The 144,179-nt window shown below is 35.5% G+C and overlaps 1 protein-coding gene across 2 annotated transcripts; it reads left to right on the top strand.

Moving 5' to 3' along the window:
* Positions 1-45,258: 45,258 nt before the first annotated feature.
* Positions 45,259-128,383, top strand: LOC131038995 (AT-hook motif nuclear-localized protein 10). Of its 2 annotated transcripts, XM_057971625.2 has the most exons (5): positions 45,263-45,985; positions 85,386-85,438; positions 109,791-109,922; positions 127,440-127,601; positions 127,691-128,283. In XM_057971625.2, exons 1-5 carry the CDS (start codon positions 45,625-45,627, stop codon positions 127,913-127,915), a joined length of 933 nt encoding a protein of 310 aa, XP_057827608.2. In that variant the 5' UTR covers positions 45,263-45,624; the 3' UTR covers positions 127,916-128,283. The 2 variants fall into 2 exon arrangements, with proteins under 2 accessions (XP_057827609.2, XP_057827608.2); XM_057971626.2 differs by lacking the exon at positions 109,791-109,922 and having other exon boundaries at positions 45,259-45,985; positions 127,691-128,383.
* Positions 128,384-144,179: the final 15,796 nt, after the last annotated feature.

The following is a 144,179-nucleotide window of genomic DNA, read 5'->3' as shown; positions in this document are numbered from 1 at the left end:
GAAGGGAATCCACTAGATTCAATCACAAATTAGATAAGGACTAAATACTGAATGGATTAGATTAATTTTGTGAATGTTATTTCCCTCTTTGTAAGTTAAAATGTTGATTTAAGGTAAAGTACTAAAAAATGAAGGTAAAACTGAGAAAACAGTGAGCTACAAATGTGGGATTGAGTTGGGCACCTAGAATTGAGTAGTATAAGTCGAGTCAGATCTAATCCTTGAAGAAACTCCTAAAATTATAGGACCATGATGCAGCATCGTGGTCCTCATAACTTTTTGTGCATCGAAAAGGGTTGATTTATCTTTGTGAATGAAGTTTATTATGAGAAGTATAGCTCTGTACCTGTTTCCTGCACACAAAAAGAAGGGGCAAAAGGTTGGCAATTTTTATGCTTTTCATACTCCTCCCCTCCATTTTGGCCTTTGAAATGGGAGTCCCCCTTTTCTTGTTTTTCCTTTCCTTTATTTCTCTCTATTTTTCTCTCCTTTGTTCTCCTTCTCTGGGAGTTCGGGTTCCCGAAGTTCCAGAGTTCTTTGTTTTTCCTTCACCCTTTGGAACCCCTAGATTCTGGATCTTGAAGTGTGTTTTTGTTGTATCCTTTTGTCCACTTTAGGATTCTAAGTCCTTGAAACCCCGAAGTCTCTCTCTTGTTTTTTGTTGAGTGCCTCAAGACTCCAAAATCTCGAAATATCAAAGTTCTCCTTTGTTTTTCCATTTCGATCTCAGAAGTTCGGGACCCCGAAGTCCCAAGATCTCTCGTGGGTTGTGTTTTTGGTTTTGGAACTCCAAATTTCCAGTGTCCCAAAACCTTTCCCTTTTATTTTTTTTTCGCTTTAGAACTCTGAAACCCCTAAATCACAGAGCTAGGTTTTTGTTTCCCATATAGAGGGGACCTATAAATTACCCTCATGTGTCAATTAAGACTCATTTGCGCGCCTCACTTTCTTGAAACCCTCTCTACTCTCCCAAAACCTAGGCTTTTTTAGCATGCTTTCATCCTCCCTATCCTCTTTCTTTCAGGTTGGTCTCTTTCTTTATTTTTGTGTTTGTTTTCTCCTTTGTTTTTGTTCTTTTCTCTTCGTTCTTTGTGTGTGTGCGTGTTAAGGTTTAGTCTTAGTTTTCATTTCAATAATTCTATTCTTTGACATTTAGGGTTTCCTTCTTCTTCAAAACTTTGGGTTCCTGAAGTTCCAAAATGCTTCCTTTGGCCTAGCCCGAAGTTTCGGGACTCCGGGTTTCCAGAATCCCAGAGTCTGTTCATGTTGCATTATTTTATTTCAGGATTTTGGAACCCCTGAATCCCAGAGATGTGACCCTCCCACTTTGTTCCTACTCAGGGACTCTAAAATCTCAAAATCTATGCCTTGAACACTTATTTCATTTCAGGGTTTCAGAATCCTGAAGTCTCTACCTTGAATGCTTATTTCATTTCAAGATTTCAGAACACCAGAATTCTGAAATGAATCCCTTTTATGAGCTTTGAACTCCGAGACTCTAGAATCCCAAAATCCCAGAATGGTACTCCTTTCAAGCCTTTCTAGCTCTTGGATTCTCGAACCTTAGGATCCCGATGTGGTTTCATGTTCATGCTATTACCTCCGGGGCGCTGGAGCCTCGGAATCCCGAAATCTTGTGTGAGTGAGTTTTATGGACTCCGGGACTTCAAAACCCCGAAATTCCAAAGTGTATAATTTAGGTTGATATTTTTAAGGTGTTGATTATGAATTTTATTTGGAGCAAATTAGGAGAACCTTATGAAAGCATCAGCCACACCCTGGAAGAAGACAATGAGTGAAATCAAGCTTGAGGAGAATGCTCTGACCATGAAGTACCACTACCAAGGATAGATCTTGGTCTCAAAGTTTGACAATGAAGTCCAATAGGTCACTGACATTGAAATTGGACACATTGAGATTGAAGATATCAGAAAAGAGGTGGCCCAACCAAACCAGGAGGCACCTTATAGAAAAATCAAGAGATCGAACCTTGTTGAGGCAGCCATCTTTCCTCAAGCTTTGTAATCACTTGAGCTAATCTTGACTATAGCTCAACATTATGACAAGAACACCAGATAATGCAAGGATGCTAATGAGAATGTGTTAGTGGACCTCTCACTAGACATGTTGGGCATGAAATTTGGGATACCTTGACAAAGTTTTTCTTAACCACCAAGGATGAGGTTGTACAGATATTTAATAAAAATGCCACTATTCACAGAAGACATATCAATGAAGTGTGTCTTGAAGAGCTTAGGGTATCAGGATTGAAGGCCTCCAACAATATTTTAAGGGAAAATTTGAAGGTAGCCCCAATGGATTTAATTATTATGCTTAGTCATGCCTTAGGGAAACCAGACTGTGGACATTATCACCTATGGATGTACCATTACATTCACACTATGCTGATAGGTAAATAATATTTTAATTGGGCTCAAATAATTTTTTATAATATTCATGAGAAATTGTGACAGTCTCAAAAACAAAGAAGTTCTTTGTGACTTCTTATGAGATATGGGTGGTGGCAAGAAGTGGAAAATATTGTGGACTGAACACAATAGGTAGGTTAGGAGATGAATCGAGCTAGAAGAGAGTATGGGAACACTACACACAACTTCCAATCCAACAAGCTAAATTTCACTTTAAAAGGATAAATGATGCCTTAATTTTTGTTGTAATTTATAGATTAACAGGTGATGTGGGATATTGTCTCTCTGCAGAGGCGATGAAAGTGGTACAGGAATGGGGTATCTGGTTCTTGCAAAATCAACGCTCCACCTACATCCTGGTAAGAGGATTCACGGGAAAACCCTTCCTTCTTCCAAGGTATTACAGTGACTGTATTATCATTCTTGAGTATTCAAGGAAAATTGTTGGGATGCAATCACTTTTGACTCTTAAACACAAAACTGGAGTTACATTCACAATCATCATTGGACACTATGCCTGCCAAAACATACAAGCTGCCAAGTCAGCAGTACACGAATTGCATGATCTCAACTTGAAAGAATTTGATTATGATAGGGAGAGATATGATCCATTTGGAAAATTGAAGCAAATGATGACAGTAGCATTCTTGGGGCATATACCTGCTTTGGAAGATTTTTGGGCAAACATGCAGGATAGTTTTAAGGCAAGAGAAAAGGGATACCACAAACTTACAGTTCCTCAATTTAGAAATTTCCACAAAATTTCAAGGTTGAGACAAATCTCCCCAATTACCGCATAGATGATGGCAAAATACTTGATCCAATTTATAAAGAAACCGAGATTGCTAAGAAACCAGTTTATCCAATTAGGTGGTCTGAATAGGAAAAGGTTTATATTAACACATTAATTGAGAAGGTGGTAGAAAGGATAATGCAATGGCTTCATTTGAGGATTTGTCCTAGTGCTACTAAGGATAAGAAGAAGGGAAAGGCTTCGAGTAATCCTTAATCAAAAACCACTAAAGAGTATGTTAGGAGAACCAGATCTGAATCAAGGAAGAATACTCTTGTAGATCCTGAAGTCGCTGCTCAAAATATTGGTAAAGAAGAATTGATGTAGCAAATTGATGCAAAAATGTGGGAGTCCCAACTCCTAAAAGTTGCAACGAAACATGGAATAACTACTGGGTTACAAATAGTACCACAAGCTTCAATCCTCCCTATTGTACCTAACATTGGGATTGTACCAGGAGAGGGTACATCATAGTCAAGAGAAATTGAGCAACATGCCCCTCCTCCCTCACAAGCACTTGCACCAACTATGGCCGCACACCAAGAGCAAGTCATCATCCATAATATTGAAATTGATTTAGATGAGGATGTTGAGCCTATTGCAATGATAGCTCATCGAAAGAAAGGTGAACCAATGCAGAGAAAGCAAGCCTCCAATAGGGTCAACAAGCACCATTAATACAACAGGTAGATCCACCCAAAGATCACAAGCAATATATTGATCAGGTACAATAAAAAGGTGAACATGATGATATCATGGATCTAGATTGATGAGCCAAATTAATGGTTAAATTTTGTCACATTTTGTCATAAAAACTCTTTCTTTGGTCATATGTTTGGATAATGTTTGGGTCATAGAACTTCCCTAGTTAACGTATTTTTGGTATTACTAGATTTGATATATCCTAGACCTAAGGTTTTAAAATGATGATCTTTATACAGTCAAACTATGCAAATTATCTAAATTAATCATAAAATATGGTTTAATTTATGTTATGTTAGCATAAATGGATACACATGCTTTTGTGCACATTAATACCATAATGCAAGAACAACCAAGGTGAGAGGATGACTAAGCTGGCGATTAAGGAGACACATCATTATGTCGATGGATGCAGACCAAGTCAAAGTGGAGCAGCGTTGAAGGAGTCCATAACCAATTGATCGCTTCCTTAGTAGAGCAATTAGTGGAGCATTCATGATTGTTCCTGATGAAGCATAAATCTAGGAAAGGAGGTTGCGCTATATCTTCTAAACAGTAGGATAGTTGCTTGTTCTACATTTATGTGTTGACTTCTTTTAATGTAATAAATCTTGCTCACCTATTCCTTTGGAATGTGGTTTGATCAGTTGAAAGTTTGTTATAAGTTTTTATTATAAATAAATGTCTCTACTTCCTCGCAAGAGTAGACAGTGTGACCATAGAGTTAGTAGTATTCTGGTCCTCAAGCTTATGTGTACTGAAATTAGCTTGAAATGAATAAGATAATGGTGATGGTATTATGAGTTTATTAATTATTGTCTGAGTTCTGGATATACTCACTCAACTTGGTGAGTAATCCATGTGCATTTGTTTGTTAGTTTCTATTTTGTTGTAGTTGTTGTGTTGGTGTTTGACTATTCCTGCAGCCATTGGAAACAGTTCCTGTATTTGTTCCTGCATCCAAAGCAGACATAGTAGTTTATGTCCGCTAACTAGAACATTGGTATCAGTAACAGTTGCTTTAGTTGCTTTTAATTGTGAGTTTTGATAAATTGTTAAGTCATTATGATTCTACACATTTCTTTCATAAAATTTCCTTTTCATGCAGTAAGATAGAATGGCTTCAACTCAAGCTTAGTGCACATACAGTGTCGGCCCATTTCAAGTTCATGAACCTGGTCAATAAAGTAAATGTGTCTTTGTCATAGGAAAGGTAACTACTTGATAAGGATGTCCAATCCCTAAGCTAAGTTTTTAGAACCCAGTTACTGTTGCAATTGTGAGGACCAACTTTTTTGGCGTCGTTATCGGGGATGGTGCTAAACTAAGAACCTGTTGTAGCTGGTAGTTTTAAGTATTTCGGTTTGTTTTAGGTTTGAAATTAGTTGTTAGAGTTAATTCATAAAATATGCATGTATATAAGAAGGAGAGATAATTAGGAATATTCCTTCCCTCGCAGTCTTCCCTTGAAATAAGCTCAAATCAAGCCCCAGATATAAATCTTTTTGCTGAAGCTAGAAACCAAGGTGTTAATCAGAAGGAGATCTTGATTTCTTAAATGAACCTCTTTAACAAAATATTTTATCTCTAGTTCCTTATCAACCACAAATGATAGCTCCTGGTAGAGGAGGACCACCTCCTAATCCCACCTTTAAATTCCTTATTCCTGACCAGCATGATAATGAAAATTTAAAGAATATACTGGCCTCCTCTCTTCCAAAGTTCCATGGCTTGATCACAAAATATTCAAATACTTTTCTGTTTGAATTTGATATTCTCTGCAAAAGTTATGATTATATTACTGATGCCTATAAACTCAAGCTATTCCCTGCTACTCTAAAAGAAGTTGTTCTTAGGTGGTTTATGAGTTTAAGGAGAGATGCGATAACTACCTGGGATGAAATGAAGGAAAATGTCTTGGAGAAGTATAAAGATTATTGTAGAGGAATTGATCGACATGGTGATGATATCTTCTGCTTGACACAGAAAGAAGATGAAAGTTTGGAAGACTATCTTGAGAAGTTTTTGTTCAGTGTCAAGAAGTCTAAGCATAGCACCTTAAGTGAAGAATCCTTGAAATTGATTTTTCTAAGGGGAATCAATGAGGACTGTATTAAATCACTAGATCTCATGGGAGGAAGATATATTAGTCAAGCTCAATGGGATGACATCAGGAAGATTTGTCAAAAATACTCTAGGGCTTCTACCAAGAAAGGCAGATACTATAGGCCTATATCTTCAGTTGCAAAGGCCTCTTCAGCAGATTCAAGGATGGAGATAACTCATTTGCTAAAGGATTTCAAAGAGGACATTATTAATAACATGGTCACTTAGTTGGATACACTAAGAAGCATGAAAAAGCAGAAGCAACGCTTGTTGAATTTTGTCCTCATTGTAGGCAGAAGAAAAAGGACTACAATTGTAAGCTTCTTGCTAAAATTGACATCCACCAAGCTCTTCCAGATTTCAATCCAATTTATGGAGATGATGAGCAGCTCTTCTATGTTGCACAATGAAGGCCATGGCCCCCAAGACAAGGTATGCCACAAGATCCATTATCTTTTTCTGGTCCTTATATGAATTATTATGCACAAAATAATCAGTGGCAACCTCCATATTCCCAAAATTTTGGGAACTATATACCTCAGCCTTGGAATAACTCCCCAAATTTTTGGCCTAATTATCAAAATCCTTCCTTTCACTGGTAGAAACCACAAGGGAATTGGTCATAACCTCGGGGTCCATGGAAGCCATCCTAGAGTAACTAACAACAGTCATCCTAATGGAGGGGAATTCAGTAATGGCCAAATCAATCCTCTGGTTTCCTGCAACCACCACAATAGTCCCAACAACCAGCCTTAATTCCACCAACTTCTAATGCTACTCCACCTAAGTCCACTCAATTTCCAACTTAGCCTGTGCAAAATCCTAATAATAAACCTCCACAACAACAAGAAGTTAATTCAGCTGATCCTAATCAACACCCTACATACTCTCTTAGTGTAAGTGACATTCATTTGCAGTCAGAAACAACTTTGCCTGCCCCATCTACTCCAGTTACAACTAAATTACCATCAAAGGAAATTGCACAAGATACTATACCTCACCAACATGCAGATCCTAAACAAGTACCTCAATTTGAAACTTCAGGCATACCTGTTAGAATGGCCCCATTTCCCCAACGATTGCAGGTAGAAGTTACTAGGCAGAAAAATGACATAGCCTTTGATCTTATTGATCAGTTAAAACATATATGTGTAAAGATTCCACTATTCCAAGATATTAAGGATATTCCCATATATGGTAAAGCTATTAAGGAGGCATGTCTAAAGAAACCTGGATGAAAGAAAAAGAATCCACAAACAGTCCATGTAATGGGGCAATTGGCTGATATTATGTTAGGTAGAGTTATTGTCCCAAAGTACTGTGACCCTAACAGTCCTGTTGTGAAAGTGGTTATCAATATAACTCAAATTAAGAATGCCCTGATAGATTTAGGAGTAGATATAAATGTTATGACTAAGGAAGTCATGCAACAACTTAATATTACTAGTCTTAGGTCTACCCCAACAATCCTACAGCTTGCAGATAGTTCCACTATCTGACTTGATGGGATGGTTGAGGATATTGTAGTCACTTTAGATTCTTGGGAATATCCAGTTGATTTTATGATACTCTCCCCTAAAGAAACATTGGGGGATATCCAATTATTCTAGGAAGACCTTGGCTTGCTACAATTGATGTATGCATAGGGTGTAGATCAGGGGATATGACCATTTCAGATTGTATCATTGTTAAAACACTCGCACTGTATTTGTCTGCACAACCTCAACTTGATCAAGAACAAATAGTGTGGTCAGATGTAGGAGAAGAAGCAGAGGAACTTAATTTTGTTCAACAACTTATGATGTTGACTAAGGAACCATTCATAGAACTCCATGAGGATGATAAGGTACTTTCTAACATCATGGAAAATTATTATGGTTCAACCCAACAATTACCTAGTCTACCAGTGTGTCCTTTGCGTACTCTTCTTTCATCCACCAGTTCTATGGGTTCTCCTATAGCCACAGGTATACTTCATACCTTGTTGTCATAGGAAATCCAAAATTCTTGTTTAACTGAAGTGTCTAAGACTCATTCAATTGCCCAAGTATAGGTTGCTCCAAGAAGATACCTGAATATCAATAGTCATCTAACGACACATCAAAGATTGTCTTTGACAGAACTACTCAAGATCCATAAAAAGGCTTTTGCATGGGATTATCATGATATGAGGGATTAGATACTAAATTGTTCACTCATAGGATTTATATCAGAGAAGATTGTAAGCCAATTAGATAACCTCAGCAAAGGATAAATCCTGCATTAAGGGAAATAGTCAAGGAGGAATTGCAAAATTTTCTCAATGCAGGGTTTATTTATCCTATTTCAGATAGTTTATGGGTATCTCCTCGAGTCATAGTTCCTAAGAAGGGAGGTAAATGGAGAGTTTTTATATACTATAGGGAGCTCAACACTTCTACTAAAAAGGATCATTTCCCACTTCCTTTCATTGATCGGGTTCTAGATTCTTTAGCAGGGAAATGATACTTCTCATTTTTGGATGGTTTTAGTGGTTATAATCAAATTAGAATTGCTCCAGAAGATTAGGAAAAGATAACCTTCACTTGCCCTTGGGGAAAGTATGCCTATTCACTTCTACCATTTCGTTTGTGTAATTCTCTTGCAACCTTTTAGAGGGCGATCCTTAGTATGTTTTTAGATATTGCCCATGATTGCATGGAAATCTATATGGATGACTTCACTCTAATAAACTTTTTCTTGCACTGATTCACCCCCCCCCCCCACCTCTCAATGCCTTGTAAGTTTATCAATTGGTATTAGAGCCAACCTTCTTTGAGGCTTAACCACTTGAGAAGGATTCCTAAGGTGCATACATGGGGGACATGAGTTATAGAGAGATGTCTAATAAACTTGCAGAAACTGAGGAAGCCCTAGAAACATTAAGAGGCAAGTACAAAGCTTCACTTGCTAAGAGAAGAGAGATAACTGAACAACTGTTGGAGGTTTATGAAAGTAGTTCTTCTGATGAAGAAAACATTGGTGCATTGGTATATGAGGTGGAGAAACTAAATGATGAGAATTCTAACTTGAGGATAGAGCTTAAAGCCCTAACAATCTAGATGAGTCAAGAACTTGAAACAAGGAGGGCAATGGAAGACAAGATCAAAGAGAAATATCATGAGATCTTTAAGATAAATTAGGAAAATGCCACTCTATATATGCACGGGCATGAGGAAAAAGAAGAAAAAGAAGACATAAAGGTAGAATTGGATATGGCAATGTCTCTTAAAGATACTCTTATGAAAAGGAATGAAGACCTTACACAAGAACTTGTTGAAGCTAATGAGAAGCTTGCAAAGTTTAACAAAAGTTGTACCATGTTGGATCAACAGATCTAATTTCAGCGGATGAAAGGTGATACAACTGGACTAGGTTACAACACATTTGAGAAAGGTGAGTCTTAAAGGACAACATGCATGAAGGAAAACCTACTCCTAAGATTTAGAAACCCACTAGTAAGAAATATGATAAGCCCTGTTAGGATCTTTGACCTATTAGGATCAACCTCACAAGATGATTTAACACTCTGATATAGAGCTACCCTGTTAGGGTATTTTCAAGTTAAGGCCTATTAAGACCTACTCGATTAGGCGATTTTACTGCTGCAAACTGTTAGGGAAACAACAGTCAAAAGATCTTCATGTAACACCTTAGTGTCTGATAATATCCACTTCAGATCCTCAAAACTCAACAACACATCAATAAAAAGCTTCACTAATAACCGCATAATCAAAACTCTCAATATTCGCCTTTGATCTCATACACTTACATACATAAATCGACTTGATACCTCATCACACTTTTTATAAACATTTCTTAGTTGGCTACAACCTTGGAACAATTTCCTAGGTTCAATGAATCTAGACATTCTTTCATTACACACCTTACTTATGTCGGCCACCGACATAACAAACCAAAAACCTGTGTCGTTTTAATGATTTAAGTGACTTTATCACTATCGGTTAAATGTTCATCAGAATGCCTGTCAAGTACATCAAATATCATTTGTCCAGTTGAATCTGCCAATGCGGTTATGAACATAGCTCCAAATACCTATCTCCATCACTCCTGTAAAACCGCATCATCCAACTCTTCATGAGTCATCTGTACTAGTTGTCGGAATGCAACTATATTCAGAGTTTATTGGTTAAAGTCCTAATTACCATATTTCTATTGTCTTTTGTACCAATTACACCTTACCGGTTGGCTTCCAAGACTTAGATGACTACAAAAACATTGTTGCCATCAATGACAACATGAGACTTAGTCATCAAACATGAATCTCAATCTCTTCATCACATTCACCAATCAATCATTTATCAGATGCATATCACCAACAGTCTTTACTGGTTCAATCAAATGCCAACACACTGCTTATAGAATTATTTTTTAGGAAGCATTGCACAATCTTGGTAAGGTGTTACGGAGCTGTGAAGATCATAATTTGTCCCTAAATAGTGAAAAATGCTTCATGATGATGCACGAAGGCATAGTGTTGGGGCATTGTATTTCTCAAGCAAGCATTCAAGTCGACCCTGCTAAGATTGAGATAATAATCAACCTCTATGTCCCTACAAAATAAAAGGATGTTAGAAGTTTCTTAGGCCATGCAAGGTACTATAGAAAATTTATAAAGGACTTTAGTAAGATGGTAGGTCCTTTGTATTCTCTTTTGACAAAGGATGTTGAGTTTGAATGGACACCAGCGTTTGAAGAGGCATTTTCCAAACTCAAAGAAGCTTTAACCCAAGTTCTAGTGCTCAAAGGACCTAATTGGTCTCTCCCTTTCCACATTCACACTGATGCATCAGATTTTGCAATTGAAGCAATCTTGGGAGAAAAACAAGGAACTTTAGAGAATGCAATTTATTATATCAACAAAAATTTTGCAGGGACTTGAGCTAAACTATATTGTTACAGAGAAGGAAATGTTAGCTATTTTTTATGCTCTCAACAAGTTTTGAAACTACATTACTATCTATCAGATACTTGTGCACTCTGATCATGCAGCCATCAAGTACCTTGTGAAGAAAAGTTCCATTTCTTGCATATTGGCATGATGGTTGTTGCTTATGCAAGAGTTTGATATTACAATCATAGAGAAGCCAGGTAAAGAAAATGTAGTGGCAAATTTTCTGTCCAGATTACAGACAAAGGAGGATCCCGCAAACATTAATGATTCCTTTCCAGATGAATTTTTTTTTCAGTTAATTTACATACTCCATGGTATGCTGACATAGATAACTACCTAGCAACTAACAAAATTCCTCCTCATTTCTCACCCAAGGAAAGAAGGTTACTTGTAGAGAAGAGCTTCAAATTTTCATGAATAACAAATTGCTTATTCTATACAGGACCAGATCAAGTAATGAGAAGGTGTGTTCGAGAAGATGAAACTTATGACATTCTTCATGCCTATCATGATGAGCCTTGTGGAGGACACTTTGTTGCCAAGAGACCAACTATAAAAATCTTGAATACAGGTTATCATTGGCCAACTTTGCATAAAGATGCAGTCAAGTACACCAAAAAATGCGCCAGATGTCAAAGGATGGGTAGACCCACTAGATCGGATGAGATGCCATTGCATCCACTAGATTTTGTAGGACATATTGATCCTCCCTCAAATGGTAGATCATACATCCTTTTGTGTACTGACTATGTCACAAAATAACTTGAGGTAAAAATATTCAAACATGATAGAGACAACAAGGTAGCATAATTTTTGTATGAGGAAATCTTTAAAAGATATGAAGTTCTGTGAGAGATTGTGACTGATCAAGGGGCACAATTTACTTCCACTTTGATCACAGTTTTAGTTAACAAGTATAATATAAGGCATAGGAAGTCAAGCCCCTACCATCCTCAAGCAAATGGACAAGCTGAAATAATCAACAGAGAAATTGAGTCTTTACTGACCAAAATAGTAGCCCTCCATTGGAAGGATTGGTCTAGTAGGTTGTCTGAAGTAGTTTGGGCATATAGGACTACATGGAAGACAACTACGATATTTACACCCTTTGAGATGGTGTATGGGGAAATGGCTATGATGATTGTGGAGTTTGACCATAAGACACTTCAAATAGCCATAGAATTAGATATGACTCTCTTGAAGCTCAACAGGATAGACTCCTGCAGCTTAATGCCTTAGATGAAATCAAGAAGTCTACCCTGCAGCACATAGAAACAATTCATAATCAACGTATGAAATGGCATGATAAATATATTAAATACAAAGAATTCAAACTAGGAGATTGGACCCTTCTCTATGACTCTAGGTACAAGGATAATTTGGGGAAATTGCAGATGTGGTGATTAGGGACCTATGAAGTGATTGAAACATTTCCAAATGGTGTAGTACAATTGGCTACTATTGATCCTATAAAATTTAAGTTGTTGGTAAATGGACATCGTTTGTGCCTCTATCATAAGCCTATTTCCAAATAGGAGTTCCTTCGACAATTCATAACTCTAGAAGCTATCGAGATTCCTGCAGCAAAAGTAGGGGGACTTATAGTCCCACCTTCTTCCTAATTTCCTGCCACATTTACTCATAATCAATACTTCCATATCCCATGGAGGTACCATTCTTCACTAATAAATAACCCATTTTTGTACTCACCCATCACTCTTAGATATCATTCCATTTTTGCCATTCATTTCTCCACCTCACTTTTCGTACATAGCAGTTAGACTTTAGTCATGATGGCTTTCTCCAACTATTGTCACTGTGTCACAATAACATGTACGATCATGCATAATTATATTTGTTGCATGCATTTATTAAACCATATTTTATATCATCATGATATTTGCATAGTTAATATTTTAGTCACCCTCTGCATGTGTGGACACGTCACGCCTTAGGTTGGGGGGAAGTACAATAGTAAATTATTCCTATGGAATTATTCTTATGTCATCCTGAATGAAAATGTCATCTCACATAAACATAAAAGTTTAAATTTAAAACCATTATAGTTTGATGTGACATTTTATGCTCTGTTTTACCTCCCATCGCCACTATTTTTTTGCGTACCTTGAGTTATTTTGAAAGATTGGAGTTGTAGCAGGGTTGTTTGCAAACAAGGTATATTTCCTTTTGTGAATTTGTAGAGTTTTAGGCAAAATTGATTATATTTCTACAATGTTGTGTTTTCAATTCCAATGGGGTAATGGGTGGTCTACCAGTTTGCCATGAATATACAATGCATGATGTCCTTCTGCAAGATCAGGTTTGCGAACTTGAATTCTGCAACAGTGGTTGGATGGATTATTTTCTTAAGTTAACTAAGTTTAATGAGGATATTTCAAGAGAATTCACTCGCACATTTTATGACGTGGAAGCTCAAGTGATAGGATTGAGAGTTATTGCAACAAAGAAGTGAATTGTAGAGGTAACAGGGTTGCCAGACGACATAGAGAAATACCCTAAAACAAAAGACACACGAAGTGCGAGTGCATAATTCATGCAACCAAGTGACCCACCTTTGGTAATAAACAAGCATGGGACTAGACGAGAATCCCTTCCTCCTAAATGAAAAGAAGTAGCATTGTATATCATGAAGTATTTGACTTGTGAAGGGAGGAACTCATGCCTGCATTCTCACCATTTTAAGCTCCCAAGTCATCTGTGTCATGGAAGGAGAATGAATGTTCCAAATGTGTTGTATAATATTCTTTCCATCAGTGCAGCCGAGACACAAAAAGGTAGGCCTAACTCCATTACTCGCCATTGTTTGATTAAATTATTGGTAGAGAGGTCCTTGAGAGATGTTTCCCAAATGACCTGGGATGAATTTGTAAGGGTTAGAAGGTTTAATAATGTGGGTCCAACAGAGCATCCCCCGTCTCAAGAAAGGAAAAATTTGGAAAGACCTGGCCCCGTCGTTGAGTCCTCATCCTCTAGAATATCACTAGTTCAGGAACCTCCTGCAGCAGAGGAATCCCCACCAAAATAAATCTTGGCAGAGTCAACAAAAGTTTCAACAGGGATCTCATCACAAACCCCAATGAGAACTAGGGCCACTGCGTAGAGGGAGAAAGGTAAGGAGAAGAAAAGTGACATGGAGAAGGAGTAGGGAAAAAGTATTGATCCAACCTCTCCTGTCACAAAGAAAAGAAAAATTGCTGAAGAAATTTCTCCTACAGCCATCGTAGGAGATGTAGAAACACCTAAGGAGCTGGAAACATAAAACCCTCTTGGAGCCACTGAAGAAATGCCTTTGAGAAGAAGCCACGGGCGCTCCGAGGGAAGCCTAAAAATAAAAATAAGTTAGAGAAGCCAAGTGCTAGTATTCATGTTGACTCCCTAAAGCGAGAACCAAGTAGTCCTAACCGGGATGTTATTCCACCTACCTCACTTGTGAAGTCGTGGTAGGGTGTGAGCTTGGGTAGACTTGACAACCTAGCCTCTTTTGTAGAATAAATTGTTAACACAGAAGGTGGAGCTAAGAAGTTGAAACCTAGAGAAAGAATTCATAATCCACCCTCTTTTCTTACTAGTCATGCTACTGCTCTTGCCTTCTACAAGGAATGGGAGTCAGATAAAGCGCCGATGTAGAAAACTATTGATCAACAAAAGAAAGTGACTGAAGAAAAAGATGAGGAAATTGCTCAACTAAAGAACAAAGTGGAAACAGTAGCCACTATGATACCATAACTAATGCAGTGCAAGGCACCGCCTCAAGTCTACTTCTTGTATTTGAAAGAGCAACATATTTGCTTCCAATTGATGAGAATTGTTAGGGACTTAAGTCCTTTAGAAACACCTCAAGAGTTTTACCATGTTTATCAGACATCTCCTGCAACCATTAAAAAACTACTTTGTGAGTATTATTTACATAATTATGTTGTCCCTAATGATATTGACTAGAATCCCTTTCTCTAAATTGGAGATATTCAAATAAGGGATCTCATGTCATGGATTCAAAATGAAATCGCTAGAGGAGAACAATATAGGGTTCACAGAAAGGAGGAACTTGACCTTCCACTTGCATTGAGAGCTAAATCCAAGAATTCAAAGAGGATTTATTATGACTGGAAGGAAATTATGTATAAATTAGATTATAGAGCTAACATTCTGCCCTTAAGAGAAGAAGCATTCAAAGATTATAAGCAGATGGTTACAGTTGAGGGATAGGTGGCAATTGGACATTTAGTGAAATGCTGGAATAGTTTACCTGATGAATTGAAATAGTCTAATCTACATTCCTTACCAAACTATCATGCAATAATAAGGTGCACACCCAAATATATACATTTGGGCAGAACAAAAGGAATACACTAGTTACCCCTTAGCTTTCAGCCACCCATTCTTCTATGGCCATTGATGGGATGCAGGGACAATAATCCACCTTATGACGAAGTAGCAGAGTGCTTCAGATGGACACAGTTGGAAAAGATGAAAGGATTCTATTGGAACTTGGCTACATGAGGCAATGGATAGGTTACCCCAAGGGATTTAAGAGTTAATGCTAGAATTAGGAACATTCCTGTTGTTGGAGGACCAAGAAGAAGCTAGGTTGGGGGGTGATGATGAGCCAAAATAATGGCTCCATTTTATCAGATTTTGTCATAAAAACTCTTGCCTTGAACAATGTTTGGGTCATAGAACTTCCTTGGTTGATGTCTTTTGGGTATTACTAGATCTGATTTATCCTAGACTTAAAGTTGTTAACTGATGATCTTTATACAGTCAAACTATGCAAATTATCTGAATTAATCTTAAAATATGGTTTAATTTATGCTATGTTAGCATCAATGGATACACATGCTTTTGTGCACATTAACGCCATGATGTGGGAACAACCAAGATGAGAGGATGACTAAGTTGGCAGTTAAGGAGACACATCATCATGTCGATGGATGCAGACCCAAATAAAGTGGAGCAACATTGAAGGTGTCCATAACCAATTGACTGCTTCTTCAGTCGAGCAATTAGTGGAGCATTCATAATTGTTCCTGATGAAGCATAAATCCAGGAAATGAGGTTGTGCTATATTTTCTCAACAGTAGGATAGTTGTTTGTTCTACATTTATGTGTTGACTTCTTCTTTTAATGTAATAAATCCTGCTCACCTGTTCCTTTGGAATGTGGGCTGATAAGTTGAAAGTTTGTTATAAGTTTTTATTATAAATAAAGGTCTCTACTTCCTCGCAGGAGTAGACAGTGTGACCATAGAGCTAGTAGTATTCTGGTCCTCAAGCTTATGTGTGTTGAAATTAGCTTGAAATGAATAAGATGATGGTGATGGTATTCTGAGTTTATCAATTGTTATCTGAGTATTGGATATACTCACTCAAGGGGGGCCACTTGGTGAGTAATCCTTGTGCATTTGTTAGTTTTCATTTTGTTGTAGTTGTTGTTTTGGTGTTCGACTGTTCTTGCAACCACTGGAAATATTTCCTGTGTTTGTTCTTGCAGCCAAAATAGATAGAGTAGTTCTTGTCCGCTAACCAGAACACTATTATCAGTTTTAGTTGCTTTAATTGCTTTTAATTATGAGTTTTGATAAATTTTTGTCATTATGATTCTGCACATTTCTTTCATAAACTTTCCTTTTTTGTAGTAATATAGAATGACTTCAACTCAAGCTTAGTGCACATATAGTATCGGCCCATTTCAAGTTCACAAACCTGGTGGATAAAGTAAATGAGTCTTCCCCATAGGAAAGGTAGCTACTCATTAAGGATGTCCAATCCCTGAGCTAAGGTTTTAAAACCTAGTTACTATTCCAATTGAGAGGACCAACATAGATGAACAAGATGAACGCTTGGTATTAACCCTTGAGGATTAGGAGATTCTTTTCAAGCAGTTGGAGGGAGGCAAGCAAAGGCAATAGGAAGAGATGGAAAATGAGGCATTTGAATAGGAAGTTGGTGAAAAATAGGAATAGTTTGCTCAGCAATAAAATATTGAACAAGTACTCTCGGCAAACCTTGCCCAACAAGTTTCTTCAACACATCTACAACAAGAGGACCCCACCTCCCGACATATACATGAGCACCTTCGTGAGGAAGAGCAACAAGAAGATGATGGGCAAGAGAAACATGTGCAGACACATATGGTTATAGTTGAGGTGACGACTCAGGGTGAAGAAAATGATGAGAGTATGCCTCAATGGCTAGCTTTTAGCTTTGAAAAGAAGAAGAAGGTAGTTCTTCCCAGCATCAACCTACAAGATGCATTTACTGAATCACCAAGGCAGGTCAAGAGGGCTAAAACTCTTCATCATTTGTCGAGAGGTGAGTTAGGTGATGTCATTTCTAGTATTGCAGCTCTGTCACAAGAAGAGCAAGAAGGTGCTCAAGGATCCACAAAGTAACACATTTCATAGGTGCATCTTGGTAAACAAACCAAATGGGGAGAGATAGCCTCCTTGGATGCAACAATCACCTTAATCAAACACAAGGATGGAGAAAGAGTATAAATCTAAGAGCGAGGTTAAAGCACAATTGAAGCAATATAGGCAACTCCTTGTCGAGATGTCCAAGCTATTAGATTCAAGATTCGGGGATGCCCTACCTTCCACCTTGTCGCTCTCGCAGGAAGAAGTAAAGGCAGTATATGAAATGAGAAGGGTTGTATCAGCCCTCATGACTTGGACCGCCGATCAACTCAGCAAAGTGAGAATGTTTCTTTAAGACACCATGGAGATATATGAGAATGTCCACCATCTTGAGCATGGTCTCATCCTCCTTACCCAATAGTGGAAGACCCAATCAGATGGATTCACAAAGGCAGTCAAGTTATTGAAAAAGATCAAAGAATTGGGCGAAGATGTGATAACAAAAGAAGATGTATTGGGAGGAGAAGACCCTAGTAACCTACAAAGATGCATTGATATTTTGGAAATGAAAGTGAACACAATAGATCAATGTAGGGAAAGAGTACTAAAGGGGCATCAACCTTTTTTTGACCTTCTAGAGTGGTATGAGCAATATGTAATTGAGCTACTGGGCAAGTATGGTATAGGTTTGTTGCGAGCCAAAGCGCTCAAGTATGAGGAGGTAATTAAAAAATGGGAAGCATATGTTACCAAATACTTCTCCTCAACCATTGAGTTCGATATGATAGTCATGGATAGGTGTATGCACATGATCCTTCAATCCAACCAAGCATCCTAATTAGTTGATAATCTGGTTGAAAAGGTAGAGGAAGTGAAAGAAGCACTAAGGGTGACAAAGTTTCGCATTGGATACATACCAGACCCACCATTCACTTCCATTGAGTGTTACATCAACAACTACCGCAACTACAAATAGGTAGTTGACATGTAGATGCAAATACAAAGAAGCCCCTCACTGAGAGGGTCACTGTAGTTCACTCATAGTCTTCCACCACACCTATAATAAATTAGCACCACCAACAAGAGGTACGACACATGTGAGGATTACAAAGAAATTGCACCTGGAAGACTATTTTTGATGCCTCTAGCTTAGTAATAGTAAAGTGGAGTTCCAAAATCAATGACTTGCATGTAGATTGCGACTCCCACCATTTTGTAACTAGGTCATAGGCATATTTTTCTCCTAAAAGGAAGGAGGCATGACACTATAAATGTAATGAATTAGGCCATGAGAAGGGTCCAAAAATTGATGATTTGAGGCCCTAGCTTAGGATTTCTTTTCATTTTCAGCATTCAGTTTTAGACTTTGTTGAATTTTTTGAGTACCAGTGCTCGCTCTTACATTTATTCTTTCATAAATAATCAATAAAAGTTGTTGTTTTAGATTACATGTTCCATGACCAATGCTAAATTGAGTTAGTATTTCTTTTATCATGATATCTTCTCTTAATTAGGATAACATGAATGTTCTAAATGTTATGATGTTCATTGCTTTGTACCCGAGATTGCTTAATTAGCTTTGCGTGCATATGAGATCGTAGGTCTCCTATGCAAACATAAATCCTATGTGATGCTATTCAAATTGTTATTGATAATATCAAATTATTGGAACTCATTTTCTTTAATTCAACAAGCTTGTATGGTTATTTTCCTTCCTGTGAACAAGTTGCATAGACCCCGAGTTACCCAAGCATTGTTGTGACCCAACTAACGAGACCTTGGGGAGCACATATATTGTAATCCTTTCTATTTTTAGAAGAGGTTCCACATATGTGAAACTTGCATGGAGGTGAGTATAAAAGACTCATCAACAGTAATAGGGGCTTTCCTTAGGTCAAACCCCAGTTTTGGAATTAACCATGGAATTGAAATAGATGTAATTAAAATGACTGTAATGAAAGGTTGTCATTTTGAGGGAGATTTTGAATTATAAATGAAAATTGAATCATGAAATAGGGTGTAGATCTCCACTTCAATGCTTCAATCTTGACCTTATCACTGCTCGAAGTCTTGAAGGAAGACTGAAAATTCTCAATTGCTCTTGAATGCTTGATCTCACATGTGCTTGAATTTGCTCTTGGATGTCAAATGAGAGGGGTAGCCCTCTTTATATACTTTCCTATAGGGAAAATTGATTAATTTTCTGATATGAGCCAACATGGAGAGGGAATTTCCACTCATATTTGAAATGTGAAAATGAGTTAAAGGGGCCCCAAAAATGAGGGGGACCATTTTGTGGTGCCATGGTCCTATTGAGGACTAGGGAGCCACGCCCAAGTCCTGCCCTATTTTGGGGCAAGGATCAAGTGCCTTATGAATAGGAAATATCAAAAAATGATGCAATATGGAAAGGGCATGAGCATAATCAGGTCCCAAGTAGGCCAAGAGGCAAAAACACTAAGGTAAGGAGCCAAATGCGTTCAAAATTGCAAAGGGGTGCAATTTTAGGACACTACAGAAGGTAAGTGTACATAATTACTAACCACAATCTCAATTTATGTATAGTTCACAAGTTGAATTTGTTTGTTACTTTAGCTATTTTGCTCCCCTTTTTCTTGTCTCTTTTCTTTTCTTTGACGTTTTTTCTTGAGTAGATTCACATGCACAAAAAAATCGAGGAAACTATTGAGGTGAAAAGTACACCTCTCAATTCTTTTCCTCTTGGTTTATACCACGTTGTGTGAGTGTTTGATATACATAATCTTAACACATAATTTTTCCATCTGATTTGGTATCATCACCTATCGCAAGCTCTCTTTGTCATTTAAAAATGCCATATTATCTTTGCTAAACCAATTTCATTTCCAAGATAAGCACTTCCTTTACTTAGGTTAAAAGATTGCTTGGATTGCGGAAACAACCTTTCAACTTGGAGCACTCAAAAGTGACATGTGTGTTTTGAATTATAAAAAGATATAAACTGTTTAAATGTGTAATTATGTTTCTAATAAATATTTTTAGTTAGATATACTTTTTTATAAATTTAAGAGAATATTTTGATTGTCAAAAATTTAAAATAGATGAGGTTGATAGGAATTAGCAAAAACTATAGTAAATTTAGTTCATTCTTTGATTGCTTTCATTTAACTAACTTGAAATCTAGTGCATGGATGTTTTTTTTTTTATAAATATTTATTTTTAATCATTTTTAAAAGTTAATTTTGTTGGAGTAAATGGGGTATATTTCCTAATTGGTTTACCTACTAGGTCTTATTCACACTAGTCTAGTTAAGTTAACTTATGGTACACATGCTATCCCTTTGTGTCTCCTTCCATATGATTGTGAAACATGTCATAATATTGTGATTTCTTATCTAATCCTCTTGCATATATAATCAAGGTCTTTCTTATACATTATGTATCATCAACCCATTTGATTATTGTATTGTTTTTGTATTCTTTAATAAAATAGAACTATTATCTCATGTTTGATCTCTCTCATTCTTTAATTGAATCTCCTAGATCTTGCATGACTACCTCCATAGCTACTACTGCATGGTATAAATCATTTATACCAACTCTTACATTATATCATTATTTGTGGGATTTCTTATTATTATCATTTTTGTGATATCTAAGTTGCAGATCTTGGTTGCTCTTAAAAAGTTGAGTTTGCTTCTTAAAAGATCTTTGAATGTTTAGATGACGAGGTTTCTTTATATTATTCTCCCCCTCTTACAATATAGTTGTTTGTTAGGTCCCAGAGGCAACTGAGAGGGGGGGGGGGGGTGAATCAGTTGCCTAATATAAATTTAAACCAAAACAACTTAACCAGATTATTACTTTTTAACAGATAAATGTAATACCAACAAAGAATAATGCATGAAACAAAAAGCCAAAGTCATCCACAACACATAACACCAATACTTGTACGTGGAAACCTTGTAAGGGGAAAAACCACGGTGGGAAACCTTACCCACAATCAGATGATACTACTGCAGATAGTAAATGTACATAAATGGGGTCTGCACATGTAGAAAGGCCAAGCGCCTAGAGCTCACTGCTCAATCACAAATGAGAGTCACACTGACTACAATTGGATGGTTAAATCCAATAGGAATGTACTGCTCAAAGTAGCATCTTCATATGCTTGATTCAGTACCGGTGTATTCTTGATATGCTTTCACAAAAACCTAGCTTCACCTTCAAATGATGTTTGTGTGTATAGCTTTGCTTAATCTCGCATATACCTTCCCTCAAATCTATTTCGCATTCCACATCTGATCTTTACAAATAAGATCTTACATTTATACCATAACCTAAGACCAATTTTAGTAGGTCGGCTCTACAAGATATTACAATAAAATCATTTTACAAACAATACAATATCCGATGCAATAACTGATTCAACATGTCGGCTTATTGCATTTACAACAATAATTAATCATTTCCATAGCGTGTCGTGCTGATCTAGAAAAGATAAACCCGCCGGTGTAACCCTGGACCTATTTGTCAGTAACAAGAAATATGCGAATATGAATATGCTAATAAACAATTCTCCAAGTTAAGATGTCCAATCTATGTCTTAGACATTACCAAGTGTTTTCCATGCTATTCCAAGTGTTGGTGATCATTATATCCTGCCGGTGTACCATATACCGGTGACTATGCATGTCATAACCCTCTTTTTGGACCTTGATATGACTTGTTATTAATAATAATATTATTATTATTATTGTTGTTGTTGTTGTTGTTGTTGTTGTTGTTGTTGTTATTACTACTACTACTACTACTATTATAATATTAATTTTATGAGTAATGTTAGAAAGAAAAGATAAATTGAAATGAGGTTGAAGTTTTTAAATAAAAAGGAATTTAAGTGGTGACACACACATGAGGTCATAATTTATTTGAAAATTGTTTATTTTCTCAATATCTTAATTGAGCACATGGTGTAGGAGAAATAAGAAGATTCTAGAAAAGAAATTTAAATTTTAAAATATTAAAGAATAAATATTATATTTAGCAAATATATGACATGGGAGTTACAAAATTATTCTATGACAAGAATAACTCTATTCATGGCATTTTTATGACAAAGGAGTTACAAAATGCATTTTTGGGGGAGAATTCAAATTTGAATTTCAAATGCATGGTCAAGTGTAACCCCCACTATGACAACAATCATTGTGCATGAAATTAATTTTGAAAATTCTTATTTCCTCAATATGTTAATTTAGCACATGTCGTAGGAGGAAATAGAAGATTCTAGAGGTAAAATTCAAATTGCATATTCTGCATGTAACTCCTCCACCAAGTGATCAATCAATTTTGCATGAAACCAATTTTAGAAAAGAACCTCCATTTTCAATTAATTATCTTGATAGTGGAATTGGTGCATCTTTTCTATATAATGTATGCAAATCTTTCAAAAAAAGGGTTCATAGTTTGTGAATGAAAAGAAATTTTCTAGAGTTCTTGTTCTTGTTGGTAGAAGTAGAATTTGGTAGTCACTTGTATAGTAGGTTTCTTTTAAGTTTGGTTGAACAATTTTTCATGAAGCTACAAGGAAGGATCTAAGAAGGATAGCTAGAAGATTGGACTCAACATCAAGCTTCGACAATCCAGGTTCTCGTCCCTTGCATTCTCTCATTTACATGTGAAAATTTTGTATTTTTTTTATATATAGATTTTATCTCTTTGGAATCTTCATTTATATATATATATATATATAAAAAAAAAAAGTGCTCATCTTAATTGTTTAGAAAGATTAATCAAAAGAAAATCTACTTTCATTATAAATAAAAATAACTAAATAAAAAAAAAGTAATACACAGATAAAAGTTCTTTTTCAAAAAAATGCATATGAATATTCTTTTTATATATTTAATTTGTTTTAGAGAAAAAGAAAGAAAAATCAAATCTTTGCTTTTGCTTTCTTGAATTTTCAAATCTAGAAAAGATCTTTGTAAAAAAAAAAAAATCTTATTTTCCATATGTAATTATCTAGATGTGAATGAACTTATTTTTCTGTGAATATATGTTGATCATCTGTGTATAAATCCTTAATTTATTTATTTTATTACTTTCATGTGAATAAACTTATTTCTGTGAGCATATGATTACTTGTGTATAAATATTACTTCTCTTATTTATTATTTTTCCGCGAATAAATATTCTCTTTGTGAATATAAATTTATTCATTTGTGTATAGATCTTGTTTTACTCTTTTTGTGAGCATAAAGCATAAAATTGTTCCTCTGTGTAAACATCTATGAATATAATCTTTCCTTGCCTGTAAATAAATTTTACTCTCTCTGCGAATTAATTTAATTATTTTTCTGTGAACATATACTTGTTCATCTATTCAGAAAAATTTGTAGCTCCCTGGGAACATGTGTTTTTCTTTCTGCTTGAATAATATCACTTCTTTGAGAAACTTAAAATTTCTTTTTTACCCATCTCGAATGCATCAAAGATAAATTTATTTATTTTCTTTCACTTATTGTTCTCTGTGAATTAATTATATCTTTTAGTGAATATATTATTTAATTCCCAAGTCTATCTCTGTTTATTTATTTTTTATAAACTCAGATCAAATCAATATATATATATATATAGATAAATACATTAAAAATATATATATATATATATATATATATATATATATATATATATATATATATATATATATATATATATATATATATATATATATATATAAAAGTATCCATGTTATATCTGCGGTTATTTTTATAGTTTTGTTTTTAATTTAGTTATTAATAAATTATTAATATAATTGATATATTATATATAGTTGACTCTAATAAGTTTAGGATATAAAATAATATTGGTATATGTTGTCTTAAAATTAGTACTAATTGATTATAAATAACATCTTGTTAATGTTAAATTGATTTGCTTTGATTCAAGTTGAGTGAATTAAATTATAATTTATTAATTGTTGAATGAATGAATTTTGGCCTTATTAAAAGTAAAATACAATTAGGATTTACAGTTAAAATTTATTTTATGTATATATACTAAGGGGTTTATTTAGTTAAAATTTATTCATTAGAATTTGGTAATTAAAATTTATTTATGTCAATATAGTTGAAATTTAATTTATAACCTACTCTTATAAGAAGAGATTTATTCTTTAGTGTATAGTAAAGTTTGTTTATTAAAGAAAAATTTAAGAGGTGATTAATCCCTTAGGGGGGAAAATGTTATTTCACTAATGATACACTTATTCTATAGTATTGGTTTTTTCTTCTTCAGGTGTCTCTATTTAGTCTCAAATTGTACCTAGTAGTAAGTAGATTTTCCCAAGACATTTAATACATTTCAAATATCTAAGTTCTTTATTTATTTATTTTTAATTTTTGGACTCCAAACTATCTTTTGTATATTTCAATTAGTACAAGCATCAAATGTTAAAGGAATTTACCTAACAAGTAGATGTGTTTAGATTCATAGTAACCCTTTTTAGGTATTTTAGCAATATGAGTCAATGTTAGACAAATTTTTGCCTCAATTTGAAAGGTTGATTATTTGATTTGTTTCTTTATTAGATTCCAAGATATGAGTATATAAGGCATTACGAATAGTCACTTCTTTTAATAGTTAAAATCATTTACCTTCTAGCTAAAAGAAACATAAGACTAGTAAAAAGGAAAAGTTACACTTAATAATACAAGTAATTAGTAAGGATAAATTTAATTAACATTAAAATTAAAGGTAAATTGCATAGTTAAATATTCATATGGTAATAGTATTAATTAGGATGCAAAGAGAGTTTATTCAAAACCGAAATTGTTTTAGCAAATGAGTTTCAAGAAACCTATTCTGTGATCACTTAGAAAATTAAATAACAATTCTAATTGAGGGTAATTTAAGGAGCAAACATTAGCTCCCTTTGAAGTATTTGAAATTGATAAAGAACTATTATTTGTAGAATGTATCCAACAATAAAGTTAACGTTACTTCAAGTGGAAGGAGTAATTAGTTATCACTTTATAATCTTGCAAAGGTATTAGTTCAAAAACAACTAGAAGTTTATTGATTGGAATTGTTTATTAGGAAACTTAGTATTATTTACTTGGTTAACTAGCAAGTGTTTACACTCTTGTCTAATCTCTTTTTCAAACAATTAGTAACTAAGAATAATGTGGTTAATTTGAAGCTTATTGTTGAATAGTTGTTTCCTTTTCCCTTCAACAAGTGAGTATTAAATTCATTTCCAAAATATAATTATTTGATAATTTAAATTCTATTTCAAGCAATTTAGTACCTTTCAAGTATTAGGATTCACATTTAAAGTAGTGTTATCATTTGTAGATGAAATTTGTATTACTTCATATAGGAGAATTAGTTGTGATTATTATTAAGTACTTTTCACTTCAAACAAGTAGGTGTTAAAATTCATTTCCAAATTCTTGCTATTCAATCATTTAATTTTTTTCAAGCAAATCAGTACTAGGATTCATACTTATTGTGTAATGGTTTGTCCAAAACAATTATATCTTGCAAGTAATTCAAATATTTTTCATAATTTATCTTTGAAAGTATCATGGTTTCCAAGCAATTAGTAATTTCATGTATTTAGTTTAAGTTTTCAAATTTTTAATTATCATAACTTTCCTTCAAGGAAAATACTATTCCAAGTAGTCGATTTGTTTATGTTCCTTTCAATTACGTAAAATTCATAGTTTAGTTTTTAAATTCAAGCGATAATTCCTTGTATATAATAGTTTCTTTTTCATAATTGTATTGGTATATTGCTTCTTTTAGGATTCATGAATTCAAAGTTAAATTCCTAGTTAGATAACTAAACAAGAGGAGTTGAAACCAAAAATTAGTGGCGTTCGGTATCTATGGTGCCTCTGGGTCACACTTACGGGTAATGTCCTCGTGTTGAACTACTGCACTTAACGCCTAATAAAGTTGCAATAACGGTGTTTGTGGCATCGTCCCTTTAAATCGCCAGGGAGAAATAAGGGTCATTTGGAAGCTAAAATCCAAGGGGCGGGTAATCCCCCTTGGATCGATAATCTAAAAAGATTAATTTTTAAATGAATTTACATCCACTAAATTAAACCTTAGAAAACCCCATTAGGGTTTGGCGGTGTGTGATAATTTAGAATTTATCTATCTTGATGGATTTTTTTCAAAGTATGATAATGGATTAAGGGTGATGTATTTAATAAAAAATAGGACCTAGTTGTTTTAGGCCACAAGCATGAGGTCACCTTGAGCCTTTTTGCTATAGAGCTACCATCGTGGGTAGCAACCGCAAAGAAACTGTCTGGGACATTGACCCTAGAAAGGGTTGCGTACTCACCAAACAGTTTACATTAAACCATAGTTGGAAACCAGAACTGCATACTTTACGCCTTGATCCCGTGCCGAAACGGGTATGTAGGCAGTCTAGGGATGAAGTTGTCCCTTGTACTCAGGTGTTTGGGGATGGGGATTAGGATTTGGTTATGGGTGAGTAGCTGGTTCTTGAAGCTCCTTGATCTTTTAAATCAAATGGTGCAAATAGTAATTGAAATGTTAAAATTAATTCAATGCATACTCAAAAGGAATCCCGTATGGATTCACTTGACTTTCCGAGGCTTTAGGCCGAATTCTGAGGCAGAACTCAAGCTTGTTAATGTAATTATTTTTATACTCCTAAGGACGACGACCTCGGTGCACTCCTAGTAGGGGAGTGTAGTCTTTAGAGAGTGGCTCAAAACCCGAATGGTCCCGATGAGTCTAAAGTCTCTGGCCAAAGCATTTCCTATTCTTATGAATAGATGCCTACCCCATTTGGGTAGATGCCTATCCCAGATTGGATAGATGAAACATCTTGTCTCGTATGGACAGATTCCTAACCCGTATGGTTAGATGCCTAACCCGTATGGTTAGATGCCTAGTCCCGTATGGATAGATGCCTAACCCATATGGTTAGATGCCCATCCCGGTTGGATGGATGCCTATCTTGTTTGGATAGATGTACCTGAGTATGTGATTGAATCAAAAATAAATAAGAATAAGAAAGAATAAGAAATCAATAATTTTATACATTAAAAAAAAAAAAAAAAAAAAAATCAGTTGAGTTTTTGGATTAAGTAAGTGGGCTACTATAGTGCAAAAGTCACTTGCTTGCCGGTGAATGTTGCTGGATCTCCAAAGTGTTGGAGTTTTAGTAGGTGTTGACATCAATGACAAAACCATACCAAAATACCAACAATGTTAATCTTCCACATTCATTAATTTATAGTTTTGAATCATCCATTGAAGCTCCCATTGTTCATAGTTCTTCAAATAACTTCAATGTTGCCATCATTTCTAGTAATTTAGTTCAATAAGACCATTTTAGTCTTTCAGGTTCAAGTTTGTGGGATTACTAATTGACAAGCTTTTTTTTTTTTTTGTATCTCATATTGTACATTTGGAGGACACACTTTTATACTTTCACATCCTCTTTTATCATAGTTACAACCCAATGTTTATCACATTGTCATTGTATTTATAGATTATGATAGTTCTGATACTTAATGTAAGTATAGATCCAATAGCCAACAATATGAGGGGGGGGTGAATCATACAAACTTAATCTTCCATAAAAACATCAGATTCAACCTCAGTAACATATACTTCAGTAATATAACCAAAATTGTTAAACATGCAAACTCAAAAGCATATGAACATCATAAACCTCATAACACCAGATTTAACGTGGAAACCCAAATAGGGAAAAACCACTGTGGGATTTCAGACCCACTAAGAAATATACTCTTCTAGAGTATGCTCGGTTAAAAGCAAATCCTGTTAAAGATTACAAACACATTGCTAGATGTGACCCGGTTAAGGGATTTCCCTCATATCTGTTAGGATCTTCACCTTGTTAGAAGTGACCTTGTTAAAGGATTTCAAACACTCAATTAGAATGTCACCTTGCCAGAGGGTTTTACAAATAAGACTGTTAAGTCCACTCGGTTAAGAGATTTTCTGTCACTTTCACAAAATAATAGTAATAAAAATCTATCTGCAACTTCGCATCTAAAATGCTAAAGCAAATTCTTATTTGCTCAATACAATCTAGACATAGAACTAATCTTGTCCATCTACTGGGCTTCTATACTCTTTTATTCAAACAGGTCTTCAAGCTTCTGTGCTCAGTAATCACTATGTAGCATCCCTGTGCAAACACTTGCCCGCATACATTATTTATCAATAGTTCCCTATTTATAAACAATTAGCTAACCGCATAATTTCCTTGATCACATTTCCCATGATCAATCATAGCCATCAGATCTTCAAACTTGTCCAGGTTCAATGCATCTTTCGATCTAAATTTTTTTTACCTCGCCTAGGAACTTGCATATATTTCTTGGAACTTGTGCCAGGGTATTGCGGTTCAATCTGCACTGTAGATCTTCATGTCGAATTTCCATTGCCTTAGATTCATTAACAAACTTCATGCACGACATACCAATCATTTAATCAGTTCCAGCTCATTAGCTTCCTTCATTAAATAACACATGTAACCATTTAATACATTTTGTTACAGCTCGGTTACAACTCGGTAACAACTCAGTAAATACTATACTTCACTCGGTAGACATTTTGCCTTCATTAACCGATAGCGATAACCTTAGGGTTTACCGACTAGGTTCTTTATTTGGTAACATAGTATAGTATTAACCTTTACAATTTACAACATATGTATGATGTTAAAACAATCTAAACATCATGATCTCATCATTGTCTGACTCGGTAATAGTTGCCCATTGAACACCTTATTCATCCCCTTATTCATCATAATCTTTCATGTGTCTTTTACCGACATCTTTATACTATTCAAATCATACTTCTCAAGATATGGCAACATCATACTAAATTAGAAAATCAATTTCTTGACATCAATGACAAAATAATAATATCAAGATAGTAAATGTTCATCCTTAATCAGTTATATCCATAGTCATCAACAACCTTCTCAATATCCTTATTGAAATGCCAACAATCTTTCATTGTTTGTTATAATGCTATATTGCCAACAATCTCCCCCTTTGGCATTGATGGCAAAATCAATTGATTTGACCTTAAAAAGTTTCGGATTGCTGTGATTCTGAAATGCTGAAATTCTCTCCCCCATACATTAGACTTCTCCTCTTTTCTTCAGTCTTCTCAATTTGTCTTCTCAGTTTTCTCCCCCTTATATTAGTTTTATCCCCCTTTAACAACAATGCCAAAAAGTAAAGAACTAAAACATAATTTCTTTCTGTATGAAGTGATTTCCTGCTGTTGTGTATCAATTCAGTCTCGGTCACAGCATTTTGTCTTCAATTCTTGTTCCCTATTTTGTTTCCTATATTATTTCCTATAATAATTCCTGTACACCTTTAGAAAACATCCTAAAGTGTGTAATGTAGCATCAACTCCTAAAAGATATTCGATAGTCATCAGATTGATGCTTTCACCGAACTCGGTTAGTGAGTAGAAGATAGGGGTAGGACCCCTAACTTACTTCTGAGATATTCAAAAGTGTCCCTTGGTAGTGGTTTGGTGAAGATATCTACTATTTGTTCCTTTGTGCTAACATATTCCAACACCACTTTCTTCTCTTGAGCTTCTTCTCTAAGATAATGATATTTGATAGAGATGTGCTTTGTCTTAGAGTGCATAACAGGATTCTTTGAAATGTTAATGGCACTAGTATTGTCACAGAATATAGTTACTGGCTCGGTAACTTGCTCATTTATACCTTCCAACAGTTGTTTGATCCATGCAATGTTGGTACAATTCAATGCTGCAGCAACGTATTCAGCTTCTGCTGTTGACTGTGAAACACATCCTTGTTTCTTGCTAAGCCAACTCACTAGTCTTTCTCCTAAAAAGAAAGCTCCTCCACTTGTGCTTTTTCTGTCATCAATGTTGCCTGCCCAATCAACATCAGTATAAACTTTTAAATCAAAATCATTTCCTTTCTAATATACTAAGCCATAATCCTCAGTGCCTTTCAAGTATCTAAAAATTCTTTTGATTGTTGTCATGTGTATTTCCTTAGGATCTGTAGAGAATCTTGCAACTATACCTATTGCATGTGCTATGTTTGGTCTGTTGTGAACAACATATTGTAGTTTTCCAATCATGGATCGATAAAGTATCTCATCAACAGATGCAGATTCATCATTCTTTGATAATTTACAGTTGGTAGTCATAGGAGTACTTACTGGTTTTGAATCCTCCATTCCAAATTTCTTCAAGATTTCCTTTATGTACTTGGATAGAGTAATGAAAATCTCATTTTTCATTTGCAGTATCTGTAAACCTATAAAATACTTTATCTCACCGATTAATGACATCTCAAATTCTTTGCTCATTTCATTTCCAAAGTTCTTGCATAAAGAGTCATTTCCACAAAATACAATATCATCAACAAATATGGCTGAGATCAGTATTCCATTTTCATCATTCTTCATGTACATATTGTTGTTCTCACTTGTCCTTATAAAACCAATCTTAGTCAAGTAAGAGTGCAATCTTTCATACCATGCTCTAGGTGCTTGTTTCAAACCATATAAAGCTTTGTTCAATTTACATACCTGATCTTTATTATTGTCTTCAACAAATCCTTCAGGTTGTTCACTAAAAACTTCTTCTTCTAATATTCCATTCAGAAATGCAGATTTGACATCCATTTGATATACCTTGAAGTTTTTGAAAGTAGCATATGCCAACAATGTTTTTACTCCTTCAAGTCTAGCAACAGGCGCAAAAGTTTCACCATAATCAATTCCTTCTTCTTGAGCATAACCTTTGCAAACTAGTCTTGCTTTGTTTCGAATGACCTCTCCCTTTTCATTTAGCTTGTTTCTGAAAATCCACTTTGTACCGATTACATTTTTGTCCTTCGGTCTTGGGATTAGTGTCCATGTGTCATTCTTCTTGATTTGATCAATCTCTTATGTCATAACATTTATCCAATCTTTACTGTTAAATGCCTCTTTCACTATTCTCGGTTCAAATTCAGATATCAGACATGTGTTCTGTCTTAGTTTGTTCCTTGTCATCATTGGATCATCCTTATCTCCTATAATCTGACTTGGTGCATGATGTCTTTTGACATACTTGGCTAATACAGGCTCAGTAGGCTCTGTATTATCTTCTTCATCACTCGGTAACTGGATATTCTCTTCATTTTCTTCAACAGTCTACTCGGTAAGACTTCTCGGTTGAACATAGACAAATTCATCATAGTCTTCTGGTTCCTTGGAATTTCCTTCATCATTTCTTTCTGCAAATTCATCAATTTTCACATTTGCACTTTCTACTATTTTGTTAGATAATTTGATCAGACATTTAAATGCTTTGCTTCTAGAGGAATAACCTAGAAATGTTCCTTCTTCACTTTTCTGATCAAACTTGCCATTTCTATCATCTTTGTGTACATAGCATCTACTTCCAAAGATTTTCAAATAACTTACATTAGGTTTCTTATCATACCAGATTTCATATGGTGTCTTCAAAGTACCTTTCTTCAATTGTACTCGGTTCAAGGTGTAAACTGCTGTGCTTATTGCTTCTCTCCAAAATGTTTGTGGCACTTTCTTTTCAGTCATCAGTGTTCTAGCACAATCCACAATAGATCTATTTTTTCTCTCAGCTATTCCATTCTGTTGTGGAGTTCTCGGTGCAGAGACTTGTCTTTTAATACCATGATCATTGCAAAATAAGTTGAATTCATTAGATGTGAACTCTCCTCCTCTATCTGAACTAAGACATTTCAGTTATCTTCTTGTTTCATTTTCAACTCTTGCCTTGTATCATTTAAACATTTGAAAAGCTTCTGATTTTTCTTTTAAAAACATTACTGACATCATCCTTGAACAGTCATCCACAAATAATATGAAATATTTATCACCATAATAACTTTGAACTTTCATAGGACCACAAAGATCAATGTGCACTAGATCTAAAATTCCCTTAGAAGTGTAAGACTTACTTGTAAAGCTTGATCTTGTCATCTTACCCATCTAGCATCCTCGACACATAGCATTCTCAGGTTTTTCAAGACTCGGTAGACCTCTTACTCGGTGCTTCTTACTTATTTTGATCAGATTATCAAAATTTACATGACAAAACCTTTTATGCCATAACCAGGTATCATCTATCTTTGCATACAAACACTTGTTACAAGTTGAGTCAAGGTGAAATGTGTTACCTTTTGTTTGTGTCCCAATAGCAGCTAACTTTCCATTCTTGTCATAAACTTTAACAATTCCTTTCTGAAATTCTATTCGGTAACCTGTATTGTTTAGCTATGCTACACTCAACAAATTGTATTTCAAACCTTCAACCCAATAAACATCATTGCATCTTGCATTGTCAAGAAGTGTTATAGATCCTTTACCTTTCACCGGACATGGTGCATCATTACCAAATATAACATAGCCTCCATCATAATCTTCTAATATAACAAACTTGTGTTTATCTCCTGTCATATGATGTGAGCATCCACTATCTATGATCCAAGAATCATTAGTGTTTTTGTGAGATATTAGGGCTTTTTCTTCATACCTTTCTTCATCAGATCCATCTTTGATAGCTACATAAACTACTTCCTCTATATCAGTGTCATCTGATTTATCATCATTGGATTCCTCATCGGCTATTAAGCATGTCTTTCTATCTCTTCTTCTGAAGTCTCGGTGTCCTCTGTAATGATTATCTTTCTGTCTGTCATCTTGGAAATCTCTCTTTTCAGTAGAATCTTTGTCAGGGCAGTTAGAATCCATATGTCCTATCTTATCACAATTGAAACATTTCAAAGGTAGTTTCGCTTTATACTTACCTTTGCCTCTTGGTAACCTTTTGGCTAATAGTGCTTCAAACTCTTCCTGCTTTCTGATTTCCTCATACAGTTTGTGTACTTCTTCCATGTTCTTACGAAATCTTTCACTTGCTCCACTGTGATCTCCTTCAGAGTACTTATACTTTCTTTCATTGAAATCATTAGATTCATCAAGATGAAAAGAACTTGTAGCATAGGAAATAGGAAATCATCACAAGACAAGATAAAAACTAATAATCAATTACAAATGCATTCATTGCAATGAGTCTATCCTAAGACACATTCAATAGAGACATGAAAACGAAGCATACAAAACTAAATATTATGCAAACCAAATGACGATTTGAATGCTCCTTCCATGCGGCTCCATTGTTCTTCTTTCCTCTTCAAATGGATTTGTGGATCTCACCTACAAGTGCACACATACAATTGAAAGCAAGATGGATATTGGTTATTGGTCAAGAGTACTAGAAGCATAAATTCGATAGTTTGATCAGGGATTCGGGGTTTGATTGAAGAAATTCATCCAATTTATAGACAAATTGGAGAAAATGATCAAATTAGCATGATAGTGATTCGAATGGAAATTCAAATCAAGAATAGCAAAATTATGACATGTGTATGACAAATTGCTATGCAAGGATTTATGACAATTTATGACAATTTATGACAAATTGCTATGCAAGGATTTATGACATGAATTTGAAATAGAAATAGACATTTAGGAATTTAGGAGAAATTAGAAAATTAGGTTAGAAATGATGACTTGGAAATGAGGAAATAATGAAATTAGAAATTAGGTAAATTAATTAATAATTTATCATTTATTAATTAATTCACAAAGAGGAATAATTAGCCAATTAAATGAACATTTAATTGTGACAAGAAAACTTAGGATAAATAAATAATTTATTAATCCTAAAGGAGGAAATGACAAACCAGGTTAAATGATGAAATCACGAAACCCTAGAAGACGAATTAGCAATGCGAGAATGACAATTAGGTCTTGACAAAGGATAATTGATATCGATTCGATCATGATTTTGGATTGATAAATGATTTGATTGATAAATGCACCGAGGAACAATGACAAATTGATCCAAATTGACATGATTGAAGAGGACAAGGATCGATGACAAATCGATCGTAAAACAACGAGATTGACAAGTTGATAAGAGATTGACAAGATCGACCAAAATCATGATTAAAGATTGTTATCGACAAGACCAAATTCGAAAGCGAGACAAATGAAGAATGTAGAAGAAAGACTCGATGCTCGCAAATGATAAAGACCAAGTGCGTGACATAGGAGAAATGTTAATGCGACGCAAAAACCTAAAATGAGGCAATGCGCAAATGTTAAAGTATGATCCTGCAAGCGTTGACCATTTTTAGGTGTCTACAGAACTAAATGTAGACTCAACTTTATTTACCGAAGATCCACTATTATCAAAGTTACTTAACTCAAATGCATGTAGCTTACCAATAGTAGCATCTACAGAAACTGGCATATTAGGTACAAACCTCAATTCATTGATTGCAGAGACTCGGATTGCATAAGCCGGTAGAAGGGTTCTCAACAACTTACTTGTTATATCCCTTTCTTCAATAGTTCCACTTGCTCCTTTGATTTGATTGACAATCTCCTTTAGTCTTGTACTATACTGAGTTATGTTCTCACCTTCATTCATCCTCATAGATTCAAGTTGTCCTCTTAGACTATCTGCTTTTGCTCTTTGAACATGTTCATCTCCTCCATATACTGATATGAGCTTATCCCACATTGCCTTTGCATCATTGTAGCCTTCTAGATCATTAAACTCTGAATTGGTCAATGCAGATGTTATTTCAATCATTGCTTGGATATGTTCTTCCTTTGCCTTTATCTCTTCCATAGTCAATGGATAGGTGCTCGGTGTAACAAAATCATTCTCCAGATAGTATACATCATATTCTCCAACTCCTGATAGATGTAGCTTCATCCTTTTCTGCCATGTAGAGAAACTTGACTTGTTCAGCTTTGGTGCATCCCTCTTATACATCTTTGGATCTTTAACTTGAGTGCCTTTAAAATTTTCTTCTAGATTCCAAGGCTCTGATACCAATTGATAGTTCTGATACTTAATGTAAGTACAGATCCAATAGCCAACAAGATGAGAGGGGGGGGTGAATCATACAAACTTAATCTTCCATAAAAACATTAGATTCAACCTCGGTAACATATACTTTAGTAATATAACCAAAACTGCTAAACATGCAAACTCAAAAGCATATAAACATCATAAACCTCATAACACCAGATTTAACATGGAAACCCAAATAGGGAAAAACCACTGTGGGATTTTGGACCCACTAAGAAATATACTCTTCTAAAGTATGCTCGGTTAAAAGCAAATCCTGTTAAAGATTACAAACACATTGCTAGATGTGACCCGGTTAAGGGATTTCCCTCAGATCTGTTAGGATCTTCACCTTGTTAGAAGTGACCTTGTCAAAGGATTTCAAACACTCAATCAGAATGTCACCTTGCTAGAGGGTTTTACAAATAAGGCTGTTAAGTCCACTCGGTTAAGAGATTTTTTGTCACTTTCACAAAATAACAGTAATAAAAATCTATCTGCAACTTCACATCTAAAATGCTAAAGCAGATTCTTATTTGCTCAATACAATCTAGACATAGAACTAATCTTGTCCATCTACTGGGCTTCTATACTCTTTTATTCAAACAGGTCTTCAAGCTTCTGTGCTCGGTAATCACTATGTAGCATCCCTGTGCATACACTTGCCCGCATACATTATTTATCAATAGTTCCCTATTTATAAACAATTAGCTAACCGCATAATCTCCTTGATCACATTTCCCATGATCAATCATACCATTAGATCTTCAAACTTGTCCAGGTTTAATGCATCTTTCGATCTGAAATTTTTTTACCCCGCCTAGGAACTTGCATATATTTCTTGGAACTTGTGCCAAGGTATTGCAGTTCAATCTGCACTGTAGATCTTCATGTCGACTTTCCATTGCCTTAGATTCATTAACAAACTTCATGCACGACATACCAATCATTTAATCAGTTCCAACTCATTAGCTTCCTTCATTAAATAACACATGTAACCATTTAATGCATTTTGTTACAGCTCGGTTACAACTCGGTACCAACTTGGTAAATACTAAACTTCACTCGGTAGACATTCTGCCTTCATTAACCGATAGCGATAACCTTAGGGTTTACCGACTAGGTTCTTTACTTGGTAACATAGTATAGTATTAACCTTTACAATTTACAACATATGTATAATGTTAAAACAATCTAAACATCGTGATCTCATCATTGTCTGACTCGGTAATAGTTGCCCATTGAATACCTTATTCATCCCCTTATTCATCATAATCTTTCATGTGTCTTTTACCGACATCTTTATACTATTCAAATCATACTTCTCAAGATATGGCAACATCATGCTGAATTAGAAAATCAATTTCTTGACATCAATGACAAAATAATAATATCAAGACAGTAAATGTTCATCCTTAATCAGTTATATCCATAATCATCAACAACCTTCTCAATATCCTTATTGAAATGCCAACAATCTTTCATTGTTTGTTATAATGGTATATTGCCAACAGATTATTCTTCACAAGTTTCCACATGATGCTAATTCATCATCTTATTTGATTGGGATAACACCTAATTTTGTAATGGAATTTTCTAGCATGGAGACACTTGAGTGGTTTTGAAAGGCATATATTAGGAGTCTTCTTCCCTCGTCTCTCTTCTTAGAGTTAAATTTTCTTTTGCATACACAATTATATTTATATCTTCCTAAGGAGAGGAGTGTTATTCGTAGCCATTAGATTGTTTTCTATATTCAAGCATTCACCATTAGCACAAGAGTTACTCTGTTACAAGGGGATCTATGGTCCCACTCTTTCTCTCCAATGGGGGGTTATTGATGTTATATTTATGATGGATGCAGTCCTTGGAGTTCATGTTGAGTCCTTAGTTTCATCACGTGTACATGTTTATTTTATTGCATTCTCTCTTTTGGAGAAAGGCTTTTTCCCATGGGTTTTCCTCATTTCCTCTATTTGTGAGAAATATTTTGTACATGTTTACCTATCATGGCCTTTTATTTGGGACCCATCTATGCATATTTATATTATATATTTTTTTATGTTCCTCCCTATGTTTCACTTAAGGGGGATGTTGGTGTGAATGAGGTATATTAACTAGCAGGTTAACCTTATAGGTCATGTTCACACTAGCTTAGTTAAGTTTACTTAGGGTACACATAGGTGTTGAAAACCCAACTTGACTGAGAGGGGGGGGTTGAATCAATCCAAAACCTCAAAAATAATTATCAATTGACTTATTCAATATTAGCACTTTAACCATTAGCACATCAAACAGAAAGACATAAACACATGAACACCATATTTACATGGAAAACCCAAACATGGAAAAACCACAGTGAGAATCTATGTAATGCCCCGCCAGGAACCCCGAAGGGAAAACCCACAACAAGGGTGAAACATTTTTTTTTTTCAAGTACAAACATCATAAGTGCATTTACACAACATGCATGATAACACAAGCGAAAGACTTACACCAAAATTCCTTAAGGGTTACCAATGAAGAATTAACTTCAAGAACAAATTCCACAAAATCATAAATCCACATATGCATCATTAACTCAATGATCACAAGAAGCCATAAGAAAATAAAGATTCATCAAAGAAAGATTGAAAGGATACAATATAATTTCCACTTCAATAAGCATTTACTAACATCATCAAGGAAACTGATAAAAAACATCTCAATATAGGATTACATTGCTCTTCCAATACATAGCTTCTCAATAAACAAATAAGGATAGATCTCATCCAGTTACAAGGTTCATAAGATCAATGATACAATGATATAATGACCACAAGGGTCTCCAAATAACAATAATATCCAAACAAGAGATGAAGCATGAGTCACGTACCACAGGAACACCTGCGAAGCCAATCCTCGCATGAAGGTACAAATCCGAACATCCGATGGGAAGTGGCACTACCACCTGACCATGTAATTCCCAAATGGAATCACCCCACTATGCTAGGAGATAGATGAGGACCCTCAAACAAGCATAAGCGTGACATGGTCGACAAAACAATACAACTTCATGACAACACAAAAATGACCCCACAAAATCTGGGGGACTCAACATCACAAACACACAAGTGAACCAAATGAGAGAGTGTCATCGCATAGCTTAAGATGGATACCATGGTACAACCTCCATAGGTCCCGACTCACTGTCCTGGTAACCTCTCCTGAATCTCCGGTTCCAACTAAGTCTCATACGGACCCTACCAATCTTTCATGAAGACAAGGTGGTTGGTTTGCCATTCCAGGCCTTCTCGCAACATTATGAGCCCTGTACTAGCACTCACCTATGCACAAGGTACAATTATCTTTATTAATGTTATGATACTACCCACCTAATCAATTCATTAGATTACCAGTTATTATCTGACTTATGTTGGGTCGTAATGCCTACCACTTTGGGCGCAACCCCCAAGCGAAAGCCACTCTCTCAAAGGACACTAAACAAACATGGTCACTCCTCGAGGACCCTATGGCGAAGCAGACAGCCATAACACCACTATCAGAAACAAGTGGTCAAACAAGGATAAACTGACTCTTGACTAACTATAAGGCAAAGACACTACATGGTTAAGACAACGAAGCCAACATATATCTCTTGGTCAAAGGTATCAAATATGCCTCCACAGGACGACTGAACCACAGACCAAAGCAACACATAATACACTTACAACCTCATTGATTGGAAAAATGAAATAAAACACTCTTGCAATAGTCACATCAAATCAATTTCCAAATCAATATTCTATCAAGAATGAAATCCACATTAAACATTGAACCGATTATAACATGAATTCCTAACATACATTTAATTCATTTACAGAACATATCCAAATCTACCAATTTGAATCTCTAATTCATGCCTTGATTTCCATTGATAAAATTATTAACCACATAATAAAAATCACATGAAAAATCACCATTTATGATTAACATAAAATAACCACATCAACATGTTCACTTAATAAAATTAAATTAAATTTATAACACATATCGGTTTGCACCGGTAAGGCACATGGTCAAGCGGTGGCAAAATCCAACCCGCAGTAGTGTTGCTGTCGAGGCAACACACTACCCGCCGGTAGTGCTGCTACCACTGGTAACAACCCTATCGACCGGTGGCTTCCGCTTCCAACCGGTAGCGGTGCTACTGACTGGTAGTGCCACCATCACCGACTGGTAGCACTACTACCAACCGGTAGTGCCGCTACAGTTGGTAGCAGCCGCTACCAACCGATAGCACTACTACCAACCGGTAGCATTCCTACCGATCGGTAGTGCTGCTACCAACCGGTGGTAGTCCTACCGACCGGTAGCATTGCTATTGCATAGCGGTGCTGCCGACTAGTAGTTCTGCTACCTACGGGTAGCAAACACTACCGACCCACGTGATGAGGCAAGCCCATCACGGGAGCGGTAAAGTCTACAAAACAAATAAAAACACATGCCTCCAAGGCATTAAAATCAATAACCACAAAGAACATTCCACTTTCATAATTATTTCACGGGCACACACATACAGTTTCAATTTCCAAAATTTCAAGGAAAAGTTTACCAGCAAGGTAGATGGTGAAATAAACACACTGGAAAGAATAACTAGCCAATTCTTGACAGTATAGAAACAAGGATGCACCCAACAAACCCAATCTAAAATTCTTTCTTTCAAAATAAGAGGTAAATCAAGAAGTTGTTTGCTATGAACAAATAACACACAACAAAGAAGAAATGAACAATTCCTTTTCTGAATGCAACCAGATGCTAATAGCATCACAAAATCAACTATATCAGGCAATCTTTCTTCCATTTCAACATTCCAAAAAGAATCTACAAGCAAATTGCATTTTCCAATCACATAGGAAGAAAACTGAAATATACAAAATCAAATTAAAACATCAGAATAGATTATCCAACCTGAAGCAAAGGCAAGTAAGGGAATGAAGGAACACCAGTCTTACAACCCAGGTCGAATCTCCAGCTCTTCCAGGAAGATTTCCAGAATTATTTTCTTCTCTCCAAATTCCTCTTCTTCTCCTGTCGTGAATACCCATAATGGATGCCCAAAATATCTTTTAACCTAAGCTTCTAGGTTAAAGTTTACATCCAATCAAATTTAAATATTTTAAAACTAAAAGGCAATCTGATTTATTTCTTTCCCAAAAACAATAATTCTTTCCAATGATTAAATTAAAAAGGCCAAATGGAAAAATAAAAAGGGAAGCTTTTATTTATTTCTTTTTCCATAAATACTTCCTTCAACATAAGCATTTAACATTTTTAAATGGCTAGGCAATTTATTTATTTCACAAAAATATCAAAGCAACTTTACACAATACATTAAGCCATTTAACCATTTAATCTAGCAATCATTAATTTAAATAAATCAATAATCACAGAGCATATTAATTAAATGATTACGCCAACACAAGATAGCATCATCCATTTAAATTAAATAATCATTTAAATAAATAGAAGCATGCAAAACAAGGGACGATCAAATGATGACTCACAAATGACCAAACCAGACACTATGACTCGCATACCAGCCAGACGGGAAAGACAATCGACTAACAACACTCACACGAGTGTAACTATGGGTCAAGATGGGGTACCACAACTATCTCCTCCACTCCCATCGGATATATTAGGCATGCTCAGACCTGTGAAACCAGGTGGAGTCAATACCCCATACCTTCCTGGTACTAGTACCTACAATGTCTTGCACCAAAGAACCACACGTGCATATAGACCAATATTTATATATATAGACACGACACACACACCGATGAAGGAGAATCGTGACATTCCTTGTCTCACTAGAGTGAGTGAAGGAAAATCATCCCCTCGCATCCCAATACACTTGCAAACACGCAACATATAAATAACGCATCGCAATATAAGGGAAAAGTGTCAGTCCACGATAAAGATCCATAAAATAACATTATTCATAAGCACTGAGATTTTGCATAAAATCATACACCATAAATCTAGATAAAGCATGAAATAACATCGCATAATATCCAAATCAAAATACAATAATGTTCCAAGAACAGTCATTGAAGTAGCTCAAAACATACAAAAGAGGCTAATCGAAGAGGGGTACTACAGTCTAACTCACAATATGAATAAGAATGTTTACAACATTTTAGGCTTGCATCCAAGGAGAACCAATACTTGAAGGACTTACAAAATTAAGGCACACTACTTTAGGCAAGATGCAAAAGGGACTTGCACAACTGAAGAACACTTCGTCAAAACAAGATACAAACTGTTATCAAAGGACTCACTGTCAATCAACAACGAATGAAATAAATGAATTGAAATTGAGAAGAATTCTCCTAATCATGAAAATGTCCTCGAGCAATAACTAAGTGACCAAGAACATGGCAAACATCTCTGATAATCTCCATTGTTACAACACTCTATCTAACATAATATATTAGCTTCAAAGCTCTTCCCATACTGACTTTCACATCATCATAAACTCAAATCTACTTGAAAATAATTTACATACACTTCTCGCATAATTCACTTCTCTTACATACTCAATTTATCCTTCTGCACATCTTATATATAAGATACATCATTAAAATCTTAATCAAGGGCTGGGCAAAATATAATAAATAATATTACACAAAACAAGCCACCTGGACCTAAAATACTTAGATTGGTCCACTCCAGGAGAAAGGGGGAACCAAAATACATCATCCCATGAATGATCCAACAAAACACACACACACTGACACATATCCCAAAAGACATTACAAAGCATGACATGTATAATTAATCAACCAATCAACCATATAACCACTTCCAATGCAAAATACTCCATGCAGATCTCCACAAACCAAAATGAGACCCAAATAAACATCTCAACACATCTTCCAATACACACCAAGACCAAAGCAACATGATCCACTAAACCACAATACAATTAACAACATATCTGGAGGGCACCAAAAGCATTCCAAACCACATTGAATACAAGATGACAAAACTAACACAAAAAAAGTATCCAAACCAAACTCCTTCCAGATAACCAAGGTTTGACAAAGCATATCCAGACCAATATCCCTTTGGATAACCAGGTTTGACATCAATGACAATACAAGATCATGCTAACAACAACCTCCAACAATATTATACTTATCTCTTTGTGTCTCATGCCATATAGTTGTGGCACATGTCATAATATTTTGATATCCTAATCCATCCCCTTGCCTATATAATTAAGAGCTCTCATGTACATTATTGATCCATTTAACAATTGTATCATTTTTGCATCATTTGATAGAAATACATGTTCTCTCAAGTTTGATCTCTCTTGTGCTTTCATCGAATCTCGTAGATCTTGGGAAGCTACCTCCACAACCTTCTTGTATGGAATAGAGCATTCTATACCAACACTTACAAAATTTACTAAAAATGCAATTGTTTTGATGGGATACAATTTTGTCTAAATTCTTAACATAAGAAAAATATATGCTTTGGAGAGAATTCACTCATCTAGTGCATCATATTTTTTTGTCTTAAAAAAAATAATATTAATATTTAAAAAAATATATTCAACTCTATGTTTAACTATCAATGACTTGTAAATTTTAAATTAATAATAAACTTAATCAAAATATTAAAAATATATTATCAAGTTCTAGGCTCCATGCCCTACAATTTTTTTTATAGATTTTCATAAAAATATATTTTGATAGAGAATATGGAGTTAAAGTTCCATTTTTGTTAATTTTACCATAAAAGATGGGCTAGTGAGGTGAAGAGTTTTTGCCTAAACCTTTTATATAAATTGATATCTATCTCAATTTTGATTTTAAATTTATATCAAGTTAATATTTATAAATGAAACAATTTCAGCCAAAAATCTTTGTGCTACATAGTTTTGAGTGAAACCATTTCGATCAAAATTATTTTGTTGGTCTAAAGTGGAACACAACCCTAGACTTTCATATAGGGCTACTATGGTGACATTGATATAATTTAAGGCCACAAAAGTAGCTTAAACAACTTTGTCTAAATTCGAATTTACTATACCCCAAGGTTAAATTGACCTAATATTACTTTTACCTACCAACTCATATGTCAACTTAGTTTACAATGTGCACTTATGACTTGTATAAAAGGGAGGCCACCCTCATGCCACAATAGTCATGCACAATCACCAACTATCATTAAGATCCACTGTATATAAAAGGGAGGTCATCCTCATGCCCTTGTAATCATCCATAATCATCAACTATCATCAAGATCCACCACTATTCAGTATCATTTTTTTCATAGCCCTTGTCTTTGAATCACTCAATTCCTTGCTACATTAGCTCCTGCATTAACAAATACTAGAACCCAATTCTTGCACTTTGTCTCCTAATGCATTCATTGCACACCATCCATTATGTAAAGTCTCAAGGACTCATCATTATTGTGCATCATTGTTAGCTACCTACAAATCCATTGCATACATTATTCAATGTGTCTTATAAATTATCACCACATTGGTGAATCAATCAAAGGGGCTAGAAAATTGATGAAGTCTAAAGGACCACCCATTGCAACAACAAATTCTAACAATGCCTTTTAACACCACCAAATTTTTTATTGACCATGTATAAACACATGTGGATATTTTTTGCAAGTATTGAAACCTTAATTTGTTAGCATTAGGCTCATCCAAAAGATAAAGGCTACCTAAAAGGGTTAATAAGGTCCTTAAAAACTTTAAGACTTCTACAATCTTGATCTAGATCTCTACAAGATTTAAAAATTTACAAAATACATCTACCTTTCCCGACACATCCCAAGTCCAACCTCAAATTCTAAGAGTTAGATCTCTATCAGAACATATAATCACTTTCTCTTGTGATATTTCAATTATTTTTTTATCTTTACTTCAATATAATACTCAAATGCACATCTAGACTATGTTCTTTAATATTATACTTTTTTTTTTGATAGAGGATTTTATCTCATCCACAAAGAACTTTAGCTACTTGATACAAGAACATGAAACTTTATAATGAAGCCTATTTACTTAAGAGCCAAGGACTAAGGGATACCCATTTCATCAAATTTGTCTAGATTAGGGTCTCGACCTTATTTCTTATTATGTTCAAATCTTGCACTGAGTAAGACTTGATTCCCGAGACTCATTTAAAACCATTCACCCTTATCATTAGAACAAAGACCCATCAACATATTCTACTTTTCACTAGGGGAGAGGGTCCTATATGCGTGCATCCTAACTGTACGCTTTTCAATTACCTATATGGATATTTCGAATTCTCCCAATTTTGTACTGTAGTTGATTTGTCAAGTCTCCTACTTAAAAAAGTTGTTTTTAAGTCTACATGGTCAAATATGATGTCACATCAACATGAATTTTTGTGAAGGTGTCCCAATTGTGATAAGATCAATAAATGTGTACTAAGTAATGTTTAATTGTGCATTGATGTGGCATCACATGATTGGTTACTTTTTGAATTTTAGAAGTACCTTTTTAAAGATAAGCATTAACATGACATTTTTAGTACACCACTATTGAGCCCATTTTGTCCACCTACCATAACATGTATTTGGGAGTATCACCTAATGATCCCTCTCCCCTACCACTTCATGTTAACAATTACCCTTAGCCATAACAATTATTTGCAAAATTAAATTGGATAAGGAAAATAAACCTTAATTTATCTTATTTTTCTTAATACGGGGGAAAAAAACGAATATACACGTATATAAGACTTTCGGGATAATGCTATCAATACACCCACTGCAGTGAACAAACATGGGCCCACCATTTAGAGACCTTTACAGCCCCACCTGCCTAAAAATATCGATTTGTGGGCCCCCACGCGGCAAATATCAATCCCCGCTTAATTCTCTGGTCACATGCATAGACTTCTCGTCGAAGGAAAAGTAGCAACTAAAAAACACAGGTGAAGCCAAACATTTTCAAGCGAGCGGTCACGTGGGCTGAAAAAAGCCCTTTTCGGACATTATAATTATATCCCGTTTGAATCTGTGTGTACAGAGTTTCTTAGCTACGTACTGAGCAGTAGTTCACAGCTCAACTCAGGAAAAACCACAGCTAAAAGAGAAAAAAAAATAATGTCGATAATTTCGATCTCTAAACTTAGCTAAAAAAAGAATTGTGATTTTGAGTGAAACCCTAGCGAAAAAGATGAAGAGAAGAAGTTCTGGACAAATTTTTTTCTGAATTTCAGGCGCTGTAGAGTAAAACTTTTGAACAGTTGAATTCTATGTAGTTATTACTATGGAGGGCAGAGAATCTTCTGTGGCTTTGCAGCAGCAGGGGGGGCCGCCTCCTTCTGCTTTTACAAGGCCTTCTGCCGCCATTAACATCAATAATAGCAATATTAATAATAATCCGGCGGCCTCTGTTTCGGCTTCGGCTTCAAATGCTATGGTAATGCAGGGGGTTTCGAATGCCATAATGTTGAAGAGGAAGAGGGGGAGGCCGAGGAAGTACGGGCCAGATGGCGGCATGACATTGGCTCTGCCGCCTCCCGTGGCATCATCGTCGGATATGGTATTGGTCTCTCCTGGTTCTGCGCAGAGGCGGGGAAGAGGTCGCCCGCCTGGCTCTGGTAGAAAACAGCAAATGGCTGCGCTAGGTAAAGTTTATTTTCGTTCAGAAGAAAATTATAGTTCTCTATTTTTTTAAAAGCATTTGCAGTGAGCAGTGTGTTTACCCTAGAATTGCCAAGAAAAGAGCAAATGGCTGCTCCAGGCGAGTAATATTTTATTTATATGTAAATTAAGGTAGTAATTTATTGCAATTTAAGGCACTTGTAGCGAGGAGTCGTGTTTAACCCTATTAGAAGATAATGGCTACATTGAGTAATGATTATTTTCTCACGTATCTTTTTTAATTTGCTTTCAAAGGTACTATTTTTTTTTTTCCAATTAGTATTTTAAAGGAATCTGTAGTGAGCAGTGGAATATACCCTAGTATTTAGGAAAAAACAGATGCAATGGTTAAAATTATTTTTTGCTTGTTTGGAAGGCAAATTTTTATTTTATGTTTTACCGGATTGCTGTGCACGGAGATATTTATCTTGTTTTTTTAAGAAAATGAGCAAATTTATTTAGTAGTATATTTTGGGGGTGCATATTTATCTGTTTTTTGTGAATTAGACTTGAGCAATAGATTTTTGCGTTAGAATTTAGAAGGAACTGGCTGCCTCAGTTGAAGATTAGTATCTCTTATTTATTATTACTATTATTTAGCCTGGTGCCGGTATTATTTCGAACCTTTTAAAGGCATTTTAGTGAGCACTGGTATATGCCCTAGAATTAAGAAGAAACAGGAATTGGATGCATCAGGTAAATGATTATTTTCTCGTCTTTGTTTTAAAAAAAATTACAGGCAATTTTTTAATTTTAGTATTTTTGTAGAGTTTGTAGTTGCAATGATCTATACCTCAGAGTTTAGAATAAATAAGCAAATGGCTGCACTGAATAAAGATTGATTTTCTCATATTTATTTATTATCGTTATTTTTCACAGTTGGTGTTTGATGGCCATTGTCGTGACTCTGTGAGCAGGGGTCTTTATCATAAAATTTGAAAGTAAATTACTGCACTAGCTGAATAGTCATTTCTCCTATTTATTATCCATTTATTTTTAACAATTCTTTTTATAGTTTCAAGGAATTTGTAGGACCTCTTTATTCTGACTTTTTTAAAGTTGATTTTGTAATTTAAATGATTCTTTATGGCAATTGGTCAGATTAGTAAGGATTTATTTTTTCATACTTGTTTTTGCTTGTATTGTTGTAATAAGCTTTTTGTATTTTTGAATGTTTTGCTAGAGGTTTCTTTACCCTTGAATTTAGCAAAGGAAAACGTGAGATTGAAGCATGAGCATCCTTGGTTTCTTGCATCGCCCAAGAATAGATGTTTAGTTTTGCACATGGGCTTAACTTGTGTGTGTTTTGTGTTATGGCATTTTGTTGTGTGTGGGCTTAACCATGTACTTGCCATGTTTTGGGTGGCTTGTGTCTCATGCATATTGCTGTTTGTTGGTGTGTTCCAGCACATCTCCATCAAGCACAAGTTTTTTTGTGTTGAAAACTTGCCAATTGTTGGATCACATAACTTGTTCATATGTGTGCATTTCATGAGATCAATTGACTTTAAATGTCAGATGTAGGTCATTTTGTTAGACAATTAGATCTTCTAATAGTGTGTTAGTTGAAGAAGGTTATAAGAATGGCACTTTGAATTCACTGAGGAATGGTTGGATTGTTCTTTGTTAGACGATTCCTTGTTGGTCGATCTACTCTTTGATCAAGCATTTTGATTTTTTTGGTGACTAACTTTCATCCAATGCAGCAGCCAAGTGGCATGTATTATATACTGGGAAACCTTGAGCATTTGAACTTGTTTGTTGGGAGAACAATTGTGTGTGTTTTATAGATTGAGTTTTGGGTAGAGCTTTTAAGTGGATTGTATGTTGTGGAGAGTTTATTTCTCTTGAGATTGGATGGCATAGTGTGGTGTTTCACGTATCGGTAGCACTTTTGTAATCTTTCATTTATTTTTCGATTTCATTTGGGCTCTGTCTTTCTTTTGCATTTTCCTTGCCCAACTTTTGTTGTGTGCATTGTTCGCACCTCTTAGTTCAATTAATTCACTATGGTGCTACACCAATTTAGTATTCGAGCTTAGTGTTTTGAGTTTTAGAGGTGAGCTTGCGAGATTTCCATTAGCATTTGTACACAGTGTGTTGCATTGCAGGTGACCTAGAGGAGAATTCATAGAATTGGAAGAAGAGGTGCGAGGAACTAGCCAATAATCCACATTATAGAACTAGTTGATGCATCAAGTGCCATTCAAGCACTATTCATTTAATGAAATGAATTGCACAAGAGAAGAATATAATTGGCAATATGCTGCAATTACTTGATAATAAAAAATTACTTCAAGTAGGCAACCTACCAAGCTACTTCAAGAGGGCTACCTTGAATAGTCTTCAATAGGAACAAAATACACAATATGATCATAATAAGTAATGTCTACCTCCCACATAGACCATACTTATGCTATGGATGTTAGTCTTTGATAGAAACAAAATACACAATATGACGATAATAAGTAACCTCTACCTCCCACATAAACCATGCTTATGCTATGGATATCACCCAAGCTGACACAACTACCATATATGACTTACAAATGATTGTATAACTTATTTAAGGGATATGCTAGCCATGAGCTGGCTACATGTATCCTCATTTATGTTGTATTTTAAGGGCATAACATGTCTTTTCCCTGAAAAACTTGTCTTTAATGTTGACAATTCTTGCATGCTTCTACAAGAATGCTTCATCTTCTCATATTGCATCTTCACAGGTCAAATTTCCACTTATTGGATTCTTTGTAATCATCTTCATCTATAGTCATTTAGTGCATCCTTGAAGGAATATAGTAGGGTCCAAAATGATTTTGCTTTCTTCATGAAGCTATTGTAGCTCTCTCTTTGTTGAAAGTCTACATTTATTAGCTTCTTACTTTATTATGTTATGTGTCATTGCCTTTTTGTTCTTAAGATTGGAGACTACCTCTTGGTGGTGTCAAATGTGTTCTTCTATTTCTCTAACCTTTGGGTCTACCCTAGATGGTGGATGGTGCCTTGGTACTAGTTGAATTGCGTGATCATGATCTACTTTGGGAGGCGATCCTTGTGGCACGTTCCTACCAACTATTGAGTACACATCTACAATTGCATGTAGATTTGGAGGTGTAGGAACCTTTGACTCTTCTTTTAATTCTTTTACTTCTTCTCGCATGCCCATCATCAGTAACAAGTTTTGATATCTTGTACGAGTGCTAGCATTTGGATCACTATTGACTTGTTTGAATGATCTACCTTGATCAAGTGGGTTTTTGTTTTGTTCTTTTGATTATGAGAATGATATCTTTTTGATCGATTCTTGGAGATATGCAATTGCTCTTTCCCACTATACTTTTATTTGAAACTTGATGCTAATTGTTTGTTTTTTCATTTCATATTGCATATTGTGCATACCTTCTTTCAACTGACTCACTTTGTCATTCACCGAGGAGGGAGTTACAATCAAGGCCCCACCTAATCCAAGCTCCAATTCTGCATCCTTTTTGTTAGGCTTTTTACTTGTTTTTTTGTCCCTAACTCTAATTAGTGTTCTTGTTGTGTTGAGGTTTGACGGTTCAAAATCCTTGTATTTTGTGGAACAAACCTTTATTGGTCATTTTAAAAATTTTGTTGACAACAAAATTAAATTTCAAAGAGTAAACCCCTAATTATTTTACCAAGCTGCCCAAAAATGTAAACAAATTTGAAGAATCTTAAAATTGCTTACTCAAAATGACTTGAATTTTAGTTTGCTAAATAAGGCATTACACAAAATTAGTCTTGAAACAAGTGTGGAGTTGAACAAGGAGGTTGAAGAATTGTTTGAATGAGGTTGAATAAGAGAGAGCTTGAGTCCTTGTATGGTGTTTGTAATACTTGTGCCAAAGAAGGATAAAGAATGGAGGATTGCACAAATTCCTATGTGATTGGTAAGACTAGCATCGAGTGTAGGTATCCATTATTGCACATGGACGCATAGACATCAAGGGTAGTGTTGACGTGTATTTTGTACACAACCAAACACAGAATAAAATACCCAAATGGTACCTTATCCTCTCTTGATTAAAGCCTCTGAATGCTGAAGATATCGTGAAAAGGATCAATCACTTCGTTGTAGGATCTCTACGTGTGGATAAGCATCAGTGGTCATTGTAAATGCTGTTTCTTCAAGGGGTCTTACGTACTTTCTAAGAAAGCTTGTTCGTGTCACGCTCTTTTGGTTTGTAGGAACAGGATTTTCCAAATATTAACAGATTCTCAAAAAATAGCAAAAGATAAAGGTTTCAAGAGATGAATTCTAATCTAATCCTAAGAATAACTCAATGTAGGCTAGACTTGGTAAGATTCTACCAATTTCAGTATTGCCAAGGAATTACAACTCTACTGGAATTGATGCGATCTTCTAAGGTGATTAGTGATTTTCAAATCATCAAGGATATAGATACTATCATAAAGATACATATCAATATTTCAACAATGATTGAATGTTTAAGCAATCTCAATATCTCCAGTTGACCACGCAAGGCGTCCTTACAATCAGTAAGAAGCTAGTGGTTTGGATATGAATCTCACCAAAGATCAAGCACAACACTTAGTCCTTCAAACTTAAATACTACTTTGATTGAGAATGATTCAAGAAGATAAACAACCATGAAGATAGCCACAAGTATTGCAATAAAACACCATAACTTCAATATTTTATTGATCTCAAAGCCAAATGGACAACAATTGTTCAAAATTCTCTCTTCACTACTCAATCTTGCTACACAATAACTTTCTTCTCTCCAAGCTCTAACTATTATCTATCATCTAATCTCTCTATCTTCTAATAACAAAAATGAAAATGAGTGAGGGTATATATAGCATCCTCAATTACAATGAATGGCCCAGATCGAAAGAAGATCAATGGTTGAGATTCTGACACCTAAACCCTAATTAGGGTTTGTTACAAAAAGGTCCCCATTTAGATGAACATTATTAAATGCATAGCCAAATATTTAATTGGCGCAAACAATAGGAATTAAGCTGCCACATCATCCTATAACAACTTTTATTTTAGAACCTTGTTCCCTTTCCTATGCTCTTTCTTAGCATATCCAACGAATCTGGACACAATTCCTTCAATCTCAGCAATAGGAATCTCAGGAAGATTCTTCATTCGTTCCTCCAAGTGAATGACCTGATCAAAAGCAGTGAGAAGAGCTGTTTCCCACCCCGGTTCGAGTTCTTTGATCTTCTCAATCAGGAGCATGGTAGTGAACATCAAATCCCGCTGCTCATCTGTGATGACATTCTCCTCTTTGCAAAAGATGACCTTGACTCTCTCTTCCAACTCTTGGAGGTCCACATCTGTCTCAATCTCGATCCGCCTGCCAAGAATGGTACACAATACCTCAAACACCTTATCTTGAATTGGATGGATGATACCTTCAACTTGATTGCATTTGGTGCTGATGTCTTCAAAAAGGACCTCTTTCATCTGGAGCAGAGCTGACCACTGTCTGGTCACCTCAAGTAGCACTATCCTGTCTGTCAGATATCTCGGCAACATGTAGGGAGGTGAAGGACACCCTTGAACTCTGATGTATGTAAACTTTTGAAACTGGATGAACCATGCACCATATTTCTTCACAAGTTCTTGTGCATCCAGAGATAGTCGATTATGAATCCCACCTTGCAATATCCTAGTGATGTTCATCGTGAAGGTATCATTGACTAACTTGTAGTCACTTCTAGGCGGATGATGCAGATGAACATAAGAGTCACAAACTCTCACTTCTCCGGGTCCTCTTCCGATCACTCCTCTGTGAGGTAGCCCTGCATACTCGAAACTCTTGATCAAGGCATATATAACATATGAGCTCCTGTGGAATGATTTGGCAGGTCTTAGCCTTCTCAACCGCACATCCAGACTGTTGCTAATAATTCTGGCCCAATGAAGCATTCCTTTTCCTTGTACTATCACTTGAATAAAGAAGAACATCCATTTTTCGAAGTAGAAGGCTTGATTGAGGAGCCCCTGTAACTCGATTGAGCAAAGTTATCAAATCTCTGTACTCCTCCTGGAAGTCGATCCTATGTGGTGTGTTGGGAATCTTGTTCAGGCGAGGCCGACTTTTGAGCAACCAATTCTTACTGATGAGATTTAGACAAGTATCGGGATCATCTTCATGCATTGACTTGGCTCCTTCTAAGCTTTTGTAAATCATATCTTTATGCTCTGGAAGATGAAGAGCTTCACTTATAGCTTCTTCTGAAAGGTAAGCTAAGGTGTTCCCTTCCTTGGATACGATCGACCTTGATTGTGAGTCATAGTGGCGGGCACATTCGATCATCAGCTCATGACACTTGACTGCTGGAGGGAAACCTGTCGCCTTGATGATGCCACTTTCAATTATCCTCTTCGCAACAGGTGATGGCTTGCCAATGTAGGGGACCTCTCGAAACTTCTTCACAGTGAAGTTTCCTAAGTTGGTGTCTCCGATATTACTCCATTTGGACACGATCCTGGTCTCCAATTCGTCATTCTTTTGATCTTCCTTGATGAGAGCTGGGCGACTAGTAGATGCTCCTGCCTTTGGAGTCGCCATCTTGATACTTACACAACATTTCGAAATTAGTTCTTAAGCATTATATTTTGAAGTGTAGAAATTAAGACTTAAAAGGAAGATTCAAGATATTAATTAGGAAACTTCATGATAAATCTAGAGTTATCATTTCCTAATTAACTAATCAACACTTAGACTTTCTGAAAAAGTGTCCAAAAATCAAGTCTTACACAAGGATATTAGGACAATTTTGCCATACCTCCTCTCGAGTACTAACTCTAAAAAATGATGCAAGAAAAATGGATTTCGCTAGGCAAAGTTTAGATCAAAGCCCTCTCTTGGATGAATTGCGCCTCCTTTAGTCTTCAAAAGAATAAATTCCACCCTCCTTAGCCTTCAACACTTCGAAGAATTTCGCTCCAAACAAGCTATATTTCGTACCTCCAATTTGCTCTCCAATTTCGCACTTAAAGGAATGATTGAATGATTTGAAATGTGAAGCAACACTCCTCCAATATATAGAGCGCTCACCCTACTCCCTTACAAGGCCGACTTGGCAAAAAAAAAGGGGTAAAAAATAAATAAAATCTCCAAAAAGGGTGGCCAACTTGCAAAATAAAGTCAAAATAATGCCTTGAGCGCTTACTTTTAATTCACAAAATTAATTTTAAATGCCTCCAAGATAAAATTTCGATTTTTTCAAGGCTTAAAATTAATTTATTAAATGCAAATGCCTTTAAATTAATGCGAATTTGAATTTAATTTTCCACACGCCTCTAATTTAGCAATTTTGGCGATCTAGTGCAAATTGGGAAATATCAATTTTTAAAACAAGGCTTAATGAAGCTTCATGAAGATTTCGCCCTGGACCCTCTCCAAGGGTCAAGAGCGGTTTTCCAATTTTAGCCTTGAATATTTCGCATCTTGACTCCAAAATCTCCTGGAGGGTAAATTCATGTCCAGTTAAGGTTTTGCACTTCAAATTTTGCCATTTTGCATGAGGATTTTAGGTGGGAATGTGGATTTCGCTCTGGGCCCTCTCCAAGGGTCAGGAGCGATTTTTTCATTTTAAGTTGTAATCCACCTTAGCTTGATTGTTGAACCCTCAACGCAACTTCCAAGATCCATTTCCTTGTAGTACCAAATTAATTTATCAAAAATCCTGAAGGAAATAATGTCTTTAGAGGAAATTTCGCCCTGGATCCTCAGCAAGGGTCAGGAGCGATTTTCCTAATTTGGCTCAAAACTAGCATTTTTCAAAGTTTAAAATCTCTTCAAGACATCTCAAATAGGTTTTCTCGCTGAATTCCAGACTTAGCTTTATCCAACTTGGGAGAAAAAGTGTGATTTTAGTGTTTTTCGCCCTGGACCCTCAGCAAGGGTCAGGAGCGATTTTTTCATCTTTGACTAAAAATCCTCATTTCCTCATCCAACAACTTCTTCATCAAGCAAGATCATGTTTATGCCTCCAAACTAAGCAAGAAAATCCTCCTTCCAAGTTTTTCGCCCTAGACCCTCAGTAAGGGTCAGGAGTGATTTTTTGCAAATTGGGCTCAATCCATCATCATTTTTCGTTGAAACTTTATTCACCACTAGGCAATGTCCTTCCTTTATCCACTCCATCCAAATTTGCTTTGTTGTTGTAAGGTAAAATGAGAGGTTTTCAAATTTTCGCCTTGGACCCTCAGCAAGGGTCAGGAGCGATTTTTGCTTCCTAGCCCAGGATCATCAAGTTTTAGAGGCAAATCATTATTCATTATGTTTTTGAAGGGCCCTTTTTCCTTAGCCTAACCTTGCCTTAGCACAATCTTGAAGGAAATATGCAGTTTTTATGATTTTTGCCCTTGACCCTCTCCAAGGGTCAGGAGCGACTTTTGGGTTTTAGGCATATTCCTTCATTTTTTAGACTTCAAATCGCTTCTAAGGCATAACACATCACGTCCTCCTCTTGTCCAAGCAAGATTTTGTCTTAATTCTTCAAAAAAAGGAGAGAACCTTGGAAATTCGCTCTGGACCCTCAGTAAGGGTTAGGAGCAATTTTGATAATTGCCTTTAAAACTTGCATTCTTAACAATCTTCCTTCACTTCGGGGCAATTCCAACGTCATTTCAAACTCATGCCTAGTCTTAACTTCGCTCAAACTTGGAGGAAAAGGTCCAATATTAGGTTTTTCGCCCTGGGCCCTCAGCAAGTGTCAGCAACGATTTTCCCTATTTGGCCTGATTGCCTCTTTGTTGATCGTCCAAGTTATATTCAATGGGTAAAACACGCCTCCTTTCATCCATTCCAATCATAAAAATCATTTTGACTTTGCAAGAAAATGTGCTTATGAAAATTTCGCTCTGGGCCTTCAGAGAGGGTCAGGAGCGAATTTTGCCATCTAGACTAAAATGCTTCACTTTTCATCTTGAAATGTCTTTGCTAAGGAAGATGTCATCTTGCATCATGCTATGAATAAGAATTTATGTCCAAGAAAAGTCAAAAAATGTGCTTGTAAAGAATTTCGCTCTGGACCCTCAGAGAGGGTCAGGAGCGAAATTACCCTTCCTGGGCAAAACTCCTTCATCTCATCATCTTCAATCAAGTCTGGATACTTTGTCATGCTCATTTCATCCTCCACCATGCCTTTGACATCTCAAATCGACCAAACAAGGCTAGAAATGACCCTCATAAGATTTTTCGCCCTGGACCCTCAGCAAGGGTCATGAGCGATTTTGAGGTTTTCAATAAGATCCTTCATCATTTCAAGTTAAAACTCTTTCAGGCGGGTGAAGAAAGTCATTCATTTTCCATTCATGTTCAAAACTTGGTCTCTTTCTACTGCAAAATGAGGGAAATCAAAATTTCGCCCTGGGCCTTCAGCAAGGGTCAGGAGTTAATTTGCCCTTAGTGCTCAAAATTTATCATTTTTTCATGTCCTTAAATCTTCAATTGCCTCAAGCGATGTCCAATCCTCCTTCCGAGAGACCCTGCACAAAACATGTTTAGAAAAGTCAGTGACAAATAAGCTCAAACAATATTTTCGCCCTGGACCCTCAGCAAGGGTCAGGAGCGAAATTACCCTTTTAGGCTAAACTGCTCAAAATTTAAGTCTCCAACCACCTCACAAGGCAGAGTTAGGTCATTTTCAAGGTCAAGAACCAGTTAGCAAGTCCTCTCAAAACAAGAAATTGCGTTTAGGATGAAGTTCGCCCTGGACCCTCAGTAAGGGTCAGGAGCGATTTTTCTATTTCAGGCATCATCTTACTTTCCAAAAATTGATCAAAAACCTCTCCAGGCAAGAACACACAATTTCATCTTCAAATATGCTAACACTTAGGCAAAATTGTGAAGGAAATCCAGTCTACAAGGAACTTCGCCCTGGACCCTCAGCAAGGGTCAGGAGCGAATTTGACAGTTTCAGGCTCTGGATCTATTTCATTCCCTATTCCATTTGGCTCACTAGACTCTCTTTCTTCACTGACCTTGCCTAATTGACTCAGACTTGGAAACCAACCGGACCTCACCCTAAAAACCTTTCTTTCAATCAGGACCTAACCTGAGACCTACTTTGACTCCCCTGAAAGGTTTACCTCATTCCAACAATCCCAATTCTCAGGGAGACACTTAACAATTTTCCAAAATTTGACTGGACTTAGCTTGAATGACGCCACAAAAGGAACCCTTAAGGTTTAGCCCTAGCCCAGACAGACCGCTCACTCACTCAAAACCCTAAAAGCAGAGAGAAGAACTAGCAGAGAGAAAGCAAAAAACAAAAGCAAAAAGAGGGGGTCCCCATTCTAATGGGGCGATGTGTGAAATGGTCACAACAGGTAGATATCATGAAACTATGATCAAGGAGGGAGATGAATGGAAGATTGCATTTAGAACAATGGAAGGCTTGTATGAAAGGACAATATGACATTTAGGTTGATGAATGCTTGAAGACCATTTGTGTGCTTGATGAAAAATGTTTATAAGTTGTTTTTGACAAGTTTGTGGTCATTTATCTTAATGACATTTCGGTGTTCAACATAATGAGGGAGGAGCATCTCGCACACCTCTAAAAGGTGTTGGTATAATTGAGGAAAGAAGCCTTGTGCATAAACCTAAAGAAGTTCAACTTCATAAATGTGGAGCTAAACTGCTTGGGATTCATGATATCTCAAGGATAATTGCACATGGATCCAATGAAGGTTTACGTAGTTGTTGAGTGGCTTGGATTGAAAAGTGATACAAAATTCAAAGGTTTCCATGGGGTGGCAAGTTTTAGTTGGAAATTCATCTAGAATTTGAGTGGCATTTGCACACCTTTTACACACTACATGGAAAAGTGTGGGTTTGAGTGAAGAGTCATCGCTGCCATGAATTTTGTACTCTTGAAGAAGAAAGTGATAGAGGAGTCCATGCTTGCACATGGAAACTTTGGGGTGGTGTTATAGGTTGATCATGATGCTGTTGGAATGACAATTGGTGCTGTATTGAGTTAGGAGGGTGACCAATATTGTGGTTCAGCTAGAAATTAAATGAGGCCAAGTAGTGATATTTTGTCTATGACTAGTAATTATATGCTATAGTGGAAACTTTGTGCAAGTGGAGGCATGTCTTGTTGCCAAAGGAGTTTTTGTTGTACATTGACCACCAAGTGTTGAAGTAAATCAATAATGAGAAAAATTCAACTAGAGGCACATGAGGTGGGCATAATAGTTGTAGCATTACTATTTTGTGTCAAAGAATTGTCCATGCAAGACCAACAAGGTTGTAGACGCCTTGACTAGGAGGTAGACGTTTTATAATGACAATTAAACTATTGAGCTTGGAGGTTATTAAGGGTTTGTAAGGCATAGATTTGGAGTTTGTAGATGCATGGCATGCATGCATTGAGTATTGGGCTGGAGATGGGAGCCCATTTAGGAAGAAACAATTGTGCATCTTGTGGAGTTCAATGAGGGAGAACCTCATTAGAGAGTTGCATGAAGGTGGACTTAGAGTACACTTCGGTATAGACAAGATACAAGCCACATTGGAGGAGAGGCCTCTTTGCCTACTTTGTGCAAAGATGTGTATATTTGTGGAAGGGTGTAGGATTTGCTGGAAAATGAAGGGGTCATCGTGGAACATTGGGCTATATAAACCATTCTACACGTCAGATAGGCTATGGGAGGAACTATCCATGGATTTTTGCCCTTGGATTGTCACCCATTCAAAGGTTGTTTTTTTCTCTCTTTGTAGTGGTGGGTATATTTATTAAAATGACACATTTTCGTATTGTACAACAAGATCTTGCAAGCGGTCAAAAGAAGTCATGATATGTAGATGTCATTGAGGAGGATGAACAAGGAGCAACAAAGGGCTTTTCTTTTGTGGCATCACAAAACCAATTTATTGAGTTTACAACTTGATATTTGACTTTGGTGCATCTTGATACAATACGTGTCTTAAAGATCAGTATGAAAGTCTTGTTGAGGATAAGAGTAGTCGTGATTTTTTTTCTTTAGGTGATGGTTGGACTCACTTTGTAAAAGGATGTGGAAATGTTTGGGTGACATTGAATAATGGTGCAAATTATACATCTAAGGATGTTTGGGATGTCCCTAACATGAACATAAACCTACTATCTGTAAGTGAGATCACTAAGCATCTTAATCTAGTGTAAAGTTTCAAGGGAACAAATGTTTGGTTACTAGTCTTCAAGATAACAATGTGATTGTTGTTGGTGTTGGTGAAAAGGGATTGAATAAATTGGTTGATCCCAAATCAAAGAAAAGCACACATCTCTGATATGTGAGAGTACTAGTGAACTTTGACATGAAAGGTAATTTGAATTACCAATATTGTTTATGTTTAGTAAGACTGATATGGTGGATGGGCTTCCACCAATTTAGGGAAGTCACAAAGTATGCATAGGGCGTTAGATGGGAAAATAAAGTCAACATCAGTTTGATAAAGATAAGGCTTAGCAAGCCACAAGGGTTTTAGATTTGGTACATGTTGATTTCTATGATCCTATGAAGACTCCTATAATGTTTGGTGCAAAGTATTTCTTGTTATTGATGACTTTTTTGAAAGTTTAGGGTTAGCTTTGAAGAACAAGTCATGTTTTTCTACCTTTGTGGCATGGAAAGCTTTTTTTTTGGAAAAACAAAGAAGCAAACAAATCAAGATCAGGTGATGGAGGTGAGTTTGTCTATGACCAAATCAAGGAATGTTTCCAAAAGGAAGGTATCCATCAATAATATACTATGTACTCTAGAACAAAATGAAGGTTTGGAAATAGGATAGTTATAAGATGGTAGGGTGTATGGTGCATAGTCAAAATGTGCCATATAGATAGCTATTGGGTAGGAGATATTAATACAATAGTCTACATCCTTAACAAAAGTTCATGTAAAGCCTTGCAAAATGTCACTCTCGAGGAAGCATGATCAAATAGAAAACCTTTTGTAATTGATTTTCAAGTTTTTGGTTGTATTGCTTTTGCACATATTCCTAAGGAAAAGAGAAGTGATTTAGAAGCATAAGCAAACCATCAATGTTTGTTGGATATAATGAATAATACAAAGCATATAGACTACTAGTTAATAAAGATGCTCTTGTAGATGAGAAAATACCCTTCCTTTTGGCTAATGTTAAATCTACAAGTAGTAGTGAATGGGTAACTACTCTTGATTTTGGAACAAGTTCTAATGTTGAAATCAAACAAGAAACATTAGAAAAATCACACATTAGGGAGGGATCAATAGGAGAAGAGAGTGATACTTCATCTCCACAATACAATAAGGGGGGCCAACAAAAGAGACTAGAGTGGTACTGTACCATGATGAAGGATGTTCAGGAGGATGAATCGCAAGAGGTGATGGAAGGTTGATCTACACGTTCTGGAAAACATCTTATGCAAGGTGTGTAGTTGAATTTTGTTTGAACTTCTGCCATTTCATAGATATTTTAGCCTACTACATTTTTAGAGGCCAAAGGGAAGTTTGAATGGGAAGTTGCCATGAAGGTTGAATTTGATGCCTTGATAAAAATAAGACTTGGATGTTGTCAATATTGCCCCCTGGAAAGAAATCCATTGATTGTAAATTGATTTATAAGGTGTAAGCTGGATGGTTTCTTTTTAAAGTATAAAGTTTGTCTTGTTGCTCAAGGATATGCACATAAAAATGGGGTAGACTGTAATGTCCCCTCTTTGAATAGTATTTAATTATAAATAATAATAATAAAATTAAAATACATAAGAATAAAAATAAGATTAAAATAAAAATAAAAAAGAATAAAATTAAAATTTAATTAAGTTTAATGAATGGTCAAAAGGCATGAAATGAAAAGTTGCGACTCTCTCAAACATGAGATATAAAAGGGAGAAGAGAACCTTATTTGAGGGGGGAATACATAAGGGAATCAGAAGCGCAGATCTGATTTAAATAATTGCAGATCTGGTAAGACAACGAGGAGGCATGCCCCTTTAAATGGATGTTTCTTTTCCAAGAGATGCGTCTCCTCAATAAAATAGAATAGTATAAACGGATATGGAATGAAGGGAGGAGGAAAACGCACTTCTCCCCAAAACAGCAGCAGACAGTATCAGCAGTCCTTAATCAATTAGCATGTTGAACTCACCAGATCAGATCAGAATTCCATTGGTTAGATTATCCAACAGAATATCTCCTCTAAGAGAATATCGAATACAAGGGGAATCAATTCTAATCAGTACAGCCAAACCCTCAAATATTTCAGATTATAGTTCTCAGATTTACTGTGGTATATTTAAGACTTTCCTGCCAATCATTATCTGTATGTGTATTCTTTTCTTTTTTTAAATTAATGCCTGGTAAACTTTTTAACGTGACTGGCGATGCTGGCATGACATGCCTTCCGGCTCCACGTGAAATGCTTTTGACCCGGAGCTATGAATTGGTGAGGCCACAAACAGGGACCTCATCCCCACACTTCACTTGTTCAAACCCAGGAGCACAACGACCTGGCGAAGACACAAGGCTTGCGAGCACAAAGGTCCAACAGGGGTTCGAACCTTGGTGGCCGCTTCACCAATGAAGTGTTTTAACTGCAACACTACATGTCTGAAGACATTTGTATGTGTATACTTACTATTCATGTATGATAAAGAATATAGCCGCTTCACCAACAAAGTGTTTTAACCGCAACACTACATGTCTAAAGACATTTGTATGTGTATACTTACTATTCATGTATAAGAAAGAATATATGCATGTATTTTTTGATGATGGAATAAGAGATATGTTTGTGTCTCTGTCTGAAAACCGCCTTGTAGAATGGGCCTGGAGTGTAAGCAGAAAGGGACATACTTGGCTGGTAAGAACCACGAGACACTTTCCTAGAGGGCTAGGTATTCCACTTACGACCCTCGCTCAATCCCACAAGGTGATAAGTGTCTTTTGGGAGATAAGATGTGGATGGGGAATGTAGATACAAGCGACCAAGGGAGACGGCCGTGGTAGACCACCTTCTTTGGGCAGACACTCCATGTTCTTTCTCCAAACTTCAATATGTTTATTTGTTTAGGAATATGAGAAATTATCAAAATATTGTTTATGTCTATGTGTATATCTGCATATGCTGCTTAAGTTATATTGTAGGTTTCAGACCTTGGACCACCCCATTGAAAGATATTTATTTTGGAAGTCGACATTCTAACATTAATTGGTTGCCAGTGTGATCTTAGGGCAAAGTATTGGGCAATACAATAAGGGGACATTACATAGACTATGAAGAGATGTTTGCTCTTCTATAAAAATGGTAATCTTTTGGTCGGCTATCCCTATAGCTGCTCAATTTGGATGGAAGGTATATTAGATAGATATCGAATGTGCCTTCTTCAATGGAGAATTAGAGGAAGAGGTCTACATGACTTAGCTGCAAGGGCTTCAAATTCCAGGCAAATAACATTTGATTAGCAAGTTTGTAAAATTCTTGTAAGGACTTAAGTAGGCTCCACCAGCCTAGTATTTTAACCAACATTGTTTCATCATTGGTCAATTATTCAATGCATTGATGATTGGTTCGTAGTTTGGTTTATCTTACTACTATTACACCAGATCTATAATGTCCCCATTTCTAGGTTTCCTAATAGTGCAATAGTTGTTAACTCTTTGGGTTTGTGCTAGCATGTTTGGAGGGGTAATTTAATGTTACTAGTCAATACAGTTTAGAGGAGTCATATGAAGCTTTCAAATGTTATTTTTGGCTTCTGGTTTGGGCTCTGGGATTCTAGGAGGGAGCATCTATTTTTAGTAAGTCACTGAATCAATTTCGTTTATCATCTTTTATCACCGGTATCACTTCTATGCAATTAGATTTCAATTCTGATGCATTTTGGCCATTTCTGCTAATTGGGTGTAATATTGAGCTATATTTAATTATTTTCACTAAGGTTGCCTTTTTAATTAAATATATTTATCAAGCACCTCAGTGTTATAGCTTGTTGGAAAGAGAGTGGAAAGTTTTAAACGATGGGACGCTTAAAAGTGACTTTAAGTGCCAAAAATGTTTTAAAAGTAAATTTAATCACTTTTTGGAGTTTAAAGGCTTACTAAATTAATAAAGTGATTTTAGAAGGGAGTTTCTGGAAAGTTCCCTAAAAAATGTATAAAAAGGGGAATTGAGAGCTCATTTTGGGTGTGTTGGATTTGGATATTTGTATTGTTCTACTTTGTTAGAGGAGCTGATTCTTCCTAGGGTTTAACATCTTCCACGTTGGTGGATGACCCAATCTGGAGTATCTCTTGGTGGTTTCATATAGAGATCACAGTTGGGCTTATTTGTGGAGTTTACATCGAGTTTTTTTATGGAGATTATTGCATATCAGATTTGTAGAGGCCGATTGAAAAAGAACAAGAAGAGGAGTTGCTGTTGATTCATTTTGTTGCTGGCCGTACCTTCCTCAAAGCTGGCCATACATTGCTAAGGAGGGGCTTGAGCTTTCGAGAGCTGGTTGGCTAGGATTTTGGTGTCTTCTTTAGCAGTTGGGGGCGTCTAGATTGGGAAACTACATTGTTTTAATCTCCTTTATCATTGCTGGAGTTTTCTGGAGTTTGGCATCCGTTTTGGGAGTGATAGTTTGCAAATTTCATGAACAGCTCAAGTTATTTCAGTGCTGCATTTTCTGGGTATGTTTGAATTAGACATGTAAATTTATTTAATAATTTGGGTTGCTCTTACGTTTGGGAAAGAGTGTATTTTCAGATCAGAAATTAAATCTAGAATTGCCAACTTCATATATTTCTGAATTTTCTCAATTTTCCGATTTGTTAAATTGCTGCAAGTTATTTTATTTTCTGCACTTTCTCTATCATTCAAAACAATTACAAAATACAAAACAAACAAAAACACCTAAACGGCAAAACAGGGCAGCATATTACAATGTATGTTTTGTTGTTAGTTGGTTTTCTCATTTAGCGTCTAAACCTCAAGAGTAACATTGGCAGGCTACTGATTAAGTCCTTTGATATGACAAAGGATCCATTGAGTTTGGCATTCAATATGAGCAATCTATTGACTTCATGCTAAATAATAACTGGATATTCTAATTAGTTTGGGTTGGATCAATTGATACAAGAAAGTTAACATGTTATATATTCACTCTTGGGTTAGGAGTAATTTCTTAGCAGAGCAAGCTCCAAAATATAGTTGCCTTATCTTCCATTGAAGCAAAATATAAGGATACGGTAGTTGTCAGTATAGGTTGTGAGACAGTGTAGTTAAGAAGACTATTGGTTGATATTTATTTAAATCAAATTCTATTGACCTTACTTTTCTGTGGCAACCAAAGTGTTCTCAAGATGGTGAAGAACCCAATCTATTGGGCTAGGACTTAAGATATTGAAGTTTATCATCATTACATTTGCTAGTTGGTTGATAATGAAGACATTTGTCCTTATTATTGTTCTATAGAGGACCAGATTATAAATTCAATGACTAAGTCACCTGGTAAAGATAAATTTGTTTAGTTTAGAGATAAACTTGGAATTGTATTTGGTTTAGTCACTAAGGGGTAGTATTAGATAAGTATAAATGTTAGCATTGTCTAATACATGGTAGCAAAAATCATTTGGGGAAAAAGTTGGCAAACCAAAAGTATAAGATTTTTTGAAAAAATCGGCAAAAAATTGAGAAAAAAATGGATTTATTAAAAAAAAAAAAAAAATTTTTTTTAGAAAAAGAGACAAAAACTACTTTTCCAAAAAACCTAAGGGCATTTCCATAGCATAGAGATATAAAAGAGCAAATAAAATAGATTTTAACCCATGAATTGTAGAAAATAATTTTTTGTTGTTTATATTCATATTGCTGATTATATAGGCAAATATTCAGTTAACTTTTTAATAGGGCAGTCACCAAATGCACCAAATAGTTGTTTAAGTCTGAGATCAAATATTAGCTAAGTCTATGAAATAACTAAGATCAAAAGTTAACAGACAAATAGTAAAAGTGTAAGCCATTTTGAAGTGATCCAAGAATTTCATTGTGATTGAGGCAAGAAGTTTTGTTGGGTTAATTCAATATTTTAGAAAGCTTATCAAATCATATTCTACAATTGCAATGCTTTATATCATAGCAACAAAAAACTTTTGGGGGAAAAATTGGCAAATCAAAAGTATAAGATTTTTGAAAAAATGAGTAAAAAATTGGATTTTAAAAAATTATAAAAAATTGTAGAAAAACAGACAAACAACTTTTTTTTAAACTTAAGGGCATTTCCATAGCATAGAGATATATAGGGTAAATAAAGTAGAGTTTAACCCATGAATTGTAGAAAATAGATTTTTGTTGTTTCTATTCATATTGCTGATTACATAGGCAAATATTCATTTAACTTTTTACAAGGGCAGTCACCAAATACGCCAAATAGCTGTCTAAGTTTGAGACCAAAGATTAGCTAAGTCTATGAAATAGCTGAGATCAAAATTTATCAGAAAGAGACCTGGCTATTGTTAGGAATTTAGTAAAAAGAGATCCATCGATTGTTAGGAATTTAGTAAAAGTGGAAGCCATTTTGAAGTGATCCAAGACTTTCATTGTGATCAAGGCAAGGAGTTTTCTAGGGGTAATTCAATATTTGAGAAAGCTTATCAAATCATATTCCACAGTTGCAATGCTTTATATTCCCAGATGGCAATTGGTAAGTCTTTTATATGGGGTAGAATTCAACAAAAGGCATTTGTTTAGCTGAAGTAAAAAATTAGCAAGTCACTGGTTTTGGCAATACCTAGCTTGCAACTACTATTTTAGGTAGAGACAAATTTAAATGATTGTGTGTTGGAGGCTCTTTTTTTTTTTTTTGATCGGTAATTCGCTGAAGCCTGAATAGCTTTTGATTGGAGCTATGAACCAGTGGGGACACAGTAGGGGGCCCCATTCCCATTACATATCTTTAAATTATTATTATTATTATTATTATGTTTGATTAGATTGACCCCAAGACCTTCCCCATCCTATGGAAGGCCAAGAGTCACAGCTTAGAATTCCACTTCAGATGTCCCTATTGGGAATTGAACTTGGGTCTCCACAGTGAGAACCCAGTGTTTTAACCAGTTAAGCTCAACCCTTTGGACGTGTTGGAGGCTCTTTTATTACAACTATGTAAGCTTGTTTGTTGTCATTCAGATTTATTTTGTGGAGCACTTTGGATGTATTGCTCGCATAATGAATTGTATGTCTTTGTTTGAGCAAAAATTAACCATATCAACTATAAATTAAAAATCATATATCTATATCTATATATAAACCATATCAACTATAAATTAAAAATCATATATCTATATCTATATACATTATATATGTCTTTGGGCATTTAGTGTTGTGGTAGAAACACTCCATTGGTGAGGCAGCTACCAAGGTTCAAACCCCTGCTAGTCCATTGAGCTTGTAGGCTTTCTGCCTTTGTTGGGTCGTTGAGGTCATGGATTTGAACAAGTGAAGTGTGGGGAATGATGAACCCCTCGAAAATGGACAAAATAACAAACTTTTTCAACGTTGATTCCACATTGACTTTGATTCTGTCTTGGATCAACCCTATTTCTAAGCAATTCGGTAATTTCGCGAGTTTTTCTAAAATTTTGCAAGTTTTTACAATGATTTTTTTCACTTTTTTTTGCCCTTTTTTTGGGTTTTTAACGTGATTTAAATGCAAAAAATCATTGAAAATTGGGTCAACGATTTTTTCATGAATCAGGATTTTTTCAGGGAATAAATCGGCTGGCTCCAAGATTTAGGATTAATCGGGTATAATCACGATTTTTTGTAGATTTTTTGCAGATTATTGCTTCTATGGGACTCTAATATGCTATAACATCATGGGATTTTTTTTATAGTTTTTATTACTGTGCTATCATTAGCACATTGTTGTTAGCTATTTCACATAGGTTGTAGGTTGTTGAGAATTTGTTCCCAAATATGAGTATTGATTGCTTCATTATTTGGCTTATATAACAAGCCATTCTACAATGTAATATTCATTAGCTCAAGAATATAATGATAATAGAGAGGGAATCACCCATAGGAAATAAGACTAGATGGAGTATGAGTACAAAGAATATCTAATTTGTTGGAAGGCTAAGGTGCCAAAAGACGATTCATGGGTTTTTGAAGGTGAAGTAAGTCAACTTAGGTGGCTAATTAGTTGTTGAGCTGTCTTTATTGTGGGCTCCATGCTCACAATCTTTTTACCAAGGGTTTTTGATGCAAGAACATCGTTGGGATGGTACAATCTTGCATCACCCTACTCATGCGAGTTTAACTTAATGCATGTCTTGTGCAATGGCAGTTTGTTGTGTGTGGCTAGGTGGCTTGGGTCCTACGTGTTTTTCTATTTGTTGGTGCACCCTTGTATTGTTTGTATATTCCCATGCATCATTATAGAGATCATAGTTGGCAAACTATGACTTGGTAAAAATCGGGTAGATCTAAAATTTGCAACTTGGCAAAGACTCAAAAAAACTTGGCAAAAACTCGACAATTTATTTTTTTTTGAAAATTTCATTTAACACTTTTTTTTGTGAAATTCAATGACAAAATGTATCCAATAATTCCATAAAAGATTAAAAAATGTTTTCTAGTAAATTTGATATATTTGAATATAGATTGAGTACAAAATCACATCAACATGTGGAACCCTGCTACAATAGTTAGTTGGCAACTATTATGAATTTATGATGATTGCCTTTGGACTTTGTTGACGTGTTTTTTTATGACAGCGTTGAACACTGAATAAAGTTACCAACGATCACCTTACCCTCTCTTGATCAAAATTAGTCTGTATGCTAAGATTGCACAAAAAGTGCAAACGGCTAACTCCAAGGTTCCTTCAATGCGTGGACGTGACTCAGTTGATTGATGGGTTTACTGTTAACCCAGGGGGCCTTACTTTTGGATTGTTCTTTCACTTCTTCACTGTGGCTGGGACTCCATCATTAGATATGGCAATTCTGCGATGCTTCTGCTTCTACACGAACTTAGTTGGAATGAACAAGAATTTAAAGGGGAAAGGGTTTAGAAGGATTTAAATCTATTCCTAAGGGCAATGATAACAATGAATAGTGCTCTGGTGGACAAATTCCAAATAAACCAAGCTCTGCTTCGCCAAGTTTAACAACAACTCCGCAAGAACCAGTGCAATCTTTTGAGGATGATGAAGGATTTTCATATTGAGAAAGTGCATTTGAATACCCAACATGGCGCAATCCAAATGACTGTCCACAACCAAACTTAGCACAAGTTTAGTGGCTTAGGCTAACTTTACACTGCAACTTACAATCAGCAAGATGCAAAAAGTATGAACCATGGAAATTCATCAGACACCATTACATTCTCCATTGAAATCAACACACTTTACTACTTCTAATCTAAGTGAGGAAGGTGAAACCATGCAAGTTTTGAAAAACTAACTTAAGTGGACACCATCAGAGAACAATGTTTCACTGTTATTTTCTCAAAAACTTATCGCAACAATTTCTTACAAGTCTCCCTCTTTACAAATGAGGGGGGTTGCCCCTTATATAGGCCAGAAGCCATGATTACATGCAAAACCCTAATTAGGGTTTTCCTTAAAAGATTCCCCACTCAAGATGCAACAAGGTGGGAATCAACATCTAATAACCCATCATGCCCTTATACAGTTAATTCAAAAGTACCCAAAATAGCATCCATTGCGCATTAAATGTACCACCTTTTCCAAATTCGTCCAACACGTGTTGAATATTCATCCATGCAAAAATCGCCCATTATGTCATAAGTTCTCCATCATTTCCACATGCGGCGGCTGCATGCAAAAGGAATCTGCCATAAATTCAACATGCAATGATCGGGTCGCCATTTGGTCAAATATTCCAGCAATGAATGCACCACCATATTGCCATGCGTTCAATAGATCCTCGCCATGCAAGTGGACCCCACCGTTGTATATTCGCTCTTGCACATCTAGAATTGATGGAGAGAGAAAATTTGATTCAAGAAGAATTTTCTTGAAGTCTCTTCAACTTTCCTTGCTTGGAGAAGGTTTTCCATCAATTTTCACCATCTCCTAATTTTTTAGGAATTTTGCACAAATGAGGGTTTCAAGTCCAGGAGGAAGAGAATTCTCCTACGAATCCAAATCTGTAAAATTTTTGAAATCTGGACGTGATTTGATGCCCAAGAATGGATTTTTCAAAATTTTTCCCAAGGGGGAATTTCTTGTTCAGTTCATCCCTGATTCCTTCCTTGGCTTAGAAATTTTATCTTCAATTCATCCTTGGGTGTGATATCTCCCTTGCTTGGAATTCTGTTCTGAAGGAAGGAATTTCCAGCACTTAGCCAAAATTTTTCCACTTTCTAGAATTCTTCACCTTGGACGCATTTCCTCCTCCTCGAGGAAGGAATTTTTTTGAATTCTTGAAGTTTCCTTCCTGAAGCTTGAACTTTCATGCCTTAGACAAATTTCTTCAGTTTTCCGGCTTGGGCATGGAATTCATGGCGGAATTCATCACTTCCTTGATTCTCCTTGACTTAGTCATTTCAACATGCTTTCTTTGGCCAGAGCACAATTCTTCACTTGTAAAGGAATTTTGAGTCTTTCAACCATTTCCATGGATATCTCTTTTTGGCACCCTTCCAAGGAAGGAGGAATTTTGATGTTTTTTTGTGAATTCCATGGTAGCTTAATTTTAGCGTCCTCCTTTGGCCTAGGGCGGAATTCTCACTTGTTCAAGGAGGAAATTTTTTTTTGTCTTTTCCATGCATCATTCATTTTAGCGCCTTACCTGAGTGTTGGGCGGAGTTTTGCATTGGTGAAGGATTCATGCACTTCTTCATCTATCCCTGCATACCTCATTATAGTGCCCGCCCTTGTCTTAGGGCGAAAATTCTTCATGGAGGAGGAATTCATGATTTTGTCTATCCTTCCTTGATCCTTACCCTTTCAATTTGGCGCCTTCCTGGGGAGTAGGGCAGATTTTTACTATGGCCAAGGAATTTTGACCATGGAGGAATCTTCCTTTATCATAATATATATATGAAATATAACATTTAAGGACTTATACTTTAAGTTATATTTCATATATATATTGGCAGGATGTTTGAGAGTGGTTTTAGGTCCCTAGAAATCATAATGCAAATTCTGGATTTTGGAAGATCTTTCAAATTTTCAGACAGTGAAATTTTAGGCCATTTTCGGATCAGGATGACATTGGTGGATTGATGTGAATTTCCAAACTTGGATGATTTTGCATGCTTTCCTCTTCTAGAATAGGAGTTCCATACTTAACCATTTTTTGATCCAACTTGTCTGCCTTCTGACTCTTCTGGATTTAGAAATTATCTTCAGGAACGTTCAGTCTTCAGTGTCTTTAGGGATGTTTAGTTTTTCAGTGTTTTCCTGTAAAGAACTTGCCAAAAATAGATTTTCCCAAATAGTAAGTGTTTCAAAATGTCAAGGTTTGGGCAAAATAGGTCAGAAAAGCACGCACTTAAAATAGAAACTTACTAAAAATAGTAAGTTTGATTTTTGGCAAAATGATGACATTCTGGGACTCAGAAAAATCACTAAAAAATAGGAACTTTCTAAAAATAGAAAGTTGCTCCGTTTTGGCTCAAATTTTATTAGGAGGTTCCTTGAAGGGTCCTGATTCTAGTTATATGTTCAGTTTTTCCAAAACCCTAAAAGAAACCACTAAAATCTAGGACTGAAGGCAAAACCCTAAAATTAGCAAAACGAGTCCTAGACTTAACCAAATTTGCTCAAACAAAAAGCAGACTTAATCAATATGACCCCCAAACACTTGCAAAGCAGAGAGACTGATGAGACTGCTGTGAAAAGACCCAAAAAACAAAGCCAAAAGACCTGAAGGGCCTAAAAAGTAGGGGTCTCCATTTGCAATGGGGCGATGTGTGAAAACATCACAACAAACTTCATCATCATAATTCATAAATTGCATTTTATAATATTTTATATTTTCCTCTTCCCTAGTCTAGTGAAAATTTGGGGAGACGTCCAAATCCTTGCACTTCATTGCAGCTCCCTGCTCAACATTGAAGGTTGTGTTTGTGGCTCCAACTTGACCTCTATGCTTTTGCTAGATGGCAATGACTCATTTGCCTCATCAATGTCATTTAATGATATTCTAGTAGCTCCTTTTGCTGCAACCACATCCTCTATTGCCCGCTTTTCAAAATCAGCAATCTCTTTGCAATAAACAATGTGGTCTCCTCAATATGTCTTGTCTTATCATTGTAAGATCAATGCCATCCAAATCAATGACCTCTGATTTGTCCTCTACTTGTGTGAAGTTGAAGGTTGTATTGTATTTTATAATAATAATAGTTTTTGAATCATTGATACTAATATTATGATACTTCATCAATGATTAATGATATTATGATAGTAAAAAAAATAATCGACGAAGTTGTTGATTTTTGTCTCACTCCCAAACTCTCTCATTGTAACAAAATTTCGTAATGACATGACATCCAAATAACTAGTGGGGTTTGTGAGTGAAGACCTTGAGGGGGTTGATGGGTAACACCCCTTGTGGGGCTTTGGGGGCAACGCGCCTACAAGATCAAGGGGCAACACCCGTAGCAAGGTTCAAGGGCAACACCCTTGGTGCATTCCTTGTTGTGATACAGGGTGGGGTCGAGGGGTAGAGCCCTCGACACCAAGCCCAAATTAAGGCGTTTGATACCACACACAATTTCATGCCTCACACCATTCTCACAATTTTATCAATCAAGAGAGAACTTAAGTATCTGGCACATTTTTGTTTAAAAAAATTGTTTTAAAAAAAGATTTGTTTTTGTTTGTGCTCAAACTTGCTAAGTTAATGATACACACTTGTCTGGGTTTTTGAATATACTTGCCAAAAATTGGGTGAGTACTCCAAAAACTCACCAGACAAATGCTTTTGTGAATGCTCGCTGACTTGGTGAGTACTCTACTCATGAAGTTTGACAGCTATGGCAAAGATATGTTCAATTGTGTGGAAGATTTGCCAATAGCTGGATCACGTAATTTGTTCATTGTGTGCATACTTCATGAAATTAATCAATGTCATATTTTAGGTGGTTAGTTATTTCGTTAGACTGTGAGATGACGTGATTAGGTCTTCTATCAGATGTTAGTTTTGGAAGGTTACAAGGATGTCAATTTGATTTAATTGAGGAATGGTTGGGTGGTTTTTGTTAATGAGATGGCTCCTTGCTAGTTGAGCTACTACTTGATTGCACTTTTGTTTTAGCGACTGCCTTCCATTGAGTGTGGTAGCAGAAGTGGCATGTGCTCTATATTGGGAAGATTTGGTTATTTGAACAATTTGGGTGGGAGAATAATTTCAAGTAATTTACAAATTGGTTTGTTGGTAGAGTTTTTGAGTTGATTGTATGTTATAGAGAGTATTTGCAGATTTCTTGTGAGATTGGGTGACATAGTGCAGAGATTCACATATTGATAGCCCTTATGTAATGTTTAATTTATTCTATATCATTTGGCTTCTTTTTGTGGTCCTTCACATTCTTTTTTGTCTTGCTCTCTTGTGTGCTACATTTTGCGCATCAGTTTGTTGTTTAATTTGACCACTACAGTGCTATACGAAAGATGGAGGTGGCAATAATTTTTGTAAGTTTTTTTGTTTTTTGATAAATTTACCTTCTTTTGTGTAACATTAGTACTACAATTGCTTTGTCGGATAGGATACATGCCACTGGTCACACACATTGAGTGGAAAGGTCCAGTTCAAGATTTTACTATGAAGTCCTCAATACTTTGACCTACAATTGATGGCATTATTTTGTTTTTTCTTTGTTGAATTTAATTTTGATTTTTCAAGACATTGAAATTTTAGTTTAAGACATTTATTGTGAGTAGCAGCCTCTGACGTACAATTTACAAATAAAACGAGAGCAATTGAGGAATTTGACCTAATTTGCCAATAAAATGAGAGCAACTGAGGACTGATATTTTTTTTGCCGTGATAGCACTTTTTGCTTCTTTTAATTTTATCAGCTTTTGTAGTAGCCTCGCTTTTTGCCTTAGCATTTAGCCAGAATGAGAAAAACTAAGGTCCATCATTCTTTTAGGAGTTCTTTTGTTCTTATACAATTATCTAATTTTGATTTCTTAAGAAATACAGATTTGTTCTTTAAAGATGTTTTCTAGTTAGCAAAACATTTTTCCTTATAATTTGGCAGAGAAATAAGAGATGGAGTTAAAGCAACTTCTTTGATACTTTATTTTGTTCTTAACTTCAAGCCCTTATTTTTGGTTTTGATTTTTTTTATGGTTGATAAATGTGTAGTTTCTAGACATTAGTTTTTAAGCATTTTTAGGTAGCCTCACTTTTTGCCTTTAGCCAGAACGAGAAAAACTAAGGTCCATCATTCTTTTAGGAATTCTTTTGTTCTTCTACAATTATCTAATTTTGTTTTCTTAAGAAATATAGATTTGTTCTTTAAAGACATTTTCTAGTTAGCAAAACAATTTACCCTATAATTTGGCAGAGAAATAAGAGATGGAGTTAAAGCAACTTCTTTGATAGTTTATTTTGTTCTTAACATCAAGCCCTTATTTTTGGTTTTGATTTTTTTTCATGGTTGATAAATGTGTAGTTTCTAGACATTTGTAGTTACTGTAGCTCTATACCTGGGATTTGTCTCCAAATGATAGAAATTGAGTTTTAGCAATTTTTTCAAGGGACTTTTTGCCAGTATATTTTATTTTGATTTTTCAAGGCTGATGAAATTGTTTTTTGAATGAATTTGTCCCCTACAATTTACCAACCTGTATTCTGACAACTAATTAAGGAAGATCAAGGAAGAATAACAGTTTGTATGACATTTTACTTTGTTTTGTTTACAGTATATGTATATGTTTTTTGTAATTTTGGGTAAGCCAAATTCCCTTGTGTGATATCCCGTATACAACTTCCTTCTTTGATAGATTAATGGGATAATAAATTTGCAGAGAATTGTTTCAGAACAGTCCAATTAGGGTAACAGATTTATTACGAATGAATAAAGTCTTAAAGTAGATATATATTGCTATGAAAAAGAAGGTCTATATATATATATATATATTTGATGTTTTAAGCCTCTCTATGTGATGTTAGCAAAGAACCTTCTTCCGTGCTGTTTGATGGGTAATAAATTGGAACTGATAGCTCTATAATAACCAGCTGAGTAGAATAGTTCAGTTCTATTATATAGAATCTGAATGGATATTCTTTATTTGCAGAGCGACTGTACGACGTGTTTTGCTGGTCCCCCACAATGATTCTGTTCTGATCTTGTGATAGACTGTAAATATTATATTCCCAAACGTATTGGGCTGTGCCAGCAATATAATTCCCTCCTCACTCCACGATTTATTGATTCAGGAGGTATCCAATGTCTTTTCCGTCCTAGTGTATGGATTGGGCCTTGATCTTCCCCTATTTCTCCTTAACCTTTCTTTTCTGTTCTCTCCGCTTAAAATACTTAGTAGTTTGAATGGATGCACCCTTTGTGGTAACCTTCTAATGCACCCCATGGGGTTAATAACAACTAATGTCTAATAATCTGTGCCTCTTCATTATAACATGTTTCCTAGGCGGTTTGTATTTTATCTTTCTTAATCATATTAACCCGAACATAATTGCTAATTCGTCCCATTAGTCTTTGCCACTTATTGTGCATATGTATGTCGCCTCAATCTTAGCCGCTTACTACAATATGGATCTTCTGTAATCATCATTGGTCCTCTACAGTGGCTTCATGTTTCTCCCCCTCTTGATTTTGCTTATCCTTAAGCAATTTTTGTCACCCCCCGCATCCCTCCCCCCCCATGTCTCCTTCAGTGAATGCACTTGCATATATATTAGTAGTACCAAACATATAAAACTAATGATAATTGTTAGAAAGGTTAACACTTAGTTTCTATTGCAACTTTGAGGGCTTGCTTCCTTGAGCCATCTTGCCCAACTTGAGAGGGACTGGCTTCCTTGAGCCATTTTTGTCCAACTTGGGAGGGATTGGCTTCCTTGAGCCATTCTATCCACTTGAGAGGGATAGGCTTCCTTGAGCCAATTTACCCAATCTTGAGAGGAACTGACTTCTTTGAGCCATAGTTCCCTTTCATTACTTGACTTAATCTTTATCTCTGGAAGGAATGGGGACTACCTTTGAGCCATTTCTACATCAAGACTAAGAGATTTACTTGCTCTTGCTTGGTGGCTCACGTCAGCCTTTGTGCCATTCTCATTCCTTTCTTGGGAAGTGTTGTGAGGTATTCACACATCGCACCATTGAAAATGGGGACCCCCACTTTTTCTTGCTTTCTAGGATAGTGTTAGAATCCTTAGCTATTAGCCTTTGCAATGAAGGGTATAGGTGGTCAAGAAACTAGCAGTCAGGTGGATAGCCTTGTGTGAGGTGTGAAATGAGTGAGTTTGTTAGCCTTCAGTAACACCTTGGTCATGGATGAAGTGAATTTCATCACGATTTCAACCAAATGGAATGAAGGAGAATGAGTGAGAAAGCACTAAGTGCCAAAGTCTAATCCACCACATGTGCCTCTCCCTCCCTCAGAGCAAATTCTTCCTAACACTTCATGATGAGCATGGCATGGCACACTTAAGTTGAGAGAGTGAGCAAAAGAGAGCGAAAGTGAGTTAGAGCCTTCACTTCATGTGCATACCCTCAGGAGCATACTTCATGACCATCACCTTTGGAGTGAATTTGTCTTAGAAGCCTTGTTTGAGTGCGAATTGGAGCATTTGAATGAAGATAGTGAGCATGATTTTGATTTGAGATCACCTCAAGTATTCCTTCTTTGGAGCAAAGTTTACTTTGTGTTCTTTGATAGGAGCGAATTTTGCATTTTAGGCCTTCATAGGTAAAGTTTGACATGTTTTTTTAGATGAAAACTTAAAAAAACAACTAAGGATTGAATTGATGAAACAAAGTGATTAAAGAAGAGTTTGTTTGAAATTAACTTCATCTCCAAGCCCTCAAGAGCGAACTTCATGTTTGGGCATAGAGGAGCGAACTTCATGTTTGGGCATAGAGGAGCAAACTTCATGTCTGAGCATAGGGAGGGAACTTCATGTCCAAGTGATCAAGAGTGAATTTGCAAGATTGTTTATGAGAACATTGCTTTGGACCGATTTAATGCTTGGGAGGAGTGATTTTGAGTTAAGAAGATGAATAAGAAAGATAGAAGGTTACTTCACGTGCTCACTTAGGGGAGCGAACTTCATGTTCAGGCCCAGGGGAGCGAATTTATCTCATTTGCCCAAAATAAGATGCAAAACTACTAATAGATCATTTCCTTGACATAATTTAATGTCTTAGGAGAGAAGAATTTTGAATTTAAGATGATGAAGGGTAAGTTCGAGGGTTACTTCATGTGCTCTCATCTTGGATCGAACTTCATGAGCAAGGTGATTGGAGCGAACTTCATGTGCACACCATGTGGAGCAAATTTATTCTAGAGCCCTTCCCTAAGGACAATTTATCATGTTTGCATCAATAAATGGTGGGAAGACTCAATGGTAGAACCCATAGGATGAAGGGAAATGAATGAAAGTGAGTTTAAACTTTAAAGACAAGTTTGAGGGTAACTTCATGAGCATCAGGGTTGGAGTGAACTTCAAGTGCTCCTCTCTAGGAGCCGAAAACAACTTCAAGTGCTCCTTCATGAGAATAGATTTTCTCTAAATCCTCTTACCAAACCTGCAAAACACATAAAATCAAAGAATATATTGAGTAAAAGAACTATCAAGGTTATATACTATGTGTATTTGATGCCATATTTGTTTTGTTTTGCAGATATGTAAGGAAGATGATGCAAATTGCAAAGCAACACCTTGAAGAAATGAGAGAGGAAAGATTGCAAGACTCCGCCACCATGCAAGTTCAAGAAGAAAACTTCATCAGCAAGCACAAGGGTATCAAGGAAGGATGAGTCTCAACTCTCACCACACTATGGAGACATGAAGAGATCAAAGGAGCGCAATGGAGAAGTTATACAATCACCCCAAGGCAAGCGAGCGAGGATGAAGGAAGGACTCAGCTACCACAATGTTTCCCATCACTACTACTTTGAGCGAGATTGAAAGGTTAAATATCAAGAAATGTTTCTCAACATCCCTTCATGGTGATGAACCAAGTTTACAAGTGCAAGTTGAAGTCACTTCCTAGTTGTCATCCCAATCACTACCTCCACCAATCAAAGAAGTTCCACGTCAGGATGTCTAGATGCAATGAACTTGACTCATCCATGATGGTACAAACTTCAAGGCACCTACCCTTGTTATCCATTGGTCGAATATTCTAGAGATCACATGTGTCAAAGTGTTGTAATTATTTCATTGGCCAGAATTTAGTTTGTTGTAACAAACCCTAATTAGGGTTTTCAATGTAAAATCTTGGCCGTCGATGGAGATTTGATCCTGGCCGTTTATTGTATTGAGCTCTCTATATAAAGCTCAAGCTCTTCATTTGTAAAGGTTAATAGTTAATAGAGAAATAGAAGAATAGCTAGTGAATAGAGTAGTGAATAGTGAATAGAGTTAAGATGGTAGCTAGAGTAGAATAGGATAAGGCAGAAATTGTTGCCAAAATTGTAAATAAACTTCCTTTTCATTGAAGTTATGGTGGATTGTGTTGTTTATTTACAAAGTGCATAGTTTCTTGTTGGATCTTCATGTTAGATGATGAATAATTAGATTGAATGGATGAATTTGTTGAATGCATTTGTGTGGAATCCGTTTAGTCCATACCACTAGCCTCTTGTTGATTGTAAGTGTGCCTTGCGTGGTCAATTGGAATGATATGCGCTTAACTTCAAATTGTTATACTTCCATTGTTTATGCATTAACTTGAATGGTAATCAATGTTTGATGATAAGGATTTGAACATCTTTGAATTATCCCTTAAAAGATTGCATCGAGCTTGTGTCAAATTGTTCAAGTTGATGGTGAGACATCGCCTAGTAGGATTCCATCTAATCATTCACCCATATTCTTGCATTCTAGGCTTAAGATAGAGTTCCTCAACCCTTCATCTTTTGCCCTTTTTTCAACTCAAGCTAGTTTAGGATAAAAAGTATTGCAAGATTACAATATCATATGATCAAGTTCCAGCGATTCAAGCATTCGACAATTCAATGTAAGTCCCCTTGTGATTCCAGCATAATCACATCAAACCGTTGTGCTTATCCACATTTCGTTACTTGGCATACCAGAACCTTGGAGTTATCTCAAGTGATCCTTAAGCCAATCTTCAACATTTGAGAAACTTTGTTCAAGAGAGGATAAGATACTTTTGGGTATTGTTAACATTATTTCGGAGTCATCTGTAGGCGGCATTTTGGTTGGGTGGCGCCTGTTCTTTTTGATTTTCTAGCTATGCTCCCCGTACAAAACGCGCGAGCCAGATGTCGTCTTGGCTTTGTTTTTGATTGCTCGCTTTTTCCATTCGAAGTTTGGGGGAACGCGGAGTTGCCAAGTGGCTTGGGTTTTTTATGACATGGCATTCCTCTCGGCCCCACCATTCATCGTGCGAGGATAAGGACACTTGGTGCGTCTGCGCTGCCTGATTTGGTTCTGTTTTTTGTGCTCTTTTTCAGATGTCCTCAGAGATGCCGCGTGTCTTCCATGGTGGTTCGTGAGTCAGGATGCGGTTCACATCAAGGTTTTCTTGTTGAGCAGGTATAGAGATCGCCTCGATATGGTGGAAATAACAACTTCAGGGGTGATTTTGTTGGGTATGATCTCGAAGGGTGCCACGACAGGTTTTCTGGTTAGAAGCGGTTGCTGGAAGGTTGTTGATGCTGCAAGTTGTTAGCTGAGCCAAGGGCTCTATTTATGCTGATGTTTTCCTTGTTTTAGGGCTTCAGACTTTCAGAGAGTTTTTAGACTTTTTGCTCATTTGAAGAAGCCTTTATGTTGATTTAATTTAGTGAATGATAGATAGATCGTATTGTACCTATGGCCTCTGTGGTGGTTTTATTTGAAACTTAATATATATTGACTTCTGTGCTGTTTTCAAGTTCAATAACTTCTGTGATATTTGTTGTGAGACTTCGCGGATTAAACTATGTTTTGAGACTTGTTATCTGTTGAATGAATAGTTAATATCATCTTATGTTGAATGAGTGTTATGTTGGATTATTCTCTTGAATGGGTCTGGGCAAGTAGATTGTTGAATGGGCTTTAAAACCGGATGTTTCTAGGTTTTATATGCTGTTAATGCTTTTCCAAAATGTTCTAGCGCATCGCCTAAATAGTATAGACCATTTTGCTTTAAGTTTCCTCCTTCCCTTATCCTCCCCAATTATAATGAAGAGCCGACTTCTTAAACCCGGAGGTCATTCAATGAGTTTTGGGCAATAGGTCCCCCATCACTGAATTTCCCATAAGGCTGTTCACATTTAAAGTAAAATTTAGAGTCAACAGGTATTTTATTCTTTGTTCGTATGTGAGTAAAAAACACATCAACATGAAGAAGTGGGAAGCCTATTTTGAGCCATTTTTACACCAAGCCTAAGAGTGGTTGTTCTCTTCAACCCTCTTACTCCACTTGGCAGCTCATGTTTGCTGTCCACATTCTCACTTCCCTCTTTCTTGGTTTTAACCAAAATTGCTCAACTCCTTAAGGTAAGATCCTTAAGGTTTTAAATGTTCTAGAGTGGATTATATCATGAATCAATCATTCATTCCATCTTTTTACTCTTATTTTATTTGTATTAGTAATTCTCTAATTAATGATCTATACATTCTTACATTGATGTCATTTATGGTCTTAAGTACAATAATATTGTCTTGTATAAGACACTTATTTATCCTGGTTCATGCTAGTGTTCTTTTCCCTGAATGTTTTAATATTTTCTTCCCTTTCCCATGTGGCATCTTCTTCTGGTAGCCCCCTCCATTGGATGAGGAATTCAGTGATAGTTCTATTTCTCAATCTCCTTTCCCTAGTATTTAGGATGATTTTTGGTTCCAATATAAGCTTCCCTTCATCATCAAGAGGGGGCAATTCTGTGCATGGGGCAACTTGCTGCTTTAGGACCCTTTTAAGCCTGGATACATGGAAGATGTTATGGATCTCGCTACCTTTAGGGAGCTATAATTCATAAGCTACCCCACCAACTCTCCTCAAGACCTTGTAGGGTCCATAGAATCAGGGTTTGAGATTTTCTGCCCCACTTTGCTTTAATTGATGATTGTTTGTAAGGTTGTAACTGCAAGAACACCAAGTCTCCTTCAAATGATCTTTCTATACAGTTCCTATCAGCGTATAGTTTTTGCTGGTTTTGGGCATGATGGAGGTTCTCCTTGAGGGCATTCATGATATCGACATTTTTTCCGAGCAAAACCTTTAGCTCCTGGCATTGTGCTATCCTAAGTAAGCCTCCCAAATGATGTGGCTTCATACCCATATAATGCCTTGAATGGACTCATCCCTATAAACATTTGATGGGTGGTGTTTTAACAGTACTCTCCCAGGTGTAGCCACTTAATCCATGTTGTTTTCTGTCTTGTAACGTAATTCCTTAGGCATCCTGTTGTGATGTTTTCACACATTGCCCCACTGCAAATGCTGACCCCCACTTTTTCGCTTTGTAGGTTAACGGTCTTAGCTTAGTTGTTGGTTGTTGTCGAGTCTTTGCTATTAAACCTTTTGTTTGTAATTGCTCAAGAGTTGATCAAGTTTCTTTCTTAAGGATGAAGTGAGGTTCAACACTTCCTTTGCCCAACTAAGGCATAATCACTTCCACCTCTCCCAGCATTGCCCGTGGGTGCCCAAACCTATTCACTCCTACATTCCTATTCACCATCCACCTTCCCATTCCCCTTTCCTACCTTTACCTTTATCCCCACTACCACTTCCACCTCCTTTAACTTCCATCTCCTTCCCTACCTTCACCTACCTAATCCTCTTCCCATCCTAGTATACTCATCCACTACCCTTCACCTACATTTACACTTACCTATACCTTCACCTGCACATACCTTCACTATCACCTACACTTACCTTTGCCCACACCTACATCCTCTATCCTCCATCTCACACCCTTTACCCCTCTACTTCCCTTAGCATCCCTTTCCACACTATACCTTTCTATCCTCCTACCTGTACGCCCCTTAAGCCTACCCTCATTCTAACCTCCCTTCACTAACTTCTATCCCATCTTAGCTTACACCTCCCAACTTCCATTTACCACACTACCAAGAGAGTATATCACGTGAGGTAGAGTGGTAGGAAATAGGTAGAAACTCTCGAGGAAGTTGGTGCTTTTCCTTGCTCACTCCCCTTCCTCCATCCAAAAGAGAGATTTTAAAGGGTCTTTTCGGTTAACAAACAATTCATCTTCTCTAGTTCTGAACAGTTCTTTCCTTCAATGGCTCCGGGTTGGCTCAGCTTGGTCAGCTTCTATTAGTAGTTCGTGCTTCTGTCCCTGATCTTTTGATCAGTTGATCAGCTAGATTGATCATTTGGATTTAAATTGGGTGCTTGGGGCTTTTAAAATGGTAAAATAGATTTTGTCTTTTTAGGAGGGACGATCAATTCATTTCAACTAAAATCAATTTGGTACAACAGTACCTGTCTATATCATGACTTCTACTTGTGTCATTTTTAAATTTCTTACATTGATTCTTTATGGGGGATTCTAGAGTTATTTTGGCATTTTGACATTTCGTGTTCACAATAGGAAGTAGGTGGGCAGACAAGAGTTTGAGGAGACTGCCATGAGCATTATAATTGAATTCTTGAACACATGAGAAAGTCTATTAAAGAGGATGCATGGATGGAATGTTTGACTGTTGCAATGTTTTTGGCTGTGCTTACTGCTGTTTATGTTGTCCACTGGTACATCAGTTGACGTTTGAAGATTCAGGCATTGGTATGCCGATTCTTTATTTATAATCAGATTTTTGACCATTCACCATTTATAGAAACTTATGCAACTGCTTGCATATGTGGTTTTCAGTTGTCACAGATTTGATTTTTGATTTTTCAGTTGTCACAGAAAATGGTGAATCTTGTGGCAGCAGTCAAACGAATCATAGCAAACCCTAGGGTGTAGAAATACTGAAATAAATTACGCTGCACTGCACTCTTCAAAGTAAAAAGAAAAATTGTGCCATGACTGAGAGAGAAAAACAAAAAGACATGAAAAATTATGGTTAAAACCTTACTGAAAATCAGACACAGGTGAAATCTTGTATTTTGAGCTCCAAAAAATCGCAATTATATTAAAAAACGGCAGAAATTGGAAAAAACCAGTCAAAATTGGTCGTCAATGTTTCTTCATAAAAAGTGCATTTTTAATAAGGAAAAAATGAGACTTCCACTGTTTCGTGATTAATCATGATTTTTCCCTGATTTATGCTTCTATGGTTTCAATCATAGCAGCACAAATTGTTTGGGGAAAAAATTGGCAAACCAAAGGTGTAAGAGTTTTTGAAAAAAATCGGCAAAAAACCATATTTTAAAAAAACATAAAAATTGTAAAAAAACAAGAAGACAAAAACTCCTTTTTTTTGAAATTTAAAGGCATTTCCTAGCATAGAGATGTAGGAAGCAAATAAAATAGAGAGTTTAACCCATGAATTGTAGAAAATAGGATTTTGTTGTTTATATTCATATTGTTCTTTACATTGCATTGCACAAAGCATTGTTTCATAGTGCATATAACTAGATGGTTACATTTGAAAAGATTTCAATCATAATATATAGTTTGTACAAAGTCAATCTATAAACTAAGTGCAAAGTGCCAAAAAATCAAATGTATCCAACAACTCTTGCTACTACAAATAGAGCTATGCTAGAGGGCTGTAGGCCCTGATGATGAAGTACCTGGTCTAATTAGAGCTTCTCCTAAGTCATTCAACCATATTACTATCCAAGTTGGCCTTCTAGGATGTCAAAATATGCGGGCTCAAGAAGGCCATTAAAAATATAGTTTTCCTTTGCTCAAGAGAGATGATAAATTTTAAAACAGAAATCAAATGGTTCATATTTGTGATTTAATAGACTTGCCAATTTCTAGAACAATGTGAAATGGAATATATTAGAAGGGAAATTTTATGACAAAGGAAGCAATTGTAAAGTTTAACTTATAGATTTAATCAATTAGGTCAGGATATAGTAATAGAAAATGCTTTTGAAACAGAATCTTACGTCTCAAAAGATTATAAATGATATTGAAATGTTCTCATTTATAACTATTTTAGCTGATCTGTAAAATAGTAAAGGGAGTGTTAAATATTTTTCCATTAGATAGTACAAATCTGCTAGTCCAAAAGAAGACAGCAACTATTTGAGCCACAATTTTAGCTATTATTATTAAAGCAAATTTTCGTTGACTTCATTTATAAATGGATGATGGAGTAAAAACAATGATGGACTTTGAGTTGAGAATTTGAGAGATTATAGGTACAAGTTTCAATGAAAAATCAAAGAACGAGGAACATTTCCTTTTAATGGGACAGTTGCTGCTGAAATCTATCTGGATTGTTAAAGAGAAAATATAGCCTGCTTTGGGAGGGATTAAGATAAGCCCACAGGACTGGGGTATGACTTCTTTCAAGGCATGCATTAGTTTGCCTGATACCTATTCAACATGCATGGAATGCTACATTATATATGTCTAAAGCATCCATGTATTGCTATTGTACTTCTTGCAGGCCTTCTAAACGTCCATGCATATGATGAGCTTAAATGAAATGTAGTCAGCTAACAAGTGCAGGGCATGCATTGAAGTACCGAGCTTCACCAATTAACAAAGCCTTAAGCCTGCAGAATATATTGGAAATTTAAACATAAGCAAACCGATCCTTCAGTTTGATATAAAATATTGCTACTGTTCAGTTTTTTCCAAGGTTGCATGGGTACTCGTACCGGAGACTCAGACGCGTCTCCCGCACCGGAAACTTCGTTGGAAACGTCTCCACAGAGAGGAGACTTCTCACTAACGTATCCGCCCGTCTCCCACCGTCTCCAAGCCAAACAAAAAAAAGGAAACCTTAAAATGTTAAAAAAAACAAAATACAGGCAACAAAATAATCAAAATGTAGTACAAATGGAAAAAAAACAATGCTCAAAACAAATGCAGGTCACAAGGATTTCTTAAAACGTTGCAACAACCATTACTAAATTATTATATTATATTTAATGTTCAATGTCATTATATTTTCAGAATTTCTATAATTATTAAATTATATTTAAAAGAAATTGGCATCTCCAAGTACCCACGTCTCCTATTTTGCAAAAATAGCCGTACCAGTACCAACACCAGTCTCAGTACCAACACCAGTCTCCAAAGTCTCCAAGTACCCCCGTACCTGTGCAACCTTGGTTTTTTCAACACTGCAAGCTGATTTTTATCTTTCTGATGGAACCATTCTGCTTCTAGTTCTGCAATGTCTATATACTGTTACGTATATACTTCTACTTCAAACTTGATCATACAATTGTCACTTCCCTACGTGCTTGTCATTAAAACTTGATGGTTAGTGTCAAATTGAAGCTCCAAATCATCACACTTTGTTAGCATCTGAAAAGGAAAATTTCTCCCAACCTAACCTTGATAATCTAAAGTTTAAACAATCACCTTGGTTTTATTGTTGACAATTGAAATGTTAAAATTCTTTTGAATAGTCAGGATCACAAGAATCTCAATAAAACAAACTGCTGTAGGTTGATATCAAGCTAATCTGAGATCCTGACTGTTTGAAAAAAACTAAACACATTCAGAATTCTGTTATAAACCTCTGGCTTCAACAGCCCCAATATTTCCATTAGAGGTGCCATTTGTATTTAATATCACTTAGGACTGTTCTGGGAGAGACCATGTTGCTTTTTAAGTTTAACTCCACTCTTAGTACACCTTGATTGTGCAGATGGTTGTTTGTAAATACTGAATTTTAAAATTTATTCAATTGTACATTCCTTAATTTTTAGTTATTCTTGTGTGACTGTTTTGTCAGTCATTGAATACTCAAATCCAATCTTATTCTCACACGTTAGTCATGTTATTGCTAGAAAATGTAGATTTTCTTATTTTTATTTTTAACATTTTATTTATGATTACAGCAAAATGTGATAACTTAACGTGGCCCATGTTTTCTTATGGCTTTGATTGAGACCCTTATACTAACCTTTCTGTAATTAAAAAATCTCATTTTATTATTTTTGAGGTTTTCAAGTTCTTATCTGTCATAAAGGCATTCTCTCTGTTGTTATTTCTTGTTTATATGATCTTACTTTTATTTAAAAATCTTAAATCTCCATAAAATTAATTATACTTTTAAATATTGTAATACAATTTTATTGTACATATTCACTTTTACAGTTCTTTTTGCCCTGTTGAGATTTGTTGTGAATCTTGTGATGCTAGTTTAATTTGTTCTGTTTATTGATTGGTGTGGTATAGGAAATTCTTTTGCTGCATTTTTTGTTTTAGATTATTTTCCAGGATCTCACCTTCATTTTTGGTTATCTAGTTTGTCTATTTTTAGGTATTTAAGCAACGATAGCATTAATTTTCACTATCTTCAATTTTGGGTGTTTGTCGATTATCTTTGTTGTTACTTTCTTATGTCTCTTGATTTTTTGCTAGTTTCTATCCCTGTATTTGTAACCTAAGTCTTTTATAACGACTAGGTATTATAAGTTTCACTTATGATTTAACTTTGAAGTATTTCTTGTCGAAGAAAATCTCTACTTGCTATTGTGTTTACCAATGGCAACCTTAGTAATCATACAAGGTTTGTGATGATTACCACTTGTGTTTACCAATGGCAACCTTAGCAATTATATAAGGTTTGTGATGATTACTGCTTACTGGCAATCATCACGACCTTGTTTGTATAGTGCATAGGATCATTTCCCACCACTCATTGGTTAACTTTATTTCATTACTGACTTGTTATACTGGTCTGGCTATAGCCGGTTGACTTTGATTACATGTTTATTTCTGAAAGTGTTATAGCCCATGGTTAAAGTCAATGTACTTTGACTCCCTGTTGGAGTGTTTTCTCACATTAACAGCGAATCTGGTTTATACAAATAGCTATTCTCTTTTGTTCAGCATCCTCAGCAAAGTTTTTATTTTATATTATTTTTTTAATATATCAAGCAATTGTAATAACTCCTTTATTTCACTAATTCCATTTTTATTGTTTATGCATGTAGAATGCAAAATGTTGGTTTTATGACACCGTGGCTTTCTCTAAAAAATGTTGGTAGTTTTTTCTTTAGTCTTTCTGGTCCCTGGGAGATGCTTTTGTTTTTTCAGTCAGTCGTTTCCTATTGTTCATCATAAATAATTTCCTTGTACAAAATGTATTAATAGAAAGGGAATGGCTGGCAGGTTCAGCAGGATTGGGCTTTACTCCACATCTCATTACTGTAGCAGCAGGGGAGGTATGTTGGTTTTAGTGTTTATTGTTCAAGTAGGGTTATCAGCATTGTATTGCAATAAGTGTTGTAACATGATTGCATTCCATTCCATTCCAGTGTACATTCTGCTAACCTGGTCAGGAAATGACCTATCTTAGAAAGGAGAAGACATGAAAGGTCAGAACTGTAAAATCAATTAAGATGTCAGTACCCAGACATGAAAGGAATCATTTATGCCTCTGCTTCATGGGTTATGTACTTGGCAAGGGAGTTCCACATGCCAGTATGTTTTACAATGTTCGTGGTCTTTGTGTAAAAACATCACTTGTGTCATTGCTCAAAAGTTAAAATTCGGTTCAAACAAATAGCATTTTCATTGCCACACGATAATTTTTGGTTGTAGAGAGGGTATGTCAGGAATAGTCTTGAATTGTTTGGATATGAAAAATTAGAGGTTTTTATTAGTTAAATATGGTAATTTAGACAATTTAATAATTTTTATATGAAAATTTAATATAAATTGGCTTTAGTAACTTAACACTACTACTACGGAGATTGATATTCAAAGCTTGTAAATAGCATCCCTGGAGGCATTGAAGACTATAACCATATTTCACCACCAAATGTTGAAAATGAAAGACCAAACCAAAGGATTCACGTGTTTGTGCAAACCATTCTGTTAAGAGGCTGAACTAACTGCTACCACTGCAAAAATAATATGAAAGTTCGAAATTTATGCATCAACAGCCATTATATGCTCAGATGGTTTCTCTTAGAAATTATCAAAGATCATCAGTTACAGATCGCAAATAGGCTGGAGAGAATGAGCATCTCTGCATAAACACAATAGCAAAATTAGATATTGATGGAATAAAAAGTCCTAGTTCTAATCTCTATAACTGAGCTACTTCTGATCTCAGGGAGACACCAATGGAATTTCTTCCTTTCATTTTTCTTGTGTGGTATAGACTTTAGAAGTGCATATTCTTGTAAGTTGTAACATTGACAATTAGCTCTTTTGTAAATTCAATATTCTATAGCCTCTCAAAGAGATGTTTTTTGGGACTAGAGTGGAAGGCTAATCTGTGATGGGGAGAGGCAAATACCTAAATTTAACTTGTAACTTGGAAATATGGATCAGTTATTTTCAGTTTATGGATCAATTGTATTGAGTTTGTAAGGATAGAGTAGTGTAGTAGGCATGTTTCTCATAGTGGGATATTGTGGACTGATTCTTTCCTTAGGGAATATTGTATGGTGTATCCCTATTTCAACTGACTTTCTATTCATCAATACATTGAACATTTGGGTACATTGGTATATACACCATACATCTGGTGTTGTGCATTTTAACTATATTTCAGCATATTTTTGTATATATGGGGCTTTGCTGTTTGGTTTGTAACTAGTGGTTTAGACTGGCAATTCAGACAGGTGGTACAAAAGATATTTTTTGCTGGATTTTAGGAAAGGTGCCTCATGTTGTAGTGTATATTCCTCTTAGCTGAAGCATTTGACTAGAGTGATACCACCATCAAAAGTACAATAAGATATATGGCAAGTAGTCACATTTAAGATTCCAAACCTTGGGAATTTGGCATTCCATAGCTGTTGTGCTATCATATTTTTTTTTTTAATAAGTAAATAGCTGCAGAGGGGCAGCACCCTTGTATTAAACAAAAAGGAGAATACAAGGCCCGATTCAATAAGAGAGGTAGGGGGAAAGAATCAGGAAGAAAACCCCCTACCTTAGCTCTAGTCCCTAGACAAGAGAAACCAGCCCTGAAGGCTGGATGAGTACAACTATATACCGACCTCTTAAAGATGCAGAGGTTATAAGACAAAAAGAAAAGAATCTCAAAAAACAGAGAGACCGGAGGGCCTAGTGACAACTGGAGTCAAAGAGAGTCTTCAGAAGCATCATCCACAAGCGCATTAGCCGCATCTAGGACAATGGGACATTCAGTGCCACAATTTGAATGAGCAGCCGATTTTGCCTTCTCCTTAGGGAGCCGGTAATCGTTTGGAACCCACTCTTCACCCAACCCAAAACCCCAGTCATTTCCATCCCACCAGATCTCCATTCTCCAAGATCCCGAACTCATCAGTCCTCGCTAGATCTTCATCACAGAGAAATTTGCCCCTCCAATCCGAGGTGAAACCACTTTGTATACCAGCCGCTCTCAGAAGGAAATCAATATTCCTGGAGATGACAGGCCAGGTTGCTTGGAGGGACTCGAAATCCAGGGAATTAACAATCACAAGCTTCTTCACCTCTGCTTCGTTGCTAAGTGACATAGTAATTTTGGGGAAGCAGAATTCTAAGATTGGCATCGATATTGTCCAATACAGCATCTATTTCCCCCAACAGGCGGTGCTTAAACATCATTTGCGTTAGCAGTTTTGCTTTCTGCTTACTAGTCCCCAAGTAGATTATCATTGCAAGAAAAAAGGTTGGAATATGGGCATTGGCTCTATACCTGTTGTAAGCCATAAGAAATTCCTTTCCCAAAATCCTCTTTAGGCTGTGGAGAATAAGAGGACGTCGAGAGAATAGGACCTCTTGCAGACGTCTGTCCGTGATTTCGCCCAAGAAAGCCATTTGGTGACAAGTATCTTCAAGGAGGATTGGGGTCTCCATAACAAGATGCCAAGAAAGGAAAGCAAATTTTGGTGGAAAGAAAGGGTATTCCATTGTTAAATAGCAGGGCATCAAACCAGAGAATACGACACCCTGCAAACAATACATATCCATTAAATACCCACACGCGTGAGCTGTCGGTATCCAACTAACCATTTGCTCCAGAGGTCCTCAACTTGGTGTCGACCGACTTTAAGCGTCAAGTGATCATAAACAAATCTTGAGAGGATCCAATCGTAACTAGATATTCATAAAGTACACTTATATTTAATAGCCACGAGCCAAAAACTGGCACTAATCAATGGTGCCGACAATGTGTCACATCACGTTGATAAGAAGAGACCTTAATAGGTTAACAGGGCAGACGGTCGATCACTCCACCGGAAACCATGACCATAAAGTGGAGAGGGGGAACCGCGGCTACCGGGGAGCAGAGCACCGGTTTGCTCCACAACCGGAAGATGTAGAAAGAACCCAGAGAGTGCGCAACTATCAATAGACCCAATCAGAGCGCACCAACTTTCAATAGACCCAACTGGAGAGTGAGGAGAGCATGTCAACCGGCCCAACAGAAAATCATTATCAGTGGATATTCAGGAGGGGTCACTAACGGCTATAGCCAATTTAGAAAGTCTATCGGCTTCACCATTACCTTCTCTTTAGATATGGCTAACCCAAAATTCATCAAAGGTAGCTAGCAGTGCCAGGATCGGTTGAAGCCACTGGTTAAGGTGCCAACTAGGGATGCTATTGCAGGTTGTGCTATCATATTTTGCAGTCACTATCCTAACTGGAAAATGAAAAGTCTTCATATCCTTAAATCATAGAAAAATTATTAAAGGATATTTTTGGACTGAAAAGGAAATTTTAAATGAATTTGTGACTAGGGAAGAGATTAACATTGGATGCAAATTTTCTTCAAAGATTTTTTGCCCTAGTCTTTCCAGATTTTTCTAAACTTTCCTCTTGATGTAGAGGCAGGAAATTAGTAGGATAGCCTCGAGGGATCAAAGAAATACACTCAGGAGGAAGGTGGCCATGTCTCCTTAGCTAGATGTGATTAGAAATTAGGAGTCTTAGAAGATGAAATAAAGAAGCACATGTAGGATGAGAAATGAAGAAGATACTAAATCCTACACTCACAACAACAAAACCAGGAAGTGGCTCAAGATTTTTTTTTCCCAATGAACAAAGCCTCAATATTGCAGGTAAATCTTTTGCAAATCTTCAGACAGATGGAAAATGTTGGATGATTGGATAATTCAGGAGATTTTTTGAAAAATCATTTTTTGGATGTTGAGAAAGGGCTTGATGATGTTCATCTTTTGACAAGATAATATTTTGTTTTAGTTTAGATGCCACAACCAAGGAGTATCACTTTCATTAAATTCACATAGGACTTGCACTTAGTCTTACTCTTACCCATTTGGGTATGACACACCAAAAAAAATGGGATGTAGTAGCTTACTCAATTCTGCATTCAACATTTGTACATATTAAGCATTTAATAGAGGGATTTGAACTGAGCCTCTATCAAGAAACCTTGCTAATTTACCACTTGAACTCGTCCCATTTGACAATTGATGATGCTTATTTTTGAAAATAAGTTGAGGTTGAGAATAATTTGGGTGGTTTCTGCATCTTTGAAAAACTTGACTATTTCTTTGACCTTTTTGAATTGATATACCATGTGAATGTGGCTGGGTTGTACCAAAAGGAGAAAGCATAGCATTAGTAAGATGAAATTAGAAAGAAAGTTCTCCCTTCCTTGCAGAAAAGAAAGGTCTTGAAATGAAATAAGATGGTAATAAAACAATGATTAAGGAAGGCCAAAGGTGATTAAAGAATATAATTGTTTTATTATTACAACAGACTCACAAAACATCCATAGGCAATCAATAAAGACAAACAACCAATATCAAAGAAATGTCATTGATATTAAGGAGATAGTGGTCAAGAGATAGTGCATATACTTTCTTAGTCACACTAAATAAGCAACTAGGAGAACAATTGCTTTATTGAGCTGGGTGTGAAAAGCACATGATGTGGGAGCATTCTAACATTTAGTGAAGGCAATGGGACTATGCATATTATAGATTGTAGACACCTAAAGTTGTCTTGACGTATTTATTTTTTCTTTATTTCTCTATCAATTAATAAGTATTCCAATTTATTTAATTAATTCATTAGTCTTTTCTTTCCTAGATTTAAATAAATATTACTTATTTAATTATTTCTAAACCCACCTTTGCCCTCTATTAATTAAATTAATAATTTAATTTATTTAATTAATTCGTTATCCTCTTCTTTCTAATCATAACCTTCCAACTTGTGCACATGGGTCATAATCTAAATTTGTAGTTATGTGACAAGTGTCTTATTCCCCTCTTCATTCCATTTGTCCTTTCTCACATATCTAGATTCATTGAACTCATAAAGTCAACCCTCCTCTTAATCTTAGTTCATTCAAATTAACCTCTTAATCTTATTCACTCTCTTCAACCTATTAATCTTATCCCTCCATTTCATTTGCACTTCTTAATCCTATTGATTCTCCCTCAACCTCTTAATCATGGCCATCCATCTTTTAAGCTTAATCTAAGCCTTTGTTTCTCTTGGAGATTTCAATAAAAAGAGTCTTAATTCTTCTCATTTCATCATCCATAACTTGATTCTACATCTATTATGCCAAAATCTCGCTAGAGCTTATATCATTGCTTCCATCATCTTGCTTGTATCATCAATCAACCACACTCCATTTCTTTATGCCATCTTGTGCTAGTGCTTGATGCTGAGAGCAAATACATCATTTTCACAAGATCTTGAAGGATAGGAGGACAATGGAGTCAAGCTTGTGATTTGTATGATGTATAATTTTTCTTATTTTGTTTACATGCACTGGATTAGAGCTCCATTGTGTTGTTGAATGATTTTGTAGATTCTAGGCTTGCAGTTGAGCTAATTAAGAGTTTACATTAGGTTCAAAATTCAGCATACACAGGCGATTCCCTGTTGGCTATCAAAGATAACATTGCTGTTTCTCTTGAATTCTATAATAAGAATGCAAAATGAATAATGTTCCTTTTTGTGCCAATGAAAATGTTCATGCATTCAATTCTGCAAATGCTTGATAGTAATTTGAAAATGGAATTTGATGTCAGAAACAGTTAGAAAGTTTACCTCATGAAATACAAGATCAAACACTATAGGGTTATGGTAGAAGGGTCAAAGGATGCAGCATGTTCATCTTAATGTATTGCCTACTCAATATATAGTCTTGCTTTTCTTGGCTGAGCAATTGATCTGCATTGTACCACAAATGGTTTGGTCATTTTAAATATTGTTTGCCTTTGGTTCCGAGTAAGCAAAAGGGGGTTCACAGACACCGCCAATATTCAAATAGGTTGATAATTTTCTTTTCCAAACATTTATCAGGAAGCAACAAAAACAAAATTTAAAAAATGGAAAGTTGAAGAAAGTTGAAGGAGTTCTTTAATTAATGGTCTTAGTGGACCCATGTTGGCTTCTTGTTTGTTTGCGACGACTCATCTGGATGTGGTGTCTGAAGGGTAAGCTTAATTGTCTCAATGCTTGAAGACTTTCAATGCCAAAGTGGAGAACAAAATGGGTACCACATTCAAATACTTGACATAAATTGACATAGAGAAAGGAATGAGTATATAACTCAATCGATTCGATTGGATTTTTGCTCCAAAAATAGCATATATTGAAAATTTACTAGATTCTTACACTACACAACATAATGGGGTGACAAAGAGGAAGAACAAATCCATCATAGAGGTGGTGTAATGCATGTTGAGTAAAATGATTATTGATAATTAATATTAAAAATGAAGCTATGTATTCACTCAATTGTGCTCTAACAAAAGCTTTGGATGATGTAACTCTTGAAGAAACATGGTCCTAATAGAAACCATCAATTAAAATTCCAAACCTATAAATTGACATAGATCAAGGGAGGAGTATAACATGATTGATTTGATTGGGATTTTGCTCCAAAAAGAGTAAAATGAAAAATCACTAGCTTCGTGCACTCCACAACATAATGAATGACAAAAGGAAGAACAAATCTTTCATGGAGATGGTGTAATGCACGCTGAGTGACATGAATATTTATATTTAATATTGAAATGATGCTGTGTATTCACTTAGTTGTGCTTTGATAATGTAACTCTTGAAGAAACACGGTTTTAATAGAAGCCCTCAATGAAAATTTCAAAGCTTTTATTGCCTATTTACATGTGTTGAAAGAGAGCTAAAAGAAGCTTGATAACAAGAGCTTGGAATGTGTCTATTATAGCTGATCATTGAATCGAAAACCTATCTATTGATTGATACTTCAACCTAAAAAAATGTAAGCAAAGACGTGGTTTTGAAGAATGTTTGGAAATAGTACAACTCTTCTTTGACTTGAAGACGTTGATAGAGAAATCAAAGAGGAAGAGGATTATCTTGAGGCTGAGTTGCCACCCTAGCAATTGTTAAATTGAAAGAGAGTATTTCACTGAAGAACATATTTGGAGTAAAAAATATGCAACAACATGATATCTCATCTAGCAAGGTTAGGAGTTGAAGAATTATTTGAGAAAGTGTTAACTTGTCATTAATGAGAAGGTTCATTTATTTATAAAGTAGTTTTGTTGGTAAAACATTGAAAATAAAGACGTAGAGTGATGTAATGAAACCACGGTGTGACACTCTTATTAAAAGTCATAGCTAAGAACTTTTAAATTTGCTAATAAGGAAGAACCCCACAGGTGCAAAAGATTATACTAAACAAAGCTAAAGATTAATTATATTTTTGGGAATTTTTTTGTTGCAAAAGATATCCATAGAAGGAAAGAATTGACTATAACAAGACCTTATTGAATATGCACAAACTTGGAGGCTTTTTGGGTGGGAGCAATCCCTTGCATGTGGTAACACCCACAGATTTGGATTTCTCATAATCTTTTTGGATTATAACTTCTACATTTGAAAGGAGTACAAGAACATTGTTTTCATAATTAGGTATGCTGATTACAATTTGGTTGCTATTAGCAACAATGAATTGATTGCAAAGGAAAAGCTAGATGTGAACATGTCTTTTGACTTGGCTATTAGAATGTATTAGAGGAATGATACAATGCAAGTTTGTTGCAAATCATCAATGATGTTGTTGAACTTAAACTAATGAGGTTGTTGTGGCAAAATGTTTATATATCTATATATTGCTTTATAGTCTTTGTGAGGAGCATTCCTCCTCTCACCTTATTCCCTTGTTCATTAACATTGGTATTAGGGCTAGCGTTTGGTCTTGTGGAGGAAGTTGAGAAGAGAAAATCAAAGAAAGTTTGTGGTTGTGGTCACTTGAAAATATAAAAGGCTGAAAATTCATAATGTAGTTGTAGTGTTGGAAAATACCCTAGATGTGGTAAGTTCTAGAGGTTGTGAGTAGAAAGGGCACAAGGAATTCATGAGCTGTTAGGGCAAAGAAAAATAGTTAGTTTATGAAAGAATCACATTTTTAGGGCATGTGTGTCATGAAAAACACTTGAAAGCACACAATTTAGATGGAAAATTTGTGTGCATGACATGCATGTGAGTATTGTTTGCAATAGTGTCTTTTCTTTTGTAGAGTTTGAAGGTCCAAATTTTTATGTTTTGTGTTCACGGCTTTCTAAAAATACATAACATATTGACTAGTTTGTAGAGCTTAGATGATGGCGTGGGGAGAGCATTGTATTTGGTTGTTTTAAAACCCTAGCTGTGATAACTTGCCAATTGAAGGTGTAACAAGGGTATTTGTATAAGCTTTAGATCTTTCTATAACTAATTCACACATCTTAATGTCAATATACTTTGGCATGAAGGATATGGTCATTCGAATCTTCAATACGTGTCCAAACTTAGTAGTGTCCATTTGGTTCAAGGGCTACCACTATATAGGTAAAAGAAGATTTGTGTTGACTATTTGACTAGCAACTAGAAGAGGAATCTGTTTCACTATAGAATGTGTATGACATGTTAAGGGGCTTTTGTATTTCTTTCATTAAAATCTATGTGAGCCTTCTTGGAAATCATTGTTCTTGGTTTGAGGTAAATTCTTTATTGTTGGTGGATTTCTCTAGGAAGATGTGGGTTTTGTTCTTGAAGAATTTTTATTGCTATGGTGTTTTCTTGAAATTCAAGGCATTGGTGTAAACATTCACGTGGTCTCAAATCAGGACCTTGTGGTCCAATAATGGAGGAACTCACTTTATCTCAATTCAAAAGATTTTGTGAAAAAGAAGGGGTATTACATGCTATATAATTGCACCATAAGCTTTATAATAGAATGGAGTGGTTGGAAGGTGCTAGGAGACTATGATAGAGATGAAATGGTGCAAGATGCACACCAAGAACATGCCCTTTTGTTATTGGGGAGAAGTTGTGAACACAACATTTTATCTTTTAAATAGGAGTTCTTGTACAACCTTACAAGATATCACATTGAAGGAAGCTTGGTTTAATAACAAACTAGAGATAACAACTTTGTGTGTATTTGGTACAACCATAGACGGTTAAGTTCCACGTCGGGTTCACCAAAAATGTGTAGGGGAAAAAGTGACACTGAGCAAACATGCCCTAATCTCACTTTCAATCACACACTTGTGGAATACGAAAGAGCCTAGAGGTATCACACAATTGGCTACTTCTTTTTGTGGAAGAGAGAGCCACGGGCTACCTATTAGGATTTCTATTCCTTTGTTGCAAATGATAGATAGAATGATGCAAGTTCAACTATTAACCCTAAAGTGTAAGTATGAACTAGTAACTTTGAGCACAAGATTGTAGAATTGAGATTTAATGATGAACAATTGTAAGGATAAGAGGAGAAATGTAAATGTGTACCTTGAATGGATTTGATTTTGCAAGATCTGCCGTTGACTGAAATACTGAAGCTGCTACCTCTGAAACTGCCAAAATTCACTGAAATGGACAAGGACCAGGGCGCACAGCGCCCCTGTCCTGGCAGGACCAGGGCGCCCCACGCCCTTGTCCTAGCTTTCTGGGTTGGAATTTGGTGTGAAGTTCTGTCTCGGTTCGCTTCCGTCGGATCTGCAACTTGTGACGTCCTTCGAATTCGGAAATCTGCACTTCTATCTGAAAAGGGTTGTAGGTGGCTATATAGGGTTTTGCCTTAGTCAAACCCCCGCTTTGGTGATTTCCACCTCCACGAATAGCCAAGTTGTATAGTAAAAGTTGTGTGTGCAGACCTTGTGTGTGTGCAAGATCCTAAAATGCAAGTAAGCAAACTAGAGCAACCTAGAAAGTAAACCCTAATTGTTTGCAAATGATAATGTAAATGCTCTAAATCAAGATGCAAAGTGATCTAAAGCATGAATACAAATGATATAATGAGGCTTATGCAAAGACATGAAAACAACATGAAATCATACCCAACCCCAAGGGAGGGGTACAAGCCAATCTTCAGTCGGTGATCCCCTATTGCTCTTCAATGTCTTCAAAGCCCTAAATGGATGAATGAAATTGATGAATGCTTGATGGATGGATGTTGAATGTTGTTGAAGTCTTCAAAGATCTGCTCTTTCGCTGCGTAGAAGGCCCTTGAAACCAAAATTCCCATCCTTTCAAATGAAGAAAGAGAGCTCTTATATATGAAACCCTAGGTCTTAATTTCAACTTTTGGCCGACCTAGAGATTGAATCTCCTGCCAATTTCTTGGGGTTAAGCTTTATTTTATGATTGGATTGCGCTCCTAAAATTTCGGGAAAAATGTCCGGGACCGTGTGCACTCCGGGCGCCATGGTCCCGACAACTTTTCACCAAATTTTCAGGGCCGTCGGATATGATGATTTTAGAGCGAATCCTGAAGTTACAGGTGATTTCGAGATGTTTTGACCCCCGAAATCAAGCCCCTAAGTTCGAAATAGGACCTAATTAGGGTTTTTGATTAAATGATGTATTGGAAGAATAAAATGAAAGGGGCACACTTTAATGAAAAGGGCCCAACTTTATGATAAAATAGAACCTTAGACCTAATTAATTTAATTAATTAAGTGCTAAAGGGGAAATGCAATGCAAAATGCAAAATGCGCCAAGGCGGGTGCTAAACTAGGTGTGAAATTGTACCACCCTAGCAAGTGCGTACAATTTACAACGCTACAATATTGAACAATATAAGTCACATAGGTTTATTGATATTTGTACTAACAAAGTCATTGTTAGTTATGAATTAGGATGGTAGGAGATCAAAAAGAAATTCCTAAATCTAGTATTATGGTACCTTCGAAAGATACTCTCGAGTTCCTCAAGTTAGTCTTTGGTTGTTTCTTCTCCACTTGTTTATCATAGACTTAGGAGTTAGGACTGATGGTGTTTCCACTCTTGTTAAAGCTTCTGTAGAAATCTTGCATTCCTAGCATTTGCTTGAAAAATATCGAAGGCCTAAGTGGTATTTACTATTATTCCACTTTAGAAGGTGTACACGAGTAGGAACGTCCTTTGTCATATGAATGGCCTTGAAGAAAAGGAAAACCAATTATTGTTTCAATTGTTGAGCATGTTCATTTTGTTCAATATTATGATTTTTAAGGTTTTTGAATCACAATTTTTTTTCAAGGCATAGGGGAAACTGGAATGAAATGTTGTTATGAAGGTTGAGTATAGTTAGTTGATGAAAAAGCATACTTGGGAGTTGGTATTGTTGCCTTTGGGTAAAAAGTCCATTGGGTGCAAATGGGCCTATAAAGTAAAATGCAAAGTTGATAGTACGTTGGAGTAGTACAAGAAACGTCTTGTTGTATAGAGATATTTTCAGTGGGAGGGGATGGACCATGAATAGACTTTTGCGTCTACTAATATGGTCAAATTTTGGTTACTTCTTTCCATAGTTACTCAGTTTGGTTGGAAGGTATATTATATGGATGTCAAAAATGTCTTGTTGAATGGAGGCTTAGATGAGGAGGTCTATATAGTGTAGCTAGAGGCTTTTAGGTTTTTGGTTGTGAACATCTAGTTTATAGGTTGATTAAGTCCTTGTATGGGCTTAAGTAGGCTCCTCAAGCCTGGTGTCTTGAAATTGATAAATGTCTAAATATTTTGGTTTTAGGAGTTTTTCTTATTCAAATCTTTATGTCAAAGACTCAAAAGTGATGGTAGTGATATTGTGATTTTTGCTGTATACGTTGATGATCTTTCCATCAATGTAGCATAGACAGTACAATTTAATGAATAAAATCAGATTTGTGTGTGGCTTTTGACATGTTTGATCTAACCCTTCCACGTTATTACCAAGGAGCTGAGTTTTGGCAATTTGATCATCAGATCTTCATGGTTGAGATCAAACATGCCATGAGTCCTTTTGAGTGTTTTGGGATGACATGTTGTCACTCATTGTCTTCACCTATGGAGGTCGGGATGAAGTTTTTAGTGTTTGATAATTCATCTCTGATTGATGAATAGCTTTATAGGTAGTCAGTGGGCAACTTGATATATCTTATACCCACTAGATTGGATTTTAGCTTTTATATTAGCCGTGTCCCTCTTTTTTTATCAAAACTAAAGTGTTTTCATGACTTTGGCATGCTTTATCAGAGGATAACAGTATTTAGTTTGATCGGATATATAGATTCCGATTGGGAAGGATTAGTTGATACTCAATGGTCTACTATTGGGTACATCTGTTAATGTTTATATCAGATTTGAATGTAGGATCTTTTAAATCTTATTAATGCAATTTCCACTTCTTATATCAATATAAGGATTCCTTTGTATATAAATTAATTTAACATGAACTGCTGTACAATGATCAATTAAAACTGATATTAATCTTATTGCAATTTTACATGAAAATAGAATCAATTAATAGTAATACATTAAACTTCTAACAGCAAATGGCCTGCAATATTCTGGGAGGCAGTCGATATTGTTTCTGCACTGTAATTATTCTGTACATCCACAATATGATTGTCTCCCTCCTTATATAAGGAGAGAGACATGCCTTCGTAGAGGCATGCCTCTACGTGGATCATGTCCACATAGAGACATGTCTCTACGGAGACATGTCTCTCGGCCGTGTAAGAACATGCCGATACGTAATGTAATGCAGTCGATAATTATTGGTAACCAATTTGCATTTGTTACATTGTTAATATGATTTGCTAAACGCACATAATCTGATTGATAGTAAATATCGATAAGCACATGATTATATGTTATTTGATATAATCAAATTTAATTATATGTGTATATTTAATGATGTATAGTTATACATTATTAAATATATACATATTATTAATTCATAACCATATTTCGAGATTAATATTTAAGCAAGAATCTTATTAAATACATAATGCAAATAATGGATTAATACTTGTTGAGGATAGATATCAAATGCTTAAGGCCGATAGGCCAATTAAGCATTTGATTTCATCGATTAGAATTATCTGACCGAAGCTACAAAACATTAACAACATCTTCTCCTTGGTTCAAGAGCAATTTCATAGCAAAGTAAGCTTAAGCAAACCATAGCTCTATCTTCCATTGAAGTTGAATGCAAAGCAGTTGTGAGTGCCAGTTGTGAAGTGGTTCAATTATGTATAATTTTGACAGATTTTCAACTTTAGCAAATTTCTACTTTGTTTTTCTGTGATAATGAAGGAGTATTGAAATATGGTCTAACTGTTGGCATTCGTATGTCATTGATGTCCACTAGTATGTTCAGTCTAGAGTTGGCAATCCATTTTGTTATCTGTAGTTGGACAACAGCAAATATATAAGTATTACAGAATGCTGTACAGAATTCACAGCGAATATCTTACAGAATTCAGAGTGATGAACATACAGAATTCACAATGTATTTGGTTACCTTTCTTTTCATATTCATTTTGTGTTATTTCTGGAACTGGTTCCATTCGTTCAGCAACAGATGTATTCATGGTAAACATATTTGCAAGTATTGTCTTCAGCAATGACAAATGTTTGTGATTGAAAATATGTTTATAATATCGTATGGGAGTTAGAGACAGTTGATAGTGGTTATAACCACTTTCAAACAAACAACTAGTTAATAACTTTGGTTAGTTGACAATTTGGTTGTAGGCAGTTCGAACCCATAAGTTAGTTTTGTGGCAGTTACCACTCCCTACGTGGTATCACATACTTATAAATGCCTTGTTGGAGTTTGATGCTTCTTGGTGATGAGAATGAAAAACAAATAGTGAATGCATCGCGTGGAGAAATTCAAATGGAGATTTAAGCAAAGAACATGTGGTGTTAATACAAGGAGGGAATTCTTCTTACAAACAGAAATAACATATGAATAATAAATATCACACAGATCAGGTATAACAGTTGATTTTGTTTCTTTGAAAACTCTGATTTGAATTTGAACAAGGAAGGATCTGAAGATTGTTGTTTGTATATCAGAAATTTTTGATTACAGAACACTTGGAAGTGAGTAATCTACAGTTGCAAATCTCCATTATTATTACAGGTTGCAGATGTTGTTAAATTATAGTCTCAGTCGTGAACTAAATCTGTTTGTATCAGTGCACATTCTGTTATTTACGATTTAATAAACATTGGAATTTTGTTAGTGTTAACTAACAAATTCACTTTGCAAACGTTAAGGTTGGTTAAAGTTATGAAACGCCGGTGTAGAGGATCGTGGCTCCACACAGGGGTCACGACCCTATGTGGAACCACGTGGTTCCACATAGGATCGTGACCCCCTGTGGGGGCACGATTCCATGTAGACAATAATATATATACGCCATCCTTCCTATTTAACGGGGTGTTCGATGTGGATAAGAAAAACCAGAAGACACCGGTGACATATATATATATATATATATTTGCCTTCGTACCTACAGAGGCAAATCGATAAGAGACATAATCGATTTTCATTTCTTCGATTTGACTCTTAACATATCAGATGTTGAAGCCACAGCAAATCTGATTGCACAGAAACAATAACAGTCTATTTTACATTTACATGGTATCAGAGCCTAACTACTTAAGATCCGAATAGACTAAAAGCGAAGTTTACATTGAAAATCGAAGATTTCTAAAATGGCGAACACAATCAGATTCGAGGATAGACTCGAAGGTGCAGCAAATTTTGTGGCTTGGAAAGTCAGAATTATGATGTATTAAAAGAGAACAAAGTAATCAAATTCATAAAAGAAGACAAGCCCGAACCTGCAGACGATCCTAAGAAAACTGTGTGGAATGAAGGAAATGATAAAGCTGTAAAAATCGTGATAGATGCAGTAAGGGATCACATAATACCACTTATATTAAAATATGACAACGCTTATGAAATTTTCAAAACCCTTGAAAGGACGTATGAGATAAACAATCCGAGCAAAACCCTAGCTCTAAAAAGACAGTTGAACCACATAAGTATAAATAAAGGTGAAACAATAAACTCATACTTCATGAGGATAGGTTCACTCAGAGATCAACTGCAAAAACTTGATTATCATGTCGAGAAGCAAGAACTATCAATGATTACTCTAGATGGATTCAAACAAGGCATAAATGCAAGGGATAAATTTACAGAATTTGATTGACTAAGGGATGACTGCCTCCTTGAAGAGTCAAGGCAAATGAAAGGGGGAAATCACAAAACTAAAGATGAGGACCTCCACATTCTAAATATCGACTCCCGTAAGAAAGGCAAGAAGAGAAACTTCAAGAAGAGAAAATTCCATCATGGGAAAAGCGTGCATAAGAAAGACATGTCAAAAATCCAATGTCATAGATGTGATCAGTACGGACACATGTCATTTAATTGTCTTGACAAAGTAAAACAGCAGGCATCATTCGCCAAAGTAGAGAGGAACACAGAACTTGAATTTGAGAAATTTGTATTATATTCAGCACTATCAAGTCAAGCTTCAAACAAGTCTAACACTTGGGTGATAGACAGTGGATCGTCAAGACATGTCACCGGATTCAGAGAATTACTAGACTCAATGGAAGAGGGATCAAATGAAGAGGTAACAATAGGGGATGACTCTGCACATCCTGTAAAAGGTGTCGGGACATGTACAATCAGACTGCAGTCTGGAATCTCAATCCAACTCACCGGGGTACTATTTGTACCAGACATCAAAAGGAACTTAGTCTCTATCTCTGCACTTGAGGATGACAGATATAGAGTCTCATTCATAGAAGGAAAGGTAATGGCATGGCCAAAAACATTCACCTTCAAAAGAGCACAAGTGATTGGTTACAGACAAGGACACTTATATGAATTGTGTAATGAGCCAAATCAAACCTTACTTCATGAAGTCATAGACCAAGCGGAAATTTGGCATAGAAGACTAGGGCACTTACATTTTCGTGCTCTACCCTCTATGGAGAAATTAGTCATAGGACTACCTAAACCAAAGCCAATTCATTCAGATGTTTGTAAAGGATGTGCACTAGGGAAAAACACAAAAAGCTCTTTTCCTTGCAGTTCTAGAAAAACTAAAGAAATACTAGAACTAGTTCACTTTGACTTATGTGGGCCTATGTCTGAACCATCACTAGGAAACGCATTATACTATGTAATCTTTGTAGATGATTTTTCTAGGAAAATTTGGATTTATTTCCTTAAAAGTAAAGAGTCTGAAGATATTCTTAGGAAATTTAAAGAGTTCAAATCTATTACAGAAAATCACTCTGGTAGGAAAATCAAAACTCTTAGGACTGACAATGGTAGGGAATACACATCAGAAGTATTTAAAGAGTTTTGCAAAGATGCTGGGATTAAGAGGGAGTTCACTGTACCCTGCAATCCTCAACAAAACCGGGTTGCTGAAAGAAAAAATAGAACAATAGTAGAAGCAGCAAGGGCTATGTTGTTAGATCAAAACCTAGAAACTGCACTTTGGGGAGAAGCCACTAATACCGCTGTATACATTCAAAACAGATGTCCTCACTCTCATATTGGTGACAAAACTCCTGAAGAAGTCTTTACTAGAATTAAACCTGATATTAGCCATCTCAAAATATTTGGATGTCCTGTTTATATTCATGTACCTAAGGAGAAAAGAACTAAATTAGAACCTACTGGACAGAAAGGGATTTTTGTAGGATATAGTGAAACATCTAAAGCCTACCGAATATTCATCCCTGGTCAAAGACAAATAGAATTAAGCGGAGATGTCATATTTGAGGAAAATATAGCTATTAACAAAACAAGGAGTTCCATCACACCTGAAATCCCAACTAATTCCATTAACTTGGAAGAAAATTCTCTTTCTGAAACTCAGAGGGAGCATCCTGAGGATAACACCTTGGAACTTGAGAACACTGCAACAGAGAATCCCAGGAAGAGACCACTATGGGCCCACTAAAACAGTATAGGAAGTAGAATCCTTTGCAACACCTAGAGGAACAATTAGAGAAAGCAAAAGACCTTCAAATTTTTCTAGCTATGTTACTCTAATGACAGACCTCATAAATGCTGAACCTTCAAGTGCCGGAGAGGCTCTTAAACAGCAAGTATGGAAGGATGCCATGATAGAGGAATATCAATCTATCTTAAAGAATGATGTGTGGAAAATTGTGCCTAGACCTAAAGGAAAATCAGTTGTATCTTCTAAATGGCTCTTTAAAATTAAGCATGCTGCTGATGGCAGTATAGAAAAACAGAAGGCAAGATTTGTTGCTCGAGGCTTCTCACAAAAGGAAGGAATTGACTATGAAGAAACATTTGCACCTGTTGCATGATACACTTCTGTCAGAACAATCCTGGCTATTGCTGCATCTAAAGGATGGAAAGTTCATCAAATGGATGTAAAAACTGCATTTTTGAATGGAACAATTGAAGAAGAAGTATATCTAGAGCAACCTGAGGGATTTGAGGTAAACAATGCTAAAACACATGTATGCAAGTTAGAGAAAGCACTGTATGGATTAAAACAAGCTCCCAGAGCATGGTATGAAAGAATTGACAGTTACTTATTAGAGATAGGTTTCTCTAAGAACATTGCTGATCCAAATCTGTATTTCAAAATAATCAAAGGTGAAATGCTGATACTCATATTATATGTAGATGACTTATTAATTACAGGCGAAGATCATCTCATTGCAAAATGCAAATAGGAACTAGCTTCAGAGTTTGTGATGAAGGATTTAGGTCTACTCCATTATTTCCTTGGATTAGAAGTATGGCAAAAGCCAGATGGTATTTACCTAAACCAAGGTAAATACACCATTGACATTCTGAAGAGATTTGGAATGATGAATTGTAAGCCATTGTCATCTCCTATGGAAACAAACCTACATAAACTAAAAGAAGCTATAGCAGATTCCAAATTTGCAGATCCAACATTATACAGACAGATTATTGGATCATTAATGTACCTGGTCAATACCAGACCTGATATATGTTATGCAGTAAATGCACTCAGCCAACACATGGTTGAACCCAAAGAAATACATTTGGTTGCAGTGCAGCATATATTGAGATATCTACAAGGTACCTTGGACTATGGACTGCATTATGAACACACTGCATTGAACCTACATGGATACTCTGATTCAGACTAGGCTAGAAGCGTGATAGACAGGAAGAGCACTTTAGGATGCCGTTTTAGCTTAGGATCAGCTATGGTATCTTGGATCTGCAGAAAACAATCATCCGTAGCTCAGACCTCCACAGAAGCTGAATATATAGCTGCATCCATGGTAGCTAAGGAAGCCGCATGGTTGAGGAAATTGATAGTAGGACTGTTTGGTGAAAGTCTGAAGCCTACTATCATTCATTGTGACAATCAGAGCTGCATTAAACTTTCAGTGAATCCAGTTTTCCATGATAGATCCAAGCACATGGAGATCCCATATCACTATGTAAGAGACATGACAGAGAGGAAGGTAATAAGACTGGAATATGTCAATACAGGAGATCAGACAGCTGACATTCTCACCAAACCCCTAGCAAGAGTGAAAATTGATCACTTCAGGAGGTATCTTGGTATGGTTAAAATGTAATTGATGTCTAAAATTATGTAAACTTCTTGGTCATATATTTGAGCATATGAAGTATGTAACCTTTCCCTGTGTTCATTCCTAAAGGATGACGATTCTTTAGTTAATGAACACTTGTATTTTAACATCATAAGGTGACGATCTTATAAATGTTTGGAAGATCATATAAACTAAAATCAGACAATTTGAATATCAGTAACATGATAAGTTATAGTAGACATTATGTAAGCAGATTAATGTCAGTGCACATACTATAACAGGGATATCAAAGTGAGTATATCCTTAGTATCATAGGCTGATACTTAAAACTTGGATATCAAAGTGAGTATATCCTTAGTATCACAAGTTGATACTTCACACCTAGGTGATGTGATTCTCATGAGATTAGTGATGAGCTCAATTAAAATTTTAGGCCTATACACCTAAGACTAAGAGGGAGTGTTAAATTATAGTCTCAGTCGTAAACTAAATCTGTTTGTATCAGCGCACATTCTGTTATTTACGATTTAATAAACATTGGAATTTTGTTAGTGTTAACTAACAAATTCACTTTGCAAACGTTAAGGTTGGTTAAAGTTATGAAACGCCAGTGTAGAGGATCGTGGCTCCACATAGGGGTCACGACCCTATGTGGACCACGTGGTTCCACATAGGATCGTGACCCCCTGTGGGGGCACGATTCCATGTAGACAATAATATATATACGCCATCCTTCCTATTTAACGGGGTGTTCGATGTGGATAAGAAAAACTAGAAGACACCGGTGACATATATATATACATTTGCCTTCGTACCTACAGAGGCAAATCGATAAGAGACATAATCGATTTTCATTTCTTCGATCTGACTCTAACATATCAGATATTGAAGCCACAGCAAATCTGATTGCACAGAAACAATAACAGTCTATTTTACATTTACAGATGTTGTCACAGATTCCGAAAGGGAACAACATGATACAGGACATCTGAAATTGCTCAATGCTTAGAGTATAATCATTATAACAGATTCGCAGATCTTGTGTTTTCTTGTGATTGGCTGTATAGTCTACGAGAGATCATTTGTTTATCAGTGGATGCCAGGTTGTTGATTTGTGATGATTAATTGTATTGTGAGGAATATTGATTGCAGGTCATTCTCAGTGTTCAAACACACAGGAATAATTTGGTTATCAGTGTGACTTGTTTTCTTCAGAAAATCATTATTGCAGATATACAGAGATATTTGGCTCTCATTTCTCAGTATAATTGTATTCAGTCTTATAAGTTTCAGTTTGTTAACACTGATCTATATATATATATGATCTACGGAGCTGTTGTTGAACAAACTTTATAATTGTATTGTTTCTGAAGATTGAAATTCTAAAACTCTTGAGTTGGTGCTCAAGTAATTGTATGGAGAATTTGGTGGGTTGGTGCCCTCACATAGGAAGTTTGGTGAGTTGATGCTCACATACAGGAAGTTGGTGAGTTTGTGTCCTCAAAGAATTGTAATCATTTTTACTGTGAGGCTGGATTAGTAGATCCCAGCAGCATTTCTCACCGTGGTTTTCCCATCTTGGGTTTCTACATAAATCTTGTCTTTATTGGGCATCTCTTTTCATTTCTTTCAGTTTTCAGATGAAACTTATTAAAATTTTAAGTTGTTTAAGAATTAATTCTGATAAGGATTGAAGTTTTATTTACTACTGATTGACCCCGACCCCCCCCCCCCAGTAGTAAACCTGTGTTCTACACTAACCATGCACATTGATATTCATCCTTATTATATTCAGCATTTGGTGGATTGTGAAGACATTTCTTTTTGCTTTTGTGCTTCTCAGGAGCATCCTACTGATTTAATGACTGAAACTCCTGGTCTTGTTTACTTTCTCAAATTCCAGGACAATGTGATGCTGTTTTTGGGTTAGTCATTGAGGGAGGGTATTATAATATTTACACTTGTAGGTAACAAGTAAGGTTGTTGCAGATCATTAATGATGTTCTTGAACTTCCATTAGTGAGGTTGCTGTAGCAGGGTGTTTCTGAATCTATATGTTGTTGTGCTCTCTCCATGAGGAGCACACTTTTTTGTTCATCTCTTTCCTTTGTTCATATTAAAACTGCCTTGGAGGAATGACTAATGACAAGTCATGTTTTGTATCAAAAATAAAATATGTGAAGTAACTGCTCATGAAATTCAGGTAATTGGTTGCTAACATGTTCTGATACCCCTTGAACCAGAGCTAAAGAATTTTAGATTTGTTAAGAAGAATGTGAATGAAACTCTCTAGAGGTAGGTTCTAGCATATTTCAGTTATCTCACACAGAACGAACTTGATCACAAAATGGTTAATTGGGAGGCAACCAACAGGTTATTGAGATATGTTTGTGGTACCCTGAACTTTTATTGGAATGCATAGAGATACAAATTGAGATTGGGAGGCTTTCTTGACGAGCAAAGTTAACATCTAGGTTTGTGTTTCATGTGGGCTTTGTTATAGTTTCTTGGTTGAGTAAGAAACAGCTGATTCTTGTTATTTCTTCTAAGGAGGCAAAGTACAAAAGAGTGCAAGAAGTTGCATGCAAAACAATTTGACCTTAAGGCATCTAGAGGTACAAGCACATTGTCAGATTAATTGCTGACGCTCTGCAACAAATAGAGTCATTTGAAGATGTTGAAGAACATGAATTTAAGTTTTGGATGAATAAATGAAGCGCATGTTGATCTGCTATTTCATTCAAGAGGTGCACAATGGAGAACTAGTCAAATGTCAAAGGTTATGTCTTACTATTTCAGGTGGAACTAGTCAAATGATCAATGACGAGTTTATTAATAAGGTCTTTTTCATTTTGTTCTAGTAGTTGAACTAGGAGGGTAGGGCGAGCTCCTCAAGCCATAAAGAGAATAGAAATGAAATAGTTTGTCAAACTTAAAATGAGCCTTAGTGTAAATTCCTTAATATTAATTTTGTTTGAATCATTAAAACATTAGGCCTTATTTCAAAATAAATTTGGTTGTGTTTATATTAAGCTGGTGAGTTATTTACACAAATACCTAGTGTAAATGCCTATGAAATATATAATAATGTAGTCATGCATTGCAAACCATTGTTATGTGGAAATATGGATTAGTAAGTGTTGCAATTAGGGCAGGTTCTTGTTTCCAATCACCATTTATGTTTGTGTATCAAGGTTCATACACTATCTTATCCATGTTAGGTCAACCCTTGCATTTTAGTCAGCATGGTGTGAGACATCCTAGTAGAGAGTCTAGGAGTTTTGTCTAATTTGAGGGATGCCCAATTGGCTGATCTATGCGTTCTCTAAAATGATAGAAATATCCATTTCAGGCCTTTCTTTTGTCACATAATGTCGTTGCAATGGTAATTCTCTAATGAATGTTGTGTCTAGTATGTGGATTGCTATTTTGCTCGAAGAACATCTAATGTTCTGATGTTGTTGCTGAATCCAGTGCATTGTGGGTTCTTGTTTCCAATTGCCATGCATGTTTGTGTATCAAGATTCATCCATTATCTTGTCTATATGAAGTCAACCCTTCTTTCAGTGTAGTCAACATGGTGTGAGACATCCTAGTAGAATGTCTAGGAGTTTTGTCTAATTGAGTGATGCCCATTTGGCTAATCTGTGCATCATTTATTATCTTAAATAATATAAATTCCCATTTCAAGCATTTACTTTGTCGCATGATGTTGTTACAATGGTAATTCTGTAATGAATGCTGTGTCTAGTATGTGGATTGATATATTGAGTGTATGATTGATGGCATGTCTTTTAAAAAAAATCATATTGCTGTTTAATTGGACTTGAAGAAGATTCAATGTTCTGATGTTACTGAATCTGGTGGTGGTTCTATGTATGGTGAGCATGTGGATGTGAGGTGGATTTGCCTTGACAAAATTGTCTGTAACTTTATGGAAGACTGACAGAAGCTTGTGGGGAGCAATTGGTGAGGTCACAATTGGGACAAAGAGATATTTTTGGAACAGGTGATCGATGGTTCTGTTAACACCTACTTTGTGGAGGGAGGGGTAAAAATTAAGATGAATTTCTTTAAACAAAGATACGCCTTTGGAAGGGATGGATTCTAATGAAAATGTCAATAAATTTTGATGCTTCTTTTAAAAAACTTTATTCGAAGACTAAACCGGAAATTTACAAGATAGGTTGCTCGTCAATGAATATTGGCAAATGATAGAATTGGTAGAAAAAGAAACATTTAATATATTGCAATATACTGTAGTCAGAGTTGTCAAGATGTTTTCTGTTTTTTGTTTTTTAGGTTTGACAAGCTATTTCATTTCTATTCTCTGTATGGCTTTTGGAATATACAATTATCTAAATGTACCGTAGTCAGAGTAGTCAGGATGTTTTTTCTGTTTTTTGTTTGTTTTGAAATATAGATGATGAAAATATGTTCGATGTTTCAATAGGAAGAGTCTGCAAAAGTAAACATTTCTGGAGAATCCACACAAGAATCCAATTCTGTTCTAATTGTATCTGATGAATTCTTTTTTGTAAGTCTGGAAGATGAAGAGAGCTCACAAAGTAGACTTGACAAATTTGCTGACATTTGATGAAAATTAATTGGCTGTACAATGGATTCGAATTAGCTATGGCACAAACCAAAGTTGCCAAACTATTGAAAATGTGTATAAAGTCAAGGAAGGGGCTTGTGTGTAGAACTATGTGAGCAAATTTGCTTAAATCTTCGAAAATTAAATTAGCTGAAATAGTTATATTTAATGGTGAAGCTGAGTAACAATGGTAGAGACAATTGGTGAATTTTTATGGTAAGATTTGTTCAGGTATGGTATTTTTTTGAACTGGAGCTGTACAAGAAGAAATAATTAGCTATGAATGAAACCAAACTCCATAGTTAACAATTAACATTCACAGGGTTTGATTTAAGAGCTCCTGCAAATACCATTGTTCTGATGTATTGTGTGATTATTTGGTGGAATATGCAAGAAAAAATAGTAAATTAGATGTTAGCCTAGAAATGATTCACGATGTAAATGATAAATGTATAGAGGCTCATGTTTAGAGGAGGAAGACACGTATGAGACTTTTGATATGCGCTGAAATAATTAGTTTCCCCATTTAGTTAGTGGGACCCTCTTGCTTCTTGCTTCTCAGAGACTGCTAACAAGTTATAGGTGCTTCTATCTATGAATGTGATACTTTATCCGACTAATCTTTTGCTTTGAGCATCTTGCTCTCTTTTACTTTGAGATAATCTACTTGGAGGCTTTATCTGCAATAAATTTTATAAAGTTTGTAGTAGAAATGAATGTAGAATAACCACTATAATTGAGTAGTATACTTGATTTTAATAAATATGTATTTGATTCTTTCATTAGGTATTTGTTTTTGCAGTTTTACTGCTGCAACTACTGATGCTTATTTTACAGTCAATTTTTCAAACAAAATATTTGACTCTAGAGAGTTCAACATAGTTGATTTGATTAATCCTCTTGAAAGTTATTTATCAATTCTCAAGATTTCAGGTTATTGTTAAAGTGTAGTTTCTTGGAACTGACGTTGTTTTTCTTAGTTTTGGTGATAGGAGAACCATATGAATGGTTTTAAAAACTAAATTCCTTTTAAAACTTATTATTGAGTACTTCTGATATATATATCTTATGAAGGCTATGTAAGAGAGAAGCTTGATAGATTTAAAAACTGATAAAGATAGCATAGAATTGGACTTGAATTTAAAGGAGATCTTGATGACATGCAGGACATCGCAACCAAAATTATGTCATTTTCACAACAAGGGCCTCGTGCAACCTGCATTCTTTCAGCACATGGTGCTATATCTAATGTGGTTCTACGTCAGCCTGCTGCTTCTGGAGGAGCAGTGACATATGAGGTGTGGACATTGTTTATATGTCTTGCTGTCTACATGTTGGTTGATTCTTCTTCACCTTTGTTTTATGGCTTTATTTTTATGCAAGATTTGATCTATGAGAAATTGTTAAGTGTTTTTTATACTGTATTACTAATCCATGATTTCTTTAATTTTTTTAATGGATTCATGGGGTACACCTTGTCATAATCCTTAGTGAAGCTTGATATAATAAACAGATAAATCCCAAATCCGTCATACTGAAACCATACTTGATAAAGAGGGATTCAACACAGGGGACCAAATTCTTAGACAGCCATGTTACTGACTTGTCAGAAAGCATGCCTGGGTCTGGCCTGATTGGAATCTGATCTGCCCGTGGGCCTATTTGGAGTCTAAACAGGCCTGGATTCGGCCAGAACAAACCTGGACAGAACCTGGAGTTGAGAAATGGGTTTTCTATAGGCCCATTTCATTTTCTTGACTACTGGCTAAGAGTGTCTCTCTTGGCTGCCAAGTGTAAGTGAGCTAGTGTGTGGAGTTTGAAACAGCTTGTTGTATTCAGCCGCCCTCCATCTCATATGAACATGTTAGTGTCACTGGGACAGTCAGCATTGTGCCACAGCTGCATGTTGCAGTAGAATTGATGAAGCCTACTTGGATTTAAATGTTCCCTCTTGTCTTCCCTTGCTCTGCAATAAGTATTTAAAAACAGTGCTGTTCCTTTTCTTGGTCATGGTTGACGTGGCTTATTAACCTGGACAATGAGGCTGAGTTGCTTGGTCCCAGAGTCAGCACCAAAGGTATATCCATATTTGAGGCATGCTATTAATTCACCTGCCATCAAGTGGTTCATTTTCCCAGCATGATTTTTCATTTTCTTAATGAGGCCACTTTGATCCTTCGGTTGAGAACTATTTGATTCTTGTGGATTAACTAAAATAAAACTATCATTGTCTAATGTCAATGATGATGATCATACGACACTGATAGCTGATTTTATTATTTTAATATAAAAGATTGCTTCATAGAAGCAAAAACTGCAAAATAAATTGTAATTGTGAAATTACAGTTCTGCCAATTTTCTGACATTGAAAGCCATGATTTAAACAATGAATTGGCACTTTTTTGTTGATTTTTACAAGAAAAATCATGAAAAATATAGATAAAGTTCAAGATTAATTTTCAAACCTGAAAATTAGGCCCAACTGTCAATAGTTGACAATGCACAAGCGGAAGGCTAAACACCCAAAACTTCAACTGAGCAAGGGAAAAGGTCTCCCAAACCCTAGGGAAAGGTCACTAAGGTGATTAGGGTCACACAAGGCCATTCCCAAAGTTACAAGATTTGAATCGACAAATAGGACCAATCGCTAGGTCCTAGGTGTCACTAATGAGTTTCGACGAAACCCTAGTCACAATCGGACGCCCTTGACACCATCCAAACTAACTCTAAACCAGCTCAAGACACCTTTAAAGGGTCCGCAAACGTCGCTACCTTCGCAATGCATCCAAAATTGTGTCAAAATGAAACCCCTAGCTCCCGAAAGCCTCTCTAGATTGAATGGCTAGACATAGGCGCTTGCTTTGACACAGGGATCCCAATAGGACACTTGTGTGTTTTTAGAACACATGCGTGGTGCTCTAGTGTCCTAAATTCTCACATTAGTCGTTGATCCGTGCTAGTGTCCTTCAGACTAGTAAACTCGTGTTGTCATCCTCTGAGATGTGCATCTATCTTGACTAGTGATCTTCCCAGTTGGACAGATTGGACTGCTGGACACCTTGAAACCCTAGGTGAAGTTCAAAATGTCCTTGTGACACTCAAATTGAGAGAATTGGGCAAAAGGGTTTGAAAATAGGACAAGAATTGTGTTACCTTGTCATCAGGTGACACCTACAAGACCAGTTGGAAATTAGGTGGGCCCAAAAGGTACTTAATCTACCCTAAACTGCCCAAAATTGACTTCATGACACTTCGTAAATGTCTCCACCATCTAGACACCAAGTTGAGAAACCTTGGGACACGCTACAAGCTGTCCTAAATGAGCTTGGAATGACTCCGATTCACTAAAAGCCACACTAAATCAGTCAAGCACTCATGACCATGTTCATTTTAGAGCACCGATTGAAATGTTCCTAAGATATTAACATGATACATCATTAATTGCTTAAGTTACAAAACCATATTTCGTGCTCAGTTTCAACATATGGCACTTAAATCCAATCTAATCCATATCTGTTGTATTCTAATTACATCAAACCCCATTTGAGGTGTTTAACATAAGGTCACTACTCAAACTACACAAGGGTTGGCTATTAGAGACCAAGAAACGAGAGTGTCATTGCATAGCTCGAAGGGGTGGCTCATGTGGATCCGAGTCCTCTCATGAAGACAAGGAGACTCGATCATGCCAGATAAATGCTCCACAGACAACCAAGCCTTCCCAATACACCCTTAGTCTATACAAGCACTCAAGGCATGCAAGGGACATCCTCAATTATTTTATTAGTGCGTTTTTCCCCAATGTTTTAATTATGGTATCACTTGAATTAGTAACTCTCCAATGAGTTACCTTGGCAGCCAGTTTGGGTTCCGACCCCCATTGAGATCCACTCCCCAAATTTGACTCTAATGCTCACACCCTAAGCTCATCTCACTCCAATGAACGAAGAATTTAAGTGCAATTTCAATGAGTTCACGAAAACAGTGCATCAATATCACTATTCACCAAATGACCATTTGGTTTAATGGAATTGGATCCGAATCGATCTCAATTCAAACATACATAATGCTATCATGCCACAATAAAATTTCAACTCAAAAATATAAAAATCCACTTTTCATTAAATCTCAAATTGGACCAAAACCTAGTCAATGAAGCTATCCACCATTGATTGACCTCCAAAAAGCACAAATTTTCAAAATGCATAAATAAAAAATGTGAGAAAACCCATTGGTTTTTTTCCACCCAACAACATGTAAATGCCCTCAAATTGCCATTTTGACAATCCAAAGAAAATTGGGCTGCATAACACCATATGAAGTCATATTTTCAAAATTCGATTCGTACAATTCATGTAAACAACCAAAGGGCAAAATTTAAATTTGAAGAGATGCTTTAATTCATTCAACAAATCATTCAAAACAAACTAGAAACAGTTTAATTGAGAAACAAAGGAGAAATGTGAATTCCTATGTCGAACTTGATCAAAACTTCAAATTGCAAATGCACACTAGAGACGACGGAAGAGGATGAGATCTTTGGACAGCTAATAGATTTTACCAAGACAATTCTTTGAGCCAATAGCCACAAAAATCCACCAAGCCGAACTCCCTTAATCTCCAATCCAAAATCAAGGGCAGTGTTTTTGAGAGCACATGAGAAAAAAATGACACAGTGTTTAAAAATGAACTTCAATTCATAATATAAACTCACTTTTTGAGTGAGGAAATAAAATAATATAAAATCAAAAAAAATTTGAATATTAAATAAACCCTAAAATGATCCTTATAGACAAATCATGCAATTCTCAATAAATCAAATACAAATAAGGCCATTTCACAATAAAATATTAAATCAGCTTAATAGTATTAAAATATCATTTATATACACATTGAAATGACACCAATTTACAAATGTTTGACTATGTGCAAACAGTCGTTACGTGTCTTACACAATTATGCATTAGGGTAAGTGACATTATCAAAATGGTAACTGGGGGTTATGAAACACATGCGATTAGGAGAATCGTCCAAATTAGGAATGATGGCAAGGGCTGGGTGACATAAATGGCTTGTGTGCTATCTCCTATAAGCACCGTCAGGGATATGGGCACTCTTAGAGCTATGGAGCCAGGTGGAGATGATGCCTCGCACCTGTGTCAACCAAAACACAACAAATACTTGTGCATATATATATATATATATATATATATATATATCGTGTCATCATATAACATCATGTCATATCATAATATTAGCATCATGCATATATGATCAACATCGAATATGAGTATAACCAACTATCAACATCAACAGTGATATTTACACTACCAATAGAATATAATTGTAATTAGGATGCACCACATGGATGCCAATACAAAAGAATAACATACATATAGTGAAAGTATAGCATATACAGAGTCAATCTCGGATCAAAAGAAAGCAATGACAAAATGCAAATATGGGAGGCATTATAGACGACAAGGAAAACATGTATCAAGTAATATTTTAGAGAAGATTGTCCAATTTGATGATGTATTGTAGGTGAAGATGTGTAGGAAAACTTGGAAGCATAGTTTTCAAACTTGAGCTTGGAGATTACTTAACAAATCAAACGAGTTTAATGGGGGTTCGGAGGAACACCCTTGTGGGTAGTGCCCCTTGTTGAGTTTGGGGGTAATGCCCTTAACAAGGGTCTAGGGGTAGTGCCCCTTGTGGGGGTTTGGGGACGACGTCCCTAGCGGGGTCAAGGGGTAGTGCTTTTTGTAGGGGGGTCTAGGCCCTTGCCCCCAAAGGGTCTAGGGGCAATGCATCATTTTGCATTCAAAACCACACAATCCTTCATGGCACACATCATTTTGCAGTCACAATAAGAGAAATATTTTTGTTTTGCAATCACAATAAGAGAAATGACTTAGTTTTTGTCTTTGTAATGCATAGGAATCCACGTTGCAGGGTTTTGGGGGGCATTTTTAGCTTTCTAGGGAAACTTAGAAAGCCACCAAAACTTGCGACTGGGGATTGCTCCCTTGCCAAATTTGCTTTAGGTATGCTCGGGTTCGTCATGGATGGACCCGTAGGTCTTTGGCAAGACACTAGACAATCCCTAGGGTAGATCGGATCCCAACCCATATCTGAGTTAGATTGGGCCTGAACTGGCAGGCCAATAGGAACAAATTGGTAATATAGATAAAAAATAAACTTAAAACATGGCTTTTTTTTGCATGATCGCTAAATCCTAACTCGAAATGTTGATTTCTTTTCAATGTTTAGGCATACATTAGGGCTGCTTGTTTTTAGCGACATAGCCCAAATTGCAATCCTAAACGGTGAACTTTTTTTTCCAATCTTTTTGGTTATGATTTAGGCCTTTTTTTGTAATGAAAAATTTGAAACTATTATTAGTATGTAGTATCATTTATGCATCATGTATAATGCTTTGTGCATTATAATGTAATCGATGATATGAACACAAATGGCATTCTATATGCCCAAATTCATATGGTCTTATTTTTATATGCTTTCTCCATATCTCTATGCAATAAAATGCCTTCAAATTATAAAGTAGCCATTATATTTCTCCATTTTTGAAATTAAGAAATTCTCTAATTAAAACACAATTCTTTGAAAACAAAATTCTTTTAATTTGCCAATTTATTCTTGAGAATTTTTTTTGCTGATATGCAATGAATGTCTATCATGACATTCAAGTTGAAAAATCAAAATTGAAGTAATATGTTTAATTATGGTGGTTTTGTTTATAATATGATGCTATGTTGTGTTCTAAACTCAGTTCTTGATTTTATGTTGCAAATATGTATATATATTTACGATTTTTATGTATTTCTTGTAAGTTGTATGGACAAGTCACAATAATTCATATCATAATGACTGTTAAAGCAAAAGACTATACGAAATTAGACAATGTTTCCTTGAAGAGAAAAGTAGATTATTGACCTCCTTGTCACCTTAGACACTCTTTTATGAAATGAAAATCTTATAACTATTACACCTGATTGCTCACTGACACTCAATAGCTTTTCATAGTCTAATATGATTCCATTTATAACTACTTGGTTGTTTCAGAAGTAGTAGTTGCAAAGCTCCTCAACTTTTTTGAAATACTTGTGGAAGTTTGAGTGAACCCCATACAGGTTGAATTTGAGGAAAAATATTGATTGACATCAAAATATAAAAAGAGGCTGATAACACAATCCAAGCTCATCTTTATCTAGTCACCTTGATAGGTCAGCATGTCAGTGCAAGTGAATGTCTAATTCAAGGCAAAACATCTAGTTTATTATCAATATTTGTTATTATATGGTCTCCTAATCCCTATCCTTGAATGCCTGAGTACTAGGGAAACTCTATCCCTAGACTGCCTGCATACCCGCTTTGGCACGAGATCAAGGCGTGAAATATGTAGTTCTGATTTCAACTATGGTTTAATGTAAACTATTTGGTGGGTACACAACCCTTTTTAGGGTCAATGTCCTAGACAGTTTCTTCGCGGTTGCTACCCACGATGGTAGCTCTATAGCAAAAATGTTCAAGGTGGCCTTCTGCTTGTGGCCTAAAACAACTAGGTCCTATTTCCTATTATATACATCACCCTCGACTCGTTATCATCCATTGAATTTCCATCAAGATAACAAAATTCCAAAATATCACACGCAACCAAACCCTAATGGGGTTTTCTAAAGTTTAATTAAGCGGATGTAAATTCATTTAAAATTTATCTTTTTAGATTATGAGTCCAAGGGGGATTACCCGTCCCTTGGATTTTAACTTCCAAATGACCCTTATTTCTCCTTGACGGTTTATAGGCAAATGTCGTTTTTGCAACTTTATTAGGCGTTAAGTACAGTAGTTCAACATGACGACATTATCTGTAAGCTTGACCTAGAGGCACCATAGATACCAAACACAGCCAAGTTTTTGGTTTCATCTCCTCTTGTTTAGTTGTCTAACTAAGAATTCAACTATAAATTCATGAATCTTAAGTAAAACAATAGACTAATACAATTATGAAAATAAAACTAATATATGCAAGGAATTATTGAAAGGGACATTTACTTGAAAATGAAAATAAACAAATCAATTCTTTAAAGGAAAACTATGAAAATAGTTTAAACTCTAAAACCTTAATTAAGTACATGAAGGTACTAATCGCTAAACTAATTGTTTTGAAACAAAACTATTGCACTTTTAAATATGAAACCTAATATTTGGAAGGTACTAAAATTTATGAAAAACTATTTAACAATAAGCTTCAAAATAACCATACTATTTTTAAATACTAATTGTTTGAAAATAAGATTAAAAAAAAGTCTAATTACTTGCTAGTTAACCAATGTAAGTAATAATAAGGCTCTTAATAAATAATTTAATCAAACTATTTCTAGTTGCTCTTAGAGTAATGCCAAATCCTTTGCAAAATTATAGAGAGATAAACTAACTATTACTTGCAATGAAAACAATACAATAATAGAACTTGGAAGTAAAACCCATAGTACTATTTTCTTTAAATGAATCAACTAGATGGGATTAGTTCAACCAAGCTTGAATTACTCAAAAGAATTGATTAATTCCAAAAATAACTTATTTTCTTAGATAAAAATACTTAGACTAAATAGAATTAATTTTGGAAGCTAAGCTTAATTATGCATGGATGTAGTCTAATTTCTTATATTATTTTAAAAATAAGTATACCTATCAAATAAAATAAACCAATTTTCTTATGGAAGAATTTAATCATAAGAGTCTAAGATGTTTAATTTCATAAGTTCCATTATATCATTGAACTTATATCATTTATTTGATTAATTGTTATTAAAATAATATCTAAAATTATCTACTTGGAGTATAACATGTTTTCCCAATAATTACCTATTAACATTATTTTTAAATATTTTAATTAATTGACACATCTATTTTTCAAATTGTTGTATGTAATATGATTCATCCAATAAAATTCATCTTCCATCTTCAAAGATTTCAAATGGAAATAAAATCAATACTTCATCTTTTTAAAATTACTTATATTATTTACATATATACATAATTGTTTTCTTATTTAACTTGTTAAATATGAAAATCATGGTAAACAATTATTAAATTATATTTAAATAAATATTATAAATATTAACAAGAATCTTAGTAATATTTATATTAAAAATGTGAATTATTATTAACAAAATATATTTAAAATAGAAATTTTGAGTTAAATCTATTAAGTTTCTTTATGTCTAAAATATGCACTGCACATGCCCATCTCGACATTGTCACAATTAAATGCCATAATTATATAGATATAAATTTATATATAATGTTTTTTCTTAGTTTTTTCTTTCTTATTTCTATTTTTAAATTATAGTATTCTATTAATAATATTATTATAACTTATTTATATACTTAAAAAATATGTTTTCAATTAAATTGTCAATTTAGAAAAATCAACTCCTTTTCCCTCATATCATCTCAACATTGATATACATTTACTATTTAAATTATCACTATTTTCATTTGATTATTTACTACAATAATCTAGCTATATAATAATTATTACTATTAATTTTTTTTTGATGTACTTTATAAAATCTAATAGTTATAATTTTAAAATTTTACCTATATAATACACATTTATTATTTATTCATATATTAAAGTGAATATTTTTCTTTTTTTTTTCTTAAATTTTTTTTTAGAATGAATGCTTAAAGCTTCAATAAAAGCCTCCACTTAAAAAAGAAGACCGATAAATATGGTATCATCATTTCCTTGACTTTTTGACATAATTTTTATTGTTATTTATTTTAGATTAATATTATTTTAAGATGCTATTATGTCTATTATTCATTTTATTTATTTATTTATTAGAATTACTTATATTTATAATGAATATTATTATTAAACATCTATTCTTCAATATTTAATGAATTATAATAAATTTTGATACATAATATAAATTATTCAATATTTATGTTTAACAAATTATAGAAGATTTTTTTTAGAAATAAAACTTTAGATTTTGTTTTATTTTATTTTATTTTTTTATAGAGAAGAGAAGAGATGAGTTATTTAAAAAAAATGGATGAAACTAATCTAGCATTCCTTTCAAAAAGATAAATAAATAAATATTTTCATGCATCAAACATTACTCTTCAATATTTTTAAAGGAAACTACATGCATTTTAACATATAAATCTTTCAAATAACTACATGCATTCCAACTTTCAAATTTAAACCAAAATATCTCTCTTTTAAAATCTACATTTATTTTTTAAATTTTTTCATAGAAAGAAAAATACAACATGCATGCAAATAAAATCCACCCTCTTCTCCCATTTTGAAAGAAAAACAAGAAAGTAAGCAAGAGCAATTAGATTTACAACAATGAAAGTAAGCATCATGAAAGAATGGAAGAAGGGAACCTGGATCAACAAGATGAAGGAAAACCTTGTTGAATCAAACTCTTCTCCAAAAAACCTCTAAAATTCTATCTCATATTATGAAACATGTTTACAAAATTTCTCATACAACTAACATAATTTGAAACAGTTTTCTTAAGAATTGAATGACTAAATTACATAACCAAAAATGAACTCCCTTTGTCAAAAATATAGTATTCATTATATAGAAAAAGAGAGCTATTTCTTACTTCAAAAAGAAATTAATGATTTAGAGATTCTTTTCCCAAAATAGTTCCATGCAAAACTATTATTGTCATATTCGATGACATATTCCTTATGGCTTGTCAGAGTGAGGCTAACACTTGTTCATTGATTCCTTAATTTTTGAATTTGAAATTTTCTCCATTTTATTAAAAACGAGTTTGTAACTCCCTTGTCATAAAAATGCCATGAATAAAATTATTCTCGTCATAGAATAAACTTGTAACTCCTATGCCATAGTATTTGCTAAATATAATATTTATTCCTTGACGAATAACTTTCCTCTTCAATTATGCCAAGTGTCTTGGCCTTCCCCCTTTTCTCCTACACCATGTGCTCAATTAATTTGTTGAGTCCCAATTTTACATTTGGTTGAAGTAACTAGAAGTAATAATCTCATGTGTCACCATTTGTTATTCCTTCTTATTTAAAATTTGTACCTTATCCAATTTATCTTTTCTATCTAACATTACTCATAATAATAATAATAGTAATAATAATAATAGTAATAATAGCAAGTCTTATCCAGGTCTAAAAAGAGGGTTATGACAAAGAACTCCAAATTTCTTGGAGCCTCTAAGCTGGTTAACAATGACTTTGGTTCTTGGGAATGAGCTCTTATAGGCAATGCGAATCATCATGCCACTTTCAAAAGTTAATTTCGACTTTTGGTGGCTTATCCAAACTTTTTGGAGGAGCAATCTATCTTTAGTAAGTCATTTGGTTGGCTTCAATCATCATCCTACATCTTCAATATCATTTTGGTGTGACCAAAGTTTGATTCCAACGTTGTTTCACGGTTTCGGTGCTTTTTGTAACTTAAGTAAATAATTTAAATGATCACTTAAGTTCTAAATATTAAATATTTAAATGACATAAGTATAATATCTTGTTGAAAAGGTGATAAAGCATTTTAAAAGTGGACACCTAGGAGAGATAAGGCGACCTTTGCACATGAAATGTTATTAATATTTCAAAAAGGTCCTCTTGAGTGGAAATGAATTATCACAATGTTAAATTGCATTTTTCCCTCCAAAATCTCATATCAGGAGGTGGTGTTGGGCGTCATTTTGAACATAGATTGGTGAATATGATATTATTATGTTGTTAGAATGAACCTTGATTTCTTTTGAATCTTTTGAGGACTAAAATCCTCTCAAGATTTTTGGTTTCATGGATGAAAACCCCCTTAGCTAGTTGGTGTGATTCCATCTAGGTATCATCATTGCTACAAAGTGAAGTTCAACTTGTGTAATGTCCCCTCTTTCCTAGACGATCACTCAGATGGTGAGTTTTGCGTATCATCCATCTTCATAGGTAAATGCAGTGGATAGGAGATGTTATTCTTCGCATGGGAGGACTTTATACGCTATAGATTGTTAGTTGGTGGACTTGATTTATGAGCAAATAATGCAATTTTTTGGATAAGTCACTTTTAGCTAAAAATAGAAAATCTCTTTTGCTAAAAATAGCAAAATATCATTTAAGTGACTATTTATGGCAAGTAATGAAAATCATAAAGTAACTTTATAATTTTAAGTTATAAAATTAAAAGAAGATAATAAGTTAAATTATAAAGTAATTTTATAATGTTAAATTATAAAGCTAAATAAAGTTACTTTATTACCTCAAATTGGATGCCACCTAGGGATGGGAACCACAATTGGACTTGAAAGCCAAATTAAAAGTGGCTAATTAGGGCGTTGGAATCCAAAGTAAGAAACGGGTTTTATAAAAGAGAATTCATTATTTTATTTGCTCGTTATGTATGTGAATTTTCATAATTCTTTCTCAGAGCAGCTTTGCTAGGTATTTTCCAGAGGACAAAAACCTATGGAGAATCGTGAATTGGATGAAAACCTAGTTCATCATTGAGGGGAATCTACATAGGGTTCCTTTTTGTGCATTATTGGAGGAATTTTCAGGCAGATTTTAGAATGTCACATAGCATCATATAAACAACAAAACCACAATAAACTTGTAATCATAACATCATGATTATACCTTCAGATGATGTCTTCTTATGTAAGAGTAATCCTAGGGGTACTTCTACTGTTGCTTCTGCTTACGAAAAGATATCAACTCAGGCTTGTAACCTTTTATATGGACTAAAGTTTGGAATAGATTCCTCATTCCTAAAGTTAATATGTTTTTCTGGCTTGCCACTCATAACAAGATTCTCACTATTGATAACTTGGTCAGAAGAGGATTTATGATCCCTAATAGGTGTGAGTTATGTCAGAAAGAGGCTAAGTCTGTGGATCATTTGTTCATTCACTGTTCTTTTACCTGGGAAATTTGGGGTAAAGTGTGGACGCGATGGAAAGTTGATTGGGTTATGTAGAATAGTTTTAAGGAAGTCCTTTGGCATTGGATTTTCCCTACCAAGCTTCCCATCATCAAGACCCTTTGGTCCTTTCTTCTTCCTATGACCTGTGGGCATATTTGGAAGGAGAGAAACAATAGAATTTTTAGGGAGACTAAGTGTTCTTCTCAGGTGGTCTTTGAAAAGATTTGTAGTGCTATTAAAGAAAACATCAACACCATTCACAAAAGCAACAAGCAGTGTAGTTATATTGATATGAATGATAATGATAAAAGGATTCTTACAGAGTGGAAATTATTGAATAAGGTTTGGAAGTCTGATCTGAAGAGTAGAAGAGATAATGTGGTTTGGAGGTTCCCTCCTCATGATTGGGTGAAGGTGAACTTTGATGGTGTAGCTAAAGGAAATCCGGGTAATGCTGGTGGGGGAGGTGTTATCAGAAATTCTCATGGCTTTTGTGTTGCTGTGATTGCTTCTCCCTTTGGAATTCAAAACAACTATTTTGCAGAAGCTTTGACAATGTTAAAATGTCTTCAGTTTGCTCAAGGTTTCAATTTAAAAAAAAAAAGGCTGGAGGGGGATTCCCTTAATATAATTTAGGTTATTAAAGGTATTAGTTCCCTTTCTTGGAATATCCAAAATATCATTGATAAGGCAAAAAAAATGTTAGATTCTTGTGATAGTGTGGTTATTACCCATACCTTTAGGGAAGGTAATAGGGTAGCCGATTTGTTAGCTAATGAGGGGGTCATTTTAGCGGAAGATGCTAATTATATCGTTCGAGAGCAATTATTTTATGACAGGATCAATGGTTAATATTAATCTCATCATTACCCTTTTTGGTTCAGACTTCAATGACAGAGTTATGGAGCATAGCTTGGCTGTGATGAAGGTGACTTCCCAAAATATGAATGCTCTTGTTGCCTGCTTGGAGAAGGATAAGCAGAACAAAGATACTGTGATTGTTGATGATGAGCCGGGTTCTAGCTCTGTCCAACATTCTTCCAGACTCAAAACTAGGCAAAATGCTAAAGAGTTGGAGTTGAAGACTAGAGGTAATCAACAGGTGCAGGAAAGCAAAGACCTTAAAGAGGCAGCAAATGCAATGATGATGCTTGTCAAGGATGCTGAGGAGATCATACAGATTTTCACCTTGTTCTATTTTGTTTTAGGTGTGCTAGTATCTCGCTGGTCTTTTGCTGTACTTTTCTCTGGTTGCTGTCTTTTGTGCTGATCTTTTGTTGCCTTTCTTTCTTCGTTTTGTCCTATCTTGCTTTTCTAATGCTTTTCTTTATGATATGTTAGTGGGTTTCAGGTCCCTTAAAACCTGTTTTTCCTTAATCAAAAACATCATGATTATACCATCATAGCATCATATAAATAAGTTCAATATAAAAATAATAATATCGAGTTCAACTATCATTGTTTCAACAATTGGAACTATGGTTTTAACGTTTAATCATCAATGTATTCTCTAAATCGTCAACATCATCATACTCATAATTCTCATCCTTCTCATCATTGGCATTGACATTAGATGAACCAATGCGAACGTCACTGCCACTTGCACTTGCACTATCAGTGTGTTCGCATTCCGAGTCCTCAAATGCAATAAGTTGAGAAGTGGAAGCATCCAAGTTAGTATGTTTTGCCTCTTATATTCCACATCTTTGACTCCCCTTGCTTGTAGTCATGTTGCTTGTGTGAAAGGAGATGCAAGTTGGAATGCACATATATAAAGTTCTCTACTCTTTTTGATTGCAATCTATTGCGCTTTACTAAGTGGATGAAAGAATATGTTCTCCGATTTCTTTTTGATGTAGATGAACTAGTAACCTATGAAGACAAAGTAAACTATAAATAAAACTTATTTGTGACCATAGTTTTAAAACTCGTGGACTCGCCACGGACTCGCGAGTCCGTGGGAGCCACGAGTCGACTCGCCAAGGACTCGCGAGGCGAGTCCTGGGGAGTCCATTTGAAAGACTCGCGAGTCTTTTGCACGGACGTGCGAGTCTTTCAGATGGACTCGTGCGACCCAGAAAAACCATCAGGTAAGCTTTAAAAATGCGTTTTTTTTGCCTTCATTTGGTGCAACTCCCCCCCTTTTCGACCTTTTTGGGGGTTAAGGGGTAACCCTAATTGGACGTGGGCCAATAGAAAAATAACACCCGACACCTTTATAAAATAGTAAAAGTATTTTTGGCCTCGTGGGGCACTGCCCCTTGACCCCAACTTGGGGGCGCTGCCCCCAAACCCCCATCAAAAAGTATAGGGGGAAACTGTGCTGATGGAAGTAGGGAAAACTTAACCTTTGAGTCTGATTAGGCTCCATATAACAACATAATTAGCATTGAAGAAATCTTGGTATTATACATTTTAGAGTTGAAAGTTTGAAGAGTATGAATGATGAAATTTCAAATATTGTGCGTTTGTTGGTCACATGACATGTGTAATGTTTCAATTATGGCTCTTATGTTCTCTAAATGCATTAATTTCTTTATGTTTTTTTGTAAAACTACGGTTTTTTTTTTGCTGAGTCCTTGCCGAATCTTTCGCGAGTCCGAGATTTTCAACTATGCTTGTGACAAACATAAATTAATTAAACATACTTGTGATAAAATTTTGATTGCGAGGGGCTGTAAGTTTTGGAAGCATGTGCCATGGAAGTACCACCAACTATGAGCATCCTTCTTAAACCTATGATGAAGAGCGTCAACACTTAAGACTATTTGCGTTCACACAATCTGTGAACTCATTTGTAATCAAATCTTGCACATCTTTAGGGAAGAATCTAAAGAATGCTGCCTTGTACCCTTCAGACACTTCTAAATCTTTCCATGGTGCAAGCCTTCCTGGTTGATCAAGAAATTGATTGCTATAGTACTTTGGTGTCAACGCATGGGCAAGATGTAAAGGAGTGGTCATCTTATTCCACCTTTCTACGTGTCAACACTTAGACCATTTGCATTCACAAAATATCTGAACTAATTTGTAATCAAATCTTGCACATCATCTTCAGGGAAGAATCTAAGGAATGCTGCCTTGTACCCTTAAAACACTTCGAAATCTCTCCATGGTGCAAGCCTTCATGGTTGATCAAGAAATTGATTGCTCTAGTACTTTGGTGTCAAGGTATAGGCAAAAAGATGTAAAGGAGTGGTCATCTTATTCCACCTTTCTACAACAATTGTTTGAAGAAAGTCTTCTTGGGGTCTTGCTCATTTGTATTTATGATGCACTTCATCTGCTCAAGCATTGAGTCAATGCCATCATAAACCTCTCCAATGCAAGACCTATCAATGTCAGTGTATTCGATTCATGCTCATAATGGGCTCAATGAAACAAAGGAGATACTTCACAATATCCCACGATGAGTCATTTGATATCTTTTGCCTTATTCTTGTTGCCCTCTCAGTGCTGCTTTGCATATAGCTCAATTTTGGTTGATCACCATGTTACAAAGTCCCAGTTTAACTTGCACAAGTTGTCTCAAGACAATTGTGTTAGATGCAAAATGGGTCTTTGCAACCTATAACAAAAATTAAAGCCAAATTGATTAAATATTAAAGACAAACTTTAAAGAAGATTATACATTACACAATCAAATTATGAACATTGAAAATCAAAATATTAGAAAATGTAAAATTAAATTACTATTTCACTTACCTTCAATAGCTCCAAACTTGAAAAATATCTAAAATTCCCCCAAGACATGGTAGTTTATAATGAACATCTAGATGTCCTCGACTTTTGCATACACCTGTTTGATCTAATCAATTTTATTCCCAATCATTTGTAGCATAAGATTGAGGGAGTGGACCGCACAAGGTGTCCAAAAGATATGGTGATGGCATTCCTCAACCAACAAACCTACAGCTTTACAATTCTTTCGTTGTTCGTTATGACTTGAACAACATTACGGGGTCCCATTGTCTCAATGGAAGAGATGAGAATATTTGCATTAAATTGCCTGTCTTTTACTTGACCCTCACAATCCACAACTTTCAAAAACATTGCCCCTTCAGGGGACACTGCTATGACATTGATCAAGGGATGACTTTTGGAAGCTTTCCACCCATCTAAAACAATGGATATGCTTGTCTCAGTCCATAAATTTCTTATGAGCTTCAATGCAACTTCAACCCCCGTGACCTCTCTTTCCAACAACGTTCCACGTACCTTCCCATATCTTGGGCCCTTATAACCCCTTGGAGCTTCATTAACACTTTTCAACATCTTTTTCGAATATGGGGAGCGAGCAACATTGAAAGCCAAACCATTTGCATATATGCATCTTGCTACATCTTGGTCAACAATGTCTCAACTTTCATTTTGAAATGCACTTTCTAAAGGCCCCTTTGATCTTTTGCGTGAAATGGGTGCTTCACTTTCAGGCTTAGTTGTGGAATGGGGGCTGCGTTCCCTTTGATTTTTTTGAAATGGTTTGATTTAATCTTTGGGCTTCTCTCTCTTCTGCTTCTTCATGCTCCCTAATATATTTTAACACTGTCTCTTGTGGTATAGGGACACCATTTTTTCTAGGGCAGTTTTTGATGCCTCCTGGTATTCCACACAAATGGCCTACCTCTTGAAAATATGAACTATTATCACATCTTTGGCATTTCCAACGGAATCCCCCACCTCCTAGAAGTGGTCGTATAATATCAACATACTTCCATAGGGGAAAATTTGGATTTGATTTATATTTTTGTTGTTCATTTGTGCCTATGGAGAAAGAGGTAGATGTCATTCTAGTTCCTATGACAATAAATTTAATGATCACATTCAAAAACAAAAACTAAAAATTGAAAAAAATAGGTAAACTAAATAAATAATGTTTCATGTTTGTGAAACAAAAATGGCTGAAAAAAATGTAAACAATGGAAGCTTGCAAATGAGTAGGAATGAAGCTGCAACACTTGATCAAGCTTCAAAAATTGATCTTCAATTCCTATTTGATGCTGGAAGCTAAACTTTTCTCAACCTGCAAGGAAAATACAGCTGCTTGCAAAACAAATGAGCAAAAATGAACTAAGTGAATGTTATAAAAGTCACTTTTAGGGTTTTGTTTCTAATTTTCATGTGGTGGATTTCAAATTTTAATCAAATTTGGCAAAAAAAGTTACGTTGTTTGGCCGAGTTTGCCCAAGACGAACTGGCTTGCCTGGGCATAGACCCTAGCTGGACACGCAGGCGTATTGGACCAGGATCCAGATCTGGACCGAACCGGACTGGTACCATGCCCCTAGGCAGGCAAACCCTGCAACTTAGCTGAAAAACTAAAATATGCAAGGAATAGTGAAAATAACATAATACAGTGATTGCCTTTGCCATTCTTTTATAGTTGCCTTTTTTGAGTCCTACATTTATTTTATTTTCTGCCCATGTATTTTAAAATCCTTTTAAATTACATCCATTGCTCCCCTTTTAGAATTTATATTAGGCTAAAGTGTTTAAAGCACTAATTAAAACATCTCATGGTGATGGGACCAATAATAATATGAAGTGATCAGGCCCAAAATTAAATTTTTTTGCTCAAACAAAAGGGACATTTCATCAATCACCTTAACGTTTTTAACGTTTAGTGGAGCTTTGTGTCCAGTTCCATGATTCAATGAATAAAGACCATGTTCCAGAGTATTGTCATGATTTCATTTCATTTGTGGCTTTGGTCTCATTTCCTTTCCTTTTGGTTATGCCGGTTCAATTGAAGATGCAGCTATTTTCGCTTGTTTCTAGCTAGTGCATTTTGTATTGATGCCTATTGTGTCTCCACATACACTTAGAACTTATGTTCCATATCTTATTTCTGCAGGGCCGTTTTGATATAGTTTCGTTGTCTGGCTCATTCTTGTTAATTGATGATAATGGAACACGCAGTAGAACAGGTGGGTTAAGTGTTTCGTTGGCTGGTCCTGATGGTCGTGTTTTTGGGGGTGGAGTGTCTGGAATGCTAATGGCAGCCACCCCAGTGCAGGTAACATTTGAGAGAGGTTCTACAATTTTGATGCTTGTTTTGTTTTGTTTTGTTTTGGCTATGTTTTTATGCTGTACACTGGAATGCAGGTGATTGTAGGGAGCTTTCTTTTGGACAACAAAAAGAGTCAAGCCAAGTCTGACAATCCTGAATCTTCATTTGGCTCGTTGCATTCATCTGCTCCTGGACATCTAGGAGCTAGACATCCAGCTGCAGCCAGTGCTCCATTGAAACCATCCGCTAGTGCTTCAGGTGTTCATGGTGTTGTTATGCAGCCAACTCACAATTTGGCTACTTTTCAGTCAACAGGCTAGAGTGATCCTCATTTTATGGGAGAGCCTACGCATGCCACAAATGTTAACGTTTCTTTTGTATGGGGGATAGCTGTAAGGAGGTTTGATTCCCTACAGCTAGGTCATTGACCACATTTATTAGTATTGAGAAGCTAACTTCCGTTAGGCACTAAGTTGTGCTGTATTTCTTATATGCAGCACATTTGGAATCTTGTCAAAGAGAATGTTGTCTTTTTCTAATCTCTTGCCAACTAACTGAAATTTAAAGCCTAATAGGACAGTTGTAGTGGCTGTAGATACTTTCAACCTTCTGAATCAATCTGTAAAGTCCAAATTGTATCATTTCATGCTTTGGCAATAGATAAAGAACCACTTGTTGTTCTTTACAACATGCAGGTACCGCCTTTCATGCTACAGTGAAGGAGACCTTTGATGGTTATTACATAATGTGTAGCTATAGTTTATGTGTGCTTTCCAAGTTTAATTGCATTTAACTGTGTATTCTGACCAAGGGATTATATATATTAGCTTCGTTGATTCCATGTTTTCCCATTTCATTGGTTTTCCATGTCAAACATCTACGATGTTTTCACTTAATCATTCTGAGTAGCTAATCTAAGTAGAATTTCTTGAGACAGTTTTGTTTGATCCGGTGGATTTGGGTCATCTTTAAGTATGCACATAGCTGTAAATATAATTATTGGGTAAGGTTTATTTGTTCTTATATTTTGAAGGCTAAAGATAAATTATCCATGACCACCTTTAAGTAAATGGAAGGTACTCTACCTGAACTTTATAAAATTGATTGCAACGAATTGTCTTTTGGAAACAGGTATTTTGGAATTATGTAAATCTGTAGCGACAAACTTCCTTTAAACAGTTAATGATGTGCCATGTTAAGAATTGGAAGTCAGCCAACAATTTTTCCATTTGTAAGAAGCTAACATGTATCTTGAGCTGCTAGTTAAATTCCATTTCATGATATTGATAAAAATTTGATGAACGCTCTTGGTTCATTCCTTTTTATTAGTAATACCAATTATAGGCTAATTTTCAATACTGGTTGAAGTGATTTGATTTGGCAAATATAAATAATGAGGAACAGTTGTGTGACAACTGGTTAATTGGTTGAAGAAAAATGTAATCGAGTACTAGAGTAATTGTACCTTAGACAAGTACTTGGTTACATTTCAATTTTGTTTTCAGTGTTTCAAGTATCTTGCATAATCTTTGAAATGAACAATGGTATTCAACAGTAGCAATTTCTCGCAAATTAGCTTTCTATGATTCATTCTATTCAACCTTAAAGAAGCTTGATAAATAGTTCGTACAAATTGCGTTTCCTTGCACATTTCAGGCTACCTAGATTTGACTCAAAAGGTACTTGTTCCTAGACAATTAAGCTTTCACAAACAGTTAGTCGTATCATATATGATAGAAGATAACATCTGCTTAGGTGCCATGCTGCCTACAGGATGAAGTGCACACTTCATGATTGGAAGGTTGGCACAAGAAATTGATATAATTGAAGCTGGATGACAGCTCGTGTATCTGGTACACTAAAAACTCCTGAAAAGATGTATGGGTGCATATCTAATATGGTGGATCAATGGTTAGGTTTGTATGGTTGCTTTTGGTTTTAACTCAATGTTTTTCCAATCGTCATTTCGGATTACTCTGATCCATGATGATGATCACACTCCTCTTCCTGATGATGGATTACTAGGTGTGATCCAAAATGTTGATTGGAGAAATATAAACAGTTAAAACCAAAAGCAATCATAGAATTCTTCATGGACTGTGGAAAACAGATGATGGAAGATTTTTTGTTACTACTAATACTCAGAAGATACCCAAAAAGAACTTAACAAGGAGTGAATAATGAGTATTTACACCCGAGTAATAATCTTCTGGAGTGTATAAGAATCAACATCAGAAGAGTCACAATACTTTTTATTTGAAAGAAATCATATCAAGCATCGATGAAGTGATTTATGATCTTTGAAGTTTGATCTATCTATATTTTAATGTGAAAAAATAATTATCCTAATAAAACCATTTGATGCCTTAACATATGTTTTTTCATATTACCAGCTATCTACAAAGGTACTCGCATGTCTGCTGTGGTTGTTTAGGGAATATTTATTTACTGCATGTGACTTTGACTTGTAGCTTACACACGTATGATTACGAAGTATAATTTTTTGGAAAACACCTCAGATGCCATATGACAGTACATACATTTTGTTAAACAGTTAGTCAGGCGTATAAGAAGGGAATGTGTATCCCAATAACTAATGTTCATGCCTAAGGTTGATAACGTTGTTTAGCTAGGTTACTTTGAGGGGAAATAGAGTTGCGATGCTCTGCATTGATACTGTGCCAGAGGTTTACCGACTGCTGTGAATCTGTTTGTTCCTTACCTGTCAAGTTTACTTAGTGGCCTAAAATGGTATGGCTGTGGTCATGACACAATGAAAGCTATGAAGTGGTTTCATATTATTCTTTTGTTAATAATTAAGCAAATTAGGAAGCTTCAGATTTGAACAATGGAGAACATTTGGCATGGCTTTTATATACATAATTTTACTAGGAGTTTGAAGCTATAGTTCTGCTTGTTTTCATTACAGGCTAGTCTTCCTTACATTAATGAATGTGCTGGTAGAATAGGCTGATGGATCAAACAAGAAAATGCTTTGGTTACAGAGAAGAGCAAAGATTGCTAAGTATGCATTTAACTGCAAGAACACGGTAGAATCTATTTCAAGCTCTTTCAAAGGTGTTGAGAGTATCATCGCATTTATCAGGCAATAGAAAAGCAAATGTCAGATAATTAAAATATTCAGAGTATGGAGATGTCGCGGTACTAGGGAAAATACATATCAATAGTTGGGGCTTGATATATGTCAGGGAGACTAGATTCTAAGCTTCTGGTATGTTTGTTTTTAATATATTGTAATTCAATGTTTGCTAAGTGGAGGTTGCATTTATTTTTGAGGAAGACCATTCTTTTAAAGACGAGTTTACTGTTGATATGATTCATTTAATCGATTTTATTTTTGAAACTCTATTCAGGTGATGGAAATAATTGCTACAGAGCCATCATCAAGATTCTCGTAGACTTAGCATTCTTTTATAGGATAAGAGCTGTTACCAAAAAGCAAGATAACCATAAGTGGACTTCGGATAAATCAACAATAAAAGCATTTTCTGAATGTGCAAGTTGGACTGCTGCAGGGTCACATTTAATATTAAATAATGAGATTATTTTTGTTTGTTTATGCTAATGTATGTTTACCATTATACAGCTAGTATACAAGGAGGGAGCAGTTTTATATTTATTGGACAAGTCAACCGGTGGCCAGAGGCGGTGAACATAAAGAATGACATTTAATAGATTTAGTCATTGTTTATAGATGAAGTGTAGAATAGAATTGTTTAAAATAGATCTAAACAAGAAAATTGGGAATCAAACATTAAAATGCAATAAAGTATTTTGCTTATGGTATAAACTGTGAAAAATCTATTACAATTACTGATTATTATCCTCCTATCTTTGATAGATTATTTGAGCAACAAATATCGGAAAATAACACAACTGTGAAAAATCTATTACAATTACTGATTATTATCCTCCTATCTTTGATAGATTATTTGAGCAACAAATATCAGAAAATAACACAACTGCAATTTCACAAACTCATATAAATGTGCAACACAATTAACACAATATTTTCGGACAATTGTCCCTGGAAAAACCCCGAAGGGAAAACCAATACTGCAGATGAGGAATATATATTAACTACAACAAATCAAGAGATACAAACACTGCTGGCCTATTATTGGTAGAGCTTCGACGACCTCCCAATTTCTCTTGTTGAGATTCCACCCCGCTACTATCCCAACGCTATCACTGCGCCCTTGCTAACACTGCAAGACTACTTGCTAACACTGCAAGTTCTTCACATAATTCATTCATTCATTCATATTTTTCAAATGCCCCCTGACCCCCTTATATATTACTCGTTGGAAAACCAACGATCGAGATTAATTCTCAATCAACGACTGAGATTAAAACAACTAAACAACCCTAACCAAATTGGTTGCTAGAAGTTTCTAAAAAGAGTCAAATAATTAATAAGAATTGTTTGAACTCTAACTACATTTGTTAGCAAACAAGTATTTACTAATTATTTAGCAAATGGACAAACAAATGTCCAAGCTAACAAACTAACAAACTAACACTCCCTATTAGCGAGGAAGCTGTTCTGCATGACACCTAACTTCTCTCTGAAGAAGATGAATTTCGCCTTCCCCAATGCCTTTGTCAGAATGTCTGCTACCTGCTTATTTGTAGGTATAAACTGTAGCTGAACAACTCCACGTTGTACACAATCTCTGATGAAGTGATATCTGATGTCTATATGTTTCGACCTATCATGAAACACCAGATTCTCAGTCAACTTAATGCAACTCTGATTGTCACAGTGTATCACTGTAGTCTCCACCTTCTGACCAAACAAGGCTACTAGCAACTTTCGAAGCCATATAGCTTCACATGTCGCCATGCTAGCTGCTATGTATTCCGACTCTGCAGAACTCAGAGCCACAGACTTCTGCTTCCTACTGAACCAAGAAACAACTCCTGATCCCAGACTGAAACAACACTTGTTTGTTGTACTGCCTGCCCAATTTGCGTCAGTATAGCCCATCAACCTGATTCCTTCACTTCGAGCATATCTAATCCCATACTCGATTGTACCTCGCAAATAACGCAACACATGCTTTGCCGCTGTCCAATGCACTCCCTTTGGCTCAACCATGAACTGACTAAGAGAGTTAACTGCAAAAGCTATATCTGGCCTGGTGTTGACCAAATACATGAGAGAACCAATCAACTGCCTGAATAATGTGGGATCTACATCCTTCTCCCTGGATGTATCTACCTTCCTCTAATTCGTGATCATAGGTGTAGACATGGCTTTGCAATCTTCCATCTTGAACCTTTTCAAGATTTCAATGCAATATTTCCCTTGTCCAAGGAAAATCTCTCCATCTGTCTGCCATACCTCCATGCCTAGAAAGTAGTGCATAAGTCCCAAATCCTTCATCTTGAACTCTACTGCAAGGTTCCTCTTGCACTCTTCTATGAGCCCTAGTGAACCTGTTAGAAACAAGTCATCTACATATAGAACAAGAATGAGAATCTCACCCCCAACCACCAAGTAGTAGAGATTAGCATCCGCTTCACTCTTCACAAAGCCCATTTCTTGCAAGTAACTATCAATGCGTTCATACCACGCTCTGGGAGCCTGCTTGAGTCCGTACAAAGCTCTCTTTAATCTACACACGTGGGTCTCTTTGTTGTGTGCTACAAAGCCTTCTGGTTGTTCTATGTATACCTCCTCTTTCAACTCACCATTGAGGAACGCTGTCTTGACATCCATTTGATGGATCTGCCATCCCATTTGTGCTGAAATTGAGATTACAGCTCGTATAAAAGTATACCTGGCAATTGGAGCAAATGTCTCCTCATAGTCTATTCCCTCCTTCTGAGAGAACCCCTTTGCCACAAACCTTGCCTTGTATTTCTCGATGCTACCATCTGGACTGTGCTTGATCTTATAGATCCAACGTGATCCAACCACAACTCTATCCGTTGGTCTAGGCACTACCTCCCAAACATCATTCTGCATAATTGAAGTATACTCCTCAACCATAGCATCTTGCCACACTTGATGTTGTGTAGCCTCCTGATAGCTAGAAGGTTCACTATTTACCAACTGACTAACTAATGCAACATAGTCATCAAACTTGCCTGGTTGTTTCCGTTGTCTACTACTCCTCCTAGGAGTACCCACTAACTCCTGAGTATTTCTTTGTGTCTGTTGAACCTTACGATTGTTGCTACCAACTGTAGAAGATGAAATATCAACCTCTACGTCTTCTTGATGCATCTCTTCTTACACCTGTTGCTCCATACTCTGAGAACTCTCACCTCCTGAGCCTATGCTTGTACTAGGAACTGTACTAGAGCTTTGCTGACCTTGATTCGGTTGAGTGATCCTTGGAGCTTGTGTTGGCTGCTCACTCTGATCATCTGCTGGCAAATCTTTGCACCTTCTAAATGCCTTGTCCTCCATGAGCTTGACATCACGTCGAACAATAATCCGCTTGGTCCCTGGAATGAATATCCTATATGCCTTTGAGGTTTCACTGTACCCCACAAAGTACCCTCTTTCTGAAGTCTGATCTAACTTGGTATGTGTATCCTTTGGAATGTGACAATATACCAAACTCCCAAAGATCTTGAAGTGACTAACATCTGGCTTCTTCCCAGTGAAAGCTTCCTCTGGTGTCATCTTCCCTAGCACCTTATGTGGAACTCTATTCTGTATGTATAATACCGTACTACATGCTTTTGCCCATAAGTAACGGGGTAGGTCCTGATCATGTAGCATAGCCCTTGCTGCCTTCGATATGGACTGATTCTTCCTCTCAGCAATCCCATTTTGTTGCGGGTTGTAAGGAACAATCCACTCTCTCTTGATTCCTTCCTTGGTACAAAACTCTTGTAATTCATTCCCTTTGTACTTGCTTCCATTATCTGACCTAAGAACCTTTATCTTCCTTCCTGTTGAGTTCTCCACAAGAGCCTTGAACTCTTGGAAGTGATTGAAAACCTCATCCTTGGTCTTCAAGAAGTATATCTAGGTCTTCCTGGAAAAATCATCAATAAAAGTACTAAAGTACTCATACCCTCTGAGAGATTTCGTCGACATTGGTCCACATACATTTGAATGTACTAGATCAAGAACACCCTTGGATCTAGTGTCACTCCTTAGAAAAGTTGCTTTCACAAACTTCCCCAACACACATCCTTTACATGCATCATCATGCTCTGTGCTCACCTCTGGAACACCTGTCACAGTCTCATGAAGCAATTTAAGTGCTCATGATGTATATGGCCCATCCTCCTATGCCATAGCTCTCCAAGATCTCTAGGATTATTGCTGCTCATGAGTACCTTAGAAGTATCAAACTACAACCTATAAAGTCGACCACTCCTAACTCCAATAGCTATGGGTGATTTCCAATCCTTATGCTTAATCAATACATTTGCCCCTCTAAAGAGTACATTGTACCCTTTGTCCTGAAGGACAGATAGAGAAATCAAATTCATCCCTAAGCCTGGAACATGCAACACATCATGAAGAGGAATCATCTTACCATTCTTCCTCTGAAACTGAACAATCCCTTTCCCAATTGAGTTGAGTTTGGACATGTTTCCCATAGAGATCTGGATTCTGGTGCTCTCCTCCTTATAACTGGAGAAGTATTCTCTAACTCCTGTCATATGAAATGATGCCCCACTATCTATGTACCAAACACTCTGTGAGGTTGAGCTAACCATACACGCTATGAGTGCAAACTCATTTGCCATTCTATTCGAGAGCTCATCTGCACTTGCTGAAGCTGCAACTTGCTTCTTGCCTTTCTTGTCATTCTTCTTCCTTTCTGGGCAATCGCTGACATAGTGGCCAAACTCGTGACAACCGTAGCACTTGATCTTCAACAAGTCTTTCTTCTTCTCACCTTGTGGATTTGATCCTTTGCTGGATCCCTTCTTTGCTTTCCCTTTACCCGCTAGGGCAACGTTTTCCTGTTTCACCTCACTTTTCTGACTCTTATTGTTGGCTCCATTGACAAGGCTTAGTCTAAGTTCCTCCTGAGTGAAATCACTCCAAAGTCGATCCCAACTTGGTAAGGTGTCTCGTCCATTCACAACTTGAACAAAGACATCCCACTGCTTAGAAAACCCATTTAGGGCTATCCGTACTAGCTCATCATCACTTGGTTTATCTCCAACAGCCGCTAACTCATCCTTGACAAGTCTGAGTTTGGTGAGGTAACTCGTCACGTCTTCTCCCTTATTCATTCGGGTATTCCTCAGCTTTTCTCTGAGAATCAGCTTCCGATTAGTGGTAGCATTCTGGTACAGATTCAGAATGACATCCCACATCTTCTTTGCAGTATCTAACTTTGCAATATGTGGAACTATATGGTCCTTGACACCATCAAGGATTAGCCTCCTCGCCTTGGAATCATCCTTCTTGTATGCTGCAAGTTGTGTTGCATCTATAGGTACAGTCACAACAGTGGTAACATATTCCTTGATACCATTCTCTTCTAGCAATAAAGAAATTCTGGCTTTCGAGACACCAAAATTAGAGGCTCCATCCAATCTATCCTGATCTCTTAAACCAACTGAGGCCATCTCAAAGGGTAAAGCAAATAAAAATTCTAAAGAGGTTAAACTAGGTTTTACAAACCCCCAGTTTCCTTCGCCTAGGGTAAATCTCTTCTACCCTTAACTTAGCTCTGATACCATGTGAAAAATCTATTACAATTATTGATTATTATCCTCCTATCTTTGATAGATTATTTGAGCAACAAATATCGAAAAATAACACAACTGCAATTTCACAAACTCATATAAATGCGCAACACAATGAACACAATATTTTCGGACAATTGTCCCTGGAAAAACCCCGAAGGGAAAACCAGTACTGCAGATGAGGAATATATATTAACTACAACAAATCAAGAGACACAAATACTGCTTGCCTGTTACTGGCAGAGCTTCGACGACGTCCCAATTTCTCCTGCTGAGATTCCACCCCGTTACTATCCCAACGCTATCATTGCGCCCTTGCTAACACTGCAAGTTCACTTGCTAACACTGCAAGTTCTTCACATAATTCATTCATTCATTCATATTTTCCAAATGCCCCCTGACCCCCTTATATACTACTCTCGTTGGAAAACCAATGACCGAGATTAATTCTCAATCAACGGCTGAGATTAAAACAACTAAACAACCCTAACCAAATTGGTTGCTAGAAGTTTCTAAAAAGAGTCAAATAATTAATAAGAATTGTTTGAACTCTAACTACATTTGTTAGAAAACAATTATTTACTAATTATTTAGCAAATGGACAAACAACTGTCCAAGCTAACAAACTAACAAACTAACATAAACACGAAGCACAAGTATGGTTTTGAAAGGCTGGTTTTAGTTTGCTGTTAATGCTGTTATAGTGCTGCTGTTGCACTGTGGTTCCATTGATAGTTTTGCTATGTAAAGGGTTAGTGCCCCGGTTTTCACCGCTTTTTAATAAAAAGCATGAAGCACAAGTCTGGTATAAACATGAAGCACAAGTTTAGTTGGCAGTCCACTTAATCCATTGCTACAACACGATTAAATATAAACAAGATCTATAGAAATTTAACATAAAAACTTATATATCATCTCAAGAACCATAGGTAAGTAACCCTGATTATTAGATTTTTTAAATGTCAAATCATTTCTCTACAATTTTAAATATGGTGATTATTTCTCATTTTTGTGTGAATGTAGGTGTAGTTTCTTTTGGAAGTCCCTACCTTTTTACGACTTGTAAAATTGCAAAAATGGGTGAATTAGGTGCACATTAAAAGCTACAATGACATCTTCTATAAATAATACTGACATGTAACTTTTATCATCTCTGTGTTACCAAGTGTACTAATCATAACATTTGTTTTCTTTTTATTTTTCAAAAAAATTATTGACATATTATCTTTAGGTTGTGAAAACTTTGATAATGATTTTATTTTTTCAAAAAGGCACAAAAATTTATTTAACACAAAAAGACTTACAAAACAAGGAGGACTCACTACCCAACAAAGAATTACAGTGTAATCCTCCACAACTAATTGTTCCAACATGTGATCTATATTCATAGGCAAAGGTTGCCTATCTACAATATTCTAGTTATGCTTTAGATTCGACATGCCAGACAATAAACTTTGATAACGTTGCTTACATTTTTCACTGTTTATATCTATTATAGTAGACTAATTATATGAGCGTTCTTAGAAGATGAATAAATTTGTGACATTTTGAAAGGAACGATGAGGATTTAGATATGATGTGGGTTTGGATAATGTATACTTGATATTAAGAGTTGCACAATCTTGCATCGACAAAAAGATTGTCCTTTCATTTTGTCGTATTTTGGTTGGGAGAGTTTGATTATGTGTGAAGTTTTGTTTGTGCATGTTGGGAAGCCTAAATAATCTATCTTGTTATTATAGAGCATCAATTGTGATAGTAGTGGCACATGGGGCACACATTTTAAGGTCAAACTTAAAGTGTCCTTGGTGCTGTAGTTGGAGAGCTTCTTGGATCTAGCTTGGCTTTATTGTTTCTAGGCAAGGGGTTGATATTGGTGTGGTAAAGATCCATGTCATTCTATATTGGAAATCAAGGTAGAAGTGTTAGCAATATTAACTCTTATAATATGAAATTATGTCTTATTCAAGATTCATAAAAATAGATTAATGTGATTGCACATTCAACATAAAAGTATAAAGTCAACAATACCATAGATAGTACCATATACACAAAAAAATCCTTTCGATAAAAAACTCCACATTGGAAAGAGGGCAAGTATATTAATAATCTCCAGAGAAAGATGCACAACAATACATTTGATTGCAATTCTTTTAGCAATCTAACAACACCTAGTTGCTTGCAATTCAACATGATATTATTATATCAAGGCTTTAATTTATAGAGATTTGTGCAAGAGAAAACCATTCTGGAACTTCAAAACAATAAGTAAAAACTAATAAAAAAACCCATGCCTCCCTTAGTGGATAACCTATAAAAGTAGTAAATGATAATTAAACATCAAGTGGCTTTCACATGGGTGCATAATCCAGAACCAATGAAAATTGGTCAATTCAGGGTGTTCCATTACACTTTGATGGCTTCGACAACTCAAACCTAGAAGATGCAAACATGGCTGCCCTACTTTGGGTAGCATGCAAATGACGTGAGCATGCACAAACATGCAATTTTGAATGGTCCCTATCCAAAAACTAGGTGCCATGTAAATGCCATCGAAAGTGTGTCCATCTTTATGAATGCGATTGCAATATGTCGTAAGATAATAAATATTAAATATTTTAGCTTCTAATGTCCCCTAGGCATCTAACCCATTCCTTGGAACACATAGACATGAAAATGACTTAGGGTTGCGAAGTTAATGTCAAATAAACTTAACATTCTTCCACTTGACATTATACATTGTAATTACACCCATAAGGTGCAAAATAATTAAGTATAGAGATCAAGTCCCATGGCCTTCTTGCACTAAGAAAACTTATCAGTGGTTATTAGATTCGTAAGAGAATCAACGACATCATTCAAAGTGTCAACTATTTCAATCAAGATCTTGCCATTCTCAACCATTTCTCACACAAAGTAATATTGAACATCAACATGCTTGGTATGAGTGTGATATATATGATTTTTGGTCAAGCATATGGTGTCCTAACTATCATATATAATTATCACAATATTGCAATCAAAACCAATATTTTTTTTTATCACATCTCTGTAACCATATCGCCTCCTTAGAGGCATTTTAGCAGCCATACCTTGCTTTAGTGGTGGACAAGGCAACCATAGGATGTCTTTTACTCATCTAGTTTACTACACCTCCAAACAAAGTAAAATCATAGCCACCAGTGGATGTTGGACTATGTAAATCACTTGTACAATTTCCATAAATGAAATCCTCTATTATTTCCAATGAATTGACCACATCATGGGAACCATGACAAACCATATAGTAATTAAAAGTTCCCCACAAATATCCAAATACCCTTTTTAACAAAAATCCAATGCTTTCTACTAGGGTTAGACATAAACTTTCTCAAAACTCCCATTGCTTGGGCTATATATGGTTTAGTGCAAACCATTGCATACATTAAACTACCAATGATAGTAATATAAAGAACCTTAAATATCTCTTTAAAATTATCATCAAAATTAGGAGCCTCATATGTACTCTAACTTAGTACCAATCAAAAATAAAATATTTATTAGCTTATAGTGTTACATATTAAACCTTCAAAAAATGGTATCAATATACTTTGAATTAACCAAAACATTTTGTGTACTCAATCTTTATTGATCTCTATCCTAAGAATATATTTCGCAACCCCCAAGTCCTTCATATCGAATGTTCCAAAAAGCTGAGACTTGAGCTCCCTAATCATCACTCTATTATTACTTATAAACATGTCATCAACATACAAGACAATAATTAGTATCTAACCATAAATAATTTTAATGTAACCACAATATCCTTCCTCTCTCCTAACACAACCTAACTCCAATGCAAAGGCATCAAAATTTTGGTACCACATCTCAAGTGATTGTTAAAGACCATAGAATAATTGTTTTAACCCACAAACAAATATGTTCTTTTCCTTTCAGGACAACACCATAAAGTTATTGTATATAAATCTCCTCCTCAAGATCTCAATGCAAGAAAGAAGTTTTTAACATCCACTTGTTCTATTTCAAAATAATTAAGACAAAATAATAGATAATAAGAATCTAATAGAAGTCAACTTAGCAACAACAAAGAAAATTTTACTGAAATTAACTCCCTCTCTCTAGGAGTAGCGCTTGGCCACAAGTTTGGCCTTGTATTTCTCTAACCTATCATTCACACCAAATTTATTCTAAAATACCCACTTGCAACCCATGAAATTTCTTCTTTTGGGCAAATTAACAAGTTCCTAGGTGTCACAATTTACCACGACCATCTTCTCCTCTTGCATGTCTTGCATCCAAGATTCACTTTCGTTTGAACAAAGAAGCTTCCTCAAAGGTCTAGGTTCATTGTTAATACTTAAGAAAGAAAATACACAATACAAATCTAATGAGCTATACCTGTCAACTGGATTCTATTGTCTTGTGGACCTTCTAAGGTAGGAGTAATGGGTTTTGCATGTTCTTTTGTGTGCTCATCTGGCATATCATTTAAAGTCTCTAAACCCTTTTCTTATTCCACATCTGTATCTTCATACTTTTTTTCCTCTCAAAGTGCATTGTTCTAGTCTTATCTTTCTCCTTTGGTTGTTATTCACCTAAGTGAGCTCTAAACTCCTTGAAAATTACATTTCTAGAAGAAATCATTTTTTAGGTTAGAGGATTCCCAATCTTATAACCTTTTACATTTTCACTATAACAAACAAAGATGCATTTATGAGCTTTTGGGAGCTTTTGGATATAGTCTAGATCACTTTTCTTGAGGCACATGAACAAAAGCCTCACAACCAAAGGCCCTTAAGTGTGAAGAATTGAAGGCTGTCTACCTACCCACACTTCATAAGGAGTTTTATCAACAATGGGTGAACAAGGAGATCTATTAATTAACTAAAAATAAATATTTACAAATTCTATCCGAAAGAATCAATCAAGCTTAACACAACTCAACATGCTCTAAGCTCTTTTCATTAAGGTTCAACTCATTCTTTGTGCTACCCTATTTTGTTGGGGAGTATAAGGAGCAACATTTTGTTGAACAATACTTGCATGCGTACATAACTCATCAACTTCCTTGGAGCAATATTCACCTGCATTTTCAGGTCTCAAACACCCTTATCTTATAATCAATTAGTTTCTCAACTAAGACTTTAAATTACTTAAAATCATTGAAAAATCCAAAAGAAAGTAAAATAAATCCAAGTGTACCTTGAGATACCATCAATGAAAGTAGCATAATAACAAATTTTTTCAAAATAGTTATCCATTGGTTCCAACACATCCAAATGAATAATTTTTTACCCTTATTAGTCTCATTAAGATATAATATTATATTTCAACTAATATATAATCTCTCAAACTGAATTCAGTCATATCCTTCAATGCCTTCAATAACTAGCATTGACACCATTCCCAAGTTATATTTGAGCTCACTATACTAGTGTTCCAACTTCAAGAAGTCATAGACAAACTCATTGCAATATTCAGGCATGACTACTTAACAAAACATGATGGTGCAATCCTCTAGTTTTTCATGATTGAAGATAGTTTTTTGAGAATTGATACAAAGGTATATGAGAATAATGTAGCTTAGGAAGCAAAGGTAAAGACCAAGAATAGTGAGATATGACATTAATAATGGAGAACTACCCACCTAAAGAAATTATAAACAATGTAAATGTATGTTTTTAAGTGTAAAATGGTGGAAAAGGGTCACTGGAGGTGCAGGTGGAGATATTGTTGACCTAATATGAGAGCCTATTGTAGAGTTGGGTACATTCAAAATCTAAAATTTGAGTTGGATATGAGTAATCGACGCTCCATGCTAATGAATGCCATTGGTAACCAAACACCTCCAAATGGTAGAGGAAGAGGTGGTCTGAAAGAAAACACTAAGGAAAGTGACATAGGAGGCAATAAAGAAAGGAGAAGAGGAATTATCCACAACAAGATAGAGGCATATTGTAAAGCCATGCAAAAGGCATGTTTAGGAGGAGAGCATGTGCATTGAGATAGAGATTGTAGCTACAAAGAAATATTTTGACAATTTAAGGATTTTAATGATAAGATTTGATAAGTTTTGAAATTAAATGGAATTCATATTCTCAATTAAAAAATAGTATTTTATTATAATTTTTTTTAGATTTAATTATGTGTATTTTTTGATGTATATTTAAATAACATAACTCATACAAAAATATATATAATTGGATCCAAAAACTTTATATATATTAATTTTACGGATTGTATAAAATTCATAATTGCAATTCTAATAATTTAGATGTTATTTAGTTTGAAATGATTTGAGCATTCAATCATTTTATATTTTTAATTGTTGAATCATTCAATGTTTAATTATGCTATTAATCATATCCTTTTCTTATTAATCTTCGTTATTTATGTTAAACGAAATCATAAAATATTTAGTTTTCGATAATAGTTTCTAGAGTTTTGTCAAATAAGAAGAGCTTCTAGACTTCTAAAATGAATATTTGTATTCAAATTCTTAAGACACATATTAAATGATTTAAAATATACAAATGATGAATGATAAATTAAATAAATAGTCATATCCAATTTTAATTGTGGTCCAATGAACAAGTCAAATGAATGATCGGTTGCAATTCCTAAATGAATTATATGGACAATATACCAAAATTTGTGTGAAGCTTTCATTAATATCAAGCTCCACAATGCAAATCTCATAGAAGCGAAAACTTATCAAAGACTTCCTTTGTATTCTAGAATTCACACAAATCTATTTTTTCTTTTTGGCAATGTCAATTCTTACACTCAAGATTAAATAAGTTGATTCTCAATATTATGTATGAATTTGGAATCTTCTACTATAAACTATTAATCCTCTCAAATATCTAAATATTACTAACTAACAATATAACTTTTTTAATAGAAAAAACCACCCAAATATTCGATTTGTTGCTTTTACAAATCATCCTCAAACCTTAAACTTGATTGCTCTATTTGTTTTATAAAATATAATCAATTAAAAATAATATATCTTATACATGATTTTTTTGTATTTATTTATAAAATTACCAAAATTTAAAAGAAATCTTAAAAGGATACCACCCATTATATATATTTGAAATGATGTTGCATTATATAAATTAGGTGACTTGTGTTTCTTTTCTATGGACAAGAATTTAGCTCTTTTATTTCTTCTTATTTTTAAAAAGTTCTATCCATCACTAAATGTCAAATAAGTCTAGTGGGTGTAGGTAATATATTCGCCACTATAGATTTATAAGGGAATCCTCACTAAAATAAATGTTTGGGGTTATCATATTGATAGGATATTAGTGTTTTGATAGTTTTGTTTAACCGAGGAATATTTTTGTTTTGCACTATAGTCTTATCAGAATATTTTTGTTTTGCACTATAGTCTTTTTCAAGTAATTATTTATTGATATTTTGATTGTATCATGTGTTTTTCAAAGACAAATTACTCATTATTTTTTAGGTAGACAATCTATGTTGGTCGGCAAGTAAAGCCAAATTTGGTTCTTTGAGCTTTTCATTGTTTTTTAACGGTGATGTGATTTTTTCCTTGAATTATTGGCTCAATGCAAATGTATAGTTTTATACATATATGTATGTATAAGATGCCTTTTGTTGTTTATTAAATAACATTTATGCCTCATGTTGTTTATTATATAACATTTATGGACCCTAAAATTTTCACTATTCATTTGACTAAGTTGCAAATGTGGTGGTGGATGTTATTGACTTAAGAAAGAGTAATTTCAGGAGAGAGGTAGGTTTGGTTTCATGCATGTTTCTCTTGTTTTGTGTTTATTATAATATTGTTAAATATTATAATAAGATTTTGTAATCTTGCATATAAGTTTTTAAATTTTTTATTATTATTGAGGT

This window comes from Cryptomeria japonica, chromosome 4 (genome assembly GCF_030272615.1).
Source record: "Cryptomeria japonica chromosome 4, Sugi_1.0, whole genome shotgun sequence".
NCBI lineage: Eukaryota > Viridiplantae > Streptophyta > Pinopsida > Cupressales > Cupressaceae > Cryptomeria > Cryptomeria japonica.
The sequence above is the reverse complement of the archived record's forward strand: the minus strand, read 5'-3'. Positions and strand labels throughout refer to the sequence as shown.

Excerpts from the sequence above, each read along its gene's own strand:
- LOC131038995 (XM_057971625.2), top strand. The coding sequence starts at position 45,625 with ATGGAGGGCAGAGAATCTTCTGTGGCTTTGCAGCAGCAGGGGGGGCCG. Across the intron at positions 45,986-85,385 it reads ACAGCAAATGGCTGCGCTAG|GTTCAGCAGGATTGGGCTTT; the intron begins GTAAAGTTTATT and ends AATGGCTGGCAG. Across the intron at positions 85,439-109,790 it reads TTACTGTAGCAGCAGGGGAG|GACATCGCAACCAAAATTAT; the intron begins GTATGTTGGTTT and ends GATGACATGCAG.